The following is a 137557-nucleotide window of genomic DNA, read 5'->3' as shown; positions in this document are numbered from 1 at the left end:
TAGGTCTCTTCATTTTGCAAACTGCCTTTTAAGCTAATTTTCAAATATCCCTTCTTTAGGGACATGTCTTTTTGAAAGTAGTCTATGGAAAAAATCCATCCCATCAGCAAACATTTATTTTGAGTTTTAATTTTTCTTCCAAATGATCTCGATTTAAATTTTTAAAAATATCTTTTAACTTTGACAAGCATCAACAAATTTGAACATTGTGTCCATATCTGTGTCCCCTCCTGAATTTTCTTCCAGAAAGCATTTATATGTATATCCAATATATGTGTACATAAATATTTATCTATTTATTTATTTACACTCACGTACACAAATTATATCTAATATAATTTGGAGGAGAAGACACTGGCAACCTGGAAGGGAAAAATCAGAAAAACTTTTTGTAAAAAACTTCAGCTTAAGCTGAGCCTGGAACAAGCTAAAGATTCTAAGTGGTGAAAGTATATCTGGGAGGAAGTGAGAAAAGAGTACATCACAGAGATAGGAAATTGAATGTCAAGTGTGAGAAAAAACAAGAAAGTCAGCTTGGTTAATTAAATGTTCCAGCTCATTGGTTTCTAATTAATTGTGGACCTTGAGGCTGATGGCAAACATTACCTATCAGAAAAGTAATTAGTATTATACCCATTTTATAGATTGGAACACCTTTACACCAGGAGTATAGCATACAAGAATACTTTATAACAAAGCCTTACATGAACTGATGCTGAATGGAGTGAGCAAAACCAGGACAACATTATAAACAGTAATAACAAGATTGTGTGATGATCAACTATTGGGATGGAAAATGCCATTATCTGCATCCAAAGAGAACTATGGAGATTGAATGAAAATTGAAACATACTATTTTTATTTTTTCTCTCATATTTTTTCTTCCTTGATCTGATTTTTCTTTTACAACATGACAAATATGGAAATATGTTTACAATAATTATATATGTATAACCTATATCACATTGCTTGCTGTCTTGGGGAGGGGAAAGATATGGGAGGGAGAAAGAAAAAATGTGGAACTCAAAATCTTACAAAAATGAATGTTGACATTCATGTAATTAGAAAAATAAAATACTATCGAGGAGGGAAAAAGAATATTTCACGGCTGAGGTGTCAGATACAACCCACACAATTCTAGAGTGTGGCTGAATCAGATTAAAATGTATTTGGGAAATATTTGATAAAATAAATAAAATACAAAAAAAAGTAACAAAACAAAAACAATAAAATACAGATAATATTACATTGTAAAACTAAGATCCTTGTGGCTCCATTGGGTGTTTTTGTCCATATTTGAGTTTTACATCATTGTTTTAGGGCACATTTAACACTAGTTCATTCTCGGATCTTTAGGTCTCTCTGAAGGAAATTTTTATCTTATTGTGATGATATTTGTATGATGAGATTGGTGTAGACACCAAATAATGGGGTTCAAATGCAAAGGTACATTTATTTATGAGAAGAGATTATAGACAAAATGAAGAGTTAAAAGGAGCACCAGAAGAGGTAAATATCTGTAATGGGCTGAGGCTTGAGTTGATGCACTGAGATCCCAAGCACATAAGGCTAAATAGTAATTGGACCACACTCTATTAATATATAAGCTTGGAGAAAGAATGGCCCCCGCCCACTCTTTGTGCAAGTCCTGATGTGTTGTATAGGAAATGACGATTTTGGTGGGTGGAGGCAGGGGAGTGGACAAGGAAAGAGAGACTGCTGGCTGGTGTCTTGACACAGCTGCTCACATTGCCATTGTGATGGCCCTTCACCTCCAATCCCCCTCTGCTAGCTGGCTTCCTGTCGCAGCTGCCCATATTGCTATCGCAATCCCCCCTCACCTCTACTGAGAATAAAGATTGAAGATTTTTCCCTTAACCTGAATTCCTGACTCTGGCTGATTTTAAATACGCAGTCATCACAAATATCAAATAGATTTGGGAGAGCATATAGATAGCTATGAAAGTGGTTTTAATAATTAGCAATGGAAAAGACAAGTTCCCCAGTGGAATTCAAAATTAACCAGGAGAAAGGGAATATACTATAAGCTGGCTGTGTGCCATTGACTGTCAGGCTAAACCTAGAGTTTAGCACGTTAAGAGAATTAGTTAGCTAGAAAGATACCATCAGGCATGGGGGAGAGATGGGATAAGGGGAAAGACACCATGAGGCATGGGGGAGGAGGAGGAGAAAAAATATACCACAGGTTAGAATGACGTGGCCGACCAGCTCAAAGGGGATTTGGCAAAGATGGGATAGATTCTGGACAAATTTATAGGGGAAATTTAACCTTGGAGATTTTATATCATAATTTGGCTTTCTGATTGGATATTGTAAGGTGGGGTTATCCAAAACCTTCACAGGATGAGCTGATCCTCATCAGTGTCCTTCCCTATTTGCCTCAGGGAGCAATCTTATCAGTACTTTATCCCACCTAGTTGCCCAGGACCTTATCAATTGGGAATGTTGCAAGAACATATTGTTTGTAAAGTATTTTACTAAAAAAGAAATAAACTCTCAATGTGCTACTTTTTCCAAAGTAAAAAACATTTTAGAAATTAAGACTTAAGGATAGCATAGATATTAAAAACTATAGGCAATCCAAAAACCTCCAACAATCAATCAACATTTCTGTTCTTTCAGAACCTTAATATTTTCCTACCAAACCATTGGTTCAATATGATCATTAGAAGCAAACAAACAAAAAAACCCAATAAATTAAATTTAGGGATATCTCACCACCTTCTTCAGGAAGCTTTTAATCACTGCAAGGAATTTCTTTTTTTTTTTTTCAAATAACTTTTTATTGACAGAACCCATGCCAGGGTAATTTTTTACAGCATTATCCCTTGCACTCACTTTTGTTCCAATTTTTCCCCTCCCTCCCTCCACCCCTTCCCCAAGATGGCAAGCAATCCTTTATATGTTAAATAGGTTACAGTATATCCTAGATACAATATATGTGTGCAGAACCGAACAGTTCTCTTGTTGCACAGGGAGAATTGAATTCAGAAGGTAGAAATAACCCGGGAAGAAAAACAAAAATGCAAGCAATTTATATTCATTTCCCAGTGTTCTTTCTTTGGGTGTGGCTGCTTCTGTCCATCCTTGATCAATTGAAACTGAATTAGCTCTCTTTATGGAAGAGATCCACTTCCATCAGAATACATCCTCATACAGTATTGTTGTTGTCTTGTATAATGATCTCCTGGTTCTGCTCATTTCACTTAGCATCAGTTCATGTAAGTCTCTCCAAGCTTCTCTGTATTCATCCTGCTGGTCATTTCTTACAGAACAATAATATTCTATCACGTTTATATACCACAATTTACTCAACCATTCTGCAATTGAGGGGCATCCATTCAGTTTCCAGTTTCTAGCCATTACAAACAGGGCTGCCACAAACATTTTGACGCATACAGGTCCCTGTCCCTTCTTTAAGATCTCTTTGGGGTATAAGCCCAGTAGAAACACTGCTGGATCAAAGGGTATGCACAGTTTGATAACTTTTTGAGCATAGTTCCAAATCACTCTCCAGAATGGCTGGATGTGTTCACAATTCCATCAACAGTGTCCCTGTTTTCCCGCATCCCCTTCAACATTCCACATTATCTTTCCCTGTCATTCTAGCCGATCTGACAGGTGAGTAGTGGTGTCTCAGAGTTGTCTTAATTTGAATTTCTCTGATTAATAATGATTTGGAACATATTTTCATATGGCTAGAAATAGTTTTAATTTCTTCATCTGAGAATTGTCTGTTCATATCCTTTGACCATTTATCAATTGGAGAATGGCTTGATTTCTTATGAATTAGAATCAATTCTCTATATATTTTGGAAATGAGGCCTTTATCAGAACCTTTGACTGTAAAAATGTCTTCCCAGTTTATTGTTTCCCTTCTAATCTTGTCTGCATTAGTTTTGTTTGTACAACAAATTGTACAATTTCAATTGCATGGAATTTCTTAGAAAACTGATATAAAAAATAAAATTATATTTCATTAACTATATCAGTAAAACAGATTTTCTTTTTAATCATATATTTTGCTGTATTCATTTAAACCATTATACTAAAAAGTGGTCCGTAGGTTTTCCCAGATTGTCAAGGGATTCCATGATTAAAAAGGTGAACATATCTTATCTTAGAAGAAGAGAGTGAACATTTTATCTTAAGTATATCAAAGTTGACTTTTTAAGAAGAAATATGCTTGAATAGCAAATATTTGTCATTGAATTTTAAATTTTAGTATTAAAAGCAAATATGTAGTTTCAAGCTGACCCAAAAACTTTCAAACCCTTAAAAAGTTAAAAATAATTCTATCACAGAGAGAAACAAACCATTAATTTCGTTTCCTCTTATCTATTTAGGAGTTGTATAGCATTATGGCTGAGGGGGCAGGGCTCTGCTTTGCTCCTATTTCTTTTGGAGGTCTGACTACTCCCCCAGGAATACCTCACTTTTGGAGACATGTTTTACTGTAAAAAGAATTCTGAATCTTTCACTTATTCAAATATAAAACACTTTAGAAATAAGAACCAGGAATAAAATACTAAGATACTAATTGAACACATGCTCCTTTTGAAGTCACTCTCTACTTTCCCTCTATACCTTTGCTTAATTTCATTGGCAGGAAACAAGATGTCCCTTCTCAGGGGACACTCTGGTGTCCTCCGTTTTCCAGCTCTACCCCTTTTACCAGCTTTGGTTTGTATATAGTCGTTCCCTACCAGATTGTAAACTTGAAGGCAGGAAGCATTTTTCTTTTTTGCATCTCAAGGGTTTGGCTTGGTGCTAACTAGAGATAAAAGCTTTAGGGACCATTAGTCCAGAAGATAAATGTTCTTCATCAATTTCTTTTTTTCTTGTGTGGATTAATAGACAGAACTTTTCAGAGTAGTCATGGATCTCTTAAGAATCTCTGTTATCTTGCAATCTAGGTACCTAGAGGACCCCACCCTCCATCTTTCTAGAAGAGATTCTGAGCTGATTATCCTTGCTAATGGCAAAAATCCTTTGTTTAGCATACCTTTCCCTCTTTCCTATCTTGATTAGTAATAATAATCAGGGATCACATCACAAAGTAATTTTTATTGCTACATGCAGCAATCTGGCATGTTATAAACATAAATCTGAGAGATAGGCTCTATTTATTTATACTTACTAAAATAAAATAGTGAGTTTATAGCCCAAAAGCTGGGGTCTTTGGGTTTGTCAAACACTAGATTACTAGAGTCATCAACTGTTTTGTCCTGTGACTCTAATCTAGTCCACTGATGGTGTAATGCCGGAGAAACTGAGCAAGACAGAGGTTAGAGACCAATTTAATAATTTATTAAATGGAGAGATATACTGAGACCAAATGGATCTTGGTCCCAGGGCTGGGGGAGACTATCATCTCAAAGAATCCAGCACTAAGTATTAGACAGCAAGCTTTTTTATAGGATAACAAGAACAATGACATAATGGGGGAGGTACCTGGATGGGGGTAACCTAATGGGGGGAGGCACCTAGGATGACACAATGGAGGGAGGTACTGGAGAAGTTACTGATATTCTAATGATGTCTAAAATGGATAGATCTTTATCCTGTCAAACATTAAGAAGGAATGACTAAACTTAAAGATATAAAACCTTTATCTCATCAACCATTTAAGAGGGAATAAATTTGGCCTGGGGTTTTGGGGCAGAGCAATTGAGGTAGACCTTTATCTCATCAAACATTAAGAGGGAAAGGTTATAACCTGAGGCAGAGTAACTAAATAGGACAATGGGGAAACTAGGTCAGGACATCAAAAGGGAATTGTGGCTCAACAATGGACTACTGTTTTTTGTCCAGTTCCAAATGGTTTTGATTACTGCTCCTTTATAATATAATTTATTAATATACATACATATATATATATGAAGTATCTGAGGTCAAATTTGAACTCAGGTCCTCCTGAATTCAGGGCTGGTTCTCTATCCACTGCATCAACTAGCTGCCCTTAAAATATTTTTTTAAGAATTCAATAATCAATAAGTAGCATGATATAAGGTGTTATGCCACAGTTCCCTTTTAATGTCCTGACCCAGTTTCCCTAATTATCCTATTCAGTTACTCTGCCTCAGGTTATACCCATTCTCTCTTAACGTTAGGATAAAAAGGTCTTATATCTTAGACCTTAGGGCTCAATGGTCTTCAAACTTTTGTTCTCAATATCTTTATCCTATTAAAAATGATTGAGGATCTGTCCAAAGAGTTTTTGTTTATGTGGGTTATAGTTATAGACATTGATCACATTAAAAATAAAAACCAATTATGAATTTGTAGACTCTGAAAGGATTTCAGAGATTCCTTAGGATGCTCTGGACCAGACTTTGAGAACCACTGCCTTAGGCTATAATCATTCCCTCTTATTGTTTGATGGGATAAAGGTCTTTATCCATTTTAGACATCATTAGAATATCAGGAGCCTCTCCAGTACCTCCCTCATTATGTCATCCTAGGTGCCTGCCTCCATTATTTCATCCTCATCCTAGGTTCCTCCTCCCACTTAGATCATCCCCATCCAGGTACCTCTCCCATTATGTCATTATTCTTGTTACCCTATAAAAGAATCTTGTATCTGAGGCTGGATTCTTGGACCATAGTCTCATTTAGCCCTGGGACCAAACTATGGATCCATTTGATCCCAGTAAATGTTCCCTTTTAAATCAAATATTAAATTGTTCTCTAATCTCCATCTTGCTCAGTTTCTCTGGCATTACAAAGGGACAGAGGGAGCCTCCAAATCAGAAAAAGTCTTGTGACAAACACTGGCTTTGTGACCCTGGGCAAATTTAACTTCTCAGCCCCAGTTGAAATTTCATTTGAAGAACAGAGGTTGAGCTGCATTCAGTTCACTCCCATGGTTGTGGGAAAGTTTGCTCATTTGAAAGAATGAATCCAATGGAACGGGCTTCAAGAAATCAAAGGTGTGGCCCAAATAACATAAAACAAACTACAAAAACTGGATTCTTTCCATATCCTTCAGTTAATTTGTGATTTAGAATATATGTTCTAATAGATATAATTTGCAAAAACCCTCCTGTTCTCCTTATTGTCATTGAGTAATCTTGGGGTGTATGTAGATTATTCTTATAAAGATTTTAAAAGAGACTGAAAAATAGACTTATAGATTACATTAATTGTTAGTAAATGTAAATGTATTTTTCCTTCTATGGCAGCTAGATGGCTGCCATATAATGGATAGAGTGAGTCAAGAAGATTCATTTTCATGAATTCAAATCAGATTTCAGATAACTTTGTAGTAGTGTGAGGAGAAGATAAAAACCAAGATGAAAACTGAAACAATTTTGTTTGCATTTCTATAATAATCTCTTCATTAATGACAGTGGAACCATAACATTTGTAGACCAAGTTAGTCCTTTAATTGGTAGATGAGGAAGTGAAAAAGGCACTAAAAAGAACAAAAACAGGAAAAGGATCTGGACCAGACTAAGTAGTATATATAAAGGAAATGGATGCTTGAGGCCACATAATTGTAAGATCACTGAGAGACTGATTTTCATGATAAACAAAAGAAGGAACAATTTTTGGTCATTGTTTAGTCGTGTTCAACTTTTCATGATTCTTTTGGAGTTTTCTTACAAAGAGACTGCAGTGATTTGCCATTTTCTTTTTCAGCTCATTTGACAGATGAGGAAACTGAGGCAAACAGGGTTAAATGACTTGCTCAGGGTCACACAACTAGTAAGTGTCTGAGGCCATATTTGAACTCAGAAAGTTGTCTACTTGACTCTGTCCACTCTTCCACCTAGGTGCTCAGGGAGCCAGCTAAGATCCTGCTAAATGAAACTTTTTTCTTGTCCTTTTAGTATTATAAATAAATGAATATTAGCTTTGGTAAAAAGTATTGAATGTATTACAGTACCTTACATTTTTATTTGCTTTTCCTTATTCCTTTTGTTTGGATCTTTATTTTCTCTCGCAATAATTTTCTTTAAAAAAAAATTATCAGGGAATGTAAATAAATATAAAAGCAAGGACAAAAATTGCTTATACAACAAAAAGCTATTATAAATTATTATATACAAAACTAATATGTTTAATTTCTTGTCTATAGCTTTAAATTGTGAATGTTAATTTTAATAAGGTAATAAAACTACTCTGAGAGATATGCAGATAAAATTGACAATTTTTGGTAACTGATTAGATGTAGGAGTGAGAAAATGAAGAGTTAAGGATGACACTGTGGTTGTGAATCAAGAACCATAACTATTTTAGTCTGAAATAAGTGAATTTAGCATCTTTTTTACAAAAATAATAAATTAATATTGGAAATCCTTCCCTTCAGGCTACAAAACTCAAAGGTAAGTTCCTTTCCTTTCAATTCTCCACTGCCTGTTAAGATGGTCTCACTCATTATATTCCTGGGTAAGTTCTTCTCTTTCTGTCAACTGAGTGTACTTTAAAAATTTCATTTGAGTTTTTCATGCTATTTGCCTTGGATTTCTATGAAGTGGAAAAAACAAAACAAAATGAAACACTTCACATTTTACTATGACTGTGAAGCTGTGTTCTCTACCCAAGTACAGACCAGCCTCATTTAAGAAAATGTTCTTTATCTCTCTTAATACAATTATAAATTGGGCTGGGATTCAAGAGTTTAATAGCTAAATTTTAAGCCAAGGTAATTAAAGTTCAAAAGGTTTGTCCATTTCTTTAAAATAATAATCATAATATTTTACTTTTTCCAATTACACACAATTTTAAACATTCACCATTAAAAAATTTTGAGTTTTACATTTTCTCCATCCCTCTCCTTACCTCTCTTCTCCTTATGATGGTAAGCAACTTGATATATTATAAATTGCAGTCATGTAAAACATATTTCCCTATTAGTCATGTTGTGAAAGAAGTAAAAGACAAATAGAAAAAAAGAAAAAAGTTGAAGATAGCATACTTTGATTTGCATTCAGACTCAGTTCTTTTTCTGAATGTGAATAACATTTTCTTGTTATGAGACCTTTGAAATTGTCTTGGATTATTGCATCGCTGAGAACTAAATCTATCATAGTTGATCATCACATAATCTTCATCTTTCTGTGTATATTGTCCTCCTGGTTCTTCTCACTCACTTTGCATCAGTTCTTGTAAGTCTTTCCAGGTTTTTCTGAAACATATTGGTCATCATTTCTTTTAATACAATAGTATTCTGTAATATTCATATACCATAACTTGTTCAGTGATTCCCCAATTAATGGGTATCCCTTCAACTTCTAACTCTTAACCACTATAAAAAGAGCTGCTCTAAATATTTTTATACAAGTAGGTCTTTCCCAACCTTGATTCCGACCTCCATCCCTATCCCCATCATCTCTTTGGGATAAAAACCTACTAATAGTGGTTTTGCTGAGACAAAAGGGCTGCATGGTTCCAAATTGCTCTCCAAAATGGTTGGATCAATTTGGTCTGTTCATTTCATAAAAAGCATAATAATAATAACAAGCTATCTCACAAGACTATAACTCTTTACTAGAAAAAAAGCATTTTCTCACAACACTGAAATTTTATTATATGATCCATTTTGTAGTTGAAGAAATCAAGGTGTATGTAATGACTAGCCCAATTGTCACAGAACTAATTGGAAGAAAGATACCCCAGATCTCCTCCTAATTCCCAGCCTAGGGTACTTTTTTAGCCCTTCCACTATACTGTTTCCATACTATTTCTTATTTTCCTTAAAGAACATGAGACATTATTTTGTGCACATGGAACTGTGTAATGGAGACAGCTCTGGCTAAAACAGAGTTGTATTTGTCTTACATTTGTGGTTTCTGACTCTGGAGAGCTCAGTTACCATGGTAATTCCTTATATTTGTATGGCTTAAAAACTTTAAAAAATAATAAATGGCAAGTGCTTAGGGGTACTTTATACATATTAGAGTAAATAAATCATGTTTCCTTTGCAGTGAATATTATTTTACCTTAAAAACACAGTAAGATTTACCCTAGGGAATTTTATAATAGAAAGACTTCCTTGTCTGTCTAAATATTGCTTTTGCTATTTACTTACTATAAGCAGAACCTAGAACCATTTTAGACCTCAGGGTGCATAAAAACAATTTAGAAAACAAGCAACCCTTACTACCTGCTGCAATACCTTAATAATAGAAATAGTTTTTGTAAAAGAGATTGCAAATCATGTTTCTCCAGAGTAACAGTGTTATAATAGGGTTTAGCATCTCTGATCAAGGATTCTGCATTAAATAAATCAGAGATATAGGTAACTAACAATATACCATAAGGCAAAGATATGGCAAGATACCTCTATAATTTTAAATAATAAAACTATGTTCCAAGTCATTTAAAATGGGAATAAAGGTACTAAACTTACTGTTAATACAAGTGCTCAGTATACTTTAAAATTACTTGAGTCTCAGAGATACTTTAAAGGTATTTAGGTACCATGGACTTGTGATCATCATCATCATCATCATCATAATAATAGAAATGACAATGATAGCTGACATTTATGTGGTTCTTTAGAGTTTGCAAAACACTTTACATACTTTTTGCCATCTCAACCTCAACATATAGGTGCTATAAATAATAATTTATTATTCCCATTTTCCAGATATAGAAACTGAAACTGAAAGCAAGTACATTCGTAGTTCATAGGTTGAAGAAAACTCAAAGGCCATGTAATCCAACTTTTGTTTGCAGTTTGTTTTGTATGCATAGGGGCTAGATACTAGTCATGTGACTCAAGCTTTCTGTACTTCAGTTTTCTCATTTATAAAATGAAGGGATTATATTTGATGACTTCAAAGGTTTATTCCAGGGAGGTTATGTGACTTTCTTGATATTAACTTGCCTTTAGCTAGACACATGTTGGAGACAGGGTTTGGACACGGCAAATTGAAATGTTGACAAGTCATTCCAACAACACAAGGGGTACCCTGAATATGCCTTCTAATTAATTCTGTGCAATTCTTGACAGTGTTGTTACAAAGGTCTTCTACTAGGGTTCATCTAATGTTTCAGGAATCTTGTAAGAGTTCTTGCCATTGCATGGATACCAATGGAGCACAAAGGCTATCATGTGGTACTTTTTTTCTCTCACTTCATGACTGATTAACCTGATTGCATGAGGGATCACCACAACTTTAGTTTTTTTAAGAGTGTACTATTCAGTGACCTTTAGTCATAAACCATCGAGAGAAAAATACTTTAGTTAGAAATATGGACCCTTTTTTTCAGAGAGAGACTAGGGGTTGTTAAAAACATGACACCATTTCTTAAAGATAATGAAGCATATTCTTCCTCCCTCTGTTCAATTCTAAGTCCATGTACAGTATTTGTCCAAGACTTATCTATTAATGGATTAATTATTGGAGTTGTCTAAACAACTGTAGATCAAAATCTGGGCAATAGATATTTTTCTTCAACTTGATTTTTCCCAGTGTGATAAGCCAAATTCTTTTAAGTCATTATGAATCTCCTTAAAGAGATCTCAAAACATTTTGGGAATGGATACAATTGATAGGAAGCATTCCAACAACAGGGGCAATGTAGGATTTCTTCACCTGTAGGTAGTCCCTCATCCATTTGGAAGCTGCACTATGCATTCTTCATAATAACTATAGCATCATGTATATGACCTAAAACTAACATCCTAGATGTGATATATTTGAACTAAATATATTAATAAAAACTTGTTTCGAATTTAAATGTATGACTCACCTTCTTCTTTGGGAAAATTTGGATGATGTAGAACTCTTCAAAAAAGTTGTCCATAGAAGTAGTCCATGAAAGCTTTTAAAAAACTGTTTTTTTCCCCCAATTACTTGCAAAAAGCATTTTAAATCTTTTTTTTTTTTTTTTTAAGTTTTGAGTTCCAAATTCTATTCTTCTCTCCCTTTCTTCACTTTCCTTAATATGGTAAGCAATCTGACTTATGCAATAATGTAAAATATTTCTATATTAGTCATTTTATTCAATACGACTCTAATTACAACAATTACAAGAAACAAAAAGAAAAATAGCATGCTTCAGTCTGTAGTCAGACATAAGTTCTTTCTCTGGAAAAGCATTTTCTTCTGAGTCTTTAGGAATTATCTTGAATCATTTTGTTGCTGAAAATAGCTAAGTTCTTCATTGTCCAAGATTGCTATTACTGCATACAGTGTTCTCTTGGTTCAGCTCACTTTATTTTGTATCAATTATATAAGTCTTTCCAGGTTTTTGTCAAATTATCCTGCTTGTCATTTCTTATAGCACAAAAATATTCCATTACAATCAGAGACTACAGCTTGATCAGTCTTCCCCAGCTAATTGGTGTCCTCTCAATTTCTTATTCTTAGCCACCAACAAGAAAGCCATTATAAATATTTTTGTATAAATAGGTTCTCCCTTTCCCCCATCTCCTTTTAATCTTTTTGAGATATAGATCTAAAAGATAACTTTTAGAACTTTATAACTAAGGAAATTTGAATCAATACTTTCTCTTCCTAGCTAAAAATATCCCAGGGGCAAGTAGAGGAATTCAAAATCTTCCAGTGATCTTAACTAAGCTTTAATTAATAGCTATTCAATATGCTTGGTGTTGTTTTTCTTTCTTTCTTTCTTTATTTTGATCCAGGCCTGTGATTTTACTAATGAGAAAACTCTTTCTTTCTGTCAAAGATCCTCACTTGCAATTTAACAGTACGCCTTGATTTAGGTCTCCAGGTAGTAAGAGGATGACTATTCATCTATTTCATTGTAAAGGGGATTAATAGTTAGCTATTTCTTTTAGATTACAAAACTTCTAAGGTTCCTTAAAAATCTGAGTCTAACCAATTCCAATGATCTTGTGGTGAAGAGAGGACTAGGGGAATTGAGTGTGGTTCACACTTAGCATTTTCATTCTTGTTGTTTGCTTGCATTTTATTTTTTTTCTCATTTTTTCCTGTCTGATTTGATTTTTCTTGTGCAGAAAGAAAATTGTATAAATATGTATCTACATATTGGATTTAACATATATTTCTATCATGTTTAACATATATTGGACTACTTGCCATCTAGGGGATGGAAGGAAAAATTGTAACACAAGATTTTGCAAGGATCAATGTCAAATTATCCATGCATATGTTTTGAAAAATAAAAGACTTTAGTAAAAAAAAAATCTGAGCCTAACTCTGTGACCCTACTAGACATCTAAGTTCAGAAGACTTGATCCTTCTTTCCCCATCTCTTTTATATGATAAAGATAAGTAGCACAGATAGTCTGTGTAAAAAAGATACTACTCAGGGTATCAGGATAACTGTGTTCCAATCCTGGGGTTCATTGTTCTTTCAGGAAATTATCTAAGAATCCCTAGCCTTCAATTTCTTTATTTGTAAAATATGGGGATTCGTTTTTTTTTTTTTTCCTTGTGTTCAGTTTACAAACACTGAATTATATAGACATTTCTATATACATAATATAAAAGAAGAAGAGAATTTCTTTTATAAACAACTTAGTTTCTTTTTAAATGCATGATTTAACTAGTTTAACTACATGATTGAATATATTTGCAAACATCACCTTTTCTCTGAACTTGTTATGTTTCACTGATTCCTAGTCATGTCTCCTTGGTATAATGGAATCACTTCCTCATAGGAATGGACAGGCAAGTTTCAATACTGTAGATAGCCACTTAAAGCATAGAATCAATAAAATGATATATGTTTCCCAGAGAGAGATGAGTGACTCAGAGTGCCAAGTAAGGCACATTTCTTTTTTGGACATAACCCACGCAGGAATTTGTTTTGCTTGACTATACATATTTATTACAGGTTTTTTTTTTCTTGGGGTGGGGGTAAGGGATGTGGAATTTGGACCTGAGATTAAAATTTAAATGAATATTTAAAAGCAATGCAAAATAAAATATTCATATGAAGCTGTATACATTTATGGCTTTTCCCAGACCTAGGTTTGGGAGAGGCCATTGGAACATACAAAGGCTATTGAAAAATACATTTAGTTTGTAATTTCCCATTTGGAACCTAGGTTTCTAGGAACTACACAATTCAGTTTATTTAGCCCCCATGACTTATCCTTCTGCAGCAGGTGAGAGAGTGGGCAATAAATACCATTCATAACTCATTTTGGATTCATGCATCCAGTAGGATCAGTCATTAGATGGAGATTCAAGAATGCTGGATCCAAGACCACTTAAGCATAAAGAGGGAAATGATGCATATTGGAACCAAGCTCCCTTCCATTGCTTTTTGTAATGGTTAGCTCATCCACATGGAGTAAGGCAGGGATAAAGAAGGGATTTAGCAGCAGAACCAGCCAGGAACTTGCCATTCTCTTCTAGTGTCTTCCTCACCTTTTCCTTGACACTTCTCTCCTGTTTCTATATTAATCACTTCTTTTGCACACTTTACAGATCATAGTATGTTGGAGCTAAAGAGACTCTAGAGGTAGATCTTCTAGGTTATCTCCTTTCATTTAGCAGAAGAATGGACTGAGGCTCAAATATGGTAACCAATAAGCCTAAAATTGGCAGGGTCAAGATTAGAAACCTCCTGATTCTTAGTCTAGTACTCCTTTTTGCTATCTCACATTGCCCCTCCATTTTTTTTCCCTGAAAGAACAATGTAGTGGTTTGTTTTTGAAGCAGTCTAGTCTTTACATTTAGTTATAACTATGAATGAATAAATCAAACAAGCATTTATTAATGTGCCAAACACTATATTAAGTGCCTGGAAATCAAGGAATTGATTTCCTTGGATTTCAATTCAAATATGGGAAATCAAGACAATCTCTACTCTCCAGTTACACATATTCTGACTGGGAGAGACAGAGAACCCATTGATGAGAGTTCATCAGTGGATAGGGAAGATGTGGATAATAACAAAGTTGATGTCAGGGTTCAGGAATTAGTAGGTTTTTTTCAGTAGATCAGATGACAGTCCCCAGGAATATGGAAGGTATAAATGCAAGTCAAATGATAAATCTTGGTGCTCCTCCATCTCACTGGAAGGAATAAAGTTGTTCAGTTAATGTATATGTATTAAATGCCTAATATACCTCAGGCATTGTCCTAAGCTCTGGAAATACAAATAGATATAAAACAGTGACTGCTCTTAAGAAAATCACAGTTTAATGGGGGAGATAACGATTATTTGCAGGACAATTTGGAAATAATCAATGGAGGGAAAGTATTAGAATTAAGAGGGATCAGGAATTGATTTTAATTTAATTTTTAATTAACCAATTAATCAATTGACTATTTAAATATTTAATTATATTAATGAGTTTATCCTAAAAGGTGGATCAGTGAGTAGAGCACAGGCTTGGAATTAGGAAGACATCTTCCTGAATTTAAATCTGGCTTTAGATACTACTAGCTGTGTGGCTTTTTTTTTTTTTTTTCTAATAGTATTTTATTTTCCAAACACATGTAAAGATAGTTTTCATCATTCATTTTTGTAAGACTTTAAATTCCAGGATTTTCTTCCTCTCTCCTTTATCTGCCTCTTCCTGAAGAGAGCAATCTGCTGCAGAATTCTTTTAAACATATTTTCATATTTGTCATGTTGTGCAAGAAAAATCAGACCAAAAGGGAAAAAACAAACAAAAAAAAGGTGAAGATACTGATCCACATTCAGTCTCCATAGTTTTCTCTCTGCATGTGGATAGACCTGGATGCAGCATTTTCCATCCCTATTCTATTGGAATTTCTAGGCAAGTTAGTTAACCCTGTTTGCCTTAGTTTCCTTATCAGTAAAATGAGCTGAAGAAGGAACCACTCCAATATCTTTCCCAAGAAAGCCCCAAAACAAGATCATGAAGAGTCTGAAATGACAGAACAACAAATCCATTTATAGGACCTGGGTGGCTGAGACTGGCAGAGGGAACAAAGGGGAATCAAGGGTGTAAGATTCATCTTATATAGACAGACCACAAATTCTGAAACTGCCAACACCCAGGAAGTAGAATTAATGTGAGTGGAATGATCAGAAAATTCTGTGGGAGGAGTGAAAATGGTTCTTGAGAGAATTTTGTTGCCTAGGTGACCAAAGGAGGCTAAGAGTCGCTAAATGAAACAGACAACTCTTAACGTGGGCAGGCAGCAGTTTTTTGAGGGACTGGCAACACCCTTGGGTATGTAAGTGTAAATGCTATGTTCCCATGATTAAAGATAGAAAGATGGTGGCCAATTTTTGCCCATTAGCAGTTTTTTAGCATTGTTTCAGATTTCTACCTCTGTCCTTATGTCTAAGTATCCCTTTTTGCCTATCTCCAGAAATGTCCAAACTTTATCAACTTTTTGTCTTTTTTTAAAACCATATAGTTCTCATAAAACACTTTACACAAATAATTTTCTTAATTCATATTTTATTTCAATAAAATAATTTATTACAATTGTAAAAGCAAATAAAATGTAAAATTCAATAAAATAATGTGATATTTATTGATAAAATATTTAACTTCAATGTTCAATGTTCAAATTAATAACCATGATATTACTATTGTTAACTGATAGATAGACTTGTTTGGGGCATAAAGTTTCTTAATATGTGGTGTCATTGAAGATATTAAGGCTTATATATCTTTTTCAACCACTACTTGAAGCAGATATTTTGTTTTAATAACAGCTTCAGAAGAAAATGCTATTATACTCAAATATACTTACAAGTAGCAATAAAATTTGTGTTGCTTTGTTTGATAAACCTGAGATTTCCTAATTAAGCCTTAGCCAAAACTTAGGATTTTTCACTTCATAAGCTTTTTTTTCTACAATCTCTCATCAGATGCACCTATGAATTCTTAATTATTAAAATGCTGTAAGATCAAATGTGTCATTTGTCTGTGACAAATGGATTTCATATCTAATTATATTTAAAGTATCTAGGTCTCTACAATGAGATAAGAATTGCTTCCTTAAGTAAATTAAGTCCCTTGAACCAACTGGGTATATTGGAACTATCTCAAATTCAACATATTCAAAACAACTCATTGTCTTTCACTGGTATCTTCTTTTCTCTTATATTAGCTTCTGTATATTTAAAAACATACATATTATTTCGCCCTACAGAATGTAAGCTCTTTGAGGGCAAGAATTTTAATTTTTGCCTTTTCATTCTCAACGATTAGTACATGGAAGGCTCTTAATAAACATTTGTTGTTTGATTTCAATGACATTCCTTTTGTTCCATCCACTTGCCATAGATGATAGGATGATTTTAGTTTCTAACAGTGTTATTCCTTGTCACATAGTCAGTGAATGCTTAATAAATTAATTACTAATTAATCTTTATTAGTCTAAGAAAAAAATTATTTTAGTTCAACTACTCTCTTAAATATATTAGCGTAGGAAAGCCTGAATGTTTCACAATAATATGGAAGTGTTTTATGAGCTGCCCTCAAATTGGCACACAATTTTACAAACATTTCTTTTAATGGATTGTTTCTTAAAAGATGAAGTCGATTACTCTTATAACAACTTGAAAAACTGTATGTAGCTTCTCACTAGTGACTGTAAAACATATGATATGGTCAAATGTGGGAAAGGCCACATTTTTTTTTTTAACAGAATGTATCATTAAGAAACATTATTTCACTTAAAAGAGACAAAAATTTAAGACAATTAAATTTTAGTTGTTCTAGAGTAATTTCAGCTTTTAAAACTTAGGTTTTTTGTAAAACATTGAGAAATAACAGATATATTACTTTTAACTTCTACATCAAGATTATTTAATACCTTTTGTGTTTACATAAATACTTCATGTTCAAATGCAGTAAGGAATGTGAAATTCATCTGTGTCATGAGCCCATCTTGATTGATGGTGATACATGACTTAACTTTGGCCTCATTTGTAATTTTTTATTGTTCAGTTATTTTAGTTGTGTCCAACGTATTATGTCCCCATTTGGATTTTTTTGGCAAAGATACTGGAGTGATTTGTCGTTTCCTTCTCTGGCTCATTTTATAAATGAAGAACTGAGGCAAATAGGGTTAAATGACTTAGCTAGGGTTACAGCTTATAAATTTCAAAAGTCAGATTTTGAACTCATGAAGATGAACCTTTCTGACTACAGGCCCAGTACTCCTTCCACTGCACCACCTAGCTGCCCCCATTTGTAATACAGTATTATATAATTGTGCCATATGCAATGTCTGCATTTTCTATGTGCCAGACACTGTGCTAAGAGATGAATATTTTGCAAAGAAAGGCCAAAATCCAGTTTTTGCTCTTGAAGCACTCATGTTTTAATAAAGGAGACAATATGCAAACATCTATGTACAAAAAAGATACAGACAGGATAAATGAAAAGATAATGAACAGAGAAAAGGTACTAGCATTAAGGCTTCTTATAGAAGATAGATCTTGCAGGTATCCAGGATAGCCAAGAGACAGAGGTGGGGAGGGAGAACATTTCAGGTATGGAGACTAGCTAGTGAAAATGCCTACAGTTGAAGAGCTTCAAGGATGTCAGTGTTACTTCCTGGTAGAAGTAAAGTATGTTGCAAATGCAGAATGCACAGTCTTTGGCCACAGACTGTATATGGGGGTTAGGAGTGTGAGGGAAACTGAGAAAAGGAGGTGAAAACTGTGAGCCTGAGTGATTAGGACAATGATTCCACCCAGACAGTAACAGGGAAATTTGGAAGTGGGCTGAGTTTTGGAGGAAAGATAATGCTTTTACTTTTAGACATATTGGATTTAAGATGACCCTAGGAGATTTGGTTTGAGATGTTCAATAAATAGAAATGCAAATGTAGAGGATAGGAAAAAAGTTAGAGATGTTAAGAAGATGATATGAGAATTATCAGCACAGAGACAATCATTGAGTTTATGGGATTCTGGAAGAGGAGTGAATGGGATTACCAAAGGAAATTATAGCATATAAAAAGAAGAAAGCACAGTACAAAGCTTTGGGGAACATCCTAGTGGGTATGACTTGGATAAAAGTCCAGCAAAGGAGACAAAAGGTATGATCAGAGAGGTAGGAAAAAAAACTAGGAAAGAGTAGTTTCATGAAAACCTAGAAAGAAGAAGATGATCAAGGAGAAGTGACTGATAGAGAATATCAAAGGAGAGAAGGCAAGGATGAAGACTGAGAAAAGATTATTAGATTTTTCAATTAAGAGAACATTTGGAACTCTGGAGGGAACAGTTTCAGATTAGAAATCTGATTATGGTGAGTTAAAAAGAGAGTAAGAAGAAAAGAAGTCGAGGCACTTAAAATGGGCCAGAACTCTGTACTTGAAACAAGGATTCTTACAAGATGCTAACTCAGTGGAATTTGATAATACAATGGTTATCTAGTTTAGCATGGTGATTAATAGTTCTCTAGTTCAGTACATGTACTTAGTACTTAATATAGTTCTACAAGATTCACACCTATGATGATATAATTACAATAGAGTATATAAGCAGGGACAAACTCAGCCAGAGACATTCATTCCATCTCCCACCACTGTGGGACTGGAATAGACTCAGGGAAGACAGAGGAACAGAGGCTGGAGCACAAGCTCCCAGACTCAGGGAGACTTCAAGACAGAGACCATTATGATGGTCCTCCTGCCTCCCCCACAAAAACCAAGACACATTGGGGAGAACTTCCAGAAAGCTAGCCCAGTCCCCAGACAAGGAGACAAGAAAGATTTTTGGACTTTATTTCTGGTTGTTCCCATGGTGATTACTCTGCTGAAACGAAGGCTGGTCCAGAGACATCCAGAAAACTAACCAGAACACTAGAGGCACTCTTTGTGGAGAGTTTTCTCAAGGTGGTTAGCTGAAGAAAGGAAGAGAAATAAAGGAAGATACCTATCAAGAATGGATGAGTCATATGAGGGTTTTCTAGACCAGGATATGGGACACCTACGATGTGTTTGCAGGCAGTGGTGAAGTGGTCAGTAAATAATGTGATTAAATTGAATCTCATTTTTATTAGTCTTTTTGAACTTTGTTTTCATTTTTTAAATGGATATATTCATTTAGGAATTTTCCTTTAAAAACCCAATAATTTTCATCATTGCTTCATGTTCTACCAAGAAGGGACAGATAGCAATTTCCTCTTTCCTGCAAGGAAACTAGTCAAAGACTAGTTGAAATATGCAGATTTCACCTAATTTCCACTTCCTAGGCTCTGGTTTTAGACTGCCATATTATGCTAATTTCTTATTTTAGCCTTATTTGAGGTGGGGGGGAGGGACAATGCAATTCAAATTCTACCTCCTACTCTGGACACCTAGCCCATGTTTATTCTGCCTTCATTTTAATTTTTTTATTCAGCCTGGTTCTGGCAACACTAAGTACTCTGCCAAAGAGAACATCTGAAACACTGAAACCCTATTCCGAAGTTCATGGAAATTAAGGTAATTCTTTTTTTTTTTTTTTGATGAGAACAAGACGAGTATTTTTGGCCAAAAAGCAAATTGTAAAAACTTGCAGACCAGTGAACAGGTACAATATGGTCTTGAAAACAAGCTATAAACATAAGAACAGGACGCAGAGTACATTTTTCTTTTAAAAAGATTTATTAGTTTTAGACATTTACTTTTATAAGATTTTTATTTTCACTTTTCCCTCCTATTACCTCTCCCCAAGATGGTAATTAATCTGATACAGGTTATACATGTATGTTCATATTAAACATATTTCCACATTAGTCATGTTGTGAAAGAAGAATCAGAACAAAAGGGAAAAATCATAAGAATGAAAACAACAAAAAAAAGTGAAAACAGTATGTTTCAATATGCATTCAGGCTCCATAGTTCTTTCTCTGGATATGGATAACATTTTCCATTATGATTCCATTAGAATTCTCTTAGATCATTGAATTGCTGCAAAGGGCAAAGTTTATCAAGGTTGATTATACCCACAATGTTGCTTTTACTGTGTATAATGTTCTGGTTTTGCTCACTTCACTCAAGTTCGTGTCAGTTTTACCAGGTTTTTCTGACATCCACCTGCTCTTCATTTCTTAAAGAACAATAGTATTCCATTACATTCATATAACACAATTTGTTCAGCATTTCTCCATGTAATGGGCATCCTCTTGATTTCTAATTCTTTGTCATCACTAAAAGAACTTCTATAACTGTTTTTGTATATGAGGGTTCTCTTCCATTTTTTATGACCCCAAAGAGTACATTTTCATACATGACAATATGCAATATTTTCACCATGAGATAAATATATCATCTTTTGTCTTTTGATTTGATTTATGCAGCAAAGTAAAGATCTTAATTATATTAAAATCTGTTTTGGTTCTTTTAAAAATATGGTTGATATTTCTCAATACTCTGAGCAAAGTAATTGAGTAATAAACTGACACATCGATCATGTCTGATAGATATAATCTTTATTCTTCACCTGTGAACTTTTAACTTTTTTTTACCTTGGCGATAGATATAACCTGTGATTTCATTGGCATAGGGAACTCCTGAGTGAGGAAAATTCTTTTTACCTATAATACAAGTTAGCACTTTATCTCTAGCTCAGAGTATTAGAACATTTCCTAGAATACAGAGAAGTGAATGATCTGGTATCTAGGTTCATGGTTCAATATGCCTAAACGAACCTTGAACTCAGAATCTTTATGACTTAAAGGGCAGCTCTCTCTATTCATTAGGTCACAATGTCTATGTTTTTACAATACTATTGTAATTTTGAAATATGGAAGGCATATAATATGCTCACACCATATCATGTTGCAATCTTAGATTTCAGGACAATGTTTTATGTAAGAAAAATCTTAAAACACATTTCACAGTTCAGAAACTTAATATGAAAAGCACCTCTAGCTAGATGGCAGTGTATAGAGCATCAGCCCTGAAATCAGGAAGACCTGAGTTAAAGTTTGTGTGACTCCAGGCAAGTCACTTAACCCCAGTTGCCTCACTTCCCCCCCCCCAAAAAAAAAAAAAATTAAAAGGAGGGGAAAAGCACCAAGATATAAAAGTATAATAACTAATTGTGGGACAGGTCCCTAACTGAGCTGATCTTTTCCTCCGCTGAGAGTGCTTTCTGCTCTGCAGAGGTTTATAGTTGTGAAAAGCTGAGGACTTGTTAGTCAACGTAAGACTGAAGAACTACCTTAGATACTCCTTAGAGACATTCACAGAAATTGTGTTGCAATGCAGCAAGAGAGCTTCAGAGGTCATCAAATCAAACTCCTTCACTTTATTTCTGGGGAGGGAGGGGGAAAGGAGGGAGCAGGGAAAAAGGAAGGAAAGGGGAAGGGAAAGAGGAAGAAGGGGGAAAGGAGGGAGCAAGGGAAAAAGGAAGGAGAGGGGAAGGGAAAGGGGAGGGAAGGAAAAGGGAAGAGAAAAGATTGCAAGGGACAAGAGAGAGAAAGAGAGAGGTAAAGAAAAAGAGAAGAGAATGATTTTCTGACTCCAAATCCCCTTTGCAAGAGAATGAGATCACTTAGGCACAGCCCAACTAGCGAATCTTCCAGGTTATGCTTTATCAATTGTACCAGACACCAGGGAATAGGGGTTATTAGGAAAAGAGAAACTTGCCCTTGAAGCTGCCTTGAATAACTTGGAACAAGATTGAATAGAAATAGGTATAAGATATGCATCCACAAAGGAAGTATTAAATTAAAAAATAGTTTTAATGATCTGCAAATTGTACTCATTCAATTAATTAATAAATATTTATTAAGCACCGGACACATACTGCAGTAAGCACTGGAGATGTATAGACAAAAATGCAACTGTGTGTTACCTGCCCTCATTGGGACAGTTTAGGCAAAAAAAAAAAAAAAAAAAAAAAAGAATGCAGCATCTATCCCCAATTCTTTTGGTCTATCTACTACATGGTCATTCACTCAACAATTATTTATCGATCTCCTCCACTGTGGGGGATACAAAGATGCCTTAAGACAGGTCCTTTTTTGGAAGTGTTTACAGTTTAACCGGAGATGAGGAATGCAGATACTCAAGGCAGCGTTTAGTGTGGTGTCTAGTGAAAGTACTTATTGAGAGCAGGTTGGTTAATTCTCGCCGGCGCTGGGAGGGAGGCCGAGCATTCACCTTGGCCTAAAGGGATTAGGGGACGGGCTTGCTCCCTCCTTAAGTGTTCTGATTTCCAGCTGCGCCCACCTCTCGGTGAGTAAGGTCCCACTCTTCCCCAGGCCCACTCCGCCGAAAAGGAACAGCCCCCAAAATGGTTTTTCTGGCTCTGCCGTTCATGGTCAGTCAGAATTCAGAAACTGACCCGGCCAGAGAAATCACTTTGCAAAGCACCAGGTCTGGGAGCTGCTTGCAGGAAACTAGTTGCAATATGCAAACTTTTCCCTCTTTTCCAAACCCCACCCCCTCAGTCTCAGGCCCTCGGACCGGCAAGTTCGGGTTAATGTTTCATTTTAATCACAATGGTGGTGGGGGAGGGGAAAGAAAGTGTTCGTAGTCTAAGTGGGTCTAAGGGTCCCAAGCCGTTGCGAAATACTTGCACGCAGGGGACTTGCCTTCCGTTCCGGAATAATATCCGCAGCTCTAGGAATAAAGCTCGGCCGCCCGTGCTCCTCCTCCCGCTCTGCCAGATTGGTGCGCCCGGGCCGTGACGCGCCGGCAGGCTGGAAGCCGAGGAGAGGGGAGGGTTGGTTTGCGACAGTGGTTGTGGGTGTTAGCCAGCAAAGCGCGGGTGTCGGGGGCTGGGAGCTTGGCTGACTCTACCTGCCTCTTCTGAACGCGGGTTGAGCAGCCCAGAATCCCACGGCGGCGATGGAATGCCAGCCCCGGCAGAGTTCTATTTTCTAACGTTTGGTTGCTTTTTCCTTACGGACGCTACGCACGGACGAGAGCGGGATACAGCCAAACAGGGACTTTGCCTTGGGCGTTGGGGCTGCCGGGGGGGTGGGGGTTACCTTCCTTCCCATCGTCCCTACTCTACTCCTCATGTCAGGATGCTCACCGAGAGGATTACCCTGGCGACCGAGTGGAAGAAAATGATCAGGTTTGGGCTCTGGACTCAAGGGGGCGAGTTACATTGCAGCCCAATCGTGTGTGTTTCCCCTTAAAAGACAAACCAATCTCTGCAGGACTGAAGAAGGGACTCTGATTCCTCTTACTTCCCCAGGCCGCTGGTCCCGCTGCAGATCTGTGCTTAAGAAGATCTCATATTGGCTCGGAAACACACCCATTGCTAAATTAGCTAGGGGAGGGGAAGAGTCGGGGATGCAACAATTGAGAGAAGAATGAAAGTTTATTAAGCACGGCTGCGGCTTTGATTTAAATTTGCTCAGGTTGAAAGCCCCGCAGAACGGGGCTTTCCGTACGTTGTGGACGCCTCGTTTACTCTGGCACCCGTTTGGAAAAAGAGAGGGAGGGGGAAGGGCACCCTTGCAGCTTTCATAGTGATGCGGCCACGGTTTGATGATTTTTAGAAAGTGTACCAGTGGTTACTGTTTTCGAAAGGCTGACTTCGAAAGGGGTCCAGGTTGGGGACATCTTCCTGCACTCCCTCATCCCTTCCATCTATCTCGATTTCAGAGCCTCAGATTTTCTGTGGGACTGTGGGACAGCAGGAGAAAGTCTAACTTATTTTTAGGGTGCCAGGAAGAAGCCCTTTTGGTGAAGGGAGGGGGCACTACCACTTCTCACGTTTTGGGGGGTAGGATTATGGAAAGGGTAGTCTAGCCTTTCGGTACAAGTTTCTCCAGAGAACCTGTTGGCCAAATGGTTTTGGTATCTTTCCACCCCCCCTGCAGCAGCATCTCACCATGAAGAAGGAATTAAAAGTTGGAGGAAGAGGTCTCCGAACCTGGTATTGAGCGTCCCCCTTATAGCCATTTCCAATCAATAGTTCCCCCGCAATGAGTACCTTAAATAGCCAGCACGGTGTATCGTGGGAGTAAAGGCCACTGGAGACGGAGATGACTCTGTTTTGAGAGCCGATTGGAGAGAACAAACAACTGCCTTTTTAAAGGGACAAAAAAGGGGGAACATGGAGGACTTTACCACTAGGACCTATGGCACCAGTGGCCTGGACAACAGACCCCTGTTCGGAGAAACGTCGGCAAGGGTGAGCCCCGGCTTTAGTTTTTCGTGTATTTGTATGTCTTAGCTATCCCTCTTGACATCCTTCTCTGCGGCCTGACTCGGTGCCAGCCGGTATGTGGGGCTGGAAGAAGTTTGCTCACCTGGGAGTTCCCAAAACTAGTGAAATCACAATTAGGCCTTCCTTCCCCCCCTTCCCCCCCAGGGAGGGGGGGCACGAGGGCTGCTGAGCTTCCAAAAAGGCTGTCCTATTAGTCCTGTTATTACTCTGAAGAGTTTCAAATCCACTTCAGGTCTCAGAGGCTTTGGGGGAAGGTTGGCCAAGATCTTTGAACTTGGGGGTGTAATGGAAGGGGGGAGGGGGAGTAGAGAAACTTCTCTGTTCTCACCTGCACTTGAGTGGAGATCTAGTCCTTTAGAGGAGGTGGGTAAAGCTCTAAATTCACTTCTTCCTCCTCTTAAGTGGAGGTGGGGGGAAGGGTCCTTCCTTTCCGGAAAGGACTTCAAGAACCCAGCTCTCCTTCCCCAGGTGTACTTTACACCCGGGGTGGGGGAGGCCCGAAAGAAAGGCCACAAAGAGATTTGTTTGGTTTTGGTTCCTCTTTCCGGAGAATTTGCCTGAAGGACACTTTTGGTGACTTCAGGTCTTCCAAAGTACTCTCACTTGCCTAAGCCAACCCCGCCTCCCCCCTTCAAGTGTACTTGGTAATTCACTGCTTTGGGATGAAATCATGGAATGAAGTTGTTAGTAAAGGAAATATTTCCTTAATTTGGGGGTCATCATTTTGGAAGTAAGATGAAAGGAGTAGGTGGGGGTGACTCAGTTGAGTGAGGATTGAGAGAAGATGGTCAGGAAACCATCTAATGGAAACAGCACCTTCCTTGGAGTCAAACCTCAGCTTTTGTCCCACTTTGCTAGGCATATGTGTGATCTTGGGGAGGCAGTTCCTTCACCAGTGAGATGGGTATGGTAGACATATTACTTGAGGATGTTAATTGTAAGGTAATTGCTTCATCAAATTTGAACAAATGTGCAAAAGGGCAGATAGTGTGTATGTATTAATTTGATGGAAATATCTCTCACCCTTAGTATTAAATTGCTGAGTAATGGCAAGTTAACTGGCCTGTTTCCTTTATATTTCTACTTACCTATAAAAGGGCATTGATTATCCTTGCCACTAGCAATTGGTTCTAAGGTGCTCTGGGTAATTGCAGAAGCAGATAGGCGCTATATACAATTTATTTCTAGTAAGTTATCTTTTACATCTAAGTCTTTCACTATCTTTAGGCTTTCAAGATACAACTGCTTCATAGATAAGATCTAGTCTTCTGACCTACTTTTAGCCTTTTGCTTTATGCTTAAATCACAAAATATGTGTGGGACCATAGAGAACTATCAGAAGCAGAACACTTTTGAAAATATTCCTCCACTTTCTGATGATTTGGAAATGATCTTGGTTACTTTGGGTTAAACTTCTGAGGAAGTAGATTACATTCCTAAATTCACCAGCAAGTAAGCATTGATGAAATACTTATTCTGTGCCAGGCATTGTGCTAAGATTTGGGGGTACAAAGAAAGAGAAAACAGTCACTGCTCTCAGAGGAGTTCCTAGACTAATGGGGGTGCCCACAAACAAACTGTCTGTATACAAGATAAACTTGAGATGATTAATAGCACCAATGCTAAGGGGACAGGAAAACTTGAAAATGGGATTGTAGCTGGACTTGGAGCACAGGGAGTCTAGGAGAGAGAGGGAGGGAAAGAACAATCCAAGCATTCAGATTTAGTAAATGAAAATACCCGATGGGATTTCTGGTTCAAGGTACAGTAAGGAGGCACTGTCTATGGATTATAGAGTTTGGGTGAGAGCTGGAATAAGGGTAAGGAGACTGGAAAGATGGGGGGCATCAAATTAGGAAGGATTGTGGGACAAGGAACTTTGATCCCGGGGGGGTTTTTGAGTGGGGATGCTGGTGATGACAAGTTCAGGCTTGCAATTTAAGATCACTTTGACAGCTAAGTGAAGGATGAACTGGAAAAGTTGGCAATAGATTGGATGGGGTATATCTGAAAGAGCTTCGAGGATCAAGCATGACACCCTCATTCTGAGTCTGGGTGCCTGGGAGGGTAGTAGTAATCTAGAGTGACAGAAAAGTTCAGAAAAGAATAGAGTTTGGAGGAAAGATATTGAGTTCACTTTTGGATATGCTGTTTTAAAATGCCCATAGGACATTTAGTTCATGATATCTGGTAGGCAACAGGAGATTAGGAAAGATGTTAGGAACTGGATAAATAGGACTGAGAATTGCTTAGAGATCATTCAATCCATAATAGCTGATCGACAGAATCTTGGGGGTCCCCGTTTAGCTGGTGTGACTTGGAGAAAGATTTCAGCAAAGGAGCCTCAGAAGTTGTTAGAGACCTGCCGGAGAGAATATTATCTTGGAAATCTTGAGTAAGGAAAATATTTAGGGGAAGAGAGCAATTGAGGTTATGGAAAGGTAAAAGAGAAAAGGGGGTTGTAGTTAGGAAGTCATTTGTAACTTAAAAGAGAATGGTTTTAGTTGAATGAACTCTGGGGACAGGAAGTTGAGACTTAAGAGAATGAGAAGAAAGTACAGACTGCTTTCTCAAGGTGTTTAGTCAAAAAAGGGAGGGAGTTATGGGATGGAAGATCAAATTAGGGTCTTTTGAAAATGGAAGGGTTAAGAGCATGCTTGTAGGTAACAGAGAAGATTGGGAGAGACTGAAGATAAGTGAAAATGGGAGTGAAAAGAGGCAGTCTATTGGAGGATATATGAGATGGAATGGAATCACTTATATGATGAGAGATTTACTTTGTTAAGGAGAAGGGCCACTTTTCCATGTGAGAAAGGAACGGAGGAGGAGATACGGGGAAAAGTGGCATGAGATGTGTAGGGGAAAAGGGGAACTCTGGTGAATGGCCTGAAATTTCTAGTGACGTATGAGACAAAATTCTTGTCTGAAACAGTTTGAAGAAGAGAAACCATGAAAAGTTTAGAAAAGGATGAAAAGGTTTGGAAGAACTCCTGTGATGAGAGGGATAATGACTCAGGGTGGTGTAAAAATATTGCCTTGCCACAGTGAGAGTCCATTTTATTTTATTCACTTTTTTGTGAGGCGTGGAGTTAAGTGACTTGCCAAGGATCACATAGCAGTTAGTGAATGTTAAGTGTTTGAGGCCATAGTTGAACTCGGGTTCCTCTGACTTCAGGGCCAATGGTCTGGCCACTGTGCCATCCTGCTGCCCCCGTCATTTTGAAGTATAGAATATAAATTTGTAGTGTTTTTGTGATTTTCTCCAGCTACACTCAGCAGCAGGTGGGAGTTAATCATTGAAGAATGAGTTCAGGTAGGTTATCAACACTCCTAGGAGTTTGGCCACAGGTCCTCTGAGGGCCTCAACCAACTCAGGGGAGGGGACAAGGTGAGAAAACGAAGGAAATGGTCTTTTTCCCCTTCCTGGAAGGCAGGAGAGGTCGTTTTCCCCTTCCTCAAAGGCCGAAGATTGGAGTGTAAGGGAATGGAATTTCTCTTATTTCCCAAGAAAGGCAGGAAATAGCTTTAGATGATGAATCTATATAGAAAATGCTTTTGTTTTTTATTCCTTTGCTTGCATTTCTGTGTCTAGAATAGGAAAACAACAATAAAATGATGATGCTCTGTTGGCACTTGGCCTACATTTCTGGGGAGGGAAGATGATATGGAGCAGTAGAGATCTGTGAAATTATCCAATAGGGATCTTCTGGTGTGTAACTTTTCTTCCACTGGGATTTGTAATGTACAATTGTGAAAGAGTTACTTGGGGCATAAGAAGTCAGGCTTGCCCAGGAACTCACTACCAAGTACTGTCAGAGGCAGAGCCAGTTCTCGCTCCATTGTGCCACATTGTGTCTTTTAAAAACCATTTCAGTTCTTTATTTTCCTGCCCCCTCACTCCTTTATCTGTTTCTACCCCAGTGCTGGAGATGGGGATGCCCTTGGAATTAGATCCTAAGAGAAAAGACGTTAGAAATCATTTAGTCCAACTCCTTCGAAGCTTCTACAAATAAACTGAGACCCAGGGAAGTAAAATGATTTGCCCTAGGTCATTATGAGTATAGTGCTGATTATGATGCCTTCCATAAACTGGGCGTTTAATTGCTTTGGAAATATTGAAAGTAAATAATTTAAAACATTGGTGTCAAACTTGCAGTGCCCCTAAAGCTTATAAAAGGATCCCTGCTGACTGCATGTTGACTTAGGAAACCTCATATTAACTGTATCTGTCTGTGTTCTATTATATTTTTATTTATTTTGTTAAATATTTCCCATTGATATTTTCATCTGGTAGGAGCCACACTTGGGAGTTTAAGCCTATGCCTTAAGGTAAAAAGCCACATGTTGCCTTACCAACTTTGTGACTGAGTTGAGAAAATGGCAAATGTCAAATCCCTCAAGTTTGCCACATTTTCTAAACTTTTCATTAGCAGGCATATGAACACTTTGCTGGTGCTCAGAGACAATTTCTGGTGTGGGGGATGAGGTGAGAAATTAGGTTTGCAGACTTTTGCTTATTTTGGTTACTAGAACTGCAACAAAAAGTTAAATAACAAATACAAGATGAAATATGCTTTGAAATTGTCTAAAACATTGAGACAGGGAAATTGGGATGCATGGGAAAGCCTCTAGAGAACCTGACCTTTCTTCAGTCCTATTCTGTCTACTTCATTTTTTTCTAATCTTTGTTTCTGATACCAAGAAATCACACATAATATTCACTCTTCAGGTTGTCTGATTTGTTTTAGATGGTCACTTCTAAGGAGAGAACTTGAGGAGAAAATGTAGGTGGTAGAGGCACATGAACAAACTCATATGCATGGGTAATTTTTCAACATTGACTCTTGCAAAACCTTCTGTTCCAACTTTTTCTCTCCTTCCCCCTATTCCCTCCCCTGGCTGACAGGTAGTCCAATAAATGTTAAATATATTAAAATATATGCTAAATCCAGTATATGTATACATAATTATCTTGTTGCACAAGAAAAATCGGATCAAGAAGAGAAAAAAAACCCTGAGAAATATTAAGCACTTATTATGCACCAGGAACAATGTTCAGTGCTGGGGATAAAAGAATGGCAAAAATTGTCCATTATTTTTAAAGAGCTCCTAGTCTAATGTAAGGGACCACATGTAAACAATTAGGTAGCAGGAAAATAGATAAAGGATGAATTGGAGATAGTGTCTGAGGTAGGCTTCAAAGGGACCCTTTTCTCCTGGGAAGCTCTTTCTAAAAAATCAAATTTATTGCTCTCTTTTGCTTTTCAGGATAGTAATTTCTGTGTACTATTCTACTACGTGACCCTTCTCTTGTAACAAAAACAAGAAAAGCCAAACAATACAAGGATTTCATCTAATATGTAGGCTTCATTCTCCAACCCTTGTCTTTATTTCCCAAAAAGGAACACTTTTCCTTATCTGTTCTAGAGAGCCATGACTTAACACAGCATTTTGCTTCATTTTGGTATTCTTTTTTGTTTCATGAATTATAGTAATTTTACATGTTGCTTCTTGGTTCTGTTTCCTTTGAGTATATATTACATACAAATATGTAATATATATATGTCTGAATTGCCCATTTTTTTGTGTCTTAATGAAGTTTTGTAGTGCAATGATATTTCTTTATATTAATAAGTTATAACTTTTTAGCCATTTCCAAAATGGATACCTATGGTTTCTTCCTTCTTTTCTTCCTCCCTTCCCCCCATTAAAAATGCTTAGAGCTTTTTGTTTAATTGTTAACAATCAAATGTTCCTCAGCCAATCAAATCCTTTTGAAGGATTTAAAAATTTTTTTAAATTATTTTTGATCTTGGAGTACTCAAAATTTTGTTTGATTGTGAAACCTCCAAACCCCTATCATCCATAACATTTAGAACAAACTCCTTGCTATCCTTTTTAATGGGAATGTAGGTGTAGTGCCACCTGCTTTTTATTTGTAAAAATGTTTTATGTTCCTTTTTGAAAATATCAGCGTCATTTCTCTCAGATCTTTGCCTCTTCTGTACTGCCACCCATCTCCTCCCAATCCTAATAAGAGTGAAGGACAACAAATCAACTCATAGTCCATATCTGAAAATGTGTTGCTCTTGAACCTTTTATCTACCACTTGTCTTCTGGAACGTGGGAGGTATTATTCATCTGTTTTTTGAAATGATGATTGGTCTCTGAATTGGTAACAGTTTGGAACACTTTAAATGTTTTCCTTTACTTTTTTTTTTTTGGTGGTCATCATGTACCTTGTACATGTACATCCTGCTTATTTTGTTCAATATTATTTTATACTATTTTCCCCAAGTTGCCTTGAATTTGTTTCTTCTAACATTGTAACAATCCATTGCATTCATACACTAGTTTGTTAAACTAACCAACACATATTCATTTTGTTTTCCAGTTCTTGGTTTCTAAGAAAAGTTCTTCCCCCAATAATTTTTCATATGAGGTTTTTTTTTTTTTTCTTTTCCTTAATCTCCTTACCAGTTTATTAGTGAAAGTAGTTCTAGTTGTTTTCAGTAATGTCTGACTCTTCTGGACCCCATTTGGCATTTCAGCGAAAAAGATACTGGAGTGATTTGCCATTGCCTTTTCCAGCTCATTTTACATATGAGAGAACTAAAAGGGTTAAGTGACTTGTCCAGAATTACACAGCTAGTTAAGTGTCTGAGGCCAAATTCGAACTCATAAAGATGAGTCTTTCTGACTCTAGCTCAGCACGCTATCCATTATGCCACCTGTGTCCAGAGAAAGTAGTACAATCTAAACAAAAGAACAAGGGAACTGGACTTGGAAAAACTGGATTTGAGTGGGTCTTGGCTTTGCCATTTATTAGCTGGATCACTTCTTTCTCACCCCTTAATCAACCTGAGCCTCCCTTTCCCCAAATGTAGTGATCATAATACTTCTCTGAGTGACATTAGTTGAAATGTAAAATGTTTTATATGGGTGAAGCTATTCAATGTTATATGGGATGTATTTATGTTAGATAATTTAAGATTGAAAACATCTGTTCCTGATTAGAATCCTTAATCATAATAAAACTTTTTACTCATATTCATGTCTTAATAGCTAGCATTTATATAGTGGTTTTAAGGTTTGCAAATATTTTTATAACTACCTCATTTGATACTATTATTCTGGGAGGTAGGTGCTATTATTATCCCCATTTTATAGGTAGGGTCACATAGTTAGTAAATATCCATGGATGGATTTGAATTCTTTAAAAAAAATTTCTATTGTTCATTGCAACACTTATTCTTTTTAGATGTAGTATTTATTATTATTATTATCATTTTTAGCAAACTACAGAAGCTTTCAGATTTGTCGAAATATCTGCGGTCCCCTTCCCAATTTAGACCTCTGAGATATCTCTTATTGTACTTATAAACCCACCATTTCCATGCCATAAAATGCCTTTTTTCCCTTTGGGAAAATGAGACCAAAAAGACTCAAAGTATTTCAGATTGTAGAATAAAAAATCTAAAGGTATCTTCAAATCTCTAGAAGGTGATTGGGATTTTTCACTCTTTCTCGATACTATATCTTCTTCTTTCTTCTGATGTTGGGAATCTTGACTGTAGAATAATGCTAAATCCAACTGTTACTCTGACTAGATATTGGTTGTGTTGAAACTAAGAATAGGGGGAATGGTAAGGTAGGACCTTAAGGGAGGAGAAGTTAATGAATTTATCATGTAGAGGGAATGGGGGAAGAGTTCAGCTTTCAGTGAGTGAGACAATATCTGAGAGTCATGTTTTCCACTGTTTGGAGTGGCTTGGGAATCCCTTACCCAGGGTCTTCCCCTAAGAAAGGAGGTTGTTCCTTTTTGTTGAAAGAACCAAAGGCAAATGAGAAAACCTACTAAAAATCGACCCTAAGTTTTTCCCCTCCTCTTTTCTTAAGGTACTTTAATAAGTGATACAGATTTTTTTTTTTTTTGGTGTCCCATTGCCTGGTTCTCTCCCATTAATTCTCTCTCACTTGTGCCCTTTGGTAAATGATAGTGTACAAATGACAGTGCTATAATTAATGCAGAGGGTGTTGGGGTGTGTGTGTTAAACTCATGGTTTATTTGATGACACAGCTGTATTTAAGATGCTCTGTCTTTGGCAGGCCCTTCCCCTGCCTGTTTATAAAAAAAGAACATTGTACTTGGCAGGTCATTGTCTTCCCGGCTTCTCTTCACACTAGTTTCCACCCAGGGCCTTTCCATGGGCATGATATTCCTGCTGCTGCACAGATGAGGCCCCCTTGTGGAAATTAGGCCCTGGCTGCTGCAGGCACTTTCCACTTCCAGTCCAGTTATTTTCTTTTAAGCAGAAGTATAGTTGTTCAAACCCTCTGGACCTCAGGTACTTCATCCTTAAATTGACACCCCTTTCACTAGAAGATCAGCTCCCAAAGTCTATGATATGTATGTTTTATTTTGTTGTTTCCCTCTGCCATTGTTCTGTTCTGACACCAGTAGAATCTTCTCTAATTTTTTGACTTCCTAACTCCTCCCCTCTCTTTACCCTTCCTAATTTTCCTCCTAGTTTATTAAGTCTAAATGCAGCCGTTCTAAACCAGATTGGAGTAGGACTGCCATGTTACTTCCTTATTTCCAGGGTTTCCCAACAGCGTTAAGAAGGTATTAACTAAATGTCAGATAGGTAGTTGGGTCTTTGGAGCTTCCTTTATATGTTTCAGAGGTGAAATGGTCATGAAACTGTTCAAACCCCAAACTGGTATTTGAGACTTTTTAAAATTTGGCCCCAGGGGCAGCTGGGTGGAGCAGTGGATAGAGCACCTGCCTTGAAATCAGGAGGACCTGACTTCAAATTGGGTCTCAGATACTTAACACTTCCTAGCTGTGGGACCCTGGGCAAGTCACTTAAGCCCATCTGTCTCAGCAAAAAAAAAAAAAAAAAAAAAAAAAAAAAGGCCCCAGCCTCTTTCCCCCACTTGTAATTTCAACTACTTTTCCTAATGGGACCTAGTCAACCAGCCTGGTCTATTGAAGCTACTAGAGTCCCTCTCGTCTGTTACTAAGCAACTGAAGTCCTGCTCCCTGTAGGAAGCCTTCTCCCCTAGGCCATGATGAGGTTTTCCTTCTCTGAAATCATGTTGTTCTTACTGTCTGTCTCATTCATGTAGTCCTTGTAACTTAAAATACACAAGTTCTGGCAGCTTTTTTATGTCCATAAGCTACTTGAGGGCAAGGACCACCGTACAGCACCTCACATTTGGCAGGCATTCATAATTGCTTCTTGATCAAGTTTGTCATCCCTTGCCATTTGACTTGTAACTCAATTGTGCAGCCTCATGTTTGTGACTATATGGGCACACTTTTTAAGTTCTTAGTACCTAATTTTTCTGTATGCTTTTGAATTTTTTCCAGAATCTAAACAAGATGGACTAAATGTCCCAGATCTTTACAAAGTATTCTGATGATTTCTAAAGGCTAAGCTGTGTGAATGGGGGTCTAAAAAAATTGCTATCAGTGGAGCTGCAGAGCAGATTTATAACTATTATCTTCATCATAGTTACTGATTGAGGCTTTTCCTCAAGGAGTTGCTTTTTTGCAGTAGACTTACACTTTGCAGATCTCTTGGAGTCTGCTTTCTCCCACCACTGTACCCAGGCTTCAGCCTCCCGCAGTCTTTTTGTGATGTTGGAATTTGGGGATAGACCACCACCTTCCCTGGGATAACTGTATCTGTTCTGGGTCTTGGGTCCTATTCCCACTGGGTCTGGAGACTCATGTCATGCTTTTCCAGGGGATGCCCAAGTTAAGATGGTGGGATCTCAGGGCATCTGGTGATGAAATGGTTAGTGATGAACCTGGAAAGACCCTTCCCTGAGGTGAGACCCTGGACAAGTCACTTTATCTCTATCAAGTAGCCTCATTTTGCTCAGCTGTAAAATAATATCCACTATTGAATATCAAATTCAATAATGCTTTCCTCCCAAGGTTGGTGTGAGGATCAAATGAGATATTTGTAAAAATGGGTAGCATAATGCCTAGTATATAAAGTAGGTGCTACAAAAATCCTTATTCTCTTCCTTTCCTTCCTAAGAACTACTTGTCCAATGGCTCAACTTCCTTTATCCCCAAACAAGTGAATTTGACCCAGTCACCAGAATGTCGAGTTATAGATTTGAACATAGACTCAGTTACAAAGTCCTGACAAGAGATCATAAAGGTCCATTTGCCTTTTAAACAGAAACCACAGGTGATCTTGTGGGAGAGAAGTATAACAGCAGTACTTCTTGGAAAGGTGGTAATTTATTTCCTCTTGACTAGATGAGATTTTCCAACTTTTTCTCTACTTTGACTCAATGAAAACGTTCCATCCCAGCAATGCTTACTCTAATCTAGGAGTTAGGCTTCCCCATCTGCCTTTTTCCTTTTCCTCAAATCAAGGCTTTATTTAGCATAGAGTTATATAATGGGCTATCAATTACTGAATATTTATTAAGCATCTACTATGTGTCAGGTACTGCTGTGCATCAGGGGTACAAAAAGAGGCAAAAGTCAATCCTTGTTCTTAAGGAGCTTCTACTGTAACAGGACATGCAAACAGACATTTAGAAGATAAACTATATACAAGATAAACTTGTGTAGATCATATTAGTATAGTTGATTCCCTGTTGGAATGAAATTAGGTACTTGTAGGTTCTTCAACAGTTAGCAAAAAGAGGTTTAGTTAGCCATAGCATAGAAAGAGCATTGAATTAAAGATATTCAAAACACTTGGAGTAGAAGGGCTCCCCTCTCTTTATCTGGTTAGCTGTGGAAGGTATTGGAATAGATTGGCCCTTTTATGGCTTTAAGTGACCTAGAAGCCAGTTAGTATGGCCAGAAGCCACCAAAAGAGATAATCTGTAAAAGAGTTTAGCATAGTGCCTAACACATAGTAGGTATTACATAAATGATTATTCCTTCCTTTCCTACTGGGAAGGTACACGAAGGGAGGGAGCAGCTTGAGCCTTAACCTTGGTAACTTTTGATCAGTTTTCAGTAAAAAGAAGCATTAGGCTGATTAAATGACAAGGGAATGGCTAGCTGTCCTGTCAAAAGTTGGAATCAGAATACTCCATCACTTAATCCTTTGGGATTACTTTGGGATGAACCTGCCCTGGGCTCTTAAATTTAATTTAGGTGGTGTAAAAACTCAGCTGAATCGAGGACTTGGGAGTCCTCCCATGGACTTTGTCTTGGGAATCCTAAATTGAGGCATGTTAAGCCTGGAGAAGACTTTGGGGAAACTTGATAGTTGGTCTCAGATATTCAAATAGCCAATTTAATATGGAGGAAGACTCTTGTGTCCCCTCTTAGGCTCCAGAGGGCAGAGCCAGGAACAAAGGAGAAAAGTTGTCCAGAGGATAATTTAGGCATGGGATCAACTTCCTAAAAATTAGGGCTGTCCTAAAAATAAAGTGACTCAGCTTGGGAAGTGGTGAGTTCCTCTCGTTGGAGATCTTCAAGAAAATAATGAATGACCACTTGTTTGGGTTAGAACTAGATTTCTTTTCATGTATTGGTTGGGCTGGAAGGCTGTTAAGGTCCCTTCCCACTACCATATATAGCAATTGTCTAGTTTCCTCCCTCCTTTTTCTTTTATCTTTTTTTTTCCCCTGAGGCAATTGGGGTTAAGTGACTTGCCCAGGGTCACATAGCTAGAAGTGCTAAATGTCTGAGACTGGATTTGAACTCTGGTCCTCCTAATTTCAGGGCTTGTGCTCCATGCACTGCCCTCCTTCCTCTTTTTTCTAAATGGGAGGTGTTCCAGAATTGCTGACTAGATAATGATGTGGGGGTCAGGGAAGGATGTGACAAAGGTAAGAGAAGTCTCTTGTTGCAGGGAATGGCCGTTGTAATGGATTGGAGAAGAGTTGCCCTGCAACTTTGGCTTCTTTCAAATCCCAACTAAAATCTTATTTTCTACAGGAAGCTTTTCCCCATCTCTCTTAATTTTAGTGTCTTCCCCATAAATTATTTTACAATTTGCATATATTTGCTTGTTTTCTTTCCCATTAGATTGTAAGCTCTGTGTGGACAGGGACTGTCTTAGCAGGCCCTTAAATAAATGTTTATTGAATGACTTTAGGAACAATGAGGTCTTGTGTCTATTGGCTTCCTTTCCTTGGGTGAATTGTTTTTTGTTTCTTCAAGACTTAGCGCAATATCTGGCACATAGTAGGTCCTTAATATTTATTGATGGTCTGACTTCAGTGATCTTGAGGTCACTCAAGGCTTCGCCTTGTTTGAAGGTGCTGGTGTTTTTTCAAGGACTGTGATTTTTCCAGAGACTTTGTACTTTAGCTTTGTGGAAAGAACTCGGAAAAGGGATGGCAGAAGAATTGGAGGAATGCTTGTGCTGGTACTCTTCTTGCAACTCTGCTCCTTGATCTCCAGATACGTGATTCTAGGAGAAAATTCAGATTGTATGTATGTGTTGATTTCTTTATACTGAATATGAATATGAAGTATACTTCTATCTGGAGAGAGCATATTTATAGATTCCAAAAAATTCTGCAGCTTCATACACACAGATTTTAAAATGTAAATCTTCTGGTAATGCATAATTTATATAGATGCATCTTTTCTACTTGCCTGTCTCAATGTGTACAAGCATGCTAAATCTCTTATGAGAAGGCTATTTTATTTTATTTATTTATTTTGCTAGGGGTGGGGTGTAGGTGATTGGTGTATAACGGCCTTAAAAAAAAAAAAAAAAAGTAGATACTAAGGTAGGAAATAATTAAATGCACTTAAATTGCCTTTCTAGCCACAGAATTGACTGTGGGTTCTCAAAGGTTACGCCAATGGAATGTAAACTCTGGACTCAAACTAGAATGGCTTCAGGCATGGGCCAGCCATGTATGAATTAAGCATGTGTCTGTCATCTGAGGATCAGCCCCAGCTAAGTGTGGACTGGTGGTTATCAGAAGCTTATCAGAAATCAGATGATTTTTTTTTTTTTTTGTAAAATGTGATAGAGAAAATACAAGAAGGCATACTAAAGTATGGAAGGGATGCAGTGTACGTGAACAGAAGAGCTCCTCATGAATAAAATCAGTTTTTTTCTGGAGGGGGTGGAGGCAGGAACAGGACCTGTGATTTCTTTGGCATAGGGAACCCCAAATGAGGAAAAAGCCTCTACCTACCAAAGTGGATGAACTTGTTTTAGACAGTCTGAAGAGTGGCTTCAGAACCCAGAGGCTAAGTGGGAAGACTTAAGCTTTAGATTAACATTTGAAAGTTTGAAAAATACTTTGCATAAGTTGTTTGACCTTCAAAATAGTCCTGTGCTGATAGGTATTATTGTCCCCATTTTACCAATGAGGAGACTGAATCTGAGAAAGGTAGTGACTTGCCCGAGGTAGTGAGTATCTAAAGCAAGATTCAAACTTTGGGGTTGCTGACTCCAAGTCCAACTTTATTTACTGGGCCACCTAGCTGCCAACAAGCATTTAGCTGGTCTGTGTCAGCCGTGGGACTGGAATCTGGTCCTTTCTTACTCCAAGGCCAGCTCTCTATTTGCTATTCCATATTGCTACTATGAGGGTCTTGTCGGAAAGAGGCACTTTAGATTTTCAGTTTGATATGAAGTTCAATTCATTAAACATTTATTGAGTGCCTACTGTATTCGAGATAAGCTTTAGGGATACATAAAGAGACAAAAACCAATCCCTGCCCTTAAGGATTTTACAGTCTAAAAATGGAGTCAACTCTGTCCTGGGATAAAAGTCCCTTAACTGTGAGTCTTGTTACTGAGGGAACAGGACCCCCAGCTTGGTGGAAACTGAATTGACCACTTGAGCGCTCTGATCCTCACTTGTTTTTTGTTTTTTTTTAATAACTTTTTATTGATAGAACGCATGCCAGGGTAATTTTTTACAACATTATCCCTTGCATTCACTTCTGTTCCGATTTTTCCCCTCCCTCCCTCCACCCCTTCCCCCAGATGGCAAGCAGTCCTTTACATGTTGAATGGGTTGCAGTATATCCTGGATACAATATATGTGTGCAAAACCGAACAGTTTTCTTATTGCACAGGGAGAATTGAATTCAGAAGGTATAAATAACCCGGGAAGAAAAACAAAAATGCAAACAGTTTATATTCATCTCCCAGTGTTCTTTCTCTGTGTGTAGCTGCTTCTGTCCATCTTTGATCAATTAAGGCTCTCTTTATCGAAGAGATCCACTTCCTCTGATCCTCACTTGTATCCCTTTCTATTCCTCTTCCCTCCTTCTACCTCTTCCCGCTTCCCTCCTCCTTCCCCCCCCCCCCCCCACACACACAGTGGGACTTAATCAAGATCTCAGGAAACAAAAAACTTCACTGAAATTTAAATTAACTTCTAAAAGAGAGGGATTTGGTACTGTATAACTTGTTTTACAGACAGCACATAAGGAGCTGGGTTCAAGCTCTGCTTCTGGAAAACACTGGACATGTGTCTCTTTGATGAGGTTAATAGCAGTGCAGAGAGTGGAGGTGGGCGAACCCACCCATCCCCCGTGAAAGAATTCACGAACCAGAAATATTACTCTGGCAAAAAAGGAAGTTGATTGGCCCTACAGAGGTCAGCTTTGCTGGGTGACTGACTTGATCAGAAACAACAAAGAACATTCTCTCTGAGAAGAGAATGTGTTCACAGAGGGCAGGGGTCCTGACAGGCAGCTATATCAAGGGACATTCTGCAAGAATCAGGAGTTCAGAAATATCCTTTATAGAAATCTGAGGCTCAGGTTTCAGGTTGAAAAGAAAGCCAATAAGGCTTCCTGAATGAGGATCCGGCTACCACTGGGGGTGGGAGTGGGGTGGGGATTTGCCTTAGAAATGGCCCAGTTGGATGATACCGATTAACTTGAATGGGGAGATATGTTTCCCAGGAGGGCCTGAGACTGGAGTCTCCCTTCTTTATAGATCAAAGGGTACACAATTTCAGAGTGTTAATTTTACAGATCAAAAGGGGACAGTTTTTTTTTTTACAGAGTTTACTCACATCATCTTGATCTGTCTGTACCCCACTAACACTTTTAAGATTATCAATTGCTAGAAAGAGGTCAATTTGCTTTGGATAAGGAAGTTCCTTACCCATATGGATACTCAAGAAATCACAGGTCCAGGATCAAAAAAAAGGTTCCTTCACTCCCATGTCTCCCCCCACCTCCTTTTTTTTTTTTTTTTTAAGTGCCAAAGCATAGATCAAGTTTCTAAAGCCTTTATTATGATGCCCATTTTAATAGTCTTTCTGTAGAAACTTGGCAGGCAGGGAAGTAGAAATGGACTTTGTTTCCTAGAAAATTGATTTATCTGCTTTTTCAAAATTTTAGATTCACAAAAAGAATAGCATTTTCTCTTCTGCACAACTAGTTTTTCTTATCACTTTAGAAGATCTGAAGGATCCTGGTTCCTTTTTCTGTATTCTAATCAATCCTCATTTCTGACAAGAAGAATTGAGAAGATAAAAACAGGAATGGCAGCGCTTCTCATTTGGTTCCTCTTTCTCCCTTCCTCTCTTAGCACCTTTTCTCTTTGTAGAAGGGGATTTCTTTCAGTGGATGGACTCTGATCAGGGCTACATTTTTGCTGCAAAGGAAGCTTTCTCCTTATTTTGTGGCTCCTCCCTGGAATTGCTGAATTGTAGCATTGTAGAGAGGCTTCCTCATTTGGAATTGTTGCAGTCATTCATAAACTGGCAAGTGTCTTTTCTGAAATCGATGTCTAAAGTCCAGAAATTTTGTAGCTGCCCCTAGTTTTGTAGAGACCATCTGAGCCCCAAGCTGTCAGTTCCCTGTAGTGCTGGTATTGCTTTAAGAGCATCAGAATCTAAAAATCCAATGTCATATAGCCAAAAGCTGGCAGGAGCAGCCACTTGTCAGACTGCAGAACTGAGCTGGCCTGGGTAGTACTAGTACCTAACTACATAATGCAGCAAATGTGCTGGACAGGGCAGCTGAGATGCCTAGAGTTTCAGTTTCTGGATTATTTAACTATAGGGGGAAAAATTTAAAATCTAATTGTGAAATAGAAACTGAGGAAAATGCTACTAGATAGAGAAACATTCTCTAAACTTTCTTGCAGAGTGATATCAGAGATATTCTTGGCTCTTCCCTTATACCTTCCTTTCTCCAAATATTTAATAGCCCATTGACAATTATCTTTCCTCTTCATTAGATTCTAGATTGATAGCCATAAAGAAATCTTGGAGGCCATCTATTCTAATATCCTTATTTTATAGATGAGGAAACTGAGACCCAGAAAATGAAAATGGCTCATCCACAATTATATAGGCAGTATAACCTCGACCCAAATCCAGATCTTCTGAGCCTGGAGCCAGAATTTTTTCATTTGTTAATTAAATCATGCATTTTAGAAGTTCTTGTAAAAGTTAAGACTAGGGATCCAGGCTTGGATCAATCACTATAGTCTTGCAGGTTTTTCTGAGACCCTTCTATTGTTTTTTCTCTCCCTTAAAAAAAAAAGTTTTGATAACTTTTTGTTTTAATTTTGGCCATTTGCTAATACACCCATTCTTCCTTCAAAGAAGGAAAAAAAAAAAAAAGTTAATAAAAACCAATCCATATGTGGCATTGGATGAAAGATTCCATACTCAATCCAAAGGAAGGAGCATTTCTGCTCTTCTGCCAAACTAGCCCAGGAAATCCCAGTGTTTTGGGTTCTACCTTCCATTATTGCTAAATATCTCACTCGATCTTTTGCCCAACATATATCTGACATGGTTGATTAAATACTGTGTTGATTAAATGAGATTATACACTCAAGAAAGCACTTTTGGAAGGTGGATTATTATATACTCTCACCATAGCTCTTCCTTTTCTCATCCCCCATGGAGTTTTAAGTGTAGTGTCATGAGTTAGTTTTATTCTAGAGGGAAGATAATTTCAGGGAACCCCGGGGGCAGGTGGCTATCTAGAATTCCTTCCTGGGATGCTATATCTGGGGCCCTTTGTGATGCTCTGCTGAACCTATACAGTTAGACTTGTGACACTCTTTCCAACCATATTCTGAAGCCAGAAGCTGGAACTTGGAGGACCTTCTGCTTGGGACTTGTGAAAGGAAAACTTTCCGAAATGGCTTCACCACTCTACCTAAAGACAGGGATAGATGAGGTGACAGAACCAGAATTCTGGAGCTAGAAGATTCAGACTCCCTCCTTGAAAAGATGAGAGAAAACAAGGCCCAAGATCTCATCTAACAAGCACCAGAACTGATGGCCAGGTAGAGCTCTTCCCTCCACACCTGGCTCCTCTGAATTTGAGGCTCTAACATTATCTGAGAGCTCTTTGCTGTAGTGAAAAATTCACACTGGCATTAAGAAAATCTGAGTTTGAGCCTTCACACTCCTGGAATATGGGAAGATTCCATTGAGCGAGCATTTATTTAATCTGTAAAGTGGAGATAATAACAGTTGGACCATGGACTTTCCAGAATGGTGGAACAAAGTACTTTGTCATCCTTCTAGCATAGAAATAGGAATAAAAATTATTGTAATAATGTTAATATGTTTAGGCTCTGGAATCAAGGAGTTGAATGTTTAATTCTGTATGGGCTGCTCCAGTGTGCTTAGAGGATTGTGATGTCCTTGACTTAGCTTCTTGCAGATTCTGACCAACTTACCTGGTCCTTAGGAACAAAAACTGAGTTTCCAGGGTTTCCAGAAAGAATAGTTAAGTAGTAAAGTAAGGGATAGTTGTCTGAATTGTCATGAAGCCAGTAGGAGAAAATGGCATGTGTTGCAGTCTGGGAACTGCCTAAAAGTGTTGTGCCTGGGAAAGGTTTTGGGGACAACCTTGGACATGGCCAACACAGGCCTCTTAACTCTTTCCCCACTGTGCCATTTCCTTGCTGAAAAAAGGAAAATTCCCCACTTGGTTAATCCTGAACCTTGCCTTCAATACTCTGACTAGATTGGCTGCTAGACATGACTCATGCCTGGAGTCCAGCAGTGCCAAGGAAGTTTTTTCTCCTCAATGGATGGAATTTTTTTTCTCTCTATTATGATGTAACATTGTTATAACTTTGTCCCTCTTTTACCTTTTATAGCAAATTTTTATAATCAAGAAGTTTTATAAGTACAATACTAAATCTATTAAATAATTGCTACTAGATCATCTCTGAGTTACTTACTATAATAGGATTTAATATGAACATCTTAATTTTAATCTATATATGGTCAAATTATAATATAAGGATGATATGCTTCAGAGGTAAATGATTAGACAAAGTAATAAGGCAATGATCTAATATAAAAGTTTTCTAAATAAGTAAAATTTTGAGAAAAGCAACAGAATTAGATTGCTTTCTCTAAGAACTAGATACATACATTGATGAATGGCTTCCAAATTTATTTAGCATGGAAATTCAGGTTTTAAGTATGTTTTGGTCATTTAGTTCTAAAGTTTTATTAAGGATTAATTGGATTTTACAGGCAAATTGTATTGATAATAGTACAGAAAAATGAAATTATTTTCCCATTTTTTAATCTGCTTGATAATTTAAAAGGCAGAAAATGTTCATTTTACAGCTGGAGCCTCATAAATTTTAAAAAGATTCTTAGGTATAGGATTTAGGTAAGGATAGAAATAAACAAATGATAAACATCTCTGATGTTTAAAAATTGGAGAATCCAATTTAAGTGATTGTATTAGATTAAGTCAGAGACTATAGATTTGGAAATGAAATTAAAGTTGTCCCGAAAATAAAGCATATTGTCCAAGAAAAGATGTCTAGGGACCAGAAAACTACCTGAACTATCTGGCACTGTTCTTTTTGCATGTTCCCCTAGCCTACTGTTCTTGTCTGCTCTTACCTGCTCGGTTTCTCCCCTCATCTATTTTCAAGCGTTTGGGTAGTTCTATGTTTCTATTCCATGGGACTTGATATAAATGTTTTTCAGTTACAATGGTGACACATAAATCTCCCTCTATATTCTTGGCCTCTCACTTTTCTGCTCACAGGTAAACAATGACTAGCAATGACACCTGGGACAGACTTCCTTGATAGGTCCCTTCTAGGACCAACCCCCGGGCAGTATCCCATGGTATCTTAGCTCATACCTGCCTCTCTTTTATTGGGTAGAGGGAAAAGATCATTTCAGACCACCCCACCCTCTTTGGCCAAAAGGGGAAATGTCAAAATATTTTGGAGATGCCCTGTTTTCCAGAGTTAAGAGCAAGTAAGCAGGCTGGGCCTGAGTTTGGCACAACAACAAATCTTTTCACTCTGGATGATCCCACCCCTGGCAGTTTATTACTTTGACCAGGACCAGGTGTTCTCTGGGAGATTTATGATTTTAGCTCCCACTGTTTCCTAGGGACCTGAGAAGCAACATGTATTCCATCTCTTGTCACGCTCCCAGTCTCTGTTCCTTGGACCTGCCAAGTGAACCAAACAGGTGCCACTCTCCTGTTCCCACTGATTCTGTACCCCGCTTGGAGACAATCAACTTGGAAACTGTTCTCACAGGTCCCAGGATGGCCTGCACTGTCCACGCATGAATCTGCCAAGGGAAATGCCACTGAAGACCTGAGAATGATTGACATGGTCCAGCCCACTTGTGATTTTTATGTATATAAACTCTGTCTTTTCCTCAGTAAGAAAACCTTCCTCGCTGAAATTAATGGAAACTTCTGTTTGATCCCTGACTCCCTTGTCCCTAGCCTGTTCCATTCAGCTCCAGCCCCCCACAGCTTAGAGACTGGTTCCAGTTTGGTTGACAATGTGTGACTCCTCACAACTCTGTTAAGTTCTATTATTATTCCCATTTTACAAGTGAGGAAAGAAGAAACTCATAGGTTAAGGAACTTGTCCAGGGAAATACTTAGCTAAAGATTGGATTGGAACCCATGTTTTCCATATTCAAGACCAGCATTATATATATCTCTGAGTGCTTTCTACTTCATAATGCTCTGATGATAATAACTTTTCTTTTTAAAGGAAAACATAAGCATTGTCCAATAAGTATTTAAAATCTTATTAGGAAAAATTTAGTATTAAATGATTTTTCCTTGCTTCTCCTGATCAATATTTATAATCTTCAAGTTCCTTCTGTCTGTTCTTGGGACCCAATTCAAAGCATTAGACATGAGATACTTAAGGACATGGGATGGTATGTCCCTATTTGAATCTTTATTATCATTGTTTTATATCACCTTATGACCTGCAAAATGCTTTACAATATTTTTTTTTTTTCTCACAACATCCCTGGGTAGTAGGTGCTAAGAGTCCATTTTCCAAAGGAGAAAATTAAAAGTGAGAATACAATGGCTTGGCCAAAGTCACACAACTATGATCTATCTGAAGAAGTATTTGAACTTTGGTCTTCCTGACTTGAGGCCTAGGGCTCTACCTACTGTGCTGTATTGTACTGTACTGTAAGACCCGAAGCAATCTAGACTATTTCTCTGGGTTAGCCTCCTTTCAATTGAACTGTTTGGATTAGAAGATCTCTTAAGGTCTTAAAGGCTCCACTTTCAAATACTGGGTGAAAGAATGAGGCAGTAAACTAAGGGGTAATTTAAACAAACACCTGAAACTGATGCCAGGAGAAGGCAGTTCCCTTTGACTTTGGCAGTCTTGGGAACTGGAAATCTGGGAAAGAGATGGCTGGGAAAGCAGAATTGCAACGTTTTCTATTACAAAGGGCCAGGATTCCTAAAAGGGTGTGCTGAGGCCTCCTAAATCTGGCTTTCATAGTTCCCTATAACCTGACTGAACCCACTTCTCCACAACTTCCTCAATAGTTTCCCTCACCAAGCACTGGCTTGCAGGCTTCTATCTTCTCCAAGTTGTCATCCTTTCAGATGTCTCCCAGATCTGTTTCTCTAGGGACCAGTCTGGATAAAATTAAGGTATCTCAAACATCTCCTTCCTTTCTTTCCAGGATCGCGTCATTAACTTAGTGGTTGGCAGCTTGACATCCTTGCTGCTTCTGGTAAGTATGGCTTTTTGTTTTTTTTAAAATCGTGATGTCGACTTGAGTGTTCCATTCATAGTTCTGGACTTGCCAGAAAGCTCAACTTCCTTGTTAAAGACACAGGGATCTAGATCCTAGGCAGCTGAGCCAATCCTTTTCATCCAGTCTCCTCTTAATTTAGGTGGTCATACAAAGCTGAATTACGTTTGATTTCCTGGAAACCACAGAATGGTCAAGGACCTGAGGCATCCCATCAAAGAAGTAATGTGTCCTTGGACAATTTATGTTGTCCAGTTAATTTACAAAAGGAATTATTTTTTTCTTCCTTATATCTCAGATTACAGCGTTAGAAGGTTATCTTTATATTGGCAAATGAAGAATATGTGGAGGAGGATAGAGTAGGATAGCACAATGTCTTTATAAACACTGAAGGAATTTCTCAAATCAAAAAAGGGGAAAAATTACCACCCTCTTTCTGGAGTTAGAGGAAGCACCATTTCAGCTTAGCCAAAGGAAATTAAAGACCTTTAAAGCTTTAGGCCTCTGAACCTTTATTGGCATCTTCTTTGGTCAGTTTATGCCTCACTTTGCTGTTTGAGTGTGGAATGGTAAGGGGCTGTTAAATTTCTTTGGTAAGTTGACTCTGTTCTTCCTCCACAGTAAAGGTGAATCTGAACAGTTATTAACAATGAAATCAAAACGGTTTTTTTTGAGGGTAGGGGTGAGGAATGGAGTTTGTTTGGGGCTGAAGTGTAGAAGAGGATACATTATATTAGGGTTGATTCTTTTTTCAGAATTCCCCAAAAGTGTTTAGCAAATATATATGAAAATGACTCATGGCAAGTCCTTACCTCTGTTTATTTTCTTTTGGATTAACTTCTTTGGATCCAGTCCCACTAAGACTGCAGAAGGGAGAGAATATTTGTGGGATTTTTTTTTTTTTTTCAAAACTGCTATAAGCCCTTAACATTTAGCTTCCAGTCTCTGTTGGTTAAAGAGAACAGGGATTGGAATAGTAATCCATTACATTACCATGCTTTCATGGTTTTTATTCCCTGAATTCTAATGTAACCAAGTCTTTGAGAACTATTTCAAAATATTGTGATTTTTTTTTTTTTTCACATAGGTAACTTTGATCAGTGCTTTTGTGTTCCCTCAACTACCTCCAAAACCACTGAATATATTTTTTGCTGTTTGCATCTCCTTGAGTTGCATTACTGCCTGCATACTTGTAAGTATGATTTGGAATTTTAAATGATCTCGAACAAATATTGTTTAATTTTACTAGGCTTAATGCTGTTAGCACATAGAGCAGTGTTTCCTAATTCTGATTTGGAAACTGGAGATAGCATGTATTTCTATTAACATTCCATTTCTGTAAATAGCATGTATCACGATTCTCAAAATCAGTGTTAGTTTAAAAAAAAAATTCTATTTTTAAAGGAAGCTCTCACAGCATTTGAATTGAATCCCTGCTTTAGTGCTATACTATTGCCTAGGAATTTAAGGCAACATCCCAATTGAATCCCAATGTACAGAACTTATTACGTAGCTAGTAAATTAGAATATAATACTACTTACCAAGTCTGTGTTTTAAATTGAGTGAAATCCAAATGAATGAGTAATTATGTCCTTTTGAGAAAAAGATGATGCATTATGGGTAGAGTGAGTTTTGTCTTTGTCATAAGTCTTTTGCTCTTCTTTTACCTGGTTTAACATTTTGAACACCATAATGCTTCAAGTTTCTGACTAGTTTTAGCTGCCAATAATAGAACCTTCATTGACAGATTGAACCATGAAAATCCTTCCTAATCTCACACACACACACACACACACACACACACACACACACACACACACACACACCTCACAGTGGTTAAGTGTTCCTTCAAGAAAGGTCAAATCAAATGATTCTATCACTTGCCACTTCTGCTCTCTTACAATAGAGTTAGAAATACTGAGATACAAAGATCACTGGCTTCTAGAACTTGGGAGAGAAATAAAACATAGTTTTAAAGAACATTTTACTCTCTTCCTGACTTTAAAACTTCTTGAAATGTGACACATAGATGGAAAAAAAGAAGTCACCAGTAATAAGGTATGTTAGTATAAATGCATACTCTATGACACTCTTTGTTATGGCTTAGTGTTCCAAGATAATCAAATGATTTTAAATATAGGGCCCATTTTCTGAGACTTGATTTCTGTTTTCACTTAGGGCCCTTCCTCTCAAATTGGAATGATGCTTTAACTGGTCAGGATATTTTGAATGTTTCTAGTGAATATGAATTTCTATTTTCTAGAATACACCCTCAATGAGCTAAGAAATAGGCTTTGTTTCAACTTCAAACTCTGGAAAATTGGTAATGCGAGTAAGTGTAGATATCTTAAAAGTATATTAATTGTCTTCATATTTATAATATATGAGTTATGAAAGGAAGAAGCACATTGGCTCTAGAAGCATAAGGTTTAAAATACTTCTATGGCTTATATAAGGTAGAGAGAATAAGATAGTGGAGCCAAAAATCCTATGCTGAAAAATCAGAACAAAACAGTATTTTTTCTGACTTATGTGGGTAAAAGTAGGGGAAGGAGAATTAGTTGCATTATGAATTATAGTACTAAAAAATATTTAAATGCTGGTCCTTCACCTAATTTGATCTCTTCCTCCTTCCCCAATTCCTTTAGATCTACTGGTATCGACAAGGCGATTTGGAACCGAAATTTAGAAATCTAATTTACTATATCTTATTTTCTATCATCATGTTATGTATATGTGCCAACCTGTACTTCCACGATGTGGGAAAGTGATGCTGTCAACGAATAAAACTAAGACTGTTCTCGGCTACAAATTAGGACTCTGAACAGGAATTCTGGTAAAGTAAACTGAAGATGAAGCAAGATTGTGCAGGAATTCAATACATGATTTTCATGTTAACTGCAAATCTAAATTCCCTCTTGTTTGGGAGCTATGATGTGACATTGTGCTTTTCTTTTTTACAGAGCTAATGTTGCACTTATGAACATTCCACAGATTGATTCAGAATGGCACAAGTTATTTTCACTTTTGAAATCTTAGTTTTTTGTTTTTGTTTTTTTTTTTTACAATGTACTATCACACTGGGAGGGGATTATATAACAAACATCTTAGAGCTCTAAGACAAATATTCTTTTATTTCTGTTTAAACTGAATATACAATTATTTTGTTCCCTATGCAACCAACCATTGCTTGTAACTACAATTTAATTTCACATTAACAAAAAAAAGCACATTAGACAAAACTCTGATTGTGAAAATCTAATTACAATAATAAATAAAATAATTTATACAATTTTTTTCTGACTCTTCTATAGGGATCATATTCATCAAAGCCTTATAGGTCAGTCAGTTTTGTCTTGGCTAAAATGCTTCTAATATAGGAATGATTTCTTGATTTGTTTCCTTCTTCCATTCCACAAGCCAATTTAAAAACAAACCCCTGAGTAGGAGAGGCTGCTACTCTGTACTTCCTCTTCACCATTGTTTTCCAAACACCATCAATGGTTCTATGTTGCCTTTAGTGTAACAAATCCACTAAGCAGTAGCTGCCTAGTATTCTGGGGACATTATTATTAGATAAGGGACCATCTTTATTTTAGTCAGAGCATTGGCTTCTTGAAGGTTGGAGTGTGAAGAGAGACTACTCTCATCCATCCAGATAGTCTCCTTTTAAAACCAATTGCATTGTAGCTGAGTTTTCTTCAATATATTTATTAATGCTTTTATGACCAAACCCAAATCTCATCACTAGTAGTGGGCCAGCAATCTCAAAAAAAAAAAAAAAAAAAAAAAGTCCCAACTAGATGTCAAACATTAGTAAAATAGGTAGAAATACCTAGTATTTCTGTATGAGGCTATTAGTATCCTTTAAACCACACAGATATGCAATCTTTTTCCTCTGAAATTTAGCCAAATACAAACTTGGAAACTGAAAAGAAATCCTCCTCTGACTGTTCTCATAGTTAAGCACCTTTGCTCACTTAAGGAGCAAACAGGTTGTGGTGATTCTAATTCGTGAGGACATATGAAGTGAGCAAAATCCCTTGCTCATGGCTTAACCGGCAACCTTAAATGTAATGGATCTTCACAACCAAGAACCCTCATACTGTAAGTTAAAATGGACCTCAGGCAGTTGTGTACCAATAAATGAGGTAAAAAGTCTCAATAGCAACAACAGTGTACATAGCTTAAGCACTGTAGCTATTTTAAAATGAGAAGGATGGTAATTAAGCCTGTGACTGCAGGGTTCTCTTTCTCTGGAAGTGGTACCAGCACAGGGTTTTGAGAGTAGCTTCCTTGTTCAAACTGCCTTGTTAATGGCAGCTGACCAAATCTTCAACATCTTTCGAGTCTTCTGAAATTGGACTGTCCAAAGATGATCCAATAATATGTGACTCTTCTTGGTGATGATGTAGTATGGGATCTGTAATGAGTTATATATGATGAGTCTAAATGGTAATTAAATCCTTATAAAGAAAGCACAATTTTCCACTAAAATTTCAGCAACTGCCTTTAAGTCATCATGAATTAAATATTGTGTTACTACTACAACCCACCCATAATATTTATAGTTTTGGGAGGTTTAAAAAACAAAAATTATAAAGCAGAAAAGTATACATACATAATGAGAACTCTAGATGCTGTGATGACTCTTTAGACTGGGAAAGAAAATGCCTTCAAACTCAAGCAACATCTCTAAGGAGGTAAGGAGGCTGTGGGTTTTTGGTACTGTCAGATTATCGAGGCCTAAACTCATTAGAGATCTTTTATATAAAAGGGTCATGCCATGTTACCTGTTAGTGTTGTCAGAGGCAAGACAGATTCATTATCTATATCATCTGCTGTCCGGATGAAACCACGTGGTGAAGGAACGATGAGTATTGTTTCATCATCAATTGTGGACTGATCAACTTGTTCCTCTATAGTAGGAGACTCCAGGTCCTGTAACAATTTAATGAGAGAAAAAATGATAATCAAGAAATCTGCTTTTAATTACTTATAGTATTATTTCTTTTCTACCACCTTCCCTTCTCAAATCCTTACTTAGCATTTTTAGAATTTTAGGCAAGTGTTGCTAGCTTCAGTTAAACTTTTTAGATCTCAACTATTTCTTTTTATTCCTCTAAAGACTTTCTACATGGGGATTACTAGATTAATAGTTTTTAGTAGAAATTATAATTAAACTGAACAAGTTCTAATCATGCTAAATAATGAGCTAATTTTATGTGTTTGTAAGAATAGTATATTTTAAAAAATTTTATGACTGAGAACTGCAATGGAACTGACTACCTTAGATGGAAAAATTAAACACGATGGCCTTGAGTAAACAATCTTTACTCAAAAAAAAGGCCATCATGTTTAGTTTTTAAGCCTTAAAATTGTAATTTACCAGATTGGATAAAATTTAAACATTTTGTGGGGGTAAAATGGTGTTTTAATAACCTAACATTAATATGATCCCTGAAGGAACTACCTGACTCACTGAAATAAAAACATTAATGCAAATAAAGTCTTGTTAACACAATGCAATAAATGGTACTTTATAACCCAAGAAGTATTTTAAAATAGGGGAATTAACTGCCACACGAATGAATGAATGAAAAGCAGTTTTCAAGTTAAAAAATATGAATAGAGCACCAGTCCTGAAGTCAAGAGGACCCGAGTTCAAATGTGTTCAGACACTGAATAGTTCCTAAGCTATGTGATCCTGGGCAAGTCACTTAACCCCATTTGTCTCAGCAAAAAAAAAAAAAAAAAAAAAAAAAAAAAAAAAAAAAAAGTTTTCAATTATATAAGTGTGTGGTTTTAACCCTGTTACTTTCCCCGTGAGAAACAAGTTTTATGACCAATAACTACTGTAGAATCTAGTCAACCTTATACATTTTTAAAAAGGGAAATGTATTCCAAGTTTCGTGGGATGAATACACAAAGCAGTTACTTCTTAGGGAGCTATGTTTTATCTTTTATCTCCAGCTCCTCCAGAAAAATCTGTTATCAAAGTACTCTGCTATCTCATGTGTTGGTTATATTGGAAGGACACAAGCACTGGAAGACTTGACAAGACTAAAGGCCCTGGTGTCAGTCTGCAGTTAAAAGAATACCATGACCAATTCAAAGGAAGCATAATTAGTAGGGCTGACCAATAGGTCAATAATTCTTTGATCATGGCAAATCATGAAACAGAAATAAAGGTAGCCTCAGTCCTGTGTGTAAAGCTGTTAGCTTCCACAGTGAAAGTTGCAGAGAGGTAGAAAAGGGACAAAGAATGCTAAAAATAAGTTTCTAGACTTAATAACATTACTGTCATGTAACAAGTTGACACCAGTTCTGAAGAAAGTGAACCATATCAATGTTAACTTCCCTGCAATAAATGAGATCAGAGAACATAGGGAAGAAGCTCAAAATTTATCCTTAGGAAGACAAAGGCATTGATAGAGTTGCTTTCAATCACATATCCAGATGGAACAGGAAAAAAGATTTCATAGGACATTTTGGTCATCCTACCATATGTAGGGCTCATTATAGGCTAAAGAATTAAAAAGCACCACTTTAAAATTACAACAGTTTATGCACTAAAGTTTGTGCAAACCATCTTTAATATTTGATCAGGGGCTATTAGGAGCATTTCTGAGAAGGCACCAATGAAGACTGTACAGGATGAAAAGACAAGAGGTGTCTGATCTGCACAGCTGGAGGGATCCCAACTCCCTTCAAGTATCTCCTCAGTGCAAAGCACTTGATAAATGTTGAATCTGAAGAATAGGATTCAAACTACTGGGAAGTGAAGGAAAGTTAAATGAAGGTAGCAGAGAGAATTATGAAGACAACCTCATTTTCTGGTAAGACCAATGATGGTGCTGGGATTCAAGGAGCTGCAGCTAGAGGCAATTAAAAAGAAACTTATCAATTAAGGCTAGGAGAGTGAAAGAGACTCTTTCTTTCTCACCTCTGTTGCCCAATGACTTTAACTAATATTGGAATGAGATGTACGTACTACATGTAATGGGGGGGGTGGGGAAAGGAAGTTTTGAGGGCATTAGATTGGCAGCAGCTTAGGTGCTTGTATTCCCAGCAAAAAGCTGTCATAAGAAAATCTCCAAATTCAGCAAAACTTTTAATTGAACAGTCAAGTGTACATGTAAGGAATTTTAATCACTATGAACAACAGCCCGCTAATTTTGTTTTCATATAATAGGTAGCATTTACATAGCATCTACTGTATACTGAGCACTTTACAAATATTACTAGTTTCTTTTTATAGCTGAGAAAACCAAGGCAAAAAGAAGCTGAAAAAATTTGTCCAGAATCACACAGTATATGTTTGAATCTGGATTGAATGGGTCTTCCTCATTCCAGGCTCAGCCCTCTATTGTGCCACCAGCTGCCTAGAAAGAGTATTGAGTATTGTTTCTATAGCATTGGAGGTTCTAATAGGAATGACTTTTTTCTGCATGCATATATTAAAGAAAATGTTACTGATTTTTTTTTTTTTTTTACATTACATTCATTTTTGGATATAGTACCCGAACTTCATGAACCCCACTTCCTTTTTGCCAACACACAAAAAGCAGAACTGAATTATACTAAACAGATACAGAACACCTCTAGTTAACTTAAAGATGCCCAACTCAAATGTAAGGATTTGGCTTTTGAAGTCAACTGAGAAAATTGAGCTTATCACGGCCATAACCCAACAATTTTCAAGCTACAAGGCATAAGGCAAGAGAGGCAATCTACGATATGCTTTTCCATCCTGGAAAAAGAGGTGATATTTAATGGTTCCCAGGTCTATCCAATCTGGTTTCTGGCAGCCCAGGCATATAAAACCATTTCAAGGTTTTCCTTAGAGAAGTATCAAGAGTTGACAAATGAGATTGCTGGACATTCCACTAAACTACACTAGAAATCAGTCCTGGAATCATATACCCTTAAAAAGCTATTTCAGAAAAGGTAGGCATCTTTTAAAAAGTTAGCTACCTCTGATAATATTCCCTATTTAATAGCTTCACACATGAACAGATTTTTTCTAATTAGCAAATATAAGAAAAAAAAGCTTGCTTTCAAGCCATTCAGAATAAATTCTCTCCTAATGTTACTTCTATCACATTACCATTACCACTGGTTAGACAAAACCTGTTATAGCTATGACATATAACAGGAACACAACCATCTTAAAGACTTGTATGATCCTCTCTTACACTTAGGGAGTGAGGTGATAAAGTAGATACAGTGCTGGGACCAAGGGCAGAAAGACCCAGAGTTCAAACCAAGCCAGAGACTTACTAGTAACGTGATCTTGGGACAGTTACTTAATCAGTTTGCCTCAGTTTCTTCATCTGTAAAATGATCATAATAGCACTTACCTCAGGATTGTTTTGAGGATCACATAGAAAAATATCTGTAAAGTACCTAGCACAATGCCTGGCATAAGGGAGGTACCCTATAAATGCTATTATCAATTTAGAGAGCAAAAGAACACAACATATGCCACTATAGTCACCATTTCTGAAACTAGAAAGTAATAGCAAAGACACAAGTTAAAAAAAATGTACCAGTATTACCCCAAACTGGGAAATGTTAATATTTTGATAAAAGTTATCATTTAGCAAATGTTTTTTGGATAGCAATGACTTCTAATTATCTCCAGCCCAAGATTTGGACACTTTGGGGTATCAGAAAAGCACTCACTATTGGGATTTTTACCCCTACAGTGCTTTCTCACCTCAGTGACATAAGCACTGGCTAAAGCAGAAGGAGAATCCTCTTCTTGCTTGAGGTCTGACACAGAGATTTCTTCTTCTGTTCTGACCATCATACTGTCTATTAGTTCAGTGCTATTCTGGTCACTAAACTTGGAGTCACAAGCATCACTGAATGATGGGGTTTCACTAGTCAGTTTAGGATGATGGATTTCATCTGGAAAAGTATCTGCAGGATCTGCTAAATCAGCCGACCGAATATCAGTATCTACTGTTAATTCTGCCTGGGATATAGAAGAAGTGATGTCCTCAGTGGCAACAGTCCGAATGATGACACTTGGCGTGTGACACTGTACAGTGACATTGTCATTTGTGTTCAGTAAATGTTCTGGCTATTAAAAAAAACAAAAAAAGGTTAGGAACTAAATGTGAATAACTGCTGCACTCTGCTACAACTTAACAAATTTCATTTATAGGTAGTTCTTATAAATATTTGACATAGCAATAATCCATACTTAATAAACTACAGATACGTGGGCATCCAAAATGTAATGCCTGAGGGAACTGAGGCCCTCTAAGTGCACTTCTCTCTGGTGATCCTTTCCTGGCTCTCATCTCAGTATGAGTCCTTACAATTGTTAGGGCATTCAAGTGTTCTTACTGCCTCTAGTTGAAACAAAAAAGGTTGTTGGCTCTTTTCAGACCCTTTTTCTAGCTATTTCATATATTCAGCTTGGACTAAGATGACTCTCAAATCTGTATACCAAGCTCTTATGTTCCTTAGGAATACCAATATTATGGGTCCAACTAATTAGTCAACATTTTTACTTGAAATATCCTACAACTAACTCAAATTAAAAATATCTCAAGTTGAAGTCAAAATCTTCCCTCCAAAACTAGTCCCTCTCCTTTCTATCTTGGTCAATGGTACATCAGCCTCCTAGTTTCAAAACCTTGGAATCATCTTTTTACTCTACCTCCTATCCTCCTGGCCTCATTTCCAAACGATCACCAGATCCTAGTTTCTTCCTCACAATACTTCTCCCATGTTTCCTCCTCTTCTTCCCACAACTAGGGCCTACCTCATGTCCTTTTCACATCATATCTATGCTTTTTCCTTGCTTCAAGTCTCTTCTTCCATTTTATACATCAATGCCCTATTAATCTTCCTTAAAAAAAACCCCAAAACAAAAACCACCTCTAATAGCTCACATCTTTATAACTTCAAACTCTTTAGATCTGATGTCCTAGATCTTTTACAATTTGATTATAATCTTTTTTTTTTTTTTTTAAATTATTTTCCTGCCTGAAAAGATGTGCTATTATTTATTCAGTTTCTGGAACATACTTTACATTGTTTGATCTGAAACACTTCCTGTACTTCATCCATCCAAATACTATTTGAGCTTGAAGAGCCAACTCAAGCCCTTCTTCCATAAACCTTTTCTGATCACTAGAGCTCAGTGATTTCTTCCTCCTCTGAATTCTAAGAGTATCTAGTTTTGAAAAGTCATTTGCCAATTAGTTGTGTATAATCTAATGATATGTTTTCTCTTATTTAAATACTTTATTGCTATTTAAATTTCCACGTTTATTATTTAGCTCCCTTAAGATATCTATAGGGTTCAATTTATTGAAATGAATGCATTTCCCCAAAACTGCTATCAAAATTGACTGTATAAGAAGGCAGACTACCTAAGATGATGTGTACACCATTCTAGCTGTAAAAGACATAAAGGACAGGAATGATCTTTAGTAAAAGTAAGGTATTAGAGAGATAACTTAAATGTGTAGGTGATATCATGAAATATTCAAAAATTAAGGATAAGGTCTTCAAGATACAGGCTAGATCTTGTATAAAAGATTTATTTTAGGATATGGACAAAAACAGTTTAGGATTGTGATCTGCTCCAGTGAAAAGAATACTCAGTGATGTGCTCTGGGATTTACTGAAGCGTGTTCTATGACAGGTATCAAACTCAAGGTTTGTGGGCCACATGTGGCCCTCAATATTCTGTAATGTGATTAGAACTAGACTAACATGTAATCAGGAAATGCTTAACAAAATAAAAATACAAAAAAACCAATAATGTTAATTTGTGGTTTTCTAAGTTAGTGTAGCCTTCAGAGGAAATCTGTTTTGAGTTTAATACCACACTTTTCTTTGATACTATTAACATTTTAGTTGAACTTTTATTATGCGTTATATAGTTTTTGTAACATAGCCACTATGGAGAAGTGGTTTTTTTTATGGAAAAATTTACCTTGAATTCCAAAAAGCTAATTTTAGAACAAGCTTTGGAAATGTAACCTGTTTATAATATGTGAACTATCTTTGCTGACCTTAGAACTCAGTGAGTTCTGATTTGAAATTTGAAACTAAAATTAATTTAAAATTTGAAATATGAAAACTCAAGGTGTCTGCCTTCTTACAAGTTTTATGAACACTACATACAGATAAGGCATGTACAATAATCTGCTCTGGTGAAGCAGGTGCAGCAGTGGTTGTCAAAGTCACAGTAGGACTGGCAGTCAGTGTTAAAGGCAGGCCTTGGCTTGAGCTTGTCTGAAGCAAGTAGGTGCCTGGAGTTCCAGTAGGTTGTAAATGGAAAGACTAAAGGAAGAAGAAAAATACAAGTAAGCACAAAATTGTTCATTTACTGATTAATTCAACCTTGACAAACTAGCCAGGACTGAAAAAAAAAATGTAATTTACCAAGAACACAGACATTTTCCTCTCAAAAAGTTTTCCTCCCAGTATCAATAGTAAAGATGAATGGTATTCTTACTGAGAAATGTCATTATTCATGTTGATATCTATTTTCCTACATCTGCCTTTTAGGTGCAGCATACTACCAAACTGTTGGACTTAGTCTTGCTGATTCCTCTTCTGGGTCACAGTAGTATTGGTAGTGTGCTGTCAATACTGACCTCTATTACAAACAAAATTCTCTTCCTTGGTTTAGCAGCATAAAAGACTGGATCAAATCAACTTTTTTTAGTCTAAGCATTTTAAAATGAGGGTGCATATCATCTTGAGGACATGAATTTTTCTTAGCACCATTTCTAGTAGTGAGAAAAATGAGCTACATAGACTAAGCTAATCCACACAGATAGTTAGTTGCTTTGTCCAAGGAATTGTACTGTTTCCCTCCTGAAACCATAAGGTCAAAACCATAAGGTCCTATTCATTTTTGACCTCACAATAAAGGGAATAAAAAATTAGCCTTGTGCACTTATCTAAAATTTTCCTTCCTTACATTTAGGATTCTCTGTAATGGCTACAGTATAGAAGCTAACATGGGATACATAAGTTTTGAAAGTTCTATTTCTGGTATCAAACTGAATTATTTCCCCTGAATTATTATGTTATCCTTCACATACAGACAATGGATGGCACTGTTAACATTAAGTAACATAAATTAATACTTTCTTTCAAATATAAGACATAGACATAGACAAAGCAGTATTTTATTAAATAAAATGTTACTCATTTACCCATAAAAGGGGTAACAGATAGATACTGGAAAAGAAAAATTTTGGGAGATAGTCCTCATCAGTTGATGATGCTTGTCCTAGAACATACTTTCATCACAATTAATAAATTTTGTCTTTTTTTGGCGAGGCAATTGGGGTTAAGTGACTTACCCAGGTTTGAACAGCTAGTAAGTATTAAGTGTTTGAGGCTGAATTTAAACTTGGATCTCCTGCCTTCAGTATTGGTGTTATATTTATTTCGCCATCTGGGTACACCCTTCTCCTCCCCCCCCCCCCCCCCCCAAATAACTAACAAATTGTTAAATAAAACTATGGTAAATTTTTAGAGTATATCTTTTACTTAAAGAAACAGATTCATCAATCAGTGATAAATTCCTAATGGAATATTATATATAAATAGGAATTCATCACTGATTTATGAATCTGTTTCTTAGAATATTTAGCATTAAACCAGATCTACATTTTGAAAAGTGAGGTTTCTCCCTGGTTCATCCATAAAAAATAAATTTAGCCAAGAACTCAGCTATGCTAAGCTCTAGTGCTTTGTGTTTCCAGCTTTCATGGAAAAGTATTTGTGAGTTGGAGAAATGGACTGATATGGTAAATGTGGTTACTGTTCCCAGAAAAGCTATAACTTTTGCCCAAATTCACATAATTAATTATAATAACAACTGGGACTGAAACCCAGATCTCCTAATCAAGTGCTTTCTACAACATCATACTTTAATTATTTTTTAAGAAAAAAATATACAATGCAAAATAATGAAGCAACAATTATTTACTCAGGAGGACATGACTAAAAAGAGTACTGCTGAGGGAAAAAATCAACAGTAAACACAGGAGATAATTAGAGAAGTCAAGGTAGTTTGCACACATACCCCTGAAAATACATTAATATTTTAGCCATACTAATTTGTTCTTATTTCTCACCCTGTATCAGATGGTAGAAAAAAGTGGTCTAGGGTCTCTACCCTTCTCCCAATAACTTTAACTCCTTTTCTGTAAAATGAATAATAAGCTCTTTCAGTTCTAGCATCCTCTGAAACTAGTATTCTCCTTTGTTGCTAAGAAAAGAGAAGCCTTTTATGTTATTACTTTATTATTCTTACAAGTTAATGTTTTGAATTTCTCACTGAAGAGTGATTTGATGAGTCACAGTAAATTTTATTTTCAATAGGGACTTGTTAAAAACAAAGACTAAAGAACAGATATTACTTACTGGAAGAATCTCAAACGCCTGTAGTGTACCACTATTTAGTGTTATGGTTTCAGAATCGACAGAAGCAGCAGGGGATTCTGTTGAAGCTGTAGTAAAAGCAAAAAGAAGGGGAAAAATTTACTTGTAGGTAGTCAAGTTCTAGGATTAGTCAATGAAGAACACAAGATAAAATACCTCTGACAGTGATATACATAGAAGAAAGCTAATGGAGGGATTTTATAGAATCTCAAAATTGGGAAAAAACTTTAGAAGTCAACTAGTTCAACTAAAATTTAATTGAGAATTATCTTCTAAAACACACTATATACAAATGGTCACAAAGTATTTATGTATAGACTTTCACTGGGGGAAGGAGGGATGAGGACAGGGATGTAAGAGAGACAAGTCACTGCTTCCTAAGGCAACCTAGACCATGTCTGGATAGCTCTGTTTCGATGTGTACCCTTTAAAACTGTAACAATGATAAACTAACATTTATATGGCATTTCAAGGTCTGTAAAGTGTTTCACATCTTTAGCAAGCATTTATCAAGTGCTTATTTCATGTGATCTTCACAGCAACCTTATGAAGTAGCCTGTACTACCATCCCATTTTAGAGATGAGAAACCAAGGCTTAGAGAGATTCACTAACTTCCTTAGGATCTCACAGCTAATGTCTGAGACAGGATTTCAAGCTCAGGTTTTCCTTATTCCTGATTCCACTGTGCCACTCAACTGCTCATGAAAGCTTAATTTGGCTCTTTGGAAGCAAAGCAGAATAAATTTAACATGTTCTTCACATGAGACCCTATCATATACTTAAGACAGTGATCTCCACTCCCCTCCCCCAGTCTTATCTTCTCTATGTTAAACATTCCAAGTTCTTTTCAACTGAGTTATCCAGCTTAGAACAATGTTCCAATATTTAAGGTAAAGATAAGCAAGTAGTGAGGAAAGAGCATTAAGGCTATCCTAAAAGTGACAGGTTACATAATCAATATTTTTATCCTAGACATTGCAAAACCCACAAAAGATATGGTATAATTTCAGAAGGAGACAACATGCAGTCCAGATTCAGATGCAATTAAAAACTGGTTTGAAATGGAATTTTCTGATATATAATTTTGTTTGGTATAATTCTACTACATTTTATCTCTACTAAAACTATGGGTCAGGTCATAGAGAAGAATAGGATCTATCTATATATTTTATATAAACTGCATATACATATATGTACAACACAAATCTACTGGAGTTAAATGGTTTATGTAGTCTTGAATCACATTTTGTTCATCTGGATTTTACCAACCCCAGGCGAACGATCTCAAGGTATAATTAAGTGAAAGCTTTTAGTCAGTCAACATGGTTTTATCTTATTTACTTATCTACCATGTACCAGACACTTTGCAAAGGGTTGGTGATACAAAAAAAAGGCAAAAAGACAGACCCAGATCCCAAGGAGTTAAATCAAATGGAGAAACAACATGCAAACCACTATATATAGATAAGATATACATGGGATAAACTGAGGATAACAGAGGGAAGGTATAAGCAATCAGGAAAGGCTGACACTTTGAAGGATATCAATTATTTCTAGCAATTCTATCTAGCATAATGGAACTTAATCCAGATAATGGAGAGCTTAGGCAAGAATTCACTATATATACTTACAATCTTAAAATGCTTCTCTTATCAAGCTAAATTACTGATTTTATCTCTGACTCCCCTTGAGAACAACCAACTATAAACATTTTGAGTAGTATAAACACTTAAAAAAAATCAGGAGGTATTATTAGCTTCTCATGCTTTTACAAAAGTTATACAATATTTATTAATGATATCCTACAACGAAAGAACTCTGCTTTTGAGACATAGGGTATTTAGACAGTATTTATAAAAATCCTTAATGTCTTATTTAGTGTTCATTCTGGTCTTTCAGTAGCCTACTTGCAACTAAAAGTAATCCTCAGTTTTTTGGGGCAGCAGTTCTAATTGCTTCACAATTTTTCTTAGGTTTGGGGCAGATAGCCAGGAGCTAAACAGAGGAATACTTAATTCTGTTCCTACTGATGCTCAGGCAGAAGCAAGAAACATCAATTCAAAATTGCCTTGGGACTGACAACAGGACCTGTGATTTCACTGGTACTGGGAAGACTTGGGTCAAGTGCAGTGCAGATTAGCATCTTTTCTCTTGAGAGCTACCTAGAGCACCACTAGCTGAAGTGATTTGTCTACAGTTATACAGACAGTATTCCAGAAGTGGCACTTGAACTTGGGTCTTCCTGGCTTCAAGACTGGCTTCTTTCCATTATGCCACAGTGTCTCCTTAGTAACATGTATAAGACTAAAGAACCCTAATGTATTCTGTTGGACACATGTTTATTCCTCTCATGCCATTAATGGTATAAACAGGTTCAATTTTACGGAGATATGGTGTAATTAGAATACAGTTTAGGATGCAGCTCAAACATCACTTCCTCTATAAGCTTCTTCCTGATCTCCTCAGTTGCCAATTCTTCACCTACCAAATTGATTTGAATTTATTTTGTAAATGCACTTTGTGTATATATATTACATATATATTGTCTCTTCTAACGGAATGTAAGCTCCTTGAAATCAAGAGTTCATTCTCCTACGTGCCTGGCATGTGGCAAGTGCTTAATCAATTGTTATTAACTGGTTGGTATGAGGGGAAAGTTACTGTTTATGCCCATGGAAGGGTAGGGTCAGCCAACATAGATCATGACTCTGGTTGCCATGATTTTTAATCCAGTGACTGAAGAACAGTACCCATATTACTTTGCCCTTTAGGTGCCCCCATTTGTCAAAAAGGTTGAGTAACAATTCACGAGGCTAAGAAATGCAAAATGCTTTGTAAAAATAAAAAGAACTGTGCAAATAAAGGCATTATTATTTACTTTTTTACTATATAAAAAAGGCAGACAGAAAAATATCAGTGCCAACTTTCTCATTTTTATTAGAATGATTTGTATGTATATCCTTAAAATAGGAATAGTCAGGCTCTTGTTAAGAATTTACTATATCAAATCATAATTTAAAAGACACAAAATTAATGGAAAGGAGCATAAGAACCTGTTGTACTTATTTTCTATCGATTATAAAAAAAAAAAATTGACACTCCCACCTAGCCTCTGCCTCTAAAACTCCTAGTATCCTTTAAAGCTTAGCTGAATGCCACCTCCTAGAAAACATGACTCCTGACTGTTCTGAATGCTTCCTCCTCCAAACTTAACTTTTCAAAATTTTGTACATATGTACTTTACTATATTTATGTGTGGTTTCCCTGAATAGTATGTAAGATTTAACATTTTATTTTTGGCTTTGAATCCTCAAGATGTAGTATGGGACAGGAGAAATAGCTGGCACTTAATAAATGCTAGGTGAATAAATGTTACAGGAAAAAAAAAAGCTCTCTTCCAACAAACAGGTTCTTACGCATATATTGAGGTCATAACAATATTCTGATAAACATAATCACATAGTGTTTAAGTACACTAAAGATATTGTACAGTGTCACAGGGAATATTATGTGCAAAGTCCAAATGGAAGAGTGATTCTGTATAGATGGTGAGATCCTTCAGATGATGACATCAAATCTCAGGGGCACTTTAAAGATATCCAGAGTCACTCAAAAGAAGCCAGCACAACAGTTTATAAAGGAAAAACCAGGTAGATTAAAAACATACCTATTGTTCAACCTAAGACAAGCAGTTGCATGGGCAGCTCATTGCATTAGTCCATAAAAACATAATAACAATAATAGCAGCTAACATTTACATGGCACTTATTATGTGCCAGGCACTATGCTAAGTGCTTTACACTTATCTCATTTGATCCTCATAACAATCATGGAAGGAAGGTGTTGTTATGATTCCCATTTTACAGATGAGAAAATCAAGGCAAATAGAAGTTAAGTAACTTGTCCAGGGTTATACTGCCATTAAGTGTCTGAGGTAGGATTGGAATTCAATGTTTAGTCAATGTTTAGCACTGCACCACCTGTCTCAATCCAAAATACATTTATCTTGGGAAGGTTTAGCTGACTGACTGATAAGACATAGGTCCCAGAATTGAAGATTAGGAAAAGAATGAGTTAGATTGCATTTCACTATATAGAAATTGGGCAGCCCTTTCAATGATCCTGAATCAATCCCATCTTTTTGTTGTTAATACTCTCTCACTATTCTATATTGTTAAAAATTTGGAATTGAAAGGGCTATAGAGATACATGATGGGCATAAGAAAATTGAAGCACATTTCTAATGATGACCTATTGTGCAAGAGGAGACATGAGGGATCTGTATCATCTAAGAAGTGCATGATTGGAATAGCAAGTACAATAGTAATGGAGTCAAAGTAGGAAATAACAGGACAATTCAAATCCAATTCAGAGAATGTTAACAGGTTTAAAAGAAGTCTGCCAGCCCTTTGGAAAGGATTTGTGGAGAACATGGAAGAAATCCTCATCTAGGATGAGAAGGCCTGGATAGGTTATGATCTGCATTGATAGAAAGAATACTCATTTAATGAGATTACATCCAAAGTATTATTTTATTCCCAGAAAGCCGTTTACTAGTTCAGCATTAATTCCATACACAACTCCTACATATTTTAGTAAATAATTTAATGAATTACTATAGGTGAAAGCAATTATCACCTTTTGGCCAATCTCTTGTAGTGCTTAGCTAGGCTGGTCCTTGTTAGCTTTATACTTGAAACCTTTAATTGTTTGAGCCCTGTTGTGAGTTTGTGCTCTACTGGCATAGACTCTTTTTATGAGTCTATCTTTTTAGCAAGAAATCTTTTTAGCAAGTAAGTTTAATAATTGCTAAAAAGCCCATGTAATCCACTTTTATGCTAAACTGCAGAACTTTTTACTCCAATATGCTCGTGCCAATTCTTTCACCTCTCAAAATCCTACCTATCTTGTATATTCATCTCATAGACCAAGCTTCTTTTTTCCTAATTTTACCCTAATTTTTCTGTCTTTTGAACCTTTATAAGCACTTTCTAAGTATCTTTTCTGATCTTGTTACATTCTTTGTGCCATGATGACTTATTGTTATAAACTATAATGTTCTTGAATGAAGGAACTGAGTCTTAAGTGTCTTTGATTCCAAACAATGCCTTGTATGCGTTTTGTGTAGAAAAAGTGCTCAACAAATATTTGGCGAATTGTATTAAAGAAATTCTTCAGTTCCTAATTATACAAAATCATAGTTGAGTAGTGAAGATATTGCCGAGGGCACAGATAACTCCAGTATCTACCATTTTGTTTCTGGATAAACATTTTCTCAAATACTTTCAAACATGTAATTTCATTTCATCTTTATTGACCTATAGTATGAATTCCACTGAACAGAGATGGAAATTGAACTACAGAGTAATTAAGTGATTTCTTTGATGTTACAACTAGTTAGTGACAGAATAAGAAAGAGAACATAGATCTTCTAACTTGGAACTTAGTAGTATTCTGCTTTTATTTAATATCTTAAAAAAATCCCACTAGTAACACATAAGCAAAACTAAGTAACAGGATCCCTTTTTTAAAAAAAGTATCCTGATGATGGAAAGACACTAAGTTGTTTTTTTTTTTAAATTTTTATTTAATAATTACTTTATATTGACAGAATCCATGCCAGGGTAATTTTTTTACAACATTATCCCTTGCACTCATTTCTGTTGCGATTTTTCCCCTCCCTCCCTCCACCCCCTCCCCTAGATGGCAAGCAGTCCTATATATGTTGGATATGTTGCAGTATATCCTAGGTACAATATATGTTTGCAGAACTGAACAGTTCTCTTGTTGCACAGGGAGAATTGGATTCAGAAGGTATAAATAACCCGGGAAGAAAAACAAAAATGCAGATAGTTCATATTCGTTTCCCAGTGTTCTTTCTTTGGGTGTAGCTGCTTCTGTCCGGAAAGACACTAAGTTGTGTACAGCATAGCACACCATAGGAATTGACCAAAAATCCCCATCTATACAAGTATTGCTCATTTCCCATAAGTTTTAAAGGATCAGAGTATGAAGGGACTTTAGAAATCACATAATTCCTGAAAAGGAATTTCCTCTAGAATATCCCTAAGCTCATGAAGAAACTTTACCTGAAGATCTCTTGGTGAGGGAGAATCATACTATTCCCTAAGAAGCCCATTTCTCTTTTGAACTTCACTAAATACAGTCTACAAAAGAAGGTAAGGACCACACAGAAACACTAATATATAAAAACATAACAATTGGTTTCTTGGCTTAAAAGAATGCCCTAACATGATCTCTGGATGAATGTTTACTCCCCTCTATGCTAATACTAATTGTACTTGCTAGATTTGATGGGCACAAAATCATTTATTAATTAAACTAAATCTAGAGTTATACAGAATGCATATCTGGGCTTCAGGGAAGTGTTCTGTTATAAGGGCAATTGGTATGAGATGGCCTCATGCTTCACTGAAAAAGTCAGGGTCATCCTTAGGGAATTCCCTCTCCTCTCCAAGTCTACACTTTAAATCATCCTAGTGTTAGCACCCTCAGCTTTTGCCCTTTACCCTAGCTTCAGGGAATAATGTGGCCCTTCTTGTCAATGATACCTCTTCTTATACCACTAATTACAGCCCTTCCCATCTCCAGAAGCCTGAAATTATCTCCTCTTTCTCTATAATTTTCACCTTGTTTTTATCTGCTAGTTCTTTTCCTGCTGCCTACTTCATGCCCATCCTTAAAAAAAAAAAAAAAACCTATACATGACTTGATTCATCAGACTCATATGTTTACATATCTTATATGCGTTTATATATTTCTCTTCTCTTGCAAAACCAAATTCCTAGAAAAGCTAATCAATACTTGCCATCTACATTTTCTTTCATTGTTTCTCAAACCTTTGCAAACTAGGTTACATTCTCGCTACCTGCTGAAATCGCTCTTCCCCAGAGTCACCAATGGTTTCTTTACTATATATTCCAGTCTTTTTTTCAGTTCTCATTTTTTCCTAATCTAACCCCTTTCTCTTCTCTCTGGGTGTTCATGTCAAGGCTCTGTCTGCATAGCTCAATGAGCTTTCTTGGATCCTTTTCTTCTCTCCCCCACACCATTCCCTCCATTCTCTCTCTAGGTGATCACATCAGCTCCCATGCATTCATTTATCATTTTATGCAAACACTTCCCAAATCTATGTAATTAGCTGTCCATTTTCTCCTGAGCTTTGGTTCTGCATTTCCTATTTGCTGTTTGATATCTCGGGGACATCAAATTGACATTAAAATGCAATATATTCAGAAGAAAATTATTTTCCTTCCTAAATTGTCCCCATTTATATTACCAGGGTCTAGCACAGTGTCTAACACACAGGAGACACTTAATAAATGCTATTTATTCCTATTTACGTGCTATTAAATTCCTAGTTTCCTATCATAAGAAAACCTTCCTGCTGTATAGATCCTTCTTAGTGTACTTTTGAGTATTTACTGATTAAATAACTGATTTTAAACCCCTCTTTTCCCAACTGCTTTTAAATAAGGAACTTCTGAAAAAGATTATAAATTTCCCAAAAGTTCTCAGGATCATTTTTTGACTCATTTAGATGATCTTGATAACTCAAGAAGTAGCATAGAGTGCCAGATCTAGCTGGAATCTGGAGAGAAATAGATTTGAAAACTGCCTCCAACACTTCCCAGTTGTGTGAACATGGGAGATTCACTTAACTTCGCTAAGCCCCAGTTTCTTTAACTATAAAATGGGGATAAAAATACCTACTATCTCTCAGAATTGCTGTGAAGATCAAATGGAAAAATGCATATAAAGGTCTTTATAGGCCTCAAAGCACTACATTAGCTATTATTATTATTATTATTGTTATTAACAGTACAAGTCAGTCACAAAGTGCAGACACTTACAAACATGGGTGATCTGGACAGGAATCTGCAAAGCTGTCATGGGACTTGGAGAGATGCCCGTATTCTCCTCCAAGCGGGCAACTCGGATCTGAACATGCTGAACGCTTGAATTGGTATTAGTGTTTGGAACTCCGGGGCCTGATTTGTTCTCCGAAAGTGTTGGATTGTTTTTTTGGTTCTCGTGCAACTGTTTAAGACCTTTTATCAAGACTGAAGGGAGATGGGTAGACAAAAAGAACATTGATTCGCCGACATCACCATCTATGTAGCAAGGGAGGTGGGAGGAAGGGATGAGGTGAGGAGGGAAAGTATTTGGAATAAATAGTTTGTTCAATGGATGTCAAATTATATATATACAGTAATGAAACATTTGAAAAAAAAACACATTTGCTAATTTGTTAGCTAAGTAAATTTTTATTAATGAAATATCAATGTTGTCTTTATCATTTAACATTTAAATATAAATACTTAAATAAAACAGATATTGTGAAATATATGAACCAAGCTATCTAGGGCATTTCATTACTGGTAAAATGTTTTTTTTTTTTTTGGGGGGAGGGTATTCTTTGAGAAAGATACTATACATTTCAGATGATATTTTTTATCATAAAATTAATAAACTTAGTATGGTTGGGTATAAGAACTTTAGGATATCTGACCTAGGTTTTTTGGTTGATTACATCCCCTCATGGTAGTTGGTAATGTAACCTCAGTGTTAGAGGAAGAAAATGGCAAATTCTTTCTATTAACTAATCACGGAATTGCAGTCATAAAGAACTTGTACAAAAAGCTATCTTCCTACCTCTTCTATTTATGACAAGCTGTCTTGTTTTCTTTCCCTTTCTTCTACTAAGGCTACATATTTTGCTTAGTTTCATGTTACATATTACTATGTACCATTTTGCATTAACATCTGATTTTAAAAAGCTACAGTTAAGTGGTTCACTAGTGAACCATTTATTATTTTATTTCTTTTCTTTTCTTTGGCTTTTTTTTTTGTGGAGGGGGGATGGCAAGATGTTAAAAAAGGGGGCAATAACTTTAATCAGCATTTATAATGAACAGATTATAGTTCAATTTACCAATGAAAATCTGAGTCTAACAGATCAGTTTGTTAATGGGAAAAAAAGATGTTGTTATGGGGGCAGGGGCATATAAATCTGAACATATTGGTATAACTGACTTTAATCATAATCCCATATGAAAATCTGGAATTTACACATGACAAACTAAGGTGTAAAAATTTCTTTTTTAAAATGTCCTAGAAAATTAATTTATTTTCTATAAAAAGAGTAAAATTAGGAGGACTTTAAATAGCAAGCTTTCTCAGGTTATCTTTAGTGATACAGCTGACTAAAAACTGATTTAACACTGATTTTTAAATATGTAAAATTTAATTTATCTTTATAAACAAATGCCATGAACTTCTAATTTTAGAAGCTTTAGTTATTTCAAAAACATATTAAACCCTTTTTTGAAGAAAATGGAAAGTATTATTTATAGCTCAGAACTATAGATTAAATAAAGGGTGGGAACATTGAAAGTTCCAATACTAACACAAGTTGAATGACTGCAGCTCCTGCATTGCCTTCAAGAATCTCAATCATTTCGGAGCACATGATTAATTAGGCACATGACAGAATTATTATCATTATATTTCAGGAAAAAATGGTAAAAGAAATAATTTCCTATCAGCATTAACCAGATAAATTAAGAATTAAAGTTATGCTTCTCTTGAATGAGATGCCCTTCCATTCAGCAACAGAAAATTAGAAAAAACTTTCCATTTTCAACCCTAGTGATCAGCATTTTATGAATAGTATTGAACATTATGATCATAAAAGATCCTTAATGACAACAGTAAGTGTCACTATGACAACAGAATGAAAGGCTAGGCACAACTAATTAATACATTACCGGGGAATGAAACATCCTTGTGATTTGCTATCTGCCTTTTGATGGTCCACCATTTACTTCGGAGCCATTGTGGTGACCGAACACTGCTCCATCCCTCGGCTAGTAGATCCCAGTTTATATCATTTTCATCAGCCACATCAAGTTCTGCTATCCTGATGGGTTACAAAAATGGTTGTCTGTTAGGCGCTACCCTTTGAAACTAATGGAAACCCTACCCATATTTGTTTTTTCTATAACTGCCCAGAAGTAGTATGGCACTGGAGATCATGGGAAATGTAAGATGTTAACAAGATGGCACTACCAAATTGTTGGGGAAAGGATTCCAGATATTGGCCAGATGTTCCAAAGCATCATGTTAATGATTTTAATTATAAATGAATACAAGTTTTTATGAGTTCAAATGTATCACTGTGCAGGTAAGATGTTATTTAGAGTTTAGAGTACTACCAGAGCCAAATTTTAATTGTGCTCTGTACTTGGTTCATAGTATGACTCTGAACAAGTAACTGTTTTTCTAGATCTCAGTCCTTCCAACTAGTGAGTTATACTAGAGAAACACTGTAAAATGAGTTGTTTATAAAAAAAAAATCAACCAGATAGACCAAAAATCTCAACATAAAAAGCATTATGTAAAGAGGTATGACTATATTTTTTGGCTAGGATGAAGTAGCATAATTACACTGAATTTCAATATTGAATGAATAATATGGCACTAAATTCTTCAAAGACTTGTTCTTGCCTACAAGTTTCATAGGCCACTCAAGTCATTCAGTTTTAAAGTTAAGTGGTTTAAAAAAAAATCTTTAAATTAAAAAAAAAAACATTTTATTAACTAAAAACTAATCTAGTAATCAAAAGTCTTGTCTCTACAGGTATCCAGTTTACATATAGGCCAGGGTAGTTGAATTGTCTAAATAAGATTACTCTATATTTTAAAGCTATATGCATCTTGTATGAAATGGAGGATTTTTTTTTCATGACTAGATAAACATGACTAGGACTCCCTTCTTGGCAGCCTCAGCAGAGCAGCCAAGGATTGAAGGGCGTGGAGACTGAACAACCCTCTTCCCCCTAACCATGGTCCCTCCAGGCCAGGGCTGAGGCACAATAATGGGACAGTGGAAAAGCTTACACTGCCGCTGCCTGTGCCGTACCTGTTCTGTGGATAGAGAGGACTTCAGTCTCCAGGCCTTCAATCTGGTACCTTGCACGGGCACTAAATTCACTAAAAAGGAACAGAACACAAAACAAATAATGGCTCAATATGAAATACTTAGGAATTCAATATGAATCAGGTCACTATGGGAAGGATGATTTTCTCACTTTACATATCCAAGGAAACAGAAAAAAGATGGCCAATCAAGACTTTATAAGTCACAATAAATGGTAGGAAACAAACCTCAAGATGAGATTGATTTCATCCTCTTTGGTCCACTCTGTTCCTCCACTCTGTTTCCAGTTCAGGTAGTTGAGCCACTTTGAGCGACACTGCTTTTCTGAGCGGGTCCCGACTCGTTCAGCCACAGCTGCCCAGGACACTCCCTGTGTGACGATGTCACCTGGCTCAGTACTTGTCAGTTCGTGAACTACTTCTGCCAGCCTTTTCTCCTCCTCTTCTGTCCACTTCCCTGAAAAAAGGAAATCATCTAAACTATCACCACTATTTGTTTCCTGGTCAGTGTTTTTTGCAAAGCAGAGATTCTTCACTACACACACAAGGTTTGAAATAAGCACATTAATACTTCCTGGACAATCCAATTAGAGGTCACCAGATATTACCTCTATCAATGGTAACATTTGCCCCAATGTGTTAAATGTATTAACAAACATTAACATTCCCAGGGAGAGCAATCAAAATGAGCCCAGCTAAATTTGAAGACAGAAAAACTGACAAAATGCACAATTAGTTTTTGTTGTACACTTTCCATGCAATTCTTTGTACTTCCTATTCCAAAATCTACTCAGAAACTTCCTTCAATTTAAAATTATATAATGTACAATGTAATGAACCAAAGGAGGGATTAAAAAGGAAAGCATAATACTGGCTAGATAAGAGTCTCTGTATAGTTCTGGTTAAGATCAATGATTTCCAGTCTGTCAAAATGGAACAAGATTATTAGACATTGAGAACAACTGGGTAATTAAGTTTGTCATAATACTATTCATGACAGTCATGGAAGTACTTTTGAGCTACTCTGTACCTCATGTTGTATCAATAGAATATTGCATATTTTATGAGACCCCTAAAAAAGTTATGCCTATATGCTTTCTACTTGAAATTAAGACACTAAGGCTGGGCACCTCTTTTTTGGTCTGTCCTAATAAACAGAAGTAATCAGAAGCACAGAATTTCAGAACTGTAATGGATTTTTTTTTTTGGCTGAGGCACTTGGACTTGCCCAGGGTCACACAGCTAGGAAGTGTTAAATGTCTCAGGCCAGATTTGAACACAGGTCCTCCTGATTTCATGGCTGGTGCTCTAATCATTGCACCACCTAGCTGTTCCACTGTATAATGGATCTCTGAGACCATCCTGTCCAAACCAAATGGCTCATTCTTAGATAGCTAATGCCTTTTGTTTCCAATTCTATAACTGTTCTCAACTTCTGTCCTTTGCTGTCTAGTCTCATTGTCATCACTCTTACAACCTTGCTGGATTGTTATTTTACTTTCACTATTATTCTTCCTATTCCATACTCTTTTCTCTTTCTAATGTCTGCACACAGAATTTATTAAGTGGCTGGTGAATCAGATGTAATGGGGCATGGGATTCTCAAGATGAAAGTATTTTCATTTCCATTTTTCAAGTTGGGAAGGAAAGGTAAAATATAGACAGTGGTTGGAGTTGTCTATGTGCAGCTCAGAAAATACGTAAAACTGGTAGGAGGAGAAATGAAGTAATAATGAAAGAGAACAGGGCTAAGCAAAAGGGAGAGACTGAAGGCTAACGTATTATTCTTCACTCCTATCCCAATCTGGTAGGGAGAAATGACCTATGTTAAACAAAAACCAAGAATGAATTTGGTGGAAATCACTTATTAGATAAAAGGAAGTTTCCCAACAGGAAATACATCAAAGTTTTCTCAAATACAAAATGGCTTCCCTGCCTTATGGAAAATCCAAGTCATTTTGCAAATAAGGAAATACTACACTGCTTGGGATGATTTTAATTTATACAGGAAAAAAAAACACCCACACCCCAACAATAACTATATAAAATGACCAACAAAAAAATTTAATGTCAGCTATATAATAGCTGATGAAGTCACTCAATATGTATTCATGACATCCTAATGCTTTTTAGTAAAGTTCAAACTACTTTGGTTAACATTCAAAGCCTGCCATAATTTGAATCTATGGCATCTTTCAAGACTATGTCATATATTTTCCTTTTCAGACCAATTTCCATTATTCATAATGACTCTATAGTTGTACTACAATTGTACTCCAGAGTCTGTTTTCCCTATCCATACTTTTATAATTTTGTTCACTTGTTCCTGCTACCTAAAATTTCTTAATCCCTTTCCATTTGTTAAATTCCTACTTGTTCATTAAAGTTCAATTCAAAATGTAACATACTTCAGAAGGATTTCCTTTATCTTTCCTAACTGGTAATGTACTTCCTTTTAAATCTTATATAAATATAAATATTTGCATATGCCTTTTCTCTACCCTTATTGTTTTGTACCAATGTTAACTATGTCTATATCATATTTCACTGTAGAAAATATGCTGCATGAAGGCAGACATGTCTTATCTAACCTGTGTAATTCACCTAAAATAGTAGTCTGCACACAGAATTTATTAAGTGGCTGGTGAGTCAGATGTAATGGGGCATGGGATTCTCAAGATGAAAGTATTTTCATTTCCATTTTTCAAGTTGGGAAGGAAAGGTAAAATATAGACAGTGGTTGGAGTTGTCTATGTGCAGCTCAGAAAATACGTAAAACTGGTAGGAGGAGAAATGAAGTAATAATGAAAGAAAATAGGGCTAAGCAAAAGGGAGAGACTGAAGGCTAACGTATTATTCTTCACTCCCATCCCAATCTGGTAGGGAAAAATGACCTATGTTAAACAAAAACCAAGAATGAATTTGGTGGAAATCACTTATTAGATAAAAGGAAGTTTCCCAACAGGAAATACATCAAAGTTTTCTCAAATACAAAATGGCTTCCCTGCCTTATGGAAAATCCAAGTCATTTTGCAAATAAGGAAATACTACACTGCTTGGGATGATTTTAATTTATACAGGAAAAAAAACACCCACACCCCAACAATAACTATATAAAATGACCAACAAAAAAATTTAATGTCAGCTATATAATAGCTGATGAAGTCACTCAATATGTATTCATGACATCCTAATGCTTTTTAGTAAAGTTCAAACTACTTTGGTTAACATTCAAAGCCTGCCATAATTTGAATCTATGGCATCTTTCAAGACTATGTCATATATTTTCCTTTTCAGACCAATTTCCATTATTCATAATGACTCTATAGTTGTACTACAATTGTACTCCAGAGTCTGTTTTCCCTATCCATACTTTTATAATTTTGTTCACTTGTTCCTGCTACCTAAAATTTCTTAATCCCTTTCCATTTGTTAAATTCCTACTTGTTCATTAAAGTTCAATTCAAAATGTAACATACTTCAGAAGGATTTCCTTTATCTTTCCTAACTGGTAATGTACTTCCTTTTAAATCTTATATAAATATAAATATTTGCATATGCCTTTTCTCTACCCTTATTGTTTTGTACCAATGTTAACTATGTCTATATCATATTTCACTGTAGAAAATATGCTGCATGAAGGCAGACATGTCTTATCTAACCTGTGTAATTCACCTAAAATAGTAGTCTGCACACAGAATTTATTAAGTGGCTGGTGAGTCAGATGTAATGGGGCATGGGATTCTCAAGATGAAAGTATTTTCATTTCCATTTTTCAAGTTGGGAAGGAAAGGTAAAATATAGACAGTGGTTGGAGTTGTCTATGTGCAGCTCAGAAAATACGTAAAACTGGTAGGAGGAGAAATGAAGTAATAATGAAAGAAAATAGGGCTAAGCAAAAGGGAGAGACTGAAGGCTAACGTATTATTCTTCACTCCCATCCCAATCTGGTAGGGAAAAATGACCTACTTTAAACAAAAACCAAGAATGAATTTGGTGGAAATCACTTATTAGATAAAAGGAAGTTTCCCAACAGGAAATACATCAAAGTTTTCTCAAATACAAAATGGCTTCCCTGCCTTATGGAAAATCCAAGTCATTTTGCAAATAAGGAAATACTACACTGCTTGGGATGATTTTAATTTATACAGGAAAAAAAACACCCACACCCCAACAATAACCATATAAAATGACCAACAAAAAAATGTAATGTCAGTTTGATTTTTCTAAAGAAGCCAAAAATGTAACTGGTACAGGGAAGGGAAATTAGCCTCTGAGCTTGCTACTGAAAGAAGATGGTTACCTCCACAGAATTAATCTGATATTTCTACAAAGAGAAATACAAAGTTTAAAATTCATAGCCTGAAAACAGTTCTGCAGCACTGAAACAGTACCTGTATTACAGGTATCCTTCATAAGCCGGCATCGATCTTTGACGGAGGATGCGCTTCTTCCAAGTGCCGCCCCTATTGTTGCCCAGTCATTGCCGTGCTTTATCCGGAGCCTAAAACAAGAGTCTGCCAATCAGCATTTGGTTCAACTGTTTTCTCCCTTTTTATTTCATCATTTATTCTTCATTCTTCTTCTTCCCATATGACTGGTTTGGAAGTTGTGGGCAGCAATACTTTGAGAGCCAAAGTTTGAAAGTGTGGCCTTTTTTTGGGGGGTCCACAGTTGTCTGTGGGTGAAAAAACAGGCAGCAATTGCCTTTTTCCTGGGTCAGAGAAGAAATAAGTAACTTGGATATGTCTTCAAAAAAGACCAAATTTCCCCTTAGCCCACAACTACTATATTGAAATGATCTCCCAGGTATCTTTAGATAATTTTTTAGTTATCTTCATTTTTCCATTTGTATTTATTATCTTTTTGTACCACTATTTTATAACAGAATTTAGCCTCAATATTTCTTATTTCTTCTAATGCCGTAAAATCACTTTTCTCCATGCCAAAGCATTGCAGTGGAAAGAGAACTGGACTGCAAGTCAGAATCCCCAAATAGACAATCTTTCTTGGCTCTACTCTTTACCAGCTATATGAACTTAATCTCTATACTCTACATCTCTAGTTTTTAGTTAAGAGGGAAGAAGACTAGAAAGACTGTCTCTAAGGTCCCTTTCTGTTTAATCTAACACCTAAGGATATCTTGTTGACTTGAGACTAACTAAAATAGGATCTTACTAGGAAACAGCCCACAGATCAGGATTATTTGTCAAGCCATCATTATACATTAAATTATAAGGCATAAACTTGGCTTTCATCTCAATGCTACAATCTCCAAAAGTCATGCTTATGATAGGACTTTTAGGGAAGTAGAATAAGATTAGTACTCAAGTCAAAAGTTGATCTACAAAAAAAATGAGATTAGGGAAGAAAATGACTAGGACTGAAAAGACTTGAATTCTCTTGACCTGGCTCTGCCATGACAAGTCACACCCAAATCACTTAACTTCCTTAAGTTCTTTAGTTTACTCCTCTGTAAAATGGGTATGAGAATACCTACTATAATAAACTTGGTAGGCTGTTGTGAGGACCAACTGTGCACAGTTTTTGTAAGTGCTTTGAAAGCTACAAAATAATTAAGAACAATTTAATATCATTTTCAGTCATTCTTTGGACACTTAGCAAAATGTGACATTCAATTCTTAAACTCTCTTCCAGGACCAATAAATTAACAGTTATAGACCTACAAAAATCTCTTAAAATGCTCAAAGCAAAAGCTTTTCAAAACAAGAAATACAAAAAAAGTCAGACTTTATTAATTAGTGGGGGAAAAAACTTACTCCTTAAGTTTTTCAATTTCTTCAGGAGTATACCTAGAGAATGCCAAGAGAGAAATTTAGAGAATTAGTTAGTGTGGAATAATGTAAAGCTAAAACCTTAATAAAAATCAGTCTCATTCATGTAAGAAAAACAATTTGCAAACACTAAAAATATTCAGATAAAAACTGAAAAACAATTATCATAAAGACACAAATCTACTTTTGTTAACAATCAATTTTTAGAGGAGTAGAAAAATTAAAAAATGGATATGAATGCTACGCTTTCCTTTCCTCCCCCGACCCCTCCTTTTTTTTTTTTTTTTTTTTTTAAACTCTACAAATATCTGCTTTGATTGAACATGGTCAAGGAATAAGCATGTCTCCTTTTTAAAAAGATGCCAGGGCATATACTGTACATATACAATACTTTTTTTATTTAGGACACAAACTTTCAGGTCTGGCATATGATACCTTATGTTTAATAGTCTTCAGGAAATTCTTTGTCTAAAATGCCTTTCTAACTTTAAGCCACAGCTTTTACTCACAATTTTTCTTCACCTTAATTTAAAAATAAATTTAGATTTTCTGAAATCACAATTATTCCCTAAAGAGGGAAGGATGACAAAATCTCTAGTACCAAATTCCCTCATTGCCCCCCAAAAGAAAAATTCCTAGCATCATCTTGACATTTGGACATGATATCCTTTTGCTCTCATTTGAAGGTTGTCTCTTAGTAAGTATTTATGAAACTACTTAGGATTACAATGTGGGGGTTGTATTCAAAATGCTTATTTACTAATAATTTGCTCATTCTGAAAATATCAAGTCAACCATTCTTTATTCTTCTTTCTCAAATACATAATTTCTTTCCTTGCATATATATTTAGTTTTTAAAATGTGCTCACTTCATGGAGTTGAGTACCTGGAGAAAAAGTTGCATAAGCCAAACTGGCAAACATCCATAGAGTTCAAGATCTAAACAATAATCATGAAAATAATTTTTAAAATTTTCTTGTAGCAAGTAGTAATGTCTTAACAAGCACATATTTTTTGTAGTTTTTCTGAACAATCTGTATGAATAATATATTTTCTAACTCTATGCTTGCTTTTGTTCACAAAGTTATTTCATGCCACTTTAATTTTGTAAAAAAGAAAAAAAAAACCTTGACATCAAAATGGATTTTAGAAAACCTGGGCCTTTGAATTATAAAAAATTATTCTCATATTTTACAAACTACTGCACTTGGAAGTTTGTTATCTTTGGCAACAAAACAAAATTCAATCAGACGGGTTAAGATTAGACCTTGGGCAGGGTGATTTTGTTATTAAACTAATAAAATGGGCTTTTTAAAAAGGTAGTTTGTCTTACAACACAAGCAATGAGTGCAAGATTCATTTTAGGTAAGGCTCTAGAATAAATTCAGATTGATCTCTTATTTGAACCTTTTTCTTACCACCATTTTAAAGAAACTAAATTTCCAAATGAACTTGTTCTAGTCATTAGTCACAACATGTAGTATTAAAGGTTTCCATTTTCATACTTTCCCACATGGTTCCTGTCATCGTACATGCGAAGGACTCTTCTATACACTGCAAACAAAGGCCGGTTCAGACCCCATGCTATAGTCCTGTAGAAATCTTTTCTTTCATCTTTTGACATCTCAAAGATGATTTCTGTGGCATCTTTTATTCCACGTGCCTAAATGAATTACATTTGTTTGATTTAGGGATTTTGGATATAAATGCATGCAACCATACTAAATTTCCTAAGTTTGTCATTTGTAATTTCAATTATGCCACATATAAACATCATGTTATTAGAAAAGCCACCAGACAAACTTAAAAATGGTCCAAAAATGAAATCTAAAAATATGAAAAATAATAGTAATTTCATTTTGCAAATGAAAGGTGTCAAATTGCTTTTTAAATTATGAAGAATTTAAAACATTTCCTAGACAGATAGTCTTCCATAAAGTTGTATCTGCCTCTTAATTCAATGATTATTTATTAAGATCCTGTTGGCGGTCTCTGCAGATAGAACTGGGGCATAAAATGAACATCAAGAACCTATTTCCATAAAGAACCTACTCTTGGCTTACTATGATTATTTTTAACCTTTCATTTTTATTGATAACATGAAACATAGTAGCAGTAAAAGATTTTGTGCTATAAGAGATTTCAGAAGTATAAGCACCTTATTTTAGCCCAGAGAAAGTGAAGTGAAGTGCCCAGTCACTTCAGGAATTAGTTATATTGGTACTGGCAATCTGGTCTGGAGTTCTTTTCAACTATGCCAGTTACCAACTAGGTACTAATTGAATCAACAGGGTTCTTCTGGGAAATAAATCTCTATAAAGCAGCCTAGAAAAAGCACCATGCATGTAGTAACAAGTGTTTAAAAATCAGGCTCCTTCTTTTCCCACAAACCATCATTTCCAGCTGCACAGTGTTGTCAATCATTTTTTCAAGAACCCAGGCTGGAAAACTTGGGAGTCACTCATGGCTACTCTTTCTCTTTACATTCAAGTCAATTATTGCTCAATTCTTTTCCAATGCTTCTTTTCCATTTTCACAGGTACCAGTTAAGTCCAAGTTCTTATTATTTCCAGTCTGGATAACTGCAGGTGTCTCTCAGCTGATTCAGCAGTCTGAATTTCTCCCTCAATCAAGAAGCTGGACACGATCATTTCAAAGGTGAGAACACTGGAGTCCAAGGAGTTTACATGACTTGACTGAGGCCAAAAAAAATTGAGTCTAGCCAATAGATTTCTCTTTCCTCTACATAGTGTTGCTTACCCTAAATGTATACCCCCTTTTAAATATTACTACTGTTATTCACAGGGAAGTCGTCAGTGGTCTTTTGGTAATACTTTAGTACTCTTCCATTTTATAACTCAACTTTTTTTTCTTTGTAGTTTGGATAAATGTAATTTTCTCATTATCCTTGTTAAATACTGATCATTTAAAACCTAAGCTCCCACCTAAAAGGAGACATTCTTTATATTTACATTGAAAATTATTTCTGCAGATCATCGAGTACTGAAGTTGGACACAAGTTTCATCTTAGAATTTAGGCTGAAGATATCAATGCTCCCTTCTATACATGGAATTAAAAACTAAAAAGCAGATGTCTGAGTTCAGTAATACTGAAAACTTGATGGAAGGATAGGAGAAACTTGCATCATCATCTCCCTCCTCAGAGCTCCTAAAGCACTTGTAATCCTCTCAGTGTAATTCACTCATTTGGCACTGACTGTTATAAACTTTAGTTATAATGTTCACTAAAGTTTTACGCTAATGTAATTTTGAAAGCTATGACAGCCAATTGTCAAGTTCTTCCAAGCTAGAAAAGCTTCAAGTATAGGCCCAATGATGATGTCTGTTGTCCAAAGACCAATGTAACTAAATTTGCAGAGGCTCATTACCAAGTTGCCTATAGGGTGAAGAATTCTGTGACCAAAGGAGCTCTAGAAAATTATTAGTATACTGCGGAGTTGTTATCTGCATGGGTAGAGGAAATATCCACGCTGACAAAATCACAGATCACTGAAGTTGAAGAAGAATACATCTTATCTCTATAGTTAGTCCATAAGATCCTTGAAGACAGGGAATATACTTTTGTATCTGCTACAGCTTCTAGCCAGTACCTTGGACATAGCAAGTACTCAATTAATATCTGTTGATTGACTAAGCTACAGGATAAAGGCTAGAATTATCCTTTTTACAATTCCATGGTATCTCCCTTCTCTTCCCACAAACTCTAAATATCTCCTGTCATACTGGATTTTGGACCTAATAGTGTTGGCCAACCATTATTTCTGAGGTAATAATCCAACAGGTGATAGCTGTGCCTTCATATGAGAAATAATCACAACTCTTTCTAAGCAAGTCAGATCTAGTTTAATTTCAAAGAGGGAAATTAAATTCTTGGTCTTAAGACCATATAAGCTGAATTGATTTCATAAAATATAGATTCTTCACATAATCGTTAAAGCATAACAATGTGCTTTAAAATCCTGAGAAAATATAAGGATTTATAAATCTATTCTTAAGTGTCATAGAAGAACTTTAGTAAGACAAGCTCCGACTTGAAATTTGAAATAAAGTTTTTAGGTAGTTCAAAATCATGATCTTGTACATCAGAATTATTAAAACATATTTTGCTGGAGAATTCTAATATTGCAATTCCTAGAGATGTTAAAAATAGTTTTTTTTTTTTTTTTTTACCAAATAGAAAATATGATTGAAGTAATATAAAAATATCATAACAATTAAATATTATATCAAGAAAAGTAAAATTTGAAGGAAAGTGATGTAGCTGAAAAAACAGAATCAAAACAAAAAAGTTATTAACAATGTCTCTAATGAAATTAAAAAAAAATAATAATAGCAACAAAATTTGGAAAAAGCATATCAAAGAAAAGGAGATGAAGAAGGAGAAATGAAAGCAAACAGAATTTTTTTTTATTATTATTTTGTTAAAGCTAATATAAGCAATACTTGATTTAGAGTTTATAGTTTTATGCTTAATCATTTTTTATTTTATTTGAATGTTTTGTTGAATTAAATGAATTAAACATAAAAATACATTATAATAGATACCTTTAGATAACGTTCAATATTACTCATTAAAATGTCAATTTCTTCCTTTGACCACATTCCCTGCTTCCATTTATGCCCTAAAAAAAACAATAAGCAATGTCATGGAAACTGTTATTGCTTGCTATCAAAAGTAACAAAGTTATGATTGATTACATTTGTAAAACAGATAAATAAACACAGGAAAAAAAAATCTCAACTTCTTAAGTAAATTTGCTTTCATATTACCTGGTTTTATATTATTCACCCTTAAAATTTTTCTCTATGAAAAAGTTTATGAAAAGAGAGACAGAGAGAAAGAGAGAGATAGAGACAGAGAGAAAGTCAGTATTAACTACACCAATTGATATGGTCACATTGGCTTTTAAATCCTAAACCTGTAATAAGAACACATATATATCTTATGACAGGCAAAAGGAAACATTTAAATATAATTTAATGGAAAGTATTTCTTTTCACTAGGTACTCTGCTTTTCTTTGTGATCTCTATTCCAATTTTCAAATAGATCTGTGATCTCATTAATTTGGTTATTCCTCCCAATGAATGATGCAGATGACAACCCATTTATGCTTGTCCATTCTAAAGGAGATCTTCCTGTAAGTCTGCCACAAGGATTCTGTTCAATGAACTGAGCTTTCTTCAGACTGCACCAGTGGAACAAATGATGATTTATCTCATTTTTCAATCACATATTCGACATCATTTATAGTGCTTCTTCTGCGTAATTTTGCATTTGCAATATGTTGCTTCCTGCTTATTCCTACCATTCATTCACCTCTCCTTTGTCCTTTGGGTGACTCACCAATTTCATTTCTTGTAACTTAAGACTAGTATTCTGTGACTCAGTCACACATTATCAGAAGAATTTTTGTTGTAGTGTTAGACATGGAATTTCATCAGTATGAGGGAATTCCTAATATAGAAAGTCTCCATTAAAGAAGCTATCTTTTCCATGTTTTATCTAGTTTCATCCTTAAAAGGTCTTGTGATGATTTTGCTTAGTTGAATCTCTGAACAATCTTTCTTCCAAACTAGTTTTTCTTTCAGTTTCTTGCTGTTTTATGAGGCGATATTCCTCATAATTTTGCATCCTCCTTTTTCATATTTTATAAATGAATTCATATTCTAAACTATTATTGTCCTTGGCTGACATATCTCACTGGTTGACAAGAAGATTTAAGTGCTTGGTAATTAATTTTTCTGTTTTGTTTTTAATCACTTTTAGTCTCTTTGTGATAGCAATTGGTTCATGTTGGTTAAACTTTTATAAGAAATTGTTATACTCTCTAAGTGTCCTTTCCTCTATCCATTTCCCATTATTTAACATAAATTACTAATTTAAATAGGTCAGGATAAAGTTTTAAAAATTACATATAGCAGGACTTTTGTCATTTTTATTCTACTTCTGTATAGATCTTGATCTTTGCTCTAGCAAACTAGTGACTATAAACAGAAAGATGACTAAAGAGATTTCTGTATCAATAACTAGTTGTTTCTTATCTATTAAAATATAATCAGTTGCATTTTTGTAATGTTATTTGATGTTTACCATATTCTGCATTTCCCAATTCTATTCTCAGATAAAGGCTTGATCTATGGGCACTGTCTACTCTCATGCCTTATTTCTTACTTATAGTTTTTGCCATTTTTATTTATGCCTACCTTTGCATTAAAAGCATTAAGTATCAAAACCAATACTAACTTAATTTAAAAGATCTTATGAGTTTTCTTCATCGATTCTCTCTCCATTCTTTGTAGCAGACATTAATGTATAAGATGCCAATATTTTTTATCATGGCCTTTTTTTAAAATAAGGGTAACAGTCAATATTTATATAGTGTTTTAAGATTTGTAAAATACTTTACAATATGTTATCATCACAAATACTAAATAAGAAATACAAACCATTTTCCCACTCCTTTCTTTTGATTTTGTACATAGAAAAGAAAACAAGATTGGCATGTCTTACTTTCTCCAGTATAACATCTACTTATTGGTCATCGGACATGGACCTTACATTTGTAGTATCAACAACTCAGTATATATCTATAGAAAGTCTAAAAACTGCCATCTGTGTTCCACTATTACTGAAGAAAAGGGAGGTGGCCACTGAGAATTGAGAGTAATTGCTATTGTTTTATGTAAAACAACATCCTAGAGATACAAATAAAACAAAGTTTTTGCTTTCAAGTTTATATACTAAATGGAGGAGGCATTAGGAGAAGCTTCAGTGTAAATGAAAGGTTTGGCAACAAAGCAGATAGTGATTCATCTTCTTTAGTGTCATTTCCAATGAGAATGTCTTATTTATTTCTAATGTTGAACCATCTAATAGTGCCGGGAATTTTGGTGAGATTTTCCTATTCTGGTTTGCCAGGTTGCATCTTTACAAAGATTGTTCATGTGCAAGATGGCTATGGTGGGGAGGGGGTAGACTGGAAGTAGGTAGTAATGGGTGGATATGTCTAAAGAAATAATAGCCATGTGACCAACCTGCTGGTAGTGAGTTACTTTACTTAGGTAATCTGGGACTTCGAAAGCAGTAGACAAAGCCTGTGACCAGAATCATACTTCAAACCTTCCCAGTGTGGTAGTATCTACCACAGCTTATGCTCCACTGGTGCATATATATATATTGGCTAAAACAAGGCCCATAAAACTTCTAAGAAGAAAGACCCTTCTAGATGGTTTATTTGATACTTATTAATATTGAAATTTACTTTAATTTTTAAAATAATTATTAAAATCAATAAGCATATCCCAAAGAGATTATGGCATGTCTTTTGTTAAAGACCAACTAACTAAATAAATAACTTTGCAGTTAGTATTCTTCCAACATAATATTTAGTTAATTCCTATCTATAGACAGATATGACATACATACATTCAAACATTATTTAGTACACAGAAAGCACTAACATCCTAGTGGCACAATGTTCAAATAGCCTTAAAATTTGAGTCACTGATACTTAATGCTTTATTAGTTTCCTTTTTCTCCTTTCTACACACTTCATCAACTCACAGCTATATTAATTACAATACTGACTTTCTATTTCATCTCTTAGCACTTCCTAGATCTACCTTCAACACCAAACCAATAGTACAAACAGTATGTACAAAAATGACCAAATAATTATCAGACCAAAAATCACTGAAGTAGTGCTAAGTACTCATGAAACAACAACTTGACCTTAATTCATGTCTCCATAGCAGCAAACTGGCAACTACATTGTTCAGCCCTGTTACATCTCTGTGCATAAAAGAAAAAAAAGAGTATATAAGAAAAGATTTCAGTCACCATTTAGTGAAGGGAAAATAAATGTTAAGATTTTTTTGTTTGTTTGTTTCACTCAAGGCCTTATTTAATATAATTTGGGATAGATAAAGGTCTGTTTCAGAGAATCCTAGACTTTATTCACTGCACATGTGATGAGAGTCAACTTCCAGTTCCCCCAGGTAGTAGGACCAAAGATACTGAATATCTTACCTTTATTAGTTAATGAATCCTTATCCTCTTTAGTGGTAAACCAAGCTTGGCTAACAGCTGAAACTTCTTCATTGCCTAAGGGAGACACATCATCCAACTGTTCATTCTGTAGAATCTTTAAAGGGAAATATGAAGAAAAGATCATTAACTCAATGGATATCTTATAAATCTTCTGTGTTCCAAAATTCCAGATAGATAAAAATAAAATTTTTGACTAAAACAGTAAGATGTACTGATATAGTTATGGAAGATAATAAAAATAATTTGCTCTCAAAGAGTAATAAAAATATTACCTAATACTTCTGTGGTGTTTTACAATTTGGAAATAATATATATACATCTTTTAATTTCATCTTTATAATAACGAATTTGGTAAGACTCTTAATAAAACTGAGGCTCAGAGTGACTTGATTTAGGTCACATAAAGAGGAAGTAACTGAGGCAAAGTCTGAATCCAGTCTATCTTGATTCCACGTGTAGCATCATAGCTACCCTAAGCTACGGTTTTCTAATTGGGACTATAGGAAATGACTTAGTGAAGCAAACATTTTATTGTGTTTTTATTTAGTGTGAACTTAAAATCTTTTGTATAAACAAAGTATTTTCTTTTCTGACATTTTACTGTATGCAAGGGTTCATTTTTACAAGTTAGTGAGAACTTTTTGAACTGAAGTTCTAGGTTCAAATCTTGACTATTCTATTCATAACATCTAAGATTATGGGCACCTGTGAGCCGTTGGTTCCCTTTCTATAAAATTAGGAGGTGGGGTGGATGATCTCTTAAGACTCTTTTAATTCTAAGTCTGTGATCATAAGTCATAAATCAGAAATGTTAGATTCTATGAAGTAAATTCTACTTAAAAGAATTGAGCAGTAGATTCAGCCTGTGTCTGAATTTGAATCACAATTAAAAAACCAAACTCATCTGGATATGATTATGGTGTTCCCAGTATAGTGCCTGTATATATAGCACACACTTAATGTTTGCTGATTAACCAATACAAGAATGGCCTGCATTATAATCCTGTGTCTAGTATGAGATACCAGAAATCTTGGATTGAAGTGGGAGATAAGATATGTTCACAGCTATTTTCTGTAACTAATTTGCATGCATAACCATAGATTTGGTTAACACCTTTTGCAACTAACCTTTAGTAAATTTCTAAAATAAGTGGGATTCATTTGCTGAGAGTACTAATATTTCCAGGTCCTCTGAAGAGACTTACAAGATCCCATAATTAAATCAGTAAGGCACCTTAAAGATCATCTAGTCCAATACCCCTCACCCCCTCATTTTATAGAAAACATAATTTGAAAAGAGTTGAAAAACTAAACAGAGGATTTTATAGAAATGGCAAATCATGTTAGTATTTCTGCAAAGAAAACCTTATGATCAAAAAGTCCATGAGGTCACATAGAGTTGGACAAGACTGAAGTATTGAGCAACAAAAAACAAGTCCAATCTCCTCTTTTTATAGAAAGAAGTTATGAAGAGGTTTGAATGTCAAACAGCGGATTTTATATTTGATCCTGGAGGCAACAAGTGAGTACAGGGGAAGCGTGTGGAGGGAGAAAGAAAAAAGGGAGAAGGGCTGTCAGATGGCTAGAGTTCAGCTTTAGGAATCACTTTGGTGTCTGGAATGAAGGATGGACAGGGGTGGGTTATGACCTGAGAAAGACAGATCTATCCAGCAGGGTGTAACAGGACAAGTGTGAGGTGATAAGAACCTGCTCTAGAGTGGTGGTATCAGAGAAGAAAGGGCACATTTGAAAAATGCTAACTATGTGGAGTGAGAGACAGTGACATCTAGAACGAGAGCCTGAAAGATGGAAGATTAAGCTGCCCTTGATAGTAATAGAAAAGTGAGGAAAAGAGGAGAGTTTGAAGGAAAGATCATGAGTTCAATTTTGGAAAGGAACTTGCAATCTAATGGGTGAAAAGTTCATGATTGATTTAAGATGTCTATAGGACATCCAGATCTGAAAGGCTGCTGGAGTGAGACTGGAGATCAGCAGAGAGGTCAGGAGAAGATAAACATATTTGAGAATCATCACCATAGAGAAAATAATTGCAAGGTATACAAATATGCTGAGGAAAGTGGGATAATAAGTTCATAAGGAAGGTGTAGAAGAGTTGTACAGGGGCAATAAGGGCCCAAGTGAGGTTGTCTGACATAAATTTGTAAAGTACTCAGTTGAAGAGTTGAATGATTTTCTCTACTTATGTTCAACAGCATATGTATAGGAATAAATGTGACAAATGGTGAGAATGATCCTTGGCTGGGCATAATCAGAGATATGACTGGGACAGGGGTGAAGGGTGGACAGGGGTAGACAGGGGAGGACAGGGTTTCAAGAAAAGCTGACAGAATTGGGCTGAACTTGGTTCAGGGGTCAAGATGGGGAAAAGATAACAGAGTGGAAAGTGCAGAGGAGATGGCCTGGAAAAGAACTAAAAGGTTAAAGTATTGGAGGTCAAAGGGTGGATAAAGAATGAAGTATGGTAAGGGAAAACAGAGAAAGAGCTGGAGAGCCAACAGAATATAGTCAGATAAAAAGATTTTAGTATTCCTAAACATAGAGACATTATATCTATGAGTGATGGCAAAATCAAGGGTATGAGCAGCTTTGTGTGTAGGTGAGGTAGCATGGAGTGATAGCTCAAAGAATTAAGTTTGTTAAGGAATTGAGTAGTTAAGAGTGTTTGGAGGAGAATCAGTGTATATGTTCAAGTCCCCTGGTATGAGGGCACGAGTTGAAGAGGAGAAAAAAAATTGCATCCTTGGTCTAAGTGGTCAGACCTAGAGCAAACAGAGAAAGCAGCTGAAGTCTACCATCACATCCAAAGTAAAGAGTGAATGTACCTTGAAATATAACTTAATGCCCGTCAAAGTTCTGTCTTTATTAAATAAGGTTTCTATTAATGGAATTTGTAGCTGGAATTCAATTTCTCTACTGAAATATTACTGTAAAGTCAAAAAGGAGTTTTATTTTGAGATTTTTGTTTGGAATTTGTATAATCTCCTAAGAGAACATGGGCAATACCAATTAAGGAAAGGTTATAAAAATTATAATGCATGATTATAAAAATATATTTTTTGTATCAATTCAAATGACAATTATTAAGAATTCAAATAAGTATGGCAAGACTATATATGATATGATATAGAGGAAAACAAGCAGAACAAGAGGGGAAATGATATAGAAAACTATAATGTAAATGAAAGAATAAAAGAATTCAATTCTGGGTATTATAATGATTTGTTGGGAGTTCAAATGTGGGGTCCCTGTTCGGGCGCCAAAATGTGGTGAGCTTTTTCTTCTCAAAACACAGCCAGGTGATAAAAGTTCAGATCTTTTATTATCTCCAATATAGCCCAGTTAGCTTAGAGGTCTATCTCTCTGCTTGGTTCCAAGAGCTCCCTCCGAATGTCGCCAAATCCAAAGGTCTTGTCCTTCAGCCTCTGCCTCTGCCTCTGCTTTCTTCAGCCTCCAACCAGCACAGAGATGGAATGAATCTCTTGTCTCCTTCACTTGGGGCTCGGCTAGCTTTCTGGTGAGTCTTTCAGACCAGCTTGGTCTCAGTGGGGGAAGTGCAGGAGCCCAGCCACCAACTACAGTGGTGTGAGATGAAGATGAATCTGGTTGTCCACTGAACTCTCCACTCGTAGCTTCTTCCTCTGAAAACTCTTTCTTCTGCCACCAGCCAGCCAAATGGAAAATATTCTCCTTGCCTCGGAGAGAGGGCTTCTGGCGTAATTCCGCTGAAATCTCTCAAAGTGCTCTCTGTCTGCACCAGAGTTGCTCCTCTCCAGTCCAGCTGAACTCTCTTCTGCGACCAGCCAGCCAAGTGGAAAATATATTCTGGAATAGCTCTCTCTTCATTGGCCTTATATGTGAATCTTCTGAGAGAATGGGATTATGGGTTTTCTCCCATAGTGCTCTCTGGCCCAAAGAGCTTTAAGGGAGGTGTGAACACAAAGGTGTAAACACAAGCATTGTAATTAGTTCTACTTAGTACCTTGTTTCAGGTTCTGGCCAAAATCTTCTTGTAAGATTAGATCAACTCTAATTAGTTAGCAGTTTGTAAGGATTCCAACATCGATTCATACTGGGGCCTAAAAGAAAGGTTGAGAACATGTGTCTCCCTTCCTCTACTTTGCAAAGATAAGAGACTACATGTACAGAATGTGGACTATATGCTCAGACATGACTGATATGTTCAATGGCTCTGTTCAACTGCTTGTTTGTTTAAATTTGTTATAAGGGATGTTTGCTGGGCAGAGGAAGCAGGGAGGGATACATTTAGAAATGAAGATTAAATAAAACCAAAAACTATCAACGAAAACAATAATTTTAAAAAGGTAGCACGGGAAAAACCAGGTTAAAAACATTATTTCTCTTAAACTCTCCCAAATGTACATTCAAGTATAATATTTATTTTAGCTTTGATATTTATAGACTCAAGGCCATCTCAGATAATTCAGGAATTGAATGGTATAAAGTTTATCAGTAATCTTTACTTCTCCCTATCCCCTAGGGGTGTGTGTGTGTGTGTGTGTGTGTGTGTATGTGTGTGTGTGTGTGTGTGTGTGTGTGTGTGTAAAAAACCCCTATTAATTTAAATTCACCAATTACAATCCATGACAATTACCATTGTGGTATATTTCCATCACATTATCACATTTCTATTAAAAAAACCGCACAACTTCCAAACTTTATCCTTTGTCAAGACTCCTAGACAAGATTAAAGTCTTCAATTGCAAATTCCAACATCTTTCCTCTTTCATCCCTCAAATCTTGTTTCTTCAGATAGCCCTCAATTCTTCCACTGGGTCTAGATAATGAGGTGAACTTTTAAGATCACCTTGGTAACCCCTCCATTGTCCCCAAGATCCCACTTCCTCTGGGGCCTTGCTCCATTAATCATTACTACATTCATTCATCTGGAGCAATAGATCTAAAATATTTTAGCATGATAAGTATTTGAATTCTGTTTTGGGCAAGTCATGTAAGCTCTATGAGCCTCAATTTCCTTATTTTAAATCGAGAGAGCTGAACTTTTGAGGAACCTTCCAGATCCATATTCTAAGATCTTTAATTTGTGTCTCCCTGTTTGCTTTCAAATACGCACAAGTTGTCTATCCTAAAAAACTTTCTCACTCTGTTATTTCCTCAAATGATCATTTATTTCTTTGTTCCTCCTCTCTTACTGTTCAGTTTACAGAAGGAAGGGTCTATGCTAGCTATTTTAATTTCCTTAGCCCCTTGCCAATTTGTTCCCATTAATAACTTTAAAATACTATTATCTCTAAGGTGACTAGGGACATAAGTGCCAGTCCAATGACTTTTTCTCAATCTTCATCCTTTGCTTCTTTTACATCATTTGATTACTAGCTTCACCTTATTATTTTCTCTTACCTTGGCTTCAGTGATACTGTTCTTATTTTCTGACTGTTCCTTCAAAGTCTCTTTAGCTAGTTTCTTTTCCTCTTTCCACCCCATATATCTCACCCCAGTAGTTAAAATAAAAATTTTGTAGTTCCTTTCCAAGTAAAAGATGTTAATATTGAAAGATAGATCAATAGTATCAAAAGTAGCTGGCTAATCCCATTGTGAGCCAACTTTTAAGATTTACCATACCTGGATCTGTGTCACTGTTCCTTCAGTAATCTCATCTTCTGCTACCTCCGTGGTAGCGGTCATAGTCACCTCAAAGCTCTGATCATTTTCTGAAACTTCAGGAGATGTAAAGTTAAAATAATAACGGATCTCCAGAACATATCCCATCCACAATAATAATTTTATAGCTACTGTATAAACAACAATGAAAAGGTATTTCAACATTTATTTTCTATCTTTTTCTATCTACTCTTGGGTACTCAATTATGTGGTTAAGACTTATTACATATCAATAACACTAGGCTTATATGGCAACTTAAAAAAGCATATTTCATAATTCCAAGTGATTATAAATCTACATTGTAGTATGAAAATAAAGCTTTTTGAATTTCAATATATTTAGAATTACTGTTGTATTTTTTTCTATAGATGTGTTTCATGGCATTTTTTCAGATATGGAGATGGATTTGCTATGATTCATTCTCCTTATCTCACCTAGTCTCATTTGTAAGGAAGAACATACATGATCAGGATTAGAGTTCAGCCTATTACCAAGAAATTAAGCAAACTGGTCAACATGTAGTTTGAATCCGTAAACCTGGCCCTGATAACAGTGTACTCTGGTCAAATTATTTCACAAGAAGTTAACTATAGAATGCTGAATCATTCCCAATATTTTAAAAATTTCATAAAATTTCAAGTTAGATTTCTCATCCATGGCTTTTTGATTTCCTATATCTATTTGTGCTGTGAACCAAGTCAAATTCTTCAATCAACTCACAGCAAGTGATTAAAGGAAGGACACATCATGAAGAGGAAAGGATACTCACTCCAAAATCTCTTTGATTGCCTTTCTATACAGTTGCATGACAAAAACAAAAAAGCTAATTCTTTCTTCTTACTTATTACTAATAACTAAATAATTCTATATGCATGTTAAGTACTTACTTTCATGCTGAAAACTATACTTAAAAGAGTCTAATATTTTTTTCTGAGTCAGAGACATTTTGCCTTAAATGATCTTAAAATATGACCATGGTGAGAACTTTTAACTTTATTTAACATTAACTAAATCAAAATTACTATATAGCTGCCTTGTAACCAAAAACTCATATAAATTAGTTTAATAACCTTGTTAGAATAAGTAAAAATAAACCCAGCTTAGACTTTACATAGAAATGTTGGTTCTAGTATACACACAAATTCTTAAAGTTTATATTTTTATATTCATACAAATACAGTACCCTTAACATGAAGGTACTTACGTGGAACTGCAACAACTGATATGCAGGGTGTAGAATCCTCAATACTCTGGTCATCCTCAGAGGACAAACACAGTCTCTTATTTGGAGGTTCAATACTATCTTCTGAGTCTATTTCATCAGTCTCTAATAATGAAAAGGACCCAGTGCTCTATTAACATGCAAAAAAAAACTTAGGAAAAAAAATAAAATCCAGGATCAAAAATGTAAAGTAAGATTCAAGTCAAAGAAGATTAGAAAGCATTTTTTCTATCCACATGCCTAAACTCCCTAAATCAGGGTAAATGAAGATAGTAGCTAAAAGGCATCTTTTCGAAGCCACTGGTGTCATCTTGCCTTTGATTTATTGCTCTGCTGACCAATAGAAATATATTAGCAAAAGTGCTACTTTAAAAGATTCCAATTTGGAACATGCTGGCAAATGCTGGCCTTAGGTTTTAAAGACAACAGTGGAAATGTCTTTATCTAGTTAAAAAATCCGATCTTATTGTATATTATAAATTAACAGATTAAATGTTACTATCCTTCTAAAATTCCTTCAAAGGTTTAAAAAGGAAGTCTATCTATTTAAGTTGTAATTTAGAAATTGGGGAGAATCTCACTTTACCTCTTTAATTTACAATATAGGAAAGTCTCAGTGCAGTTTTAAGCTTTAAGAGTACACTGAGACTTTTGGGACATTCAATATACAACTGGCATTGTGGTGCATGACAACAAAAGGTGTTAATGTTTGTTTAGTCATCACGATTAAATGACCAACTTCTGAGAACAGTAAGTTAAAGTAGTAGGGTAAAAGTCACAAATATGCAAAGAAACAAAAATCAAGGTTAATCATGTGAAGACCTTTATTACTATTGTGTTAACTTTAAGTTTCTGCCTGGATAACTTAGTACACCAAGGTGACATGGACCTCACAAATTTAAGAGATTAATTATTTAGAGATACTAAATATCAGTGAATTCTCCATACCATTCTGAGGGCAATGAAGAATAAGGTTCCCTTCTGTATCCTGGGTCAAAGTCACAGAGTTCACAGTTTCTACTGTCACTGTGTCAGACTCCTCTTCAACTGTGCTCATACTCAAATCTGCACAAGAATAGGCACCAGATTAATAAAACTTTTTAGGGTAAGCTCTAGATAAAAACATGACAAAACAAAAATGTGTCTTATGGTTAAGATATTTTGTTAACTGTTTATGTCTTTTCAGAAAAAAAAGTTTACATCTGATTGTATATGGTAAGCATTTATTCTCTTAAGTACTGAAAGATGGACTACTATCAGCACCAGGGCTAAAAGTAGAAGGTTTTCCTTTAAAATAAAAGTTCCTTGTATTTTACTCCGTGGTCATCTGTTATTTCATATATCAATTTTGGCAGCATTTTTGCAGACTCTAGAAGACAGAAGAGATCTTAAAATACGTCTAGATGTCTAGTCTAACTTGTATGTGAATAGGAATCTTTTCTATAATAATTCTTAACAACTGGTTTCTAGCCTCTTAAAGACTCCAAGTAAGGGGAGCCCACTACCTCCTAGCAATTCATTTCACTTTTGTAAAGCTCTAAATATTAGAAAAATTTCCCCCTCCAATGATCTAAAAATTTGTTTCTCTTTAACTTTCACCCATTATTTTAACTTTTGCTAAACAAAACAATTCTAATCTCCTCAGTCAAATATTCCAAGACAGTTATAATGTTTTCCTTAAGTCTTCTCTTCTTTAAGCTAAATATTTTAGATTCTTCAAATAATGCTTGAACACTAAGTCCAGGGTCTTCTTAACAACTTGACCCTCCTTTTCTTGACATAGTCCAGTTTGTCAATATTTTTGTGAAACTCTGAAACGAAAACTTCAAAATGAACTGGACTAGGAGAGAATACAGCAGAATTGTAGAACACTATACTTCTATTAATTTATGCTAAGGTTGCATCAGAGAGGCAAAAGTAGCAGCATAGCATAATTGAGAGCTGGTCTAGGTAAAAAAGACCTGAATTTGAGAGTTGCCTCTAACCACACTGGCTATGTGAACATGGTCAAATTACTTTTCTTCTTGGTATTCTAGGTCAGTGGCTGTCAAACTTAGATAGAGAGGTCACTAATCCATAATAAGGATCCCTGTAGGTGGCAAATTGACTTAGCTTTAAAATGTACTATTACCCGTTTTTTCTTACTGTATTTTTATTTATTGTTAAATATTTCTGGATTACATTTTATTTTGCTTAGGGACAGATTTGAAAGCATTGAGGAACTGCCAGGGCTGTTATCCCTGTGTCTGATGCCTCTGTTCTAGGCAACTCTCTAAGATGTTAAATTCCAGAATAGTTGCCAATCTGTATAGGTATAAGGAACTTCCTTACTAGGACTCCCCAACTCAGAAGAAATTACAGGTCGAGGCAAAAGAAAAAGAAGAAAATTTTTTTAGTTACCATGTCATATTGTTTTATAATGAGTTTATTATCTACTAAAAATAAACAAAAAAACCCTTTATTTTTACTTTAATTCCTAAAGAAGCTTACTTAATAATGTGGTAACATTTAGCCTGAGGTGGAAGGCAGAGGTAGAACTGGAATTTGTCTTAGACAGCCTATTGAATAACCCTATCATGTAAACACTTAAATTTAAAATTTAAAAATAAAATAATGCTTTTCCAAATTACATATGAATAATCTATTCTAATCTCTGGATATTATTATTAAAAGCTGAGAATTATTATTAATTATGTTATGAAATAATCATTCATATTTCAATGGATCTATCAAGGTATTCCATTGGTAAAATGGGAAAAATGTTTATTAATTACTCCTATGACAAGAGATCATATTTGTGATCAACTTCAAGGTTCTTCAACAAATTAAATGTAAATATTATAAAGTCAGAATTAATCAAAACTAGCTAAAACATTTAATTAATTTGATGACACCTCATTTCCCCACAACTCTCCAAAAAGAGACAAGTTATCAGAAGCTAAGCTGACACTGGAAATGAATTTAAATATTACTTTTTAGGTCACCTGTTGGAGTCAAATCAGTATAAATTTGGGACCAATAACCACTGGAAAGAATTGAAGAGTTTTTAACAGAAGAGTTATTTAAAGTTTTGAGTAGATTTTGAGTGGGGAGCAGAAGAAAAGATAGCTATATAAAAAACTAAGTTCACTTAGTATTTAAACTAAAGATACTTTCTTATTTCAAGGACCTGTGATTTCATTATAAAAGATATTTCCTCCATGACACAGACAATATTTCCCTAGATCTCATCAGCCAGTCTTTTTCTGGTGGCTGAAATATTTCACCACCTGGTGACTAACACTTTGATGAACAGGCCTTTCCAAACTTAGCTAGGTTAGTCCTTAGACTACAGTCTGCTGCCAGTCTCATATATGAAGATTTTCCTTTTTTAGAAGGTCTTACTTAAACTTAGAATTCATTAGCAAAAACATCTGAGAATCCACAGCCACTTCTATACAATCAAGTATCACTTGGATTTCAGATCAGTTGGATTTCAGAAGACAAAAAAAAAATAGAAGAAATAGTTTTAAAATCTCTTTCATAGTCATTTTATACCTCTCTAGAGGGAAGTAGTAAGAACGAAAAGAAAAAAAAGAAAAAGGGAGAGGCAGTGGATATAGTAGAAAGGAAACCTGAATGTAGAGTCAGCAGACCTGGATTCATATCCCAGTTCTGCCACTTAGGAGACAAATGATCTTTGATATGTCATTACATCTATCTCCATCCTCAGCATATTCATTTCTCAAAGATGAAAATGCTAAGACTAAATAATGATGGTACCTTCCAATTCTACTACTACCGTTTTTTGAGGAAGAAATAAAGTGTCTGAAAAAGAAAAACAAAGAAAAATAAACCATTTTAAAGAGTTAATATATTATTTTATGGAATTTGAACTTTTTTTTTTTGCTGTTATCTGGTTAATCTGTCTTTATAGTTCTTTATCCCTAATACACTGAGAGTGCTACAAAAGGGTGTAAACCTATAAATTACTATGAGTTATTTATAATCATGAGATTATTTTTTTAATCAAAGGTTCATCCTTTTCTCTAACTTCTATTTTAAGATTTTATATGAAGTTAGTGTGCTGAATGATGCCATTGATCCTATGAAATCTTGAATCAATAATGCAAGATTAAATTATGTTTATCATGTTATACTTACTAAAGTCATTAAATGCTATGTATTTAAAAGGACTAAAGAAGAAGGGTTGAAAGAAAAAAGGCATTAAGTTTAATCTTCAAATATTGAGACAACTGGAGTAATTATAACACACACTCTAATGATTTAGTTAATATTTTGCTGTAAAATTACAATTACACAAAGAGTTCCTTACTTAGCATGGGCACTGTACACATTTGGTGCCTAATATACATCTGTGGAAAAGTGAATGTGTGGTCTATAATAATCTACAAATCCCATATTAACAACAGATGACATGCATGGTTGTAGTGTGACTAAAACCACAAAAGAAATAGGAGTAGGGGAAGTTCTTGTCACATCCTTATACCAAACTTACCTAGTCAAAAGGTGAAGCAGTTATTGCCCTTGCCAAGGATTCAAGGTGCTTTTCTTCTGCCAGTAGCATTACCTTCATGTTAACCAGATTGAGTTTCCTCCATATTTCTATTTTTGGACCATTCTAGGAGTGACAAGATCACACAATCAGGCTCAATCATGTTCAAGTTTAATAATTTATCAGGTTCAATGAGAAAAAAAAACATAAATCTGAATATTAGTTGGCTGATAACAGTCCAACATTAACTATTTCATTTCCTTTGGGTACCTCTTCAATATATTAATCATATAAGAAAGCTAAAGGTATCTAATATAAAATGGAATTTATTCAAATGCTATTAAAATTAATCTCTAAAAGAGAAAGAAGTTAGGAATGATTCTATAGATGTTAGAGTAAGAGCTTTCCTGTCTCAATTTGTCTATCTTTGGGAAAGTAAGCATTCCATAGTAAAGGTATTCTTTGAAGGAAAAACAAAAAAAAAAAATCGTTAAACAGCCTTTGAACTTCAAATCTCACTGAATAAAATCAGAAGGCAACATGTATTTGAAATTTTCCTTAATTTTTTCTTGTCATTCCACTAACCTAGTCTCACCTTAATAAATCTGTTTATTTTCAATCATAATATTCAATCAACATTATTTATTAAGTGTCTCCTATGTGTCAGTCACAGTGCTTACCTACATAAAAGACAATTCTTGTCCTCAAGCTCACAACTGAATGAAGACAACAAATTGTACAAACATATACATATTCCAATGCCTGTCTATGTTATTTGTGATTTTAATTCTTCTCAAATCACGGTGTTTCACAAGATGGGTAGGGATTAGACCTGTGTTTTCATCAGTATATGGAACTCCTGCATGATAAAATGCCTACTAACTCTTAGCAACACAGGCAAGCACTTTCTCTGCAGTTTGGATTTTTAGACATTTCTATTCAGCCATAACATCATGCGCACACGCACACACACACACACACACACACACACACACACACACACCCCATTTTAAAACTTTGTTGTAAGATGACAAAATAAAAGTTGAACTTAAGCTTTATGAAGACAAGAGATACTACCTATGACTTTTTTTATAGCATAGTATCCTTTTATGTAGTAAATGTTTAAAATGAATAATCCTAAATATTAGTACAGAATAAAAATTATAACATCTAATAATTTCTTTTAAAAATACAATGGGAGAAAAGCACAAATGTGACATGTTGAGCTGTCCAACTGAGAGATATGATTTTATATGGTAAAGTATATTTAGAAATACAGGTAGAAAATGTTAGACAATATACAACAGTACATACATTGGCAAGCCCAAAGAATCTCAGGAAGGAAAGAGCATGAACTAGAATTATGAAAGGCTCTATAGAGGTTCCTGGGTAGAATCCTGAAGAAAGTGAGAGATAGGAGTAAGAAAGGGTGACTTTCTAGTGAGAAGGTGTTGCCTATGGTGAAAGTACAGACTGAAGCTGAAATGATAAAAGTTTAGCAAACAGCTAGTTGACCAGGTTGGCTCAAACAAATTATAGTCAGCTTTAAGTTCCAGGTTGAGAAGTTAATATTTGTTCCTAAAAGCAATTGAATACTGATCTTTTTTATTGGAGAGGGGGGCGAGGAAGGGAAGGGACACATACAAGAATCAAACTAGTGCCTTAGGAAGGCTACTGTGGCAGCTGTATAAAAAATAGGGAGGGAAATGGGGGGGGGGGGTCGTCTGCACTAACAGCAGTTTCCCTATTAGGAGAGAAGTTCAATCTCTATAACAATGTCTTTTTCAGGGTTGATTGCTCATTTTTAAAAAATTCATAAAACACTTATCAATTACTTATTTTAGATTACTGCCCTACAGCAGTTCTTTCATGCTTCTTCATCTATTAGAGGTCTTCTTGTTCAAATCCGTTAAGCTGACTAGATTTTTGATAAGTTTTTATTAAAAACATTCTGTCCCTTTGTTCTTATAAGGCAGGTAGAACCTTAAGTCAATAAGGCCCATCCCCTTCAGATAGCAAAATCACAATGTTCAGAGAAATATAAAACAGTAAAGTTAAAAGTTTGAGCTGGAGGAAAAGTTAGATAATCACTACAAAATTAAGTCACATTAACAAGACTGCAATAGAATCACTAATCTATCATGGAGTTGGAAGGATAAGGGAAAAACCTTTGAACAAGGATTTATATAACACCTACTATATACCAATTACTACAAGTGCTATACAAATAAGATCTGTTTTTATCTTCACAAGAACACTGCAAAGTATAGCTGAAGAAACGGAGGCAAACAAGTTTTAAGTGACTTTCAAGTCACTCACCTAAGTGCTGGAGGTTAAATTTGAAGTCTTCCTAGATTTCAGGCTAAATACTGACAAAAGGCAGTGGAACATTTGTGGGAAGAGTAATACTGGGGACACGACTTGAGATTTCATTAGAATAGGGAACTCAGCTCAGGATGAAGACTTCTACAAAACCATTATCTTCTCTGTAACTTGGGTGACAGAAAGTTGCTTGAGTGCAGAGATATCAAACTCCAGTTCAGATAACGGAAAATATATAACGGATAAAATATATATAACGGAAAAGTTAAACAAATCTACCATCAGGATAATGCTAATATGTCTTTTCTAAGTCAATACGTGGCCCTGAAGGTATTCTTTTTTGTGTCTGCCACCACTGGCAAAAGAAGTTAATTTGCTCCAGATCAAGGAGCCAGGAACTATCAAAGTGGGACTTAAATCCTAGCTCCTTCTGGCTATTGGCCAGGCTGTTTATACCTACTTTAATTCAGATTCTGACACTCCTCAGCTATATGACCTAAACAACCTCTACCTCACTTTAACCCATAAAACTGGGATATCAAAAGTACCTATGTCACAGGACTGTAGTGGCTCTAATAAGAGAATACAGAAAGAGCCTTGCAAGCTTTAAATCAGTTAGCTATCTATTTAGGGGAAAAATAAAAATTTGGCTTACCAAATTTACCCAGGTTTAGGAAATCTAAAGGGCTAATCTGTGGATCCAGAAGAAAAATGTTAATAAGAACTCAGGCATTTTAGCAGTTTATCTAGCAAAGGGACAAGGCAGCTAGATGGTACAGGAGAAAAAGAACCAGGATTAGAATCAGGAATTTAAGTTCAAATCCTGCTTCAGACACTAGCTGAATGACCCTGAGCAAGTCACTTAATCCTGTTTGCCTCAGTTTCCTCATCTGTAAAATAAGCTGTTAAAGAAAATGGCAAATTATCCTAGTATCTTTGCTAAAAAAAACAACAAAAAGCCCAAATGTGGTTCTGAAGAATTAGAAGTGACTGAACAAGTAGCAGAATTAGGGGAGGGAAATCATCACAATCAACATTTTATTACTATGTGTGATAATTTTGTATAACTTGGATAAACAAAAAGCAATGCAAATTTAACTAATTTTTGATATTAAATTAAGTCAATTATAAACATTTGAAAGTATTAGTAAGATCTGAGGATGTTTGGGGGGGGACACGACTGAACACTTAATGATTAAACAGTGTTTCAAACAGTAGGAGTGAAACAATTCATACTAGGTTAATCACTAAAATGTAAACATAAAATCAAGTATTTTTGCTGAATTTTTTTTCATGTGACTTCATGTTTCTAGCCCTAAGATTACTCCTCTGTAAAATAAAGGGGTTGAATTTCTAGGTCTAATATATGTAAGATTTTGGCACAATGGTGTTCCCTATTTTGGGTGATTCAACTCAAAAGCAATTAAAATAATGTATTTATGCCTATTTGATATATTTTGCTTCAGATTTAACACATCATTTTATTATAAATACATTTACATCATTCAAGTATATAACAACTGGGACTTCTGGGAAGTAAGATATCCTAATACTCAATATTTTATAATGGTAAATGTTTATTATGAGTTTTAAAAAAAAATAAGCACAGAGGAATGGAGTGACAGTCAAATATAGCATGCATGGAAAACATTTAAAAACATTTCATTATAATTTTGACACTTTAATAGCTAATAATGAAGTATATAAAAGTGAACATAAAGCAATCTTTTTTTTGATGGGGAGGAGTCTAAATTAGAATCAAGAAAAATAGCTTTAGTCACATTTTGTTTTTATTAATTTGAAAACTGAGTTATGTTTCTAAAGTTCAATTTACCATAGACCACTTATATAATTTAAAAGTTGTTGAATCTGTACTCATGTAATGAACTTCAAGTGTATATGACAATGCTGAATTGCAAGACTTTTGCCCCAGAATAAAATTACTCTTCCAACTGGCTTACTTTATATGTCAAAGACAATGGTGTTGTTGTACAAGACCCATAATCTAACTACGGGGAGTTAGCATACACAAATAATCAAATGTTGCCATGCATTGTCATTCAGGTGCAAGAATGAATGGTAGACTCCATTGTTAGTCAAGTATTTATAATCTATTTCTAGATACTGTCTTCAGTGTGGGTGATAAAAGGACCAAAATGAAAATTCCTGCCCCTAAGGTACTTAATTCTCCTGGGGAGAGCCAACACACTGGTAATAGAGTATATAGTAGAGTGTGTGAGTGGTATATAGTACATAGTAATTTTATTTTGGGGGAAGAGCATAGAAGCTAGGGAGAATGAATCAAAAAAGACAGACTTCTAGGAAGAGGAACCAGATTGAGTTGTGAAGTAAATGAGATTTTAAGGGTAGAGATGGAATTACACTGAAGGTACAGGGAACAGCTAGAAAATCATGTGTGTAAAGTACAGAAAGGGGAATAGACTAGAGAAGTTGTTGGGAGAAATACAAACAGTAGTGAATGAAGGGGAATAATACATAATTAGACCCGAGGTAATGGAGCTATTGAAGTTTATTGAACAAGAGTAAAAACTTTAACCCTGTACCTTAGGAAAGTTATTTTTAGCAGTCGTGTGCAAGTGAAGAGAAACTTGAGCTGAAGGAGATTAAGAGGTCATTCTAGTCGTTCAGGAAAGAGGGGAAAAATAAAACAATTTCTGAGACTGAGATTTCAAAAGTGGATTGCATCTGGAAAGGTCTCTTTGGGCTTTCAAGGATTTAGAGACCATGAAGGGAAAGGAAAAATTATTCCAGGCAGAACATAAAAGCTTAGAAACTGGAATGCATTCAACATTTATTGAATTATCAACTAGATATAAAGTTGAGCAAAAGTTGTTAGGCTCTAAAGGTGATTACCACAATTACTGACTGCCAGCTGAAGGTTTTGGAATAGATCAAGAAAGCAACCTTTAAATTTAGCCCCCTAGTTGATCAAGAATCTCTTCAACAATTAGTAACAATCTGGTCTCTATTTGGAGACTTACAGTGAGGAATAAACTCACTACTTCAGAGGCAACTAATTTCACTTTTGAATAGTTTTAATGACTTAAGGAAAAACTTAAAAGTCTAAATCTGTCTCCACAACTTCCACCCACTGCCTTAGTTCTATGCTATCAGATGAAGTGAAACAAATCTGGCTCTTTCATATGAAAACTTTTCTATTGTTCTGAAAAGTGATATTGTGAAGTCTTCTCTTTCCTGAAATAAACATTCAGTTATTTTATTAGATCTTCCCAAAGTGTACAGTGATCTCATGATCCAGTTCACACTCTTCTGAAAGCACTCCAGCTAGTTGCTTATCTACTAGATATAAAATGTAGAACTTAGAACTGCATATAGTTCAGATTGGTGGTGGTAGGAGCAAGACTGAAATAGCACGTTCATATGAAACATTTTTGTGTTACTTGATCTTGCCATTTCCTTTATCTTTCCATATATAATGAATCTTATAGTACTATAGGCTCATTGTTAATGTAGTCATTGATCAATGACAACTCTAGGCAAATGAACTTCCAGTTTTTACTATTACAATTATTTCACATAAAAAAGTTGCTAGTTATGTTGAAATGTCAGTACTGTTGACTCGATATAATAATCTGCTACGTAAAGCACTTGAATAAGACCCAATAAAACGGGCTTTCTAACATGTAAGAAAAGAAAGTTGGTCTGCCTTGTTATCCAAATATCTGACAAACCTAAAATCCCTTAGAACCGTAAGGGATTGTAGAGAGGCACTTTAAGAGTTCCAATCCCCTGATGTACAGATGAGGAAACTGAAGGTGCTGATATCTCAACCAAAGTTCTCTACCAAACCTTTGTAAAAACTCCTATTTCACAATATTAATTTTAGACAACATTAATTAGCATAGTACACACATTCACAATCTAATCTTTTTTCTTTAAGTGCTTTGTGTAATGTAATACTATGCTGCTCAGGTGCTTACAAACAGGAGACATATGATACCATTTATTATTTAAAAGTTAGGCTAGCCTCCAATCTAACCAAGATTTTGCTTGAATCATTACACTGTTTTTGTAAGACTTGGCAACTGTAAGGTTACTACTATACTTTCAGGATTTAAAGAGATCTCAAGTTCTAGGTTATCATCCAAACTGCTAATTTTACATAGGATGCAAAGCATTTTTAGTGCAACTTTACCCTAAATTGTAGCAATCAACTTGCATCTCTATAGTTTGTGTACATCTTCATTTTACTGCACTTCAGTTAGACCCGAGATCCAGTTCTGCCATATGTATGATCTTGGGCAAATCATTTGAGTCCATTTCATCTGTAAAATGAGAAGACTGTATTGAATAGCCTCTACAATGTTGGCTCTAAATTTATATTCCTATTCCTTGAGTTCAAATTTTGCCTGTGAAATATATACTCTTCTGTGTAGTCTTTAGCAATTTGGAACCAAATTTTCTCTATTTTTCCTACTGGAAATTCTCTATACGCTATGCAAACATAAGCAAAGACTAAAAAGAAAAACCTTTATAAAATTTCAGAGCAGCACCCAGGAAGTTTCTCCAATTTCAGTTGCCTTGTCTTCTTTGTACACAAAAATCAGTAGCCTGGACAGATGTGCTCAATTCTTGTCCTGGAACCACTCCAGAGCTCAAGTAACCCTGCAGCAGACTGTCAAACTCTGATATATCATCCTCTTCATGAATGTTTTCCTTTCCCAACTCTGACCAAATAATTTTGATCATATTATTTTATAAGGCAAAATATTCAATAAAAGATCGACTTTATAAGGAATCAAATAATTAAATGTCAGAAATGCTAAACAAATTTTGTTCCAAAAAGAAACCTTACACAAAGGTTCCAAAAAAATTCCTAAAAAGGCTGCCATTATCTGTAAGTAAAACAAGACACATTAAAATCAAAATTCTCTGCCAGATCTTTTGGAAATGTCTTAGTAATTAATTGTTCCTAAAGAGAAAACATTAACATACTTTCCTATAATAGTTTGATCAACTGGAAGAGGCAAATTTCAAATTCCGCCAAATTGGCAATACAATTGGTCAATAAATTTATTTTTAATAATCTTTTCTCCACTATTTTTGAATTAAATCCAATGCCATCCTGATTCAAGTACCTCTAAAGATACATAATGTTATATTTTATTTAAAATGTCATTCATTCAAACATTTATCAAGTACCTATTTTCAAGCTACTATTCAAGGCACCTTAAATATACCATCAATGACCACTATAATCTAAGGATTGCTGGAAAACTGCACTTCTTTTATAAATGTATTTCTTAGGTAAAGAAACTGTTTTATCATCCTCTTAGCAGATACAAAGACTTGGATGTGAATAGAATGAAAACCATTAAAATTTCTATCACTTAATGTACACAAAGATGAGATAAAGTTGTGCGTTTCATAAAGAGGTAATATATCTAAACACAATGACAGAACAGGAATGTTATGCTAGGATGTTAAACAATGAATTTAATAATGAAATAACTTTGGTCAGATTTTGATGTTTCATTCAGTTATGGTATGTCACCTTTCTAAGGGTGAAAAAAAAATAAAAGCCAACAAAAATAGTAAACAGATTTTCCCTTTATTAGCTATTTAAAAATTAATCTACTTTACAAAAAACCCCTAAATGGAACCAAAACAAAAACCCAAATCCCAACTTTTCACTTCTCACTCCTCTAATCCAAAGTAATTGGGGATTCTCCATTAAAAGAACTACTGAATATGTCTGTGGTGTTTGGTTTAAGTGTGCTAGTATTTAAATAAAATTTTCTGTCAAATTCTTCTTTCTTTAAAGAAGAAATCCAATGCATTAGGAGGAAATATCTAGGTCCTAGTGCCAGAAATAACAGTAGTCAAACCTAGGCAAACCACTTAATTTCACTAAAATTCAGTTTCTTAACCGAAAAGGAGGTAAGTCTTTGCACCTGCTTAACTTGCAACTGCCCAAAAGATAATTTTGAGATCAAAAGAAATTACCTTCTCAAAAGTGCTCTGGAAAACAAATTGCTAAGCAAATGTAAGGTAGTAGAATCAATTCTCTCCCTAAGTCACTATTAGCTGACAATTATAAACAACTTTTAAGGTTTACAAAAACTTTACATACATTAAATGATCCTCACAATAATGCTCTGAGGTTAGACTTCAGATATTGAGTATTTTTAATGGTGTGTGATTCTCCATGACCCTATTTGGGGTTTTCTTAGCAAAAATACTGGAATAGTTTGCTATTTCCTTCTCCAGATCTTTTAAAGAAGAGTAATTAAGGCCAATAGAGTTCAGTCACTTACCCAGGTCACACAGCTATTAAGTATCAAAGGCTGAATTTGGAACTCTGATCCTGACTCCAGAACCAGCACTCTATTTTGCAACCTAGCTGCCCTTTTCAGATACAATCCTTATTTTACAGATGAGAGAACTGATTTAATAATGGTCAATATGGCTATTAAGTCCAAAGGTGAGAAGAAATCCATGTATTTCTGTGCCCAATTCTTCACTCCATCAACCATGCCTACTTATTTTCTTTAAGAATTATATTTTAAAATTAAAACTCCCATTCTAAGGCAACCTAGGTTAAATACCCTAATATCTTTGCTTAGAAAACTCAAATGTGATCCACAGAATGGGACAGAATGGAAAAATAATTCAACAAAAAGCACCCAAAAAAATCCTGTTTAATCACATGGTTATTAGGATACCCTTCCTAAAGGTAGGACTTTAATCTCTTTTTCAAATATATAGTACTAAACACAACTTCAATGGTTATTGAATAGAGTAATTTTTTCATAAATGTCTATATTAGGAATCTAGACCATTGTAACTATGTAAGTAGTTAAATACATAACTACAATTCTCAGAATTTGAAGACTAGTAAAACATTTGTTTTTATAAATTTCTGGCTCATTGTAGTCAAAACAAAGAAACACCAATAAAGACCGACCATATTATATATCAATGCTTATCCTTACCTGTAATGTTTTTGGAAGACTGTCAAAGATTTCAACTTTGGAACATAGAATTTTTAAAAAAATTCTTTACCTGAGTTTCTCAATGAAATCTTATTAAAATTTTAATATTTAAAGGGCAGGAAGCAAGTTTACAAGTTTTAGAAACTCACAATGGAGTACTTTTGTGGCCTATCATATTTAAATAGTCTTACAATTTTAATGACCGCTGCAATTTTGAATCATCAAAATCTGAAAACCACTTGAACATTTTGGAATATGATTTTGATTTACCACTTTTTACCAAAAAGCAGTACTCAACAGTTATTTTAAGAATGAGATTGCTTGTACTGTCTGAAAATTATCCCTTTATGTGAAAATTCTGAATTAGTATAAATATTAATTTCTAATTTTAAACATTTTTGACTTAAAAAAATGCAACACTTCATCAGTTTCTGAGCTTAAAGTTGAGAAGCTATCTGAAAAACTCAGAAATCTTTAATTGCTATAATTCAATTGGAGAAGAGAAAGGAGAGAAGAGAGATAAGAAAAAAAAAATATATATATATACATATATATATATACATATACATATATGTACATATACATATACAAATATATATATATATATATATATATATATATATTTTAAATTTGAGATCTAACTCCTGTCCTGGGCAATGGTATCAGGAAGGAATTGGCTGGAATCCTATTATATTTGACAGTATGCCCACACTAAAGGCAAGTCAACTCATATTTCTGGGCTTTGGTTTCCTCGTTTGTAAAAATTAGTTAACAACTGCAATACTCCCATGAAGGAGATGTGAAGTTCAAATACAATCTATAGAATACATTTTAACTGCATAATGTCATGCCTTTTGAGGGGTAGGAGAGAAAATGAAGGAACTTTTCACAGAGTTAAGTGTCAGATGATCAGGACTTTTAAAAGAGAAATTTAACAAGGACAAGATAGAAGGACTATATAGCAGTCAGATTGAAAGGCAGTGCAGAGGCATCTTGGAGCAGATGGAAAAGAATGAGCAGAGCACTCCACTTTTAGCTGGGGCACCAGGCAGAATTTATGGAAAGTAACATGAAATAAATAGCAAAGTTGTACCACATTACAGAGGTCTCTGAAAGCCAGGAAAAGAAATGAAGGAGTTTGAACTTTAATTGGAAGGCAATATGCAGCCAGTGAAACTCTTTGAATAGTAAAATGATTTGAAGTTAACAAAACACTGAATTTAATGTTTGCCAAACTAGCCCAGGGCAAATAGATAGTGCATAACCCCAGGCCTGAAGTCAGCAAGCAAGAGTTCAAATCCACACTTAATGTGTGATCCTGGGCAAATCACAACTTTGCTTCAGTTTCCTCATCTATAATATGAGCTGGAGAAAGAAGTGCAAACTATTTATCTTTGCCAAAAACCAACCAAACAAAAAAGTCCCTTAAAATGGGATCATGGAAAGTCAGATTCAACTTTTAATAATTAAAAATCAAAAAACTAGCTCAACTGAAAAGACACATCTCCTTTCAACATACTGTGTTAGTATTTCTAAAGATAGCAAAAGCTAAAATATAGGCACCATGGATAGTGACTGATTTATTCTAAGCCAAATATAGTATGTTGACTATGTTTAAATTTCCAAAACATAAACACCATCGTTAAAAGAAAAATAACTCAACAAATCTTGGATGGTAATTACCATAAACTTGGTCAACATATCTACATTAAGAGTAGATTAGAATTTAAAGTAAAATTAATTTCTCTTATCTGACTGTCACATTCAATGATATCAAAAAGGTGTTCTATTAATAGTTAAGGATCCAAACACAGCAATACCTTTTGTTTCATGTACAGACGTTTTGGAAAACTGCCTCATTATAGAATTAGAGTTGGAAGGACCTTACAAGTCATTTGATCTAACTCTTCCAATTTACAGAGGAGGCAACACTCAGACCCCAGAAGTTAGAAGCCATTCCTGGGACGATTCTGGGTCTACTAAAAAGCAGCGAAAGATCCAAATCCAAACCAGGTTTTCCAACTGCAGATCCATTCAGTTCTCCTTCCACTTTACCACGGCCTGCCACTCCCAGCAAGGGGCAACCTTAACACAGATTTTTATTTGTCCCAAATGAAAAACGACATAGAAATCCCAGGCTATAATTAAAATGCTATTTCATCAAATTATTTTATTTCAACGGACTGCAAACAACTCTTTGTTGAAATAATGTACTGATTTTTAATGAACTATATATATATATATATATATATATATATATATACACATATACACAACAAGTAGTACCAACAAGTGTCATCTTCTATTCTCAGAAACGGAAGTTAAAAAAAAAAAAAAGTGAGAAAGGAGAATAGTTCATTCATTTTTCTCAACACAATAGGAGTCTGGACTACATTCTCCGAAACCTCTACTCTAAGCAACAAAGTGGGGGGTGGGGGTGGGTAGAGGAGAACAGCAAATGCCTGATCAGATCGAGGAAGGTCGTTTCTACCCCCATTTCTCATTGAACGGAATCAAACGTCCCGATTCTCTCGAGTTAACTTAAAAGACAGCAGCGGCTCTAAGTTCAGAGAACTACAGGAGATCCGAAAAAGGATGATTAGACTTAAGGTTGAGGGAAGACCCCCTACCCCAGCCAAGTATAAATTAACGTGGCCCTGGCCTCTTCCCGGTTCGGGGCGGCCCTCCCGGTGTTACCCGGCTCAGTAGCCAAGGTCCCGGGCGGACAGCTCCTTGTCCTGAGGACAGCGGCATGATCAACTCAGTCGGAGAGTGTATGTGTGTATATATATGTGTGTGAGTGTGTTGGGGGAGTGGGGGGGGGAGACACACCAGTTAAACGGACACTGGAGGCCTCCCTCCGATGGGAAAAGCAGTGGGGGAGGAAATAAGACATGGAGGTGATGGTAAAGAAGGGTAAACATCAGCATCCTCGCCCCCAACTCTCTCCCTTTTACAAAACGCACCGCTAAAGCGAATCTAGAGAATTCGATTTCCCAGACCCCCAGACCCTCCACTGCGCACCCCCTCCCCCCAGGGGTCCCGGCGCCATTTGGACTCCATCGAAGCGAGCCGCCGCCATTTTCCGCCTCCGTCAGTAACGCAACGGCTTCTCCGCCTCTGCGGCCGCCCGCTTCCCATCCCCGCAGCCCCAGCCCGGGAGGGAGGAACTGGCCCTGGCCGGCGGGGAGAGGGGAGGGGTGTGGAGGGGAGGGGAGGAGCAGGGTGGGTGGAGGAGAGCGTCCTCCAGCCTGCCCGGCTCGGGGCTCCCCCCGCCCTCCGCACCCCCCTTCTCACCCCCTCCCCCAGGCCGCAGGTCCAAGGGCCTCGGAGGGCTGAGGGCAGGGGAAAGGGGCAGGGGCAGGCGGCCAGGGGGCCGGGCGGACTGAGCTGCGCTGCGCGGGGCGGAGCAGAGAGGCCCCGGCGGCGGTTGGGACCTGAAGGTTCCATCGCACTTACTTCCTGTTTTGGGTCCGGGCACTTTGGAAGAACCAGGATGGAGGCTCCGAAAAATACCAGGATGGAGGAAGCGGCTGTGGGCTAGAGCTGCCGCGGCCGGAGAGAGAGAGCGCGACAACCCGCCGGAAACCGGGCCACAGCTCCGCCCCGCCCCCAGACGCTCTCCCCTCCTTCCCCTCCCGCCTTTCTCCCCTGTTGCAGCAGTCACTTTTCCCTTCCCCCCTTGGCTGTCGTCATTTCCGCCTGGCCAGAACCCGAAGGAAGGGACCTCAACTTTTCGGATCCCGTGGGTCCGAGGGGTTTAAGGGTAGAGCGTGTTGGTCTCTTCCCATCCTTAGAATCCGGGAGGCCCCATTGGGAAAAGCTTCTTTTAGGCCAATGTCTGGTGCTCCCATGGGCAAATTGTTTAGGCTGAGATGGCTGCGGTGTTTCGGAGCTCCGGGGGCAGTGGGCGATGTGTGCAGGGATGTGATAGAGCATCCTCGGAGTGGGGCAGGAAGGGAAAGGAGAGTCTGGGGCTCTTAGGATCGGGAGGTGGAGGGACCTGAGAGATGATCCAGGGCAGGTATCTGTGTCTGAGGAAAAATTCTGTTTCTTTTCCCACCTCTCCAGAGTAAGTTTTTAAATGCATAAAACTCACAGGGTAGCAAAGGAAACTACTTATGTGGAAGTAAAAAAGTGTAATTTTATTGTCCCCATTTGAGTTCCCGGGCCCCTTGACATCTATTCAAGAAAGAACCAGGTTAATGACACCTTTCCTCCCTCTTTCCCCAACTCTAGGATTACACAAAGAATAGATCTGAGAATCTAGTCCACTTTTACTGAACTGGATCTGCTAGTCTCTGGGAGGTTTATCCTTGTCCGACCCCGATAAATACCATGATCAGAAGTCTGATACAAATTTCTAAAAGCAAGCAAACAAAAAACTAGGAAGGTATAAGGGGATGGGCAACTAGGCATTACTGTGGGAAAATAATGATCAACTATGAAATACGTTTGAGGATTTATTAGGACTTTTGGTTGCTAAATCTCATGTCTATTCTGTGTAGTAAGAGGTAGAAGTAACCATTGAATGTAACCCAATTTTCATTGAAAAACTATTGAGATAAAAATACAGGTTTTGACTTAGATGATTTTGAGTTCCATTTCTCCCATTTACTATATGGCCATTGACAAAATCACTTTTCTGTCTACACAGTCTTATCACATTGAGTCGTAATAAGTAGTTTATGAATCTTTGTAAACAATATAAATGAGTGATCATTCAAACATACTATAGTTATATTAAATATGCTTTTAATGGAATATTTTGGAAATGACAGTATAAAGTGTAATGGAACTTAATTTGTTAATTACATTTTCGGTCATCGAATTAGAATATCATGAGATGTAAAGAAGCAGCTGATTTCCACTGGAATAATACCTTCAGCCCGATATAATGAAAGCCAAATTTACTCCATCCAAAAGATAGCAGTCTTAATATACTAACACATTAAACAAAAGTTTAAAAAACTTAAACTTTTAGAAATTATATTTTATGGAACTCAATTTTTCCATCACATTGATTAATCCTCCACAGGTTCTTACTCTGATTTCTTAAAGTGCTCTGTCTTATCAAAGGTTATCCTAATGGAACTTAAATTCTTACAGCTACTGTCATGTTGAAAAGGCTTCTAGAATGATATCCTCAAAATATAGTTTGCTGTCTAAAGTTCAATCTGAATACACTAAAGAATGATTAGTATGTTGATGGGTAGAAAATGTCATGGGGGGCAGCTAAGTGGTGCAGTGGGTAGAGCACTGGCCCTGAAGTTCAGGAAGACCTAAGTTCAAATTTGGCCTCAGACACTTAACACCCCCTAGCTGTGTGATCCTGGGCAAGTCACAACCCCAATTGCCTCAGCAAAAGTAAAAAAAAGAAAGAAAATGTCTTGGTTTGAGAAATTAAAAAATCATGGGCATGTTAGACTACTCAAAAGTTTCATGCATAGATATTATGTTTTCTTCCAGAATCGAGTTAGACATCACTGGACACAGTAGTAAATATCTCTAAAAGTGACTTATTTCAGTAGTCAGAAAAATTACTAGCTATCAAGATGGCTGTCGTTTATGAATTAGCTGTGCAGTCAGATAATTAGAAGAAAGGTCAACATCAAATTAGAAAAAATAAAGGAGATATCATGTAATAGCTTCAATCTAAACTCTTCCAATGAGTCATGTAAAAAGAAAATGGGAGATGGAGAATGATAATGGTACTGATTTTGATTATCATCATTTTCTTTAAAGTTCTGAGCAATATGTACAGTGAAAAAGCCATAGGATAGGAGTCTGGAAAGCACCTTAAGCACCCAACACATTGTAAGTTCTTACTATATGCATTGTAATAAGTACTAAAGATACAAAAAAAAAAGAGCAAAAACATGGTCGCTATACTTGAATTGTAATGCATATGACATGCAGTGTACATGGAAAGTAATCACAGAGAAAAGTCACTAGCTTAGTGGTGGTAGGGACTAGAAAAGGCCTCCTTGCAGAAGGGATTTGAGCTGAGCATGAGGGGAAACTAGGAGGAGAGGAGATGAACCTCATGATTCTTTTGGCATGGGGAAAACACAAAAGGTAGGGAGTAAAGAGATGGAGTACTCTGTGCAATGAAGAATAAATTACAATAATAGTTGACATTTATATATTATATGCCAAGGACTGTATTAAGAGCTCTACAATTATTTCATTTGATCTTCACAACATCCTTGAGAGGGATGCTTTTATAGATGAAGAAATTGTAATTGTTGCTAGATAGTAGAACATATGGAGGGCAGTAAAGGGTAAGACTAGAAAGGTAGAAAGAGACAAATGTGAAGAGTTCAAAAAAACCAAGATTTTTAAAATAGAGTTAATAGGGAGAGACTGGAGTTTATGGAGTAGGTGGAGTGTGTGTGTGATGGAGTCAGATCTTCCTTTTAGAGATATTTTAGAGATTTAGAGATCCAAATGGAAAAAGACTCCTTTTATATAGTAGTTCTTTTTCCAATTACATATACAAATACCTTTGAACATTCATTTTTGTAATATTTTGAGTTTCAAATTTTCTTCCACCTTCTCTTCCTTTCCTTCCCTTCTCTCTCTTCCTTTCCCTCCCTTCCTTCTTCTCTTCTTCCCTCCTTCCGTCCTTCCTTCCTTCCTTCCTTCCTTCCTTCTCTTCCTTCCTCCCTCCTTCCTTCCTTCCTTCTTCCCTCCTTCCTTCCCTTCCCTCCCTCCCTTCCTTCCTTCTTCCCTCCCTTCCTTCCCTTCCCTCCCTTCCTTCCTTCCTTCTTCCCTCCCTTCCTTCCCTCCCTCCCTCCCTCCCTTCCTTCTTCCCTCTCTTCCTTCCCTTCCCTCCCTCCCTCCTTCCTTCTCTTCTTCCTTCCTTCCCTTCCTCTCTTCCTTCCTCCCTCCTTCCCTCCCTCCCTCCCTCCCTCCTTCCTTCTCTTCCTTCCTTCCTTCCCTTCCTCTCTTCCCTTCCTCCATTCCCTTCCCTCCCTCCCTCCCTTCCTTCTCTTCCTTCTTCCTTCCCTTCCTCCTTCCCTTCCTTCCCTTCCTTCCTCCCTTCCCTCCCTCCCTCCTCCCTTCCTTCTCTTCCTTTCTTCCTTCTCTTCCTTCCTTCCCTTCCTCCCTTCCCTTTCTTCCCACCCTTCCCTCCCTCCCTCCCTTCCTTTCTTCCTTCCTTCCCTCCCTCCCTTCTTTCCCTTCCCTCCTTCCCTCCCTCCTCCCTCCCTCCCTCCCTTCCTTCCTTCCTTCCTTCCTTCCTTCCTTCCTTCCTTCCTTCCTTCCTTCCTTCCTTCCTTCCTTCCTTCCTTCCTTCCTTCCTTCCTTCCTTCCTTCCTTCCTTCCTTCTGCATATTTCTCATGATGACCTAATGGCATAAAGTAAAAAAAAGGGATAGTATAATTCTTCATCTCTTTTATCTCCACCTCTTAGTTTCCTTGATATCCTTCAAGATTCATTTCAAAACTAAATACTCCTGGAGACCTTTTAGAATCTTCCTATATGCCAATGCATTCCCCCCTCCCCTCAGAGTCCCATCTCCCTATTCTGTATATCCCTCTATCTAGCTGTTTAAATAGTGATCCTTTTTTTAGGATGTAAACTATTTGAGTTTGAGGATTTTTGTTTTTACCCTTTTTTGAATCCTCAATCTATGGCACTGTTTCCAGCACATGGTAAGTGCTTAAATATTTGTTGACTGACTGATGATGTGGAGCATTAATATGACAGGAGATTAGACAATAGATACACAAATTAAGGGCACCTTTGATACTAAAAAAAGGTTAAAAAAAACTATTGGATAACAATTTCAGATATTTATGGGCAATCTTTAGGAGACATTGGATAAGCATTCCATGGTGTGGATGGTGTGTGGCTTGCATCAATGGAGAGAATTCTCAAATTGATTTCAGTCCATTGAATTATTTCTAACTCCTTCTCTAAAGACAAATGTTTAACAGGCAGAGTCAAAGGGACATGCCTCCAATTTAACTACTCATTTGAAAGAAATTTGAAAACTCAAATTCTCTAAATAGGTTTTTTAAAAAGATATTTACTATTTGTATATTTTTGTTCAAATTTTTCCAAAAGTGTAGAATTTCATATCCCTACCTTTTAAATTTTTATCTACCCTTTAAAACCTAATTCAAATGTCACTCCTCCTTCCAGCTTTTTTTGGGGGAAAGGGGAGCGGAAGGAAGGGGAGAAAGGTGAAGGTGAGGGTAAGGCAATTGGGATTAAGTGACTTGCCCAGGGTCACACAGCTAGTCTGGGGTTGCATTTGCACTCAGGTCCTCGACTCCAGGGCTGATGCTCTATTCACTTTGCCATTTAGCTTCTCCAAGAATGCCTTTTTAAAAAAAATTCCATCCCTGTCCCTCAGTCAGCTATCATCTTTCCTCTTCCTCTTTTCAAAGGAGATAAAACTGATGACTTCATTTGCTCTGAGGTGGTAAGTGAATAAAAACACTATATGCATGATGTAGTTCTAGCACTCAACAACACAACTGATTGACTATATCTGTTAGTGAGTTAATTGCCTATTCTCATCTAAGAGCTGAGATTAAAGCTAGTAGAAATAGTGAACTTTGGGAACTGGAGTGTTATCAAATGTAAGTTATAGTCTATGATACACAGTTACTGACTTGATCTGATATTAATATGGTTACTTTTTCCCCCCTGAAGCATTTGAGGTTAAGTGACTTGTCTAGGGTCCCCCTGCTAGGAAGTGTTAAGTGTCTGAGACTAGATTTGAACTGGGGTCCTCCTGACTTCAGGGCTGGCGCTATTACCACTGCGCCACCTAGCTGTCCCTACATTTTCTTTTAATATTCACAAGTAAACAATTTCAAAGCATGAGTTGTTAATTGTTTTTTGTGTTTTATGTTATGCATCTCTGATGGTAAGATAAAACCTCCAGATCTCTCAGAATAATATATTTAAATGAATAAAATAGAATAGATTGAATTAGAAACTTGGCAGCAATGGATAGAGTGATGGGCCTTGAGTCAGAGAGCTAAATTTTCTTAAGTTGAAATATGGCCTTAGACTCGCCTAAGTGTGTGATCCTGGGCAAGTCACTTAACCCTGTTTGCCTCAGTCTCTTCATCTGTAAAATGAACTAGAAAAGGAAATGGCAAATCACTCAGTATTTTTGCCAAGAAAACCTTAAATGGAATCATGAAAAATCGGACACTATGACCGAACAACCACATATATTGCCTGTCCTATTAGTGTATGACCTTTTTGAAGGCAGGGACTATCTTTTTGGACAAAGAATGGTAAACCACTGCAGTCTCTTTGCTAAGAAAATCCAAAATGGGGTCATGAAGGACTGCAAAATGACTGAACAATATGTTGAAATAAAGATATGATTCTTTCCCCTGTCCAAGTCCACTGGTCCTCTTAAGAATTCCTGTTCTAAAGTTGACAATATAGAAATAACTTGATCAAACACCTAGGATAACAATGATGAGGTGTAAATGATGAGGCTAGTGACAGTGAAGAGATGTGAGAAATGGGCTGGGGGATCCCCTCTGGAGCAGGTCCAGTAAGAAAGAATTAGAAAACTGGAAATCTGAGTGGCAGAAAAGGGACCTTTATTGTTCACTAAGAAGCAGCTAGCTCTCTTAGTGGTCAAAACTTCTCATTAGGAATTTAGCAAATGTGTGCTAACCGACCCCTGGTTAAATGGGTAAAAGTTGGCCTGGTTGGGAACTCTCTAGGCTAATCAATAGAGGACCATCAGACAGAGATCTCCAATTGAATAAAATCACTTAACTGAGAGTCTGAAGACTTTTCCCCAAAGTCTGGGAATTCCCTGAAGAGGATCCAGACCATCCCCAAAAGATCTCAGTTTCAGTGAAGGGTGATTTGACCAAGAACTCCGATTAAATGAAGCCACTTAAGTTGGTGAGAAGGGTCTTGTCTGGAAAAGGTATGCTTTTCCAGGGGAGAGCTTGAGACTCCACTCACCCTTCTTTTAAAGGGGACACTGTTTCAGTGTTCGCCCCCATCAATGAAAAAAGGCAATGGCTTTCTGTATGGGAAAAAAATCAAGGCATTTGATTCATAGATCTTTAGACAAGTGGAAAAAAAATGTGATTCTATGGAAGTAGGAATGATGGGATTTGGCAAGTGATTGGATATGTGGAATGAGGGAGAATGAGAAGTTGAAGATATCACTAATATGAGGGGGGTAAAGAGAGAAGATTTTCCCAAAAAGCTCTACACAGCTGCTATTGTGAGTGGGGAGGTAGTGGTTAGGTTTTTAATAGCCCTGAGAGGCTCAGACCTGGCTTAAAAAGGCAGGGTAGGGGTAGGAAAGTGCTGAAACTTTCAGTAGTGAAAATTGTAGCAGAATTGGGGGAGAGTTCCAAGATAAGGGTAGATGTGATTGTATTGAAGACAAGCAACATTGTTGACTTTTGTGGCAAGAATGGGTATTTGACCTATCTTAATCATATACCCTTTCTTTCTCCAATAACCAAAGGCCTGGGTTCTACTTTAAAGACTAATATATTAGAATCCAGGTAACTTGATATAGTATGAAAATACTACCTGCCTTTGAAAAGTCCTGAGATCAAAAAGACTGGCTAATACCCATTATTTCTGGTGGTTTCATGTGGAGGGTTTTGTTTTTTTTTAATTCTTGTTGCTGCTTCTGAAGGTTCAGGCAGGGTGTTAGACATTACTTTTGCCTTTCCCATCTCCCTCCTCTGGTCATGTGTGTGCATCAATGTACTTCTGTTCCTTCTGTACTGTTTAATTTCCCCAAAGGGAAAGAGTATCACTTGGTTGTTAAAGTCTCAATAAATCTAAACAATAGGAAGGGAACATATTGGGGATGATTCATTTCTAAGTGCCATGCACCCTTTTTTCATTCATTTTTCTTCACTCCTCTTCTCTTTCCCCCTCCTTCTAAGTCTCTGTGCTAGATCTCCTTTGTCACAGTAACAATTACTTTTAGCAAGCATTCATTTCTTGTTTTATGCCTGATGTGGGGGTTATTATCAAAAGGTCATTGAACATGATTGTTTGTTATGTCTTTCAAGGAATATTGAATGAGACTGATAAACCAATAGGAAAATGGATTCTAAGGCTATGTATGCATTATTCTAATAAGTTGAATGTTTTTTCCAAATCAACAAACACAATGGAATATTCTATTTTCAGTGATTTTCTAGACAACTATGATAGGATAAAGATGTGGTCCACTATTGAATGTAGTTTGTGAAAGCCTGTTTGTTTCCTAATAATACCCTCACTGATAATATTTTTGGTTTGTGAATAGGTGATTCCTAAATCTTTTGCACAGTAGTAACAATAACTAATGCAAATGGCTAGAAGCTTGAATTTGCCAGTGACATTTTGCATCTAGATTAAGGACAAGTTACAATCATAAATCCTTTTATTTAACAGCACCAACAAAGGGATGAAGTGCTTTGAAAATCATGAGTAAAAAGTTCTATAAGTTCTGAAAATCCTGTCATGAATTCATTCCCCTTTTCCTTCTCTAAGGTTGTGTGATCAATCAATGAGATGGAGCAAAGGTGAGTAGTATCCCATCTTATTCTCAATAGCCAATCATGATGTTTATCTCCAACACAACAACACTTACACTTCTTACACTACTCCATCCCATCACTATATAAGCTTCCAGCTTTCTGACTTTTAAGACAGAAGTCAAATTCTCAGGCAGTTATAACCTAATTGATACTGGATATTCACAGTAGCAACTATGCAGGCACCATCAGAAAAATTCCCTCTCCTCTTATTGTCTGTCAAGGATTTCATGGCTCTCTCATCCAGAGAGCCTCATTTTTAGTAACAGGTACCCAGTGGAGGTTCTATCCTCGCTCCCCTTCATTGACCTATGCCTCTTCCTTCTCCATTCCTATTGGATGGGGCATGAGAATGAGGATGAGTAGACATGAATGGGTTGTGATATGTGTGGCTGATCACCTTATACTTCCTTTTTCTTTTTCATGAACTCATCCCTCTTTCACATTTCTTTATTCCTGTAGAGGGCACCACCATCCTTCTAGTAACCCAGGTCGACAACTTCACTGTCATCTACAACTGCTCACTCTTTCTCATGCCACATCCAATCAGCAACAATTAAAAAAAAATTAATTTTTTTAGCTGCCAAATCTTTTCATTGGTACCACAATATCTCATATCTGTCTTCTCTCTAATTACCTTCTACTTCAGGCCCTCATCACTTCTCACCTGGACAAATACAAAAGGTCTCTAATTGATCTCCCTTGCTTAAGTTTCTTACCTCTGTAATTTTATCTTCCACACAGCTTCCAGATGATTTAGTTCTTAAGTCAACAAACAAATAGAAAATGTTATTCTATACCAAATTTAATTCAGAATTTCTTTTACTTAGGAAGGAAAACTCTAATAATAGGCAATTTAGATAGTACACATTTCATTTGGTCCTCATGATGGAACTAGGAGGTTATTACTATTATTATGCACTTAATAGATATGGATTGGTCCAGAGTCGTATAAGCTAGTAAGTATCTGAGTCAGAATTTGAATTAAGGTTTTTCTGACTCTTAAATAACCATCCCATCTAGTTATATACTGGGGATTATACCCCATTAGAGGTTTCAACATACATTAAATAACTATATCTAATCCTACATAGGATCTTGACCTATCATTTAGCTTTACTTCTGTAGGAAGAAATTCATATAATATGACATCTCAAATTGTGAGATAGGGTACAATAGTAACATACATTTTTAAAATTATTTTTTCTGGTTATACATGTACATTCATTAAAAAAAACACATTTCCTTATGAATCATATTGGGAGAGAAAAATCAGAATAAAAGGGAAAACCACAAGAGAAAAAAAACAGAAAAAAAAGAAAAAATAAATGAACATAGAATGTGTTGATTTATATTCAGTCTCCATAGTTCTTTCTCTGGATGCGGGTGGAATTTTCTGTCCAAAGTTTATTGGACTTACCTTAGATTACTGAACTGCTGAGAAGAATCAAGTCTTTCATAGATGATCATTGCATAATCTTGCTGTTACTATGTATGATGTATTCCTGGTTCTTCTTGTTTCGCTTAGCATCAGTTCATGTAAATTTTTCCAGATCTTTTAAAAATCAGCTTGTTCATAATTTTTTATGGAACAATAATATTCCATTACTTTCATATACCATAACTTAATCAGCCATTTTCCAATTGGTGGGCATCTCCTAATTTTCTAATTTTTTTGCCACCATAAAAAGAGCTTCTACAAATATTTTTGCATATGTGGATCTGTTTCCCTCCCTTCTTTATGATTTCCTTGGGATATAGATCCAGTGATGGCACTTGATCAAAGGGCATGCACAGTTTTATAGTTCTTTGGGCATAGCTCCAAATTGCTCTCTAGAATGGTTGGATCATTTCACAACTCCATCAGTAATGCATTAGTATCCCAGTATCTCTTATATTTATCACTATTTTTTCCTGTCATCTTAGCCAATCTGAGAGGTAGTATTTCAGAGTTGTTTTAATTTGCATTTCTCTAATCAATAGTGAATTAGAGCATTTTTTCATATGACTATAAATGGCCTTTATTCCTTCATCCAATAGTGACATAAATTACTGGCTAGGACAAAGGCCATCCATAACACGATGAATTAAACGACTATTTTCTTAGGACAAGACTAACTGTTGAGAGAGGTTCATCATCACATTAGTTTTATGATAATGAAATTTTCTGTTGAAGCTACTCTTGAAGATCATCTCCCAAATGATAGTAGAGTTGTAAATTGTTTCAATAGAGGGAGATGCTGGCAAGAGAGAAAAGCAGTATACTAAGGGGCACTGAATTGTTAATGTTAAGAACATAAAATAGCCTCACGGTTGTTGGTTACAGATTGGTAGGAAAATGATCTAATAGGATGAAGAGGGGAATATGAACAAGTAACTATTGTTTGTATTGAGTTATTGGGAACTCATAAATTCTTGTAGCTTAACAATGGTAGCATATACATAGAGAGATTTTATCAAGAGAGTTGGGAAAAAGTAGAGAGAATGTGGGGAAGAAAGGGGGTAGATTCAGTGAGAATATACAGGAAAAAATGAGTAATTGAGAGGGTAAATGCTAGTCCAAGTGTAGATTATATATATCCCAGTTGAGCAATGAATTCTGATATGAAGACTATATGCAGGAATATGGGTGTTAGTGTCCCTAAATGCTATATATAAATCTAGTTTCTCTTCTGCAAACCTTGGCCCTGTTGTGGCTTTCTGTTCTCTAAGAAAGCTCTCTTCCTGTTGAGACTCTGGTTCTGAATTATCTTTTGTGGACTTAAAGAATTAAATTGGCAAATAGCAGCTGGTTGGTGACATCTTGCTGTCTTAAACTTGTACTCTGAAGGAGGCTACACTGCCATATTCCAATGACAGGAAAAAGCTTCTGCACTTTTGGGTCTTCTGCCTATCTCCCTTTGGTAAGTCACTAATGCCTTGCCAGATGCATCTGAAGCAGATTCAGCAGGAAAGGCTAGTTTGTAAGGCCAGGTGGTAAAGCTGACGGAAGAAAATGAGTTCTTCTGACAGTAGGCTAAGGGTTCCTTTTCTTGGCCAATCTGTTAATCCCACCTAAGTGATGTCTAGGAAGCCCCTAAGAGCTGAAGGGATACCAGTATACTTTAACTACATCTGCAGAGATATACCTTAGATTAAGACAGAGGGGTATTAGTGATTTTTAGGTTTTTAGTGATTATTAGATTTTTAGGTCAGCAGCTTACTTATACCATTTATGACCACAGTTAATCCTTTCTTGGAAAACTTTGAACAATTTCAAGTGAAACCATACAGAATATTTGGACATTTCCACCGGACAATGAGATGTCAATGATCAAATGTACTTTCCACTTTTGACTCCTAGTTTAGTTTATCTATTTCTTTGTTGATGTGAATTTCCTTTGCTTGCCTTGATTTTTGAATTATCTTTTATGGAGTTTGATAATTACATTAATAAATGGATGGAGAAATAGTGACAACAGGAGTGATTACATACAAATGAGTAATAACTTTGATTTGGTATAGTATGACTTTGGTATGGATTATGGTATCCATAATCCACCTATAGAGAGGCTGAGATTGGTAGATCTCTTAAACTCTAGAGTTCTAAGCTGCAAATGGGCATTACCAATTAAATTTCTGCATTTAAGTTTAGGTTTTATATAGTAAGCCCTTAGAATTAGGAGTCATCACATTATCTAAGGATGCTCAAATGGAAAACAGAATAGATCAAAGCTCCCCTGCTGAATATTAATAAAATTATACCAGTAAGTAGCCCTGCACTTCCTGCCTGGGCAAGATGAGGAAACCTAGACTTTAAAAGCCAGAATGCACTAAGTTTAAGCAGAACCCAAAAAGGGTTCATAGATGATCATTGCATAATGAGGAGGCATAATGAAAAACAATTTTTTAAGGCAGTGTAGTGTGAACAGAATATTATTACTGGAATCAACAGACTTGAAGTAGGATTAGGTTTGGGGTTGGAATTGGGGTTAGAAGTAAATTTAAAATTAGAAATTACTTTAGGGTGAGGAAGGTAGTATTGATAAGATTTAGCGACTATTTTGTTACAAGGGAGTGAGTGAGCACAAAAAGAATGAATTAAAAGTCTGGTGCCTTCAAGTGAAATAGAAGAGTTGAGAAATGAGTTTAGAAGAATGATGAATTCTGTTCTGGAGAAGTTGTTTGAGATGTCTATGGGACATTCATTGTGAAACATGTAATAGGCAAGTGATATAGAATTGAAATTTGACTGACTAAGCCTGGATGTATAAATTTGGAAGGCTCAAATAGAAATAATTGAATATATGGGAGTTACAGAGGTTACCCAGAGAAAGAGAATGTATAGAGTTCTTGTCTTTATCACTTTTATATCCACAATTAGTGGGGCAAGGCATGGCAAAAAGACTCAGGAGTCAACAAACTAGTAGTGACCACTGTTTAAAAAACCTAGACAAGTGAGAGTATCCAGGAGGAAAGAGTAGTAAATAATGTTAAATACTGCAGAGAAGTCAAGAAGTAACTAGAATTGAAACAAATTCATTAGTTTTATCAATTGAAATTTAATTAAGTTTTGAATTTTACCCATTATTATGAGTACCCATTATTAATCATAAAATGATTTTTTCTTATATTTTGCCTTGTCTTGAAATTAATAATTTCAAAATTTCCAAATTGCCAACTCCCCTTCCCTTTGCTGTTGCCATGCCTTTTTATTAGAGTATTGTTAAATGTTTTTAATTCAGTTCAAGCATTTATTGAACTTCTACTATGTGTCAGTCTGTGGAAGGTTCTGGTGAAGCCATTTCCATAAGACTCTCTTTTAGCTTCATTTCCAAAATATACAGAGAACTGAGTCAAATTTATAAGAATACAAGTCATTCTCCATTTGTTAAATGGTCAAAAGATATGAATAGGCAATTTTCAGATGAGGAAATTAAATTCATCTATTGTCATATGAAAAATGCTAGAAACCATTAGTGATTAGATAAATGTATTTTTCAAATTTAATTGTTTTATTTTTTCCTAGTTATGCATATATATTAACTTTTTAAAAAACACATTTCTGTATGAATCATTTTGGGAGGGAAAAATCAGAATAAAAAGGAAAAACCAAAAGAGAGAGGGAAAAAAAAAAACAGAAAAAGAAGTGAACATAGCACGTGTTGATTTACATTCAACCTCCATAGTTTTTTTCTGGATACAGATGGCATTTTCTATTTAAAGTTTATAGGAATTGCCTTGGATCACTGAAGCATTGAAAAGAATCAAGTCTTTCATAGTTGATCATTGCACAATCTTACTGTTACTGTGTACAGTGTATTCCTGGTTCTTCTTGTTTCACTCAACATTAGTTCATCATGTAAATCTTTTCAGATCTTTCTAAAATCAGCGTGTTCATTTTTTACCAAACAATATTACATTACTTTCATATACCACAACTTATTCAGCCATTCTCCTATTGATGGGCATTTACTCTTTTTCCATTTTTTTGCTACCACACAAAGAGCTGCTACAAACATTTTTGCACACATGGGCCTTTTCCCCTCTTTTTTGATTTCCTTGGGATACAGACCTAGTAGTGGCACTGCTGGGTTAAAGAGTATGCACCTTTTATAGTTTTATAGCCCTTTGGAGATAAATGCATTTTAAATACTTTTTTTCCCTAGGCAATTGGGGTTAAGTGACTTGCCCAGGATCACACAGCTAGGAAGTGTTAAGTGTCTGAGCCTCAAATTTGAACTCAGGTCCTCCTGACTTCAGGGCTGGTGCTCTATCAACTGTGCCACCTATCTGCCCCAATAAATGCATTTTAAAACAATTCTGAAGTATTGACCTCATACCTCTCAGATTTTCTAAGATGACAGGAAAAGATAATAAATATTATAAGGGATGTGGCAAAACTGGGACACTAATGCATTGTGGTGAAATTGTGAATTGATCCAGCCATTATGGAGAGCAATATGGAACTGTACCCAAAGGACTATAGAACTGTGCATACCCAAGTTACTAGATCTGTATCCCAAAGACCTCATAAAAGAAGGAAAAGGACCCCCATGTGCAAAAATGGTTGTAGGAGCTCTTTTTGTGGTAACAAAGAATTGAATGCCCATCAGTTGGGGAGTGGCTGAATAAATGGTGGTATATAAAGGTAATGTAATATTATTGTTTTATAAGAAATGATAAATTGACTGATTTCAGAAAGCCTGGAAAGATTTATATGAACTGAGGCTGGGTGAAGTGAGCAGAACCAGGGGAAAATTGTAGATAATAACAGCAAGATTGTGTGATGATCAACTATGATAGAAAATGAACTATGAAGACAATGTAAATTCAAGCATCCTGTTTTTACTTTGTTTTGTTGTTGTTTTTTCTTTCTCATAGTTTTTCCTTTTTATTTTTATTTCCCAACACAACTATTATAGAAATATGTTAAAAATGACTGTACATGTATAACCTACATCAGATTTCTTGCTGTTTTGGGGAGGGGGGAGGAAAGGGAGAAAAAAATAATTTGGAACTCAAAATCTTTTTTTTTTTTCATTTTTATGGTATTTTACTTTTTCCAAATATATGCAAAGATAGTTTTCAACATTCAGGTTTGCAAAATCTTGTGTTCCAGATTTTTCTTCCTTTCCTCCTCCCATTCCTTCGCAAGACAGCAAGAAATCTCATATAAGTTAAATGTATGCAATTCTATTTCTATATATTGTCATGTTGAACAAAAAAAAAATCAGATCAATAGGGAAAAAAAACCACAAGAAAGGAAAAACAAACAAACAACATTCACATTCATTCTTCATAGTTCTCTCTCTCTGGATGCAAGTGGGATTTTCCATTACAAGTATGTTGGAATAGCCTTGAATCATCTCATTGTTGTAGAGTCAAGTCCCATCACAGTTGAACATCACATTATCTTGTTACTGTGTACAATGTTCTCTTGGTTCTACTCACTTAACTTAGCATCAGTGGAACTCAAAATAATACAAAGATGAATGTTGAAAACTATCTTTACATGTAATTAGAAAAATAAAATATTATTAAAATTAAAAAAATTAGACTTTCTTCTTTGGTGGAGATTAATTAATCTGAGACAGAGTTTCTACTGAGTGTTTCTACTGAGAGACAGTTGTTGAGGGCATGAGAGAAGAGAGGTCCCACAAGGTGAGAGTAGAAATTTTATTAGTAGAAGTTTTATTAGATTCCTATTTAAATAAATTTGATAAGGACACCAAAAATGTTTTATTATATTTAGAGGAAGGAACTGGACATTATATTTAGATTCCATCTAAAAGAAGACTTAGTATTATGGTATACGTGTCATTAAAAAATCAATTTGTTTCCAATGAGCCTCAGCTTAGGACCTGATTTTATTTTCAATTCTTTTCCCAGGTGGCTAACTGTTGGAATCTTTACAAACTGCTAGCTAATTAGAGTTGATCGTGAAATCTGACCGAGAGCCTCTGTCTGTTTCTTTTATACAAGAGGGATGAATTGTGGGATACGAGAGAGAGGGATTATGGGTTTTCTCCCATAGTGCTCTCTGGCCCAAAGAGCTTCAAGGGAGGTGTGAACTCACAAAGTTACAAAGTTTACTTTGTGAATCTGGCATACTTGTGAACTCCAATGAGTAAAGGTGCAAACACAAGCATTGTACCAATTAGTTCTACTTAGTACCTTGTTTCAGGTTCTGCCCAAAACATCTTCTTGTAAGATTAGATCAACTCTAATTAGTTAGCAGTTTGTAAAGATTCCAGCAGTTTGTAAAGATTCCAACAGCTAACCATTTGGCTGTCCACCCAGCCATTTGCCCTGATTGAGAAATTGCTCCATTTTCAATTCTTTCCCCTAGAATTTCAAGGTTTGAGTCTTCAGAGAAAAGCACATTGTCAAATTCCCCTTTTCTCATCTAAAGCTCCCCACGCACCAATACAATCTTGGTAAAGCAAAAGAACATAAAGAGAAAGGCTATTTCAATATAATTTTAACTAGTTAAATAGTCCAAATGATATATTTATAGAGATTTTGTTCTATGTAGACTGGGATTAATGAAGACTAGAGAGATTTTTGGTTTAACATAATATGTGTAAACCAAATCAACAAAACTGCGTCATGGGCCATTTCTTAGGATATGAGAATAGCCTCATCTTATATAATTACATCTTATGATTATATACATCAAGTATTTCTGGTTGCAGAGTCAGGAAAATTTAGTATCGCAATGTCATGATCAATGACATTTTTTTTGATGTGTTTCTACTGAGCATTGATTGCCTTGTTAAATTTATCCTTGATTTCATCATATAGATGAGTCAGTCAGTTTCTTAAATCAGGCTAAATCTCAATTTCTTTGTAATTAGTTAAGTTGTATTGTTGAATATGAGTTTGCCTTTACATGGCAATTCAATTTTTCATCAAGAATTTAGTTGACAGAGAATATCCTCTATTAATGCAACTCTTATGTTCAATGTTCTTATAGAATGAAGGGTGAGTATTTATTTTGGGAATTTCTTACTTCTTTGGCCTATAGTCCTTATTCAGGCAATCATCACCTGATTCTGTTGTGCAGTTTGAAAACAATATACCATTGTGAAAACACAGTTCCCAAAATTAAAAGGGAGCTTTATTAGAAAATCAAAGAAAACACTCTTTAATGAACAACACTCTCCCAAAAATTTATATATAGACTCTATCACTTATGATCTCAAATGGGAATGTTCAAGTAGTTTGTCTCAGCAGACTTATTCTTTAATTCTTGGTCAGTTTATACTGTACTTCTGAGAATGGCACTACGCATTTTCCCCTGCAGACTTTGATTTTTATTGAGAGAAGTCTTCCAGAATTTTCCTTAAATGAAAAAAAATTATGTCCATAATAAGTCACCATGCTTCCCTCTGCTATCATTTCTGGCTAATAATCTTCAGGACTACATGCTTGCTCCTGCTTTCTAAGCAGGAAGTTGTCCTCTCATATGGACAGACTGACAACCAAAGTACTCAGCTAGGAGGTTGCCACACAAAAACCAGGTGGAATGCCCTCATTCATTTATTCAATAAGTATTTATTAAGCACTTTGTGCCAGGAACTATGATAGATTTAGGGAACATAAAGACAAATATGAAATGGTGTCTCTGATATTAATATTAATTAGTTAATATTAAGTAAGTCTCTTTGGAAGTTGTCTGGAGCTGAATTAAAATCTGTTGCCCAAAATGATTACCTGATTTAGGAATATAAATTCCCAAAGTTGTTACATTGTAATATATATGAAGTTGAGTCAGAAGAAAGACTAAATAAGCAAAAACATTCCCTTGTACTCTCTAGGTCCATATTTGTTTTATCTTTATTATGTATACATCAACAACAAGTTCCTTGCCTTTGAGACTGCATTTTGGTCAGTGAAAATTTGTCTCTCTGTATATGGGGGGAAAATAATGTGAGCATGAGCTACATTGAAAATAGGTTTATGGTTTTGATTCTGTGATGATTTTTTTAAAATTTGCAATTTTATAGCATTTTAATATTTCCAAAGTGTCCTTCTCATAACAACTCTGCAAAGAAGAAACTGAGACTCATAGATATGATGTAATTTACCTAGTGTCACATGGCTAGTAAGTGTGCATATGGAGCCCAATCCTCTGATTTCTTTTTTTTTTTTTTTTTAATATACCACAATATTAGTCATGTTGTGAAAGCCGAATCGGAACAAAAGGGAAAAATCAGGAGAAATAAAAAGCAAAAAACAACAAAAAAGTGAATATAGAATGCTTTGATCTTCATTCAGAGTCAATAGTTCTTTCTCTGAAAGTGGATACATTTTCACTGAGATGGATTTTCACTAGTTTCTTAAAATTTATTTCTAAGCAGTTACTTGTGACGTTGTTACTGCATTAATGCTACATATAGCTCATTTTTTCCGGATCTGTGAATTCATGCGTGTGAGATCTACCACTTAAGAATACAACCATTCTATATATTATAAGACATTTGAGTTTGCCCACCTCCCCCTTTCAAATCACCATCAATTCTCTCTGTGAAGATGAATCTCTTTCAATCTAGATTGGTCTTTGTATGGCAGACAATTGACTGTCTTGCCAGCACTCAGGCTCTTTCCAGCTCTTTATCTCTGGTACTTATGCTTTGTTTGCGTGATCTTCAGGAATGCAGAGCTATCTGTAAGTCAAGATGAAACATTGGGACAGGACTTTGGTGAAGGAATGCTATCCCTCTCCCTCTCTCTCTCTCCTTCTTCTCCCTTTCTTTCTCCCTTTCCCTCTTCCTTTCCTCCTCTCTTTCCACTCTCTTTTCCCCCTCCCCTCCTCTTCTCCCTCCCTCTGTCCTTGTCCCCCTTCCCTTCTTCCTGCCCCCTCCCTTTCCCTCAACTTCCCTTCCCCTTCTTCCTCTTCACCTTTCCCTTTTCCTTTCCTTTTCTCTCTCCCTCTCTCCCTTTCCTTCTCTGTCTCTCTGTCTCTCCTTCTGTTTCTCTGTCTCTGTCTGCCTGTCTCTCTCTTTATCCCCTCTTTCTCTCAGTGCTATTTTTAAAATGTCACTAAATTATAGTATTGTATATTTATAAATAAGCTACATCCCACATTTGCTAAAGGAAAGTATAATTCAAGCCTTTTATTTATGGATTTTTTCCCTCCTCCTGACTTTTTTTATAATATGGTAGGGTGAGTTGAAAGGATAAAATTGATATTTACCCAGAGTAGGCAACAAGAGCTGTTAGTAAGATACAAGTATTATGGGATTATCCGATACATTCTAAGACTTTCCTATTATTTCCATGTTCACTTTGATACTGCATTCTGATGTCTGTATAAAAAAAGAAAAAAATTGACTCTTTTTTTAAGTATAGAGAAAAGTCTAGTAAAATATTAATGTTTAAAAAAATGGACTTTTGAGAAGAAACTTGAATTATTGAAAGAGCAGATTTTTCCTGCATGCTATATGTCTGCCAAACATTTGTTGTCATTCAGTCTTTTCAATCTTGTCCAACTCTTTGTGACCCCTTTTTGGGGTTTTCTTGGCAGAGATATTGTGGTGCCTCTCTTTTCCTTCTCATTTTAGAGATGAGGAAACAGGATCACATAGGTAATGCACATAACAACTTTGGTGTCCACTTGATCAACCTAAATCTCACATGTGGCTCCAAGGAGCTGTAGAATGCACAATGGCCATGCCCTCCACTAAACCAGGTGGAAGGTAACTAAAGGTCTCAAACCCATTAATGACTTAAGAGGGCATCTACCTTAAGTATGTGGAAATTTCCCCTGATGGAATGAATGGAGGAGAACAATTTGTTCCAATGGCTGTGAAGGCAGCTGAAGTGAATTCTATAGAGGCCTTAGAGCTTGATCAGACATTGTGCTATCCACTATATTTTGGGCCATTACCACTAGTCTTGACTGCATCCTGCCACTGTGATGACTCTGGAAGAGAGACTGAAGGCAGCTACTTTGTGCAATTCTCCAATTTATACATGAATCAAAAGACATCACCCATTCTATCATTTCTACTTATCTCAAAGTCCTGTGTCATCAGGCAAGTGATGAAGTAGTGAATATGGATATAGTGGAAGTTGTAGTCATAACTCTGATGGTCCTAGGATCATCTCACTAGAAGCAGCAGTGAGATTTGATCTGAGCAGCCTTGCTCACTTCCTGGTACAGGGAAGAAATTAGAAAAGGTCTCCTAAAAGTTATCTGCTTACCTAATCTTGACCTAATTACTCTGGCAGTGGAGATCCCATCTGGCAGTCAAAACACCAAAACACATACAAAGACTCTGCAAAGATCATTCTATAAGTGCACACACTTACAGACAAAATCCAGTAGACCTGAAAGATCAAAAGCTCTTATGAGAGAACTCAGCAGGTATCACATCCAAATAACAGTCCTCGGTGAAACAAGGCTGGCAAATGAAGGCCAGCTGAATGACGTCAGAGCTGAACACATTTTTCTGGAGTGGCTGCAGGGCAAGGGAACACCACGAAGGTGCTGTAGGTTTTGTGATCCACACCAATCTAGTCAACAAGCTTATATGCCTCCAAAAGGAATGATTGACAGGCTCAGGACAACGTAACTGCCACCTGAAGGAAAACGCTCTCCCCCATCATCATCAATACATCATGATGAACCCTAATGAAGTCAAAGAAAACAAATAAATAAAAACAAACAAAAGAATTAATGAATTGACATTTGTATAATCATCGTTATATAGATGTCTTATTTATTTATGTAAGAATATAATTTACTTATTAAATAAATTAAATTGTTTCCTAGTCCTATCTATTGTGTGGTCGTTTGTATACAGAATTTTCCTATGTGTCTATGACATAATTCCCAACTTTTAGGAATTGGATTTTGCTTTTTACATGTGTGGCAATATTTTTTCATTCCTGTTTTCTTTTCCCACGTACTTTGATGGAGTTGTGATTTCATCTGTTATTTCATTCTAGGACATAATCTTGTTCATATTCTTCATAGGAGGTCCACCAGATGGAAGCCTTCATCTAGTCTCCTACTGTTTCATCACATGGAACTGATACAGCACCTAGATTATCCATCAATAGCATTCCACTCTTTCAACATGACCATTCTATCTTAGTCTCATATGGCTCTTTTTTTATGCAATGGTATATTCTATTTATCCCTACTAATGTCTTTTGACCTCTGGTAAATTTGTGGTTTTTATCCCTCAAAGGTTATTGCATCTTTTGTTTTGCAGAGGATCATGGGATAATATATTGCATAGAGTGCTGGACCTGGAGTCAGGAGGATCTGAGTTCAAATCCATCCTCAGACACTTGGTTAGTTGTCCTTCATTCTTGAAGAGGACCAAAATAATTAAATAATTATATGAAGAATATAAATATGCAGTTCCTAAAAGTTGTGTCTCCATTTTCTTGTCAGAAAGTTCTATGTGAAAAAAAAGAAAGTTCTATGTAGACATTGTGTGTGTGTCTTCAATTTGTATTTATGCTATTCTAATTTTATAATTCATGAACTTTTATTATTAATTTTTACCTGCTGAAAAGAAAATCATTATGACTGATTCTTCATATTATGATTTCATTGATGGCTTTTTTCTCTAAAACTTATACAGTGTCATTTATGCTACTCGGGAATTAGCATACATTTTGATTAGAAGGAATTGGAATGAAAAGCAAACTTTTCATTGTTTGAACACTAGAAAAAATAGCTAGTATGTTTATCACTATTGAGTGATAGTTTATGTTATATAATCTCTTAAATATTTTCAGTTTTATATGATTTCTTTTTCTCTTTGTGCCTATACTGGAAGGACAGTTTTCTTCGACTAAAAAGAAGTGTAAAATTTTTTGAAGTAGCCTTTTTTGTAACGGCAAGGAAGTGGAAACTGAGTGGATGCTCATCAGTTGGAGAATTGCTGAATAAATTATGATATATGAATGTTATGGAATATTATTGTTCTGTAATAAATGACCAGCAGGATGATTTCAGAAAGGCCTGGAGAGACTTAACATGAACTGATGCTAAGTGAAATGAATAGAACCAAGAGATCATTGTACACAGTAACAAGAAGATTATACAATGATGAATTCTGATGGATGTGGCTCTTTTCGACAATGAGATGACTCAGGCTAGTTCCTATAGCCGTGTGATGGAGAGAGCCATCTGAATCCAGAAAGAGACTGTGGGGACTGAATGTGGATCACAATATAGTTTTTTCATCTTTTTGTTGTTATTTATTTGCTTTTTGTTTTTTTCCCTCATTTTCCCCCTTTTTGATCTGATTTTTCTTGTGCAGCATGATATAAATGTGGAAATATGTATAGAAGAATTGCACATGTTTATCATATATTGAATTATTTTCTGTCTAGGGGATGGGGTGCAGGAAGGAAAGAAGAAAAATTTTGAACACAGGGTCTTGCAGGGATGAATGTTGAAAACTATATTTGCATGTATTTTTTAAAAATTTATTTTTTATTATAGCTTTTTATATACAAAACATATCCATGGGTAATTTTTCAACATTGACCCTTGCAACACTTTCTGTTCCCTCCTTCCCCTCACCCTCTCCCCTAGGTGTTTCCATGTATTTTGAAAATAAAAAATTTTTTTTTTTTAAAGCAAGAAACCAAAACAAAAAAAAATATTAAAGGATGTGTTTATCTTAGGAAGATCTGCTGTGTTATGTTGAGTCGACAGCTGAATGATCACCTTTCTCCAGAAAATAATAGTAGCAGGATAACCTGATACTTCCTGGTAAATCTTTCCTTTTATTTTCTAGTTCTGACTTCCATTATGTCAGTCCTGTTGTGATGAAAAATCTTCAGTAATAATAATTTTGTAGTTCAGTTTACATGAAATATGCTGCTGTTTGCCACACCTGGTCAATTTTTTCAGCCAGGACACTCTATATTATTAGCTATTGTTTTAATACTGACATTATCAGCCATCATGCAAAAGGAAATTGCTGGAAAGAGTTCAAAATAGCTAAATTCACTGAGACATTTTTACTGATAAGTCAGTATAAGGCCGTATTTGAGATCTGTTTTATTAGAGCATAAGGAGTAAATTTACTGGACATCTAAAAATATAAATAAACAAAGGGTTCCTTCCAGTCTTGGTTCTAGGCTTTCCCAAATGGGGCAATGTTTCCAAAGGTCTCATTATGATAAGAGCCCTGAATTAGAATAACTAAAAAAATTAGATGTCTAGTGCTCAAATAAGATTTGATGATTATTTTTAAATTTTATGAGCTAAATTATTTTGTTCCCAGTGGGAGAGCTTCTTTACTTTGTATGGTCTGGTGTATATTTCCCTATGTATATTTTCTCCTATATCTGTCTTTGTTATGAATTTGGATAAGTTTTATGAGAAAAACAATGAATATATGTATTTAAAAGTTTAAAATTAATAGCACTTATATATCATTTTAATATTCTTAGATCTATTTTGGTGAAGGACCATATTTTCATGGCAAGTTTTCTTTTTTCTTGACCTTAACTTCTAAAGATTTAGTATGTGATATCAATTTATATGTACAAAACACATATGTATGTGTATATATATTTATGTATCAGTGCAAAGATAATCTTTTAAAAAGCACTTTTGCTTCCCACCTCAGACCTGATATTCAAAAGAGCTTAAAGAGTCATTCAAAATTCCTTTACTGCCAAGTGAACACTTATATCTGAAATGTTTGTTCCAGAATGTAATTTTGCATTTAGAAATTTCAATAACATTTGCCATTTTTTACATATTTTCTAAAATCGGTTATATTTCTGCCATTTTTCTTTTTTTAAATGAAATATTCTTTTAACTTTTAATAAATCCTCACTAGGGATTTATTTAACATACATCAACAAGCATAAATATTTCCCATTATCACTCTATATCATTATTCTGTCATCATTCAATAATCTCTCTTGAAATCCATATATCTGTTAATATCACCCTCTCTACAATCTTGTCACATTCATCTTCTGACTCCAGGACACTCTTTCCTCTCGACTTTGGTTTCCTCTCCATGCCATCCTGGCCATCTTTTTTGGTAACTTTAACATACCTTCAAATAACTGATCTAAAATCCTGACCTTATAAATCCTTGACTAAGATCCATCATTATTCAGTTATCTGCTTGAGTCTTGTTATCTTTTGGAACTGATTCACTTTCAAATCTCAAACTTTGAGTTTCTATTGTCCCTGTCTTTCTTACTTTATATCTTTCCTTGTCTTTCACCAGAAGGGAACTTTTGGTCCTCCAGTACATTTTTCAGTCTCTTAACCCATTATCAGAAGCCTGGCTACCCTTTTTTTCCTTCTTTTCCTTGGTGGGTAAGTGAATTGCTCATGGCTCCTCAGCATCAGAGGTAGGATTTGAACTCAGGTCTTCTGGCTTCAGAGCCAATATTGAACTACCCTATCTCCCAAGCACTCATGGAAAAGGGCCTTGGTGTTTTGTGGAGGGAATTGGGAAATTTCATTATTTACTCATATTGTAAGGAGAGTGCTTCATGGTAAGAAGGGCAGAGAGTTATGTCTTTATAAATGCATGTCCTTTTAAATGACTTACTGATATATAAATTATAATGTTCTTCTTACCTGAAACTATAAGTTTATTTGCATGAAACTTAGAAGAACTCACTGATAAGTGGATTAAAGATTTTATAGGTAAGTAAACTAACAATAAGTTCTTTGGACAACTGACAAAGTAGTAACTAGTTACTGCTTAAGAACTGTCTTGAAATATTCCAAAAAAGATTGAAGAGCATATGTTGCTTATCTGGACTGTCAGCACAAAGATGAATTGTTGAAAGAAATAAGATTTTATCATTGGCAGTAAAAATCTTAGAATGCAGTGAAGCACTGGGAATGACTATAATAAAATAAAAACAGTAATGGAATCTATTTTTATATATAATAAATTTCAGATGTATATAATTGAAATAGTTATATAATGTTTAAGAAATTAACATGGGGGAAGAAAGTCTTCACAATATTTTTTCTTCCTCACTTAATATGTTTCCAGAGCCTGAACCATATCTCGCCTCCTCTTCCTTATTTTGAGTTTTGACTTTGGGAGAAAAGAAAAAGAAAGAAGATAATAAAAAATTCTGGGAGCAAAATTAAATTGATAAGAGAACCAGATATATGCCTTTCTCCCTAAAGCATGGGTTTAGGTGATCTAAATTTAAAAAAAAGTTCAAGCTTTCTCTTTAAATGTGACCTCCATTGAACAACATGATGTGAACTAAATCAGAAACTGGGTTTTAACTTAGCTTTGAAGATGGAGAAATCTGAAATGGTGGAGCTGGAAAATTGAACAGTCAAAAATAGTTCAAAATTACAATGCAATAGGAATGAGTCCGGCTGGAAAAGCCTTAGTGAATTTGGGCCAGAATGTTTGCTTTTAGTATTTAGTAAATTGATAGAATTTTAATTCTGGGGAAAAAATAAAGTATCTAAGGTGAAAAAGATAGAAATCTAAAGAGATCAGACTATTTCTGCATTTGAATTTGGTGTTTATTTAACTATTTTGTTAGAATAATATTGGAATAAAGGAGTAAGTAATTTCAATTGACTATCTGATTTATTTGAGTAACTTGGCATTTATCCAAGTAGATTTGTTTTTAAAATTTCTAGCACTTCTAATTTTTTTTCTAATAGGTCCTTTCTGTTTTTCACTAGATCTGCTGAAGTAGTAGTTACACATATGTTCAGATGTTATACCTATACTTATTTTCATTTTTATTTTTCTTCTCAAAATAGTCCAGTAATCTAATCTAGAATTATTTATTTACCTTAATTAGATGTAAACCTTGTGTCAGAGATTCCATACTGACGCAAAGGATCTGGGGATGAATTGTGAGACTTTCCACTTGTCTAGCTCATTATTGCCACAAAAATAATCTGAGAATTTCAGTATTTGACAATTACAATTCCTCAGAGATATAGTTATTAACTCCACTCCAAGAACATAGCTTGACAAGGTTGGATACAAAACAGATTTCTTCATCGGTTAAAATCAGAACCCATAGAAAATACTCATCAGTGAATAACTCTTCTACTCAGCTTCCTACAACAGGGCACACCTGGAGGTACCTGTTGGTGCTTTCCTCTCTGGCTCCTCTCTTTTGTATATTGGCACTTCTTTTCCCATTTCATGTCCCTTATGGTTTCTTTGGTTGTGTTTTTCTACAACTCTTGCCTAGCAGTTCTTCTCAGTTCCCAGTAGATGGCACAAGTTGCTCCTCTCCATCACAGTCTTTCTGTTTTATGTCAAACTCTCTTCCTCCCACCTGCCTCAGCAAGTTATTCCTTGTTCATAGCATTTTCCATAAGCCCAGAGGCTCTTCTACCTACTTATTTTTCCAGCCTTTGTCATTCCACCTGGGGTGGAATATTCAAATTTGCCAGGGACTCCTTCCCCAAACACCAAGTGGGTAGCGGACTATATATATTTCCTTGGACTATTAAAAATTAAGACAAAAAAACTGCATTTTGTTGTTGTTATAAAATCATTCTTTCAAACTTAAACATGTGATTAAACTGTTATTTTGTTAATATTGGTTTTTGATTACTTAAACTTATGCATGTTTATTTTTTTGACATGGAAATGATTTTATTAATAAAGATGTTGAACTTAAATTCAGCATGCACACATTTCACAACTAAAATAATAGTTTACACAGCTTTTATTAATAATATTAATTAGTAATTTAATTAATATTACCATTGTATGGCAGGACCTCTCTTTCGCTACACTGATGATCCTGCAATTAGTCTGCAGCCTAATTCATCTGAAAGGCTTAAGTTTACTACTATTAGTGTCTGCAGAAGAGCTGGATAGAGGATCTTAGATGGTAGAATGAAGCTCATCAGATGCCTGATGAAAGGCAGGCTTTTCATCCTGCAGGCTATCAATTTCTATGCTATCTTCTGAACTAATTCCTTCAGATTCTGTCTCCACAAATACTTCATGGATAAACTGCCAAGAGATGTTGTCATCTTTGGAACAGAGTCAGATCCGTGCTCAGAAGTATTGGCAGGGGTACTTTTGGCAAATACAGCCATTGGAGCTGTAACTTGTAGGGGAGTAGGAATATTTCAGCCACCAGATTCTCCTTCATGTGCTAGGAAGAGTGGTGTTTCATCCATAGCTAAATCTCCTTGAGTTCCACACAGCTAGAAAATGCCTGAGGAGGAATTTAAACTCCAGAAAGTTCAGTGCCACCTGCTTGCCCAGACTCCCCATACTTCTTGGTATTATTCTTCTAGTGCAGAAAGTTGACTAGAATGTCTAGTTGACTAGATCTGAGGGTCTAGAACTTGTGGCATATCTTCTGAACCAGAACCCAGGAATAACAGCAACCTGAATTGCTTCTGCAAATCCATCTGTGTAATGTGGTACCACAAGAGTTGGGGTACTGGGTACAGTTGTGTCCTCATCATCAAAAGTCAGTTGAAGTCCTCAGCTGTCTGTTGTAGTGCTATCAGGATTCTCTGCACTGGTGGTCCCAACCTCTGGAGAGGGGCATGGAATAGTCATTGCGGAAATGGGTGAGGAGGTCTTCAGGATGACTGAGGAGCTTGATGTTGATGTTGTTGTTTTCTGGAATTCTCATGGGGCCAGATGATTCTGTAATAGAACTTCCTTTGCCACCATTCTGAGAATCTGCAGTTCTCCCCTCCTGTGCTTTCTTCTGTTTTGGTACCTGAGTCAGTATTATCACCATCCTCAGCATCATCTTTATGGCCATCATTGCCATCTGTACTACATTATTAATTTTATCTTCATCTCCCATCCTCATGTTGTCATTCCTCTCTTCCTTCTCCTCTTCCTCCTCCTTCTCCTCTTCCTCCTAATCCTCTTGTTATACCATCCTCCTCCTTCTTATTCTTCTCCCTCTAGTCCTCTTTTTTTAACTATCATTTTCATCATCATCACCATCTTTCTCATCACTCTCTATCACAATGATGTCATCTCCTTTGGACTGGGAATCATGGCAATAGGCTGAAGTCTGCTATTCTGACTAAGGAATCCAAGATGGATTTAAAGGGACTTAACAGGTTTCTTCATTGTCCTCCATAAGAGTATAATCTTTCTGGGTGACTCCTCCAGTAGAATATTGTGAATCCTGATTTACAAGGGACTCAATCTCTGTATCATTGCTCTCTCCCGTCATGACTTCCTCTTCAGGTCTTACAAGAGGTATGATTTATACATACACACACACACACACACACACACACACACACACACACACACATTTATACAATTATCTCACTGCACCAGAAAAATTGGATCAAGAAGTAAAAAAAAAACTGAGAAAGAAAACAAAATGCAAGCAAACAACAACAGAGTGAAAATACTATTCAGTTCCATGGTCTTCTCTCTGAATGTAGATGGCTCTCTTTATCACAAGATTATTGGAAGTATTTTATTTTTAAAAAATAGGTCTATGTTAAGCTTAATTCCTAGTGTATTAGATACTATAAGATGATATTTAGTTGGTTGAATAATATTTTCTTAGCTGTATGTAATTACTCTGTAAAACAGACCAAGTATAACTGTGTATAAGAGGACCATGTGATCAAAAACTTAAGAATTAGAAGGGATCTAATAGATGATCTAATTCATTGCATCATTTTACAGATGAGAAAACTGAGGATCAGAGTGGTTAAGTACTTGAGCAAGTGCTCAAGATTAAAAAGGTCCTGATAGAATTGGGATTTAAACCTAAGACCTTTGAATCTTAATTCTTTTCTATGGTGCTGCCCTTGGTTGATATGTCTTCATTTTAAAATGATTTCTTTAGCGCTTTTTTGTAGTAGCAAAGAATTGGATATTGAAGAGTGGCAAAACAAATTGTGCTCCACGAATATATAAATTCATGGAAGAATAATAAAAAAAAGTATGGGAAGTATGGACAGCTGAGTAGCACAGTAGATAGAGTGCTGGGCCTGAAGTCAGGAAGACCTGAATTTAAATTCTTCTTTAGACCCTTAATAGCTATGTGATCCTGGTAAATTCACTTAAACCCCTGTTTGCCTCAGTTTCCTCACCTATAAAGTGGGGATAATAATTGTACTTACCTCCTAGGGTTGTCATGAAGATAATTGTAAAACACTTAGCAAAGTGCTTGCCATAATAGTAATATTATATAATATAAGATTATATATATTATGCTATACATGTTATATATCATATTTAATTGTAATATTAATGATATTATAATAGTATTGGCTATTACTATTAGCTATTAAAGTGAAATAAGTTATGTGTAGTAGCTGTAATAGTAGTAGTGAAGTAACAAGAAAACAATGTATTAGATGACTATAATAATGTAAATGAAAAAAATCTGAAAATGAAATGGTGTAATTGTTATACTTAAAGATGGTCTTGCAGAAAATGTACCATCTTTCCTTTCTTGGCAGAGCTGGGGAACTTGGAAAATAGAATATTGCCCTGACAGTCATCATGCTACTATAGAAGGTGTTGGATTTGTAGGCAAAGGCCTGGATTTGAATGTCAGCTCTGTAATTTAAAACTGTGTGACTTTAAAGAAGTAAATTTACCTTTTTTTGGCCTTAA

The 137557-nt window shown here is 35.9% G+C and overlaps 2 protein-coding genes and 1 long non-coding RNA gene across 9 annotated transcripts; 2 read left to right on the top strand and 1 right to left on the bottom strand.

The window, feature by feature from the left end:
• Window positions 1-16047: 16047 nt before the first annotated feature.
• On the top strand, window positions 16048-49298 carry TMEM243 (transmembrane protein 243). 5 transcript variants are annotated; one of them, XM_051961797.1, is made up of 5 exons: window positions 16048-16123; window positions 20263-20345; window positions 45934-45984; window positions 47093-47197; window positions 48655-49298. In XM_051961797.1, exons 2-5 carry the CDS (start codon window positions 20334-20336, stop codon window positions 48775-48777), a joined length of 291 nt encoding a protein of 96 aa, XP_051817757.1. In that variant the 5' UTR covers window positions 16048-16123; window positions 20263-20333; the 3' UTR covers window positions 48778-49298. The 5 variants fall into 5 exon arrangements, with proteins under 5 accessions (XP_051817757.1, XP_051817756.1, XP_051817755.1 ...); XM_051961796.1 differs by lacking the exons at window positions 16048-16123; window positions 20263-20345 and adding exons at window positions 22768-23087; window positions 24692-25002; XM_051961795.1 differs by lacking the exons at window positions 16048-16123; window positions 20263-20345 and adding exons at window positions 22768-23087; window positions 24689-25002.
• On the bottom strand, window positions 49121-108621 carry DMTF1 (cyclin D binding myb like transcription factor 1). 3 transcript variants are annotated; one of them, XM_051961790.1, is made up of 18 exons: window positions 108408-108621; window positions 95653-95775; window positions 92103-92219; window positions 91137-91259; window positions 89893-89987; window positions 84250-84364; window positions 80765-80841; window positions 77704-77861; window positions 76184-76216; window positions 74798-74907; window positions 70632-70860; window positions 69233-69384; window positions 67316-67576; window positions 59423-59508; window positions 57161-57319; window positions 54729-55097; window positions 50800-50947; window positions 49121-50429 (listed from the first exon to the last, which is right to left on the bottom strand). In XM_051961790.1, the coding sequence occupies exons 3-18, from the start codon at window positions 92209-92211 to the stop codon at window positions 50320-50322; spliced, it is 2334 nt and encodes a 777-aa protein (XP_051817750.1). In that variant the 5' UTR covers window positions 92212-92219; window positions 95653-95775; window positions 108408-108621; the 3' UTR covers window positions 49121-50319. The 3 variants fall into 3 exon arrangements, with proteins under 3 accessions (XP_051817750.1, XP_051817751.1, XP_051817752.1); XM_051961791.1 differs by having other exon boundaries at window positions 57176-57319; XM_051961792.1 differs by having other exon boundaries at window positions 67316-67525.
• On the top strand, window positions 77868-88805 carry LOC127538180 (uncharacterized). The gene is made up of 2 exons (XR_007947693.1): window positions 77868-78856; window positions 85728-88805. It is a non-coding gene; the product is annotated as an uncharacterized LOC127538180 (long non-coding RNA).
• Window positions 108622-137557: the final 28936 nt, after the last annotated feature.

Source organism: Antechinus flavipes, chromosome 5 (assembly GCF_016432865.1).
Source record: "Antechinus flavipes isolate AdamAnt ecotype Samford, QLD, Australia chromosome 5, AdamAnt_v2, whole genome shotgun sequence".
Lineage (NCBI taxonomy): Eukaryota > Metazoa > Chordata > Mammalia > Dasyuromorphia > Dasyuridae > Antechinus > Antechinus flavipes.
The sequence above is the reverse complement of the archived record's forward strand: the minus strand, read 5'-3'. Positions and strand labels throughout refer to the sequence as shown.

Coding starts and splice junctions, on each gene's coding strand:
- TMEM243 (XM_051961796.1), top strand. CDS start 24,925: ATGGAGGACTTTACCACTAGGACCTATGGCACCAGTGGCCTGGACAAC. Junction 25,003..45,933: donor TCGGAGAAACGTCGGCAAGG/GTGAGCCCCGGC, acceptor CTTTCTTTCCAG/GATCGCGTCATTAACTTAGT. Junction 47,198..48,654: donor GCATTACTGCCTGCATACTT/GTAAGTATGATT, acceptor CAATTCCTTTAG/ATCTACTGGTATCGACAAGG.
- DMTF1 (XM_051961790.1), bottom strand. CDS start 92,211: ATGAGCACAGTTGAAGAGGAGTCTGACACAGTGACAGTAGAAACTGTG. Junction 76,217..77,703: donor GACAGGAACCATGTGGGAAA/GTATGAAAATGG, acceptor GGCATTCTCTAG/GTATACTCCTGAAGAAATTG. Junction 70,861..74,797: donor GAAGGATACCTGTAATACAG/GTACTGTTTCAG, acceptor TCCTTTTTTCAG/GGAAGTGGACAGAAGAGGAG.